The sequence below is a fragment of the Epinephelus lanceolatus genome, chromosome 11 (genome assembly GCF_041903045.1).
Source record: "Epinephelus lanceolatus isolate andai-2023 chromosome 11, ASM4190304v1, whole genome shotgun sequence".
Classification (NCBI taxonomy): Eukaryota; Metazoa; Chordata; class Actinopteri; order Perciformes; family Serranidae; genus Epinephelus; species Epinephelus lanceolatus.
The window spans coordinates 39,642,537-39,786,715 of NC_135744.1; the positions used below are offsets into that span (position 1 = coordinate 39,642,537).

Here is a 144,179-nt window from a genome sequence, read left to right on the forward strand (position 1 = left end):
AAAATTGATGATGTTTACATCCACATCAGAAGAACGGTGTAGAAATGTAGCCCTCTATCATTGATTTTTATACTTCCCATTTTTATGGGACCATAAACTTAAATTAATTTGTCATTTAAAATGGTGAATTTTAGATAGTTTGCACTCTCACAGACAACAACAGACATTTCCTAACTGTTGCTCTGCCAGGTCGATACTGCTGCCATCCTCACTTCCTGTTTGTTTGGGGTGGGGGGGTTGTCTTCAGTCTGGTCGTCAGCCGTGAATGATCAGTTTGATTCGGGTCATGTGACTCATTCAGACAGCCAAGGACATTTCGCGGTTTGGTTCACTGCTTGCCTTGTCTGTGTGTTCAAGATCATTATCCTGCTGCTTTGGACTACGACTGAGGGACTGTATATAAACATGCCCACAAGTCAGACACTGTTAATCCAATATGGATGTGAACAACTTCAACTTAAAGGCAGCACTTTCACCCTGTAGCCATTGTATAATTTTATCCCCAACTTGCTGCAATACGGAGATAAAACAATAAAAAATCTATCACAGTCCTAAAACTTCACTGACTTCACTGTGCTGTAGCTTCCCTAAAGCCTCCTTAAATCTTGGAACAACCGTGTAAATGCAAACAACGGTTTGTATATGTGATGCCAACACACAGTAAACTTGTTTTCAGTGTGTGATTGAGCACTGGCTTTTTAACTGACTTGCCATGACCTACGTATAACAGAATGTTATTGCCATGCAGCTCGTATGGAGCCCATGCTGGATGTTGGCAAGTCCTAAAGTAATGCTCTGCAGCCTGGATGGCCCCTGACAGCCTCTCTTAGACTAATTTATGTAAATAACTAGAGTTAAAATCCTCTATTTGAATATTGGCTTGAATAGTAACTTGCAGTCATTACAGTAATGTCATCCAGTATCTTCCAGTCTTATTTCACAGGAGCACATCCCACCTGTCTGTGAAAAGATGGAGGGAGAAGCTGGACAATAAATATTTCATGAGTTTCATTACTGCATATTTATAGTGTGTCTGCCACTCAGTAAATCTGTCTGAGTCTGTGCCGTGAAACAATCTTTAACCCAACAGCCACAAAGTCGAGCCGTGCAGCGCAGGCGAGGCCAAGTCATCTAATTTAACTGTCCTGCCAAGTGAAGCCAGCAGAGCCGTTACCGCCGGCAAAATGACAACAAGGGCAGAATCTTGTTAGCTGATCTACTGCAGTGTGAAGTTTGTCTTTGAAAGCATCAGGACACAATATGGCCAACAACAACAAAAAAGAAAATGAGGGGAATGAACTTGTAAACTCTGATGAGTTGTGTTTTTATCCATATTGCTGCTTTATGTGTGTAACTGCTCAGCGGGAGGGCGAGAAATGATACGGAAATCTAACAGTGTTGATTCAATATTTGTGGAAAATGCTTTTGTGAGCCCTGACTGGCTGTGCAAATCTGTTTTTTGGAAGGAAAAAATGAAAACCTCCTCTACACTACACAAAAAAAATGAATCATCACAAAAGTTGTGTGAGCCAAAGCAATTATTCTATATGAGAAGACATTCAAGACAAGAACTAGATACTAAAAACATTAGTTGAATTGATATGCAGTGATGGAGCAGATATAAATGAAAGTCAAAATGTCCAATGAAGGTGATTTCACAACCAAGCAATACAGAAAACATTTCATTTGACTGTTAGTTGGGGACTTGTTCACAGTTTTCCGACAAGCAAACCCTTGTGTTTGTGCAAATTATGACTGCTGTCTCTAAATAAAACCTCCTACCCTGACGATTTACTAGTTCTATATAAATGTAGACGGGGTTGTTCCAGAAACAATATCCTGATAACTGTATCCGCACATCTAATTCTGTTAAATCTTTACTGGAACCGTTATCTACCAAAGAAATAGCCTCAACATTGACTTCAAACTTCATATGCCTGGGATTTCATTCTGGTTTTGTCTTTTTGTTAGTTCCAAAATAAACATAAAACACAGGGATGGAAAGCCGACTGAGACTGCTGAAGCCCAATGACAATAAAATCTGAATAATTTAAACAAAAGAACCACTTATGATGTGAGGAGGTTGGAGGTGAGCAGGCTACAAAGCCTGTACATTTTTAAAATGTAAAAAGAAGCAGTGACCTCTTGATAACCAGAGCCGTTGAATATAAAAAAAGGTACACACTTAAAGTTGTTGGGTGGATGAATAACATATGAGAAAATAGCCACATGCCGTGTCCTGTGACTCAGTTGGAACATTTTAAATTGCTAGGCTGGAGCCGAGGCCAGACATCACAGAAATCATTATGATTGCCTTTGTTGGGCCTTAATTTAGGACACTTAATCATGGTTCTAGTCACTCAAATAATGGACCTGGACTCCAGTGTGCTGGCAATTTCCTTCTCCAGTTTTGCTAGTTCATACACTTTCTGAAGTTAAAGAAAAGTAGTGTTCTGATCGCAACACCTTCAGGTGTGCTCAGGAAATGAAGCTATCGCTGTCTGTGGAGAAGGAATTGAACAGGTTCAAAATGTACTTTTTGATCCCTGGTGTTTCAAATTGACCTGAAAGTTTCCTTAACAAAAGTCATGAAAAACACCTGAGAATCTGCTTAGAAAAACAGCGCCATCCCTCATGATAATGCCTCCACATTAGATCCACATTGTGAATGTCCCCAACCAACCTCTTCAGCATGCAATGAAGAGGGCTCATTAGTTTTGTTTTTTCTTAATATTTAAAACACTTAATTAAGATTTTTTTTTTCTCAGGGTAAAAAAAAGAAGGAGAAAAGTCTTATTATACCATATGCAGAATCACTCTAATCACTTTGAGGGACTCTGGTGCTTGATCAGTAGCTCATTTGTATTTTCTCTTCACTTTGTATCACATGAAGCATATTCTTAACTCTGTTTACTACAAACTGTGAAGATTCAGTTTTCACATGGGAACATAAAAACCTCTTGCTCTTTTTTACAAAAAAAAAGTTTGTTATTTTAGTTGGAAAACAGGAAAAATCTGCTTGCTGAATTTTATCATTATGCAGTTGATGCAAGAGTGATGTTTGTGGTTGATATTATTAAAAATGTATTTGCCTCTCTGAATCAGTCAACTCACTGTTATGATATATCATCAAGGTTATTCCCAGCACTGGTAAAGAATTTCCCACTGTATGTTTGTGACTTTACTTTCACTTTATTTTATAGGTCTATAATCTACCAGTCATTTCCAAGACTTTGTAATTCCGTAATCAAATGTTCTTAATTGAGACGCTGTATTTCCAATACATGCAATGCTGGCAGTGTGTGGGAAATAAGCACTTTCTTTTGCATGACTTAATTTTTCTATGAGCCACCAGATGTGCATTGGACAGCACTTTGTACCAATGATAGAGAAAATAGAGATTGGTCAATTGATACACTTCCAATTCATTAAGTCCAATTAACTGCCAGTATAATTACTTTCAAGTCTTTTTACAGTCGGCTGTACTTATAATATGCAAAATTTGTCAAAAGCACTATCCCACAATTCAGAAATACTGGATGGATAACTATTTGGGATTTACATGAAGCTTTAATAATAATAACTAGTCCATACCCATTGAGTGCACAGTTGCCCACGTACAGTTTCACATGGTGTGTGTTTGGGATACAGGTCATAGGAAACTGCAGATTAAATAGTCAACTGAACCCATTAAGAAGAGCAATGTATTCAGACAGAGTTTTTGTCAATATGATAGTATGATTGCTTTATTGAAAGTACAGTAGTAGCATCGCCAATAGTGGGATAGTTAGTGGGCTGAAACTGTACATTAGTAGTTGAGGTAGCACGTTGAAAGGCAGATAGTTAAAGTGTTTATATGTTGTATTGACTTAAAAGTGGGGCGCACTGGTAGCTCACACGGGAAAGGTGCGGCTAGCCCTTGTTGCAGCAGTGGGGGTTGGAATCCGGCCTTCATTCTTTGCTGCATGTTTTCCTTGCTCTCTCTCTCCCATCCTTCCTGTCATGCTTCAGTGTCCTATTAAATATAGGCAAAAAAAGAGGCGTCCTGTTCTACATATCTACCAAGTTCAGTAAAAATCCATATGGCGGTTAGGTCTAGATAAGAAATGAGCTCTCTAGCGCCCCCATTTTGTTTGATGGGGTCAATAATGGAGGGGTCCCCTCAGATTATGTGTGGTCATATGCCTACAAAGTTGCGTGGTGATGGGTGAAACCCTTGAGATGTTATACACCTTTATGTGATGAGCCACGCCCTCCGCAATATTCATTGCCTTATAGAAGCTCAGTTTTAGTAAGTTTTCCAACTTTTGCCAAGAGGGAACTTTAGATATTGGTCCCTAGATTATGTTCACCCAGTTTCATGCAGATCGCTCAAACTTCCTAGGAAGAGATCAATTTGAAGTGTTTTTCAAAAAATTCAAAATGGCAGAAAATCTATATAAGCAGAAGTTATTTGTTCCTCATGAGGAGAGGCATCTCAATTTCAATCGGTTGCTATAGCGCCCCCCTTTGGCCAATTGATGTAATATTGCTTCATTCACATCCTCCCATGACCCTCTACCACTGTGCCAAATTTCACATGGATTGACCAAGTCAGTGAGGTGAAAAACGTGGAAAAGACCCCCCCCCCCCCCCACCCCCCCCCACACACACACACACAGAGAGTTTTCGTCTTTACTGAACACAACTATTCGGAAATTACAGTCCCATAAAATAAAGCTTTACCAAATTATCCTTCACATCTGTCCTTGACCCCATGAACCTGTGATGATTTACATTAAGAAAGGAAAAATAACTGCCCAGACCTTCCCAGAAGCTTTCAATATGTCCAAAGATGATGATGTTTCCCAGTAAAACAATCTCATAGTACCGTGGTCCAAAGCTCCCCAGGAGACTAACCTACAACTTCTTTCGACGCCTCACATAATCAACCCTTCTGACTTCCTAGAAGTCGCAGCCTTCCATACGACCTCATCTGGCCGACGTCATTGCTCGCCACCTTCCCTCCAGATGTTTTCTCTCTGTGCAGTATGTAGCTATCTGTGTGACAATGCAAGGTGCTGTCGGAAGATGTGACCCCAATACCTTCACCCCGGTCCCCAGCGAGCCCAGCCTGCCGCTGTGATGCTGCTGCAGCCATTATTTCCCATTAGTGTTTGACAGCAGGCGGTTTGTAGCAGCGAGACCCTGCAGAGAATCAGGTCAGCCACAGTTCCCCCCGTCCCTTTGTTGGCACGTGTTATGTTCGACCTCGCATGGACCGTTCACAGGTGCAGATCTTTGTTGGAGGTTATCTGAAAATAAGGACAAACAAGCTAGAAACCTACATTTGCTGCAAAGAGGTTGCTTTGACTGAATGCAAAGTACAGAGTGCAGTTGATGCTATAGTAAAACCAAACAAAAGTAAATGTGTAAGCTTTAACACTGTTTTTCATCGGGGATAAAGAAGAGAGCGAGAGAAGACAAAAGAGATGAACAATAAATAACAAGACTAAACACACTAGCTGCTCTGTGAGGCTGCACTTATTCCCTCAGTGACAATGCTATGATGCTGATGTGTAGGAGGTATAATGTTTGGCATTGTAGCCATCATAGTTAAGTGCGTCTATCGAATGTGTGCTAATTACCACCAAACCCAAAAGCTTTGTTTCCACCAAGCAGCAGTTCAGTTCGATACACACTAGAAAGGTGATTTTTGTGTTTCCATCATCAGAAGTTTTGATTGATACCAATGCAACTGTTACATTCTGCCCCGTTTTTTTTTGGCCACTCATCTTTTGAGCTACAAACACTGCAGTCAAGGAACAATCGACAGTCTTGCTCTTCAAGGACTCAGCGCACAAACCATATATATAACCATAAATATCCCATTGATCAAGACAGAGACTGTAAACACTCAAGCCTCTTCTTTTTTGTTCTGAAAATGTCAGCATACAACGCTGTTCTGTAGACAATCAGTCGGGCACAGATGTACCGCCGCATTACCAAGAGGATATAAAGCAAGTGATGGACAAAGCAGTGATGCAGCTAACAACACTGTCTACATTTAAGAGTACGGTCTGCAGTGGAAAAGCTAAACATCTAGGGTTTAGGTACATGTCCATACCACTTACATACTGATTCTGAGGATACTATACAGAAAGTGTTTGGTTGAAAGTACCAATGAGTCTCAAGGCAATGTCATTATTCTCACATGTATTTGGTGATAAGTATTGGACAAATTCAAAGTTAACCTGATGATGGCACTGGATGGAAGATCAGGGGGTCACCAAAGTCGCTAGGATTCATCGTCTAGATATTATGAATGTCTCTACCAAATTTGGTGCCAATCCATAGTGCTACAGCATATAATAATATTTTCAACATGTTCTCATCCTAAGTCGTCACACCGCTGCTTTGTCGGTGGCCTTTCACATCTACATATTACACACTAGGTATCCTCATGGGTCTGCTGTTGATATTCCAGGGCACCGCAATCAATGCCAAGACGTCAACAAAAGCACTAGGGCTGTACCCAAATATTCGGATATTCGAATATTCATTTCTATGGGTAGGTATTCGTTATGAAAATTTGGTATTCGATATTTGTTTTTTTAATTACTTTTTTATTATTATTATTATTATTATTATTATTATTATTACATTTTTTTTGGTGCTAAATGTAGTCTTTTTGTTGTTGGTAAATGTAGGTTATCAATAAAAATCAAACTTTTAAATTGCATTGTTAAAAATGTGAAAATATAGTATTGCCTACCAACGGAGCTTGTGCGCACGGCACACTTGAGCGCATCCGTCTGAGGCTGTGGATCAATGCCAAGTTTTACCACTTTATCACTATTCCCTCTCACTTGTAGCTGTTTTTTCGTTTTCTTTTGAATTTAATATGAATTACGGAACCGTTTTTGTCAACGTTTGTTTCCCCCCGTTTTGTACAATAAATTATTGTTTAAAGTTTCAACAAGTTTCTTTTACAGTGCGTGACACAAGTGTGTTTTGAAAACGACCGCAGACTGTCACCTGCTCAACGCATCAGTACCTTCGGATGCCATGACAGTAATAGATTATAGATTAATAGATTATAATAATAATGTCAAAATATCATTTACAGACCGTTTTAACAGACGATTACTGCTGCCCGACCCGCAGGTCCATTTGCGGGCCCCACAGGTTACGGGTCGACCCACACATCACTACTCAGCTCAGTCTATAAGGCTGTACACAACAGTTGACATTATATTCTGTTCAGGCCAACAGAACCAGCAGCACATCGGCTCTACAGTGCACGGCACTGCTGATTAAGCATTTTATTGCAGCACAGAGTGTCTGCCAGCAACCAGTTACTTGCAGAGGCTTCCTACAACTTGTTTCAACAGTTCCGATTTAATCACAAGACAAATTAAACAGAATGACTAGCCAATGTGAAAATCAAAAGAAATCATAGAATAATGTACTGAAGGAGACTGTTGTGCCATCACATTTTTTTGTTGTTTGAGAGTAAAGATCCGGTCGCTGCTGTGCAAAACTCCGCAATACAATTAGGTCCGAAAACCCCCAGAGGAGTGCTTCGCAAGGAGTCTTTGAAAGGAGCCAAGCATGGTAACAGTCCGAGGTTTGTGGACCCATCAACCACCTCTCCCACCCACCCTGTAGAGACCTCCCACCTGCTTATATTATGTCGTTACTGGCAGCATTTCAACATGACGCCATCTGATGGTGTATCATACCACCGCAACTGCTGACCTCCAATAGACGCTGCCCATCCGCATATCATACTGCCACAACAGGTGCCGTCTGGCTGACCGGTGGCGTATCATAACTTCGTGAAAGGCTACGTGTGGTTGCATTACAACCGCCCAGCAGTATATGATACCTCTGTGAAACGTGGCTTTTGGCGCCAGGTGTCTGACTCAGAAATCACTGAAAAAGTGGTGGTCTCGTGGAAATAGAACATTTGCAGTTGGCATAAAACGAAAGAAATTCATATACATTTTTTAAGCACTTGGAGATCCAGTCATTACTAAAGCATCTGTCATGGTCAGGTGTGCTGATTAATTCAAGACTTCAACTCATGCATTGAGTAACATGCAAGAAAACGTTTTACCTTAAAAGTTAAAGTTAATGTAGCCTTTGAAAGGTTCAGTGAATTAAGTTTTTTTCTTATGGCTGCTATCTGCAAACAAGTAAAGACGAAAAGGCAGCAAAACATCCATTCATTATATGGTTATAGCTGACTAATGTATGTAAACTTGCCACCGTAGGAACACTCATTACAGTCCGCTGTAGTCTGAGCAAGTGTTTCTAGCTCCACCTTTTAGTTTGGGATCATCATGCTAGGAACCTCAACAGGGGAGTGATGAAAAAATGGTGTGGAATGAAACCAAAAGAAAGACCAAAGAAACAAACAAAAAAAAGTGTAGTTCTTGTGTGTAACAAACTGAATGGCCTACAACTGAATGGGCCTGCATGATGGAAATGACACTCCTCTAACTTTGTGTCAGCAGTCTGTGTTTGGTCCCTTCCTGTTTTATCATGTCAATGCCCCCATGCTCTGCTCAATACAAACTCCAAAAAGAGAAGGTTTTACCATTTTGGTGTGGAAAAACTTGACAGGACTGCACAGAGCTCTGACCTCAACCCCATCAAACACCTTTGGGATGAACTGGAACACTGACAACCAGCCGTGTACTCTGCAGGTGTCCACACACTTTAGGCCATGTAGTGTATCTGGCTGTGAGGTTAGTGTGAAGTTCTACTTTTGCCCAGGTGGTAAGAGTAATATTTGGAAGGACAAACCCTCTCCACTGTGCTGTAATTAACATAAAGCAATTCATCTGTTGTCTTTACAGAGGGAAAAAGGAGTGTTTGTTTGTCCTTCAGTGTACAAGACAATTGAGCTTAAAGCTAAGAGGACAACACTGTGTTTGGGCTCATGCCAATGAATCACGAAAGTAAACACACACACTCACACAGCCGGAACAGCAGAGCTAATCATGGTTGTTGCATCTGCACTGAGCCGTCTCATCTAATGAACAGATATGACGAGCACTTCTCTCATCTAATTCATCATCCACTGTCCTTGGCTTTTTTCCTTTCTTGTTGCTTCAGGCTGATTAGAAATAAAATGCAATTAGCAACAATTTTCTCTGACCCGATTTTATGAGCAATTTAAATTCAAGAGGCACACATTTACTGCACGCACAGGCTTCATTCATTTATGTAAGTGTGTATAATCACACACGCACGTACACACACGCCAGCATCTGAGAGGCTCTGTCTTACATGTAAACACGATCCGAAAATAAATCTCCCACATTCTTACATATATTTTTCCTCACACACACACACACACACACACACACACACTCCCCACATGGGGACCCACATGGCCTGACAGGGCACCACTTTACAACTTAAACCCAAACTTGGGTGTCAGCCAACTTGTCATTACAAAGAAAGACAGCACAAAATCAACAGTGAACGACCCAGTAATCTCTCATGTGGGGATCAAGGTGTGTAAAGAAAAGTTAAAGTAAAAGTGAGTTTATAAAAAAAAAACAATATACAGTAAGCAGTGTTAAGTGGGATTCATACTCATGCGGCAGACCCTACACCGTAGTCTATGCACGTCACCTACGCCGTTGTGAGCATTTATACTTGTGCGGTGGTGTGTCTGTGACACTCTGCAGTTACACCTCCAAAACACTGGTTAGCCTGCTGTAAAGTTTAGTTGATTCAAAACACACATTAAACACACATTAACCAAGGCTTGATAGTGAACATTTCAAACACAAGTTCACAAATTGGCTTCACGATAACTCGCCGCATTCACAGACAAACACTTGTCTTTATCTGGACACATTTTCCCCACAAGTACAACATGCGAATGTTATTAGCACAAGTCTATGGCATTTTACATTGTATAAAGTAGCCTAGCAACTGGCAATCTTCTCCTCTTCTCATATAAAACCAGGGACAACAGCAACATTTAACAAAGGTAATGGTACACAGTTTTGCTCCATTACAATTCACAAGGTTCACTGACAAAACAATTGTCTTATACTTACGTTTTCCAAACAAATACAACATGCTAATGTTATTAGCACAAGCCTATGGCATTTTACATTGTATAAAATAGCCTAGAGCGGAGATTTCCTCTGCTCATATGAAGCCAGGATAAATCACTGAAGGATAAATCACACACAAGAGTTAAAATACTATTATTGTGGAGGCTTTATTGTCTTCACAATTTATTGTTTCTTAGCCTCAAAAATAAACGCTTTGTTTCCACTGAGGGAAATCGTCTCAGCTTACAAAAACAGACAGTTTTTCAGCTTCTGTGTGAGTGTATGGGTACAACGGTGTGTTTAATATTAAATTCATGGGTGAAAATGTATAGATGTGTATGTGTGTGTGTGTGTGTCTAGGTGTGGATGGATCTGTGACAGAACAAAGCTCAGCTCGGGTGTCCAACAGGTCATGTTGAGGTAGTACTAACAGGCTGTTGAAAATCACTGTGTCAGTTATCTATATTGCCACAAACATACAGTTTGAGTTGAGTGAGGGGCACATGTGGGACCAAACACTGACACTGTCCAATCCCAAGACTGGATCAAGCCCTCATTACAGTCACACCCCCCCCCCCCCCCCAGCTGACCTGTCCTCAAGATGCGAACAGCCCCAAGTGACCTTATTCATTGTACACAGAGTTGGTCCTTGTGACAAAATTTAAAGAAAATTCTTAGAATTATGTTATGTTAACAATTTTCCCATTTTCCCTCACAGTTAAGACTTTATCTTCTGGTGAATGTAAAAGTCATTCATAGCTAGCCCCTAAGGTGAAAAACTGTGCAGAAGCTTAATTGTCTTTCAAGGAGAAAATGGTGAAAAGACAAGAGGAGAAATATTCTCCAAACACTCAATGGCAGTGAGTTCATGACTGGAAAAACTGTGCAGCAGTAATGACTTGGGCCTGTCGCAACCTTTTATCAACAGAGGTCACACAAACAATTACACATTCTCATATTGTGAGGCAGTTCTTTTTTTTCCCCTCGCCTTGCCGGCTCAACCGATCACACCTTTTAAAAGAACGCATCATGCCCCTTACTTGCTCAAAATTGCTCTGAGAATTTTCCTGAATCACTCCTCAGCTAGGACTCCTCTAGTATTCTCAGAATGTTAGTGAATATGGCCCCAGGGCTGCTGCTCTGTAGCTGACCCTGACCTTTGACCTTATTGGAGAATAGAGAAGAGAATTTCCATACGTGAAAGCTTAACATTTTGGCATTTCCTATCATGATGATTTGAAAACAGTTGTCAGATTCTGGACCTTAAACTATGAGAACTGTGAACTGTTTGTCTGTAAAAGTGGTCAAAATGGTCCAGCATCAAGAAAGAGAAACAAGAAGACAAAATGTAGAAGAATAACAGATACAAACATGTCAGTGCCATGTCGTCAATAACTCAGAGGTCAAATACTAGTTTTACTGATACACACTGTAATTAGCTCCTTAAGAGGAAGGACTGAATTGGACATATTTTCTACATGAATACAGTCTTGGGTACAATACACTGACACAGGTGACTCTTCAAAGCTGGAAGTTCTTTGTGCAAAGATGAGCTGAACTTTGACTTTGGTGTGGCTCTTCGAATATCCTGAGTTTTGTGGCTCTTGGCTGAGGCTAAAAGATTATAACAGCGTCATAAATGTTTTTCTCTCCCCATTGTTCATGACACTAATGACTTCACCCTTCCTGCCTTTTGTCACTGTTACTATCAGGTTGAACTGCACCTATTTACTGCCACTTACTGAAGGAGGAGAGCTGATAAAGGGTGCAACACATTAACTCACAAAAAATGTAATTTTTTTCCATTTGCACACTTTAGTAAAAGAGAGGGCAACAAGTGACTTCAATTTTTTAATGGGGAAAAACTGCTTTTATTTAAGTTACAGTTGCCACTACTGCCATGTCAGTTTTTCCTTTTCACACGGCGTTTCTGCAGTTTGTAATAACAGTGACACATCTACTACTCCAAATTCATGGTGATTTTTGAAACAATGGGATCTTGATATCAGAGGTAGACAAAAGCAGGCTTCTCTTTTCTAACTATCGATTTTGTCGGCTGAACTAACAACTGCAGCTAACTAGCTAGTCCAGCTAACTCCATGAGCTGGTTGAAAACTCTGTATTCTGCTGACTAACTTACATACTTGGATAAGTGAGACAAAAGGCCCTGTCTTACACCTGGTGCAAAGCAGCACACAGCACAGTGCTTATGTCATAGTTTCAGACCAACGCAGTTATTTTCTAGTACCCATGTTTTGTAAGTAGCAAATGTACTTACATCCATCTGTGTGTACAGGTCTTAAAATGAGGTGTGGTCCAGGGTATTGTTGGCCTATTGATATTTTGAGGCAGCAGAAAGAGATTGCACCATTGACTAAACAAAAGTCTGGTCTAAAGTCAGAATGGTGGAGTATTTTTCTGCTAATGAAAGGGCACATTATTCAGATATATTATTGTGAAATGATTTATATGTATGAAATAAACATGATTTACAATACATTTTGATCTACTTTCATTTTCAAAAAGGCAGAAATGCTGCTTAAGAACTGGTAAGCTTTCTGTGTTTATCATAAATTCATTGTCTGAACCATAACACGTTAACTCTGCAGCCCTTTTAAATCAAAACTAAATATGAATTATGGTTTTGAAACAAGCACTTTGAATAGCATTAAGAAAAGTCTTTGCAACTCTGAAAAAAAAACAGCTACTCATTATGACTGCTGTGAAATTAATGAATATATATAACCTTCTGTCAACTCCGTCAGATCGTACCTCTGACATCCGTTATGTATGCTATGAAGAAAACAAAACAAGGTTGAAAAGTGACTTTGATTTTGTAAAATATATTTTCCCAGCCTAATTGAAGAGTAAAAATCAAAGCCCCAAACAAGAAGGTTCCATCTCAATTCTCTAGATAAAAAATGAACTACAGTTTTCAGTTTTGCTGCTTAAATGTCCCACAATATTTGCTGCAGCTACATTACTGCTCTTACTGCATTACTCTCAGCAGACAACCGCTCACGTCTCAAATTTGCTGAATCCACCAAGTAAATAGCAGTGCCAGCTTTTAGCATTCATCATCATTAACATTTACAGCACTTACATTTTATTAAGGCTTAAAGTTAAGCATATTTAAAGGCAGGACATTTGAGTGACAGGTCACCCTTTGCTCATCCACAGCTCCATCCTCCTGTCGAAATATGATTATTTATGGCTCTATTTATGGGGACGACCGAAATGCCGAACTTGAGGCTTCAAAACGGCGATCCACAAACTAATGGGTGACATCACAATAGCTACATCCATTATTTTATACAGTCTGTGGTCTTAATCAGTGACTCTTTTCAAATTTTATTTATATGCTGATTCTGTTGTGTACATATGCATTTAATTTCTATGGAAGGAAATTGAAAGCCTCTACAGATTTATTGTTGTTGTTACTGTTGTTTTTACTTGTTGTTTTGCAGCTGATGCATTTTATTTATCTACTTATAGTCCATAAATTATTTAAATACTGTAGAACTTTACTCAAATCAGCTTTTGTTTCTCAGCTTGTCTAAACATCTTACAGCTTCAGAGAACATTGACAACCTTCCTTTGTCTTTTGTGTTTTTGTAAGCACATTATCTCTTTAAGATATTAAGATTCAGTGTGTTTTTGTTTGTGTGACGTCTTAAAATGTTTCTATACAACAACCTCATCTACATTACAATTACAAAGATTCCTGGCACTTAGGACAGGTAGAATGAAGAATATACTACTGTTTTCCCCTACTCATTCAGAAGTCATGACACAGATATGTAATTATATTTTAAGTATTTATTGACTAACTAATTGTTTGATTAAATTTTGCTGAATTGGATCAAATAGGATTAGATTAAGTGTCAATTTAGAGTCTCCAATTAACCTGCATGTTTTTGGACTGTGGGAGGAAACCGGAGAACCCGGAGAAAACCCACGCTGACACGGGGGAGAGCATGCAAACTCCGCACAGAGAGGAACAGATGTTAGGCGCTCTCTGTGAGGCCACAGTGCTAACCACTAAGCCACCGTGCCGCCCTCTACAACTATGAAGGTTTTTTTTATGGCACAACTCATGACAGCTGACATTGATTTCCCACAGGTGTGTCAATACAGGGTACCATATCACATGCATACTCTGTACATTTCCTGTGAGAAATCCAGCCAGCAAGGTGTTGTGCTAGAAAACAACCTTCATAGTGTAACTCAGTCATCCTCGTTGGTGGAGATGCAGCAGCAGAAAGTCCTCTTGGTCCAGGCTAGGAACCGCTTGAAGCAGTTCCTCTTCCTCTTCTCCTTCTTCTTCTTGGGCACTGTGTGGTCTGAAAATCAAAAGGACATTAAATGCCTTGGATGTCCTCAGTACAACCAACAACAATTTCAAAGACCTTAACCATGCAAACTCAAGTGGAGGTGAGCATTTCCTACCAGATGCCGTGGCAGAGAGTTCCTGTTCCACATCTTCAGTTGAAAGGGGAGTCGGCTCCACTGGTGGATTTTCCGACACATTCTCCAGGAAATCCAACGGGCTAAACACATACAAACACAGTTAATATCTGCTCTAATGATGTCCTAACTTCTCCATTCTCTCCTCTATCTGATGACTGACATGTTGAGAAGAAATCATCTCACCAAGATTCACTCTGCCCGCTGCCCTCGATCTCCCACAAGCGGCATTCAGGTGGTGCAGGCATCACCATTATAACACCTGGGGGTTCATCTTCCCTTGAAAGGGGAGTCGGCTCCACTGGTGGATTTTCCGAGACATTCTCCAGGCAATCCGACGGGCTAAACACATACAAACACAGTTAATATATTATTCCCTAATCTGCTCTAATGATGTCCAAACTTCTCCATTCTCTATCTGATGATTGACATGTTGAGAGGAAATCATCTCACCAAGATTCACTCTGCCCGCTGCCCTCAATCCCCCACAGGCGGCATTCAGGTGGTGCAGGCTCCACCATTATAACACCTGGGGGTAATGTCTCTGAAGTAAATGCATGAAATCCATCAGTGGCACTCGATCTGTGGAATAAATACACATGCAGTTAAACACACAGCTGACTAGGAACTCATCCACTATTTATCATTTAAAAAACAGACATGGCTGACGTGAGGAATAGTCTTCATTCACCATCATAATTAGTTTAAAAAGCTACAATGAGGAAATTTTCTTACGAAGTTTTGGGCTCCAATTCCTCTTCCCCTTCCAATGTCAGGATACATGTTCTTGATGTAGGCCGGACATGTATAACACCCTGTGTTTCTGAAGATGTTTCAGGTCTTTCACTTGTACTGTTAAATGGAGACAGGTGCAGTTATTAAGACACAATAAATCTACACTAGTTATTATATTCTTAATGTCACACATATCGTCACCGCATTTTATCGTTCTTCAGATAGCCTTCATTCAGATCTCATTCATCAGGAGTCAGAACAGAAATTGAAAATTAATCTTATTAAATTTAGACTGGTCAAAATTCAAATTTAACCATTTGGAAACATAGCTCAGCAACTGTGACTTCAGAGGATGACTCAATTTTGTGCACCCTTCCAAAATGACAACATAAAAAAAGTGTAAGGAGGGATTTAACACCTGTACCTGTAAAATTAGCATGCCTAGCTAACTAGCTTACTACCTACAGTGGTGACAATGCTAGTTTTACTTGCAGAGTGAAAGAGAAGCATACCATTAGCTGATGAAATGATTTTGCAGAGTTTCAGATTGGAAAAAGTTCCATTCAGGACTGATACATGCACTTTGTTTGAGCCAGTCCAGGACGCTTCTATATGCGTGTTTATAAATCTACACTGATGCTCTACATTAAAATGGGAGAGCAGTTGTTTAGAGAAATAAAACGGTCTATTTCTGTATGAATTAACGAGCAATGAAGTTAAATTACTGTCACTAAACTTCGAGTACACTTCTCTGAGAGTGTGGTGCTCTGAATAACTGAATGGTACAGTGCTCTCAAAACAGATTGCACTTAGGTTACTGTAGATAGTCAGCTAGTTAGCCGGGCATGGAAACCTCACTGGGTTGTATTACAGCAGATGAACTCTGTTTAAACTATTCTTAAAACTTTCACTTTTTTGTTTTTGAAAGGCAAAAAATACATTTAAAATACTACTATACTGCACTAAAAAACGTCTTGTTTGTATGCTGAATATTGTTCTTACTCTGACCCTTTGTGGTGCTTTTTGTGCTATCTACAAACTGAAATCTGCCTACTTAAAAAGTTTTCTTTGAGGATATAGCTTATTTGTAACTAGATATCTTAACAGAAGTCATATGCATTTCTTATAACCCCGGTTTCAGATATCCAAAAGTGATAATAACATATACATAAATATATTAAATATCCCAAAATATAACATCTTAAAATTTTAAGTGCAGTTCCAACAAAACAGAACCACACTGCAGATATCTTGAATATGAGTTTGGGCTTGTCATAATTTAATTGGAGATATCTGTTTAAGGTATCTTTATATAAATTCTCCATGCTACTTAATAGTTCATTTGTACCAGTCAGAATTTAATTAGAGAATTCTTAAAGTTGAACTAAAACGTAGCTACACATATTTCAAAATAATACTATGACTATGCATAAATGAACTGCAGATAATGTGAACCCTGTTAATGTGCTGATAAATCAGCTTGTCCCTATACAGTCTGATATGTGTATATAAAGCCGTAAAGTAAATTCTCCCATTTCAGTCCGCTTGCAAACGCGGACACTTACTCAAAGTTTTTGTGGAGGGTGCCCCTTGTGATAAAGGGGTGGGTGAGGACCTCAGTGGGGGTAATCCTCTCATTGGGGTCGATCTGTAGCATGGCCTTCAGCAGGTCAATGCACTCCCTCTTCTCATCAGCTCCCACTGTGTTCAGGTTATCCTGGGGCAACTAATGTAGGAAAAAAAACACAGCAAATCCAAAGTAAAGTTTCTGATTCACAAAGAAAGAATTGGTTAAAGTCCATCTTTAGCAGCCACAGCACAATCTACATAAACACCTACCTCCTCCAAAATGTCCAGGCTGCTGAAATACAAGGGCTGGTATCTGCTGGGAACTGTGGTACTTTGCCAATACTCCTCAGGTGTCTGAAAAAAGGTTAAGTGTAATCACGATAACTGATTAAATTGTGAAACATGTTATAAAGTATAATCTTAACCAGGGAAGAGAATGTTCTGGATGAGATTACTCTTGGTTTGTCGTACCTTAAGTCTCCAGTGGCCGGAGGCGTCTGTTATGAAGTAATGCTGTGACTTGGTCGCAGCATTCAGTAGATGGTCTGGAGGTTCACCCAGCAATGCCACTATCCATCGCATCTGGAGACAAAACACAGCGTCACAGATATGTTACAGTGTGGTACTTATCTCTTTATGAGAGGAAGCTTTTCTGTAGTCAAAATAATATTTATTATAAACTCTGTACATTGCATAGCATCTTAAAAGTAGAAACTACATCTGACAGTAATGCTGCTACAACAGCAAGCCAAATGTTGCCCCACGCAATATAGTATTACGTAAAAGTTTAGGATTGGTTAGATCTTATGTCCACACCTACTAGGTGATGGACTGTTTTCCAGAGGTAGTGGAATACTTAAGTTAAAAAACTGTCAAGCACTAAAAACTTTTAATAAAAAGTGTGAAAAGTTAGTTTCCAGTAGGGTTTAGCAAACATCATTGTGGCACCTTATCTGATGTAGTGTATCTACACTAGTATAACAGGTTCAGTGTGAAGGATTTATAGGCATGTTACGGTAAGGATGGCAGAACTAAAACTTTTCCAGTGTGCCAAGTGTGTAGGAAAACTACGGTGGCCGACATGGAAACGTGAAAACACAAAAGAGCCAGTGTTTGATTTGTTCGTTCTGGTCTACTGCAGAAACAACATGACTGACTCTGTGGAAAAGGGACCTGCTCCATTTGTAGATATATTCTAAGCTCACGAAAACACAATTTTTTGAGATAAGTGACGCATTCCTGCTGATGGCATCGTGTTATTTCATTTATCTACAGTTGGTGGCGGCAGTGAGCCCAGAAAGGTCGCACATACCCAGCAAAAGACAGGGAGGATGACTGCTTGCTAACAAACATGGATATAAACAATACAGGATTCTAAACATTAAAAAATAAGCTTGAGAAAGTTTTTCTAAAGCAGTAAATAAATTCAACATGTTGGTTTAGCTTCAGCACACTGTCACACGTGTAACTGTATTTGGCTGTAAGAAAACTCCACAGGGTACTTTTGAAGATCTAGAGCCAATTATTTTTTAGATAACAAAGTGAAGAGCACGCCAATACAGCAGCATTAGATCTTTTAGGAAGAGAGATAAAAGGAAGCAGTCGGTGACTTACTACATCATAATCATCAATTCCACTGAAGAGCACATCAGCAAGCATCATGATTGACATCACAACACCTGCAGACCACATGTCTATCGCCTCTGAAAACGGAAGTCCGAGAAATATTTCCGGAGCTCTGCATATGAAACAAAGACAGACACAGAATGAGGAACATTTTCATATTTGAGCACAAATCTCCTACAAACAAGTAGAATCATGATTCATCTCTCACCTGAAGTGCTTTGTTTGAAGAGGTGCCCACTGCTCTGGGTCCTGCTCAGCCCACTCGGTTGGCAAACCCAGTCCGAAGTCAATGAGCTTTACCCTGAGGGGCTGCTCTTCCCGATCCACCAGCATTATGTTGTCTATTTTTATATCTGTGTGGATCAGTCCAATGGTCTTCAGGGTGTTTAATGCGATGGCCAGCTGCAAGAACAAAGATCAGTGAGGGCAGTTAGAGAACAGTGCAACACTGACAGCTTTTTGACTTGAGTGTTGTGTCTGATGCTAATGTATACACACCTGCTGGACTACACTCCTGATATCACATAACTCCATAGGAGTGAAGTTTCTGTGGTCAGCAATGTAGTCCTTTAGAGTCATATCCAGCATCTCAAAAGCCAGAGCAACTCCGTTGTTCATCAGTCTGAATGAGTCGATGAACTTGACAATGTTGAACTCCTCCAGTTTCATCTCCTTGAAGACGTTCAGTATCATCATCTGGACATAACAAAATGCATGCGTTTGATGCGTAGTTGTTGACACACAGCTGACACGTTAACAAGCGATAAAGGCAGGGAGGCCATTTTTGAAATTTAAACAAAAGCAAAATAAATGCTAATGAATTAAGGGACCTACTTCACTGTGGTAGTCGCAGCCGTATTTCATTATCTTTACTGCAACGGTCTCATTGGTGTCTTTTTTGAAACACTGCACCACCTGGCCAAAGCCTCCCTCTCCCAGACTTTGCAGCAGTTCATAGTTGCTGGGGAACAGGTTGGGGTCGAGGGTGAAATCAGATGGACTGGATATTGCACCCACAGGCCGTTCCATAATGAACTGGTATTCCTAAAGAGAGAGAAGGACAGGTCATCATCTCATGTTAAACAGCTCAGTGTTGAGGCTACAAATGGCAGAACTGAAAGAATCGGTACTACAGTTAAAACAGAATTGTCTTTCCACAATGTATTTATGGCCTCACAGACCAAGTCTGTCTACAATGATGCCTCTGTTAAAAGGTACATTACACAACTACGAAAATGAGTTGTGTTTACATTTTCAGAATCGATATGTATCAATGAATCGATATCTTTAACACACTAGTTTGGATTTCATGTAACATCTGGCAAAGTGAAATCCCAGCTGGCCACCAACATTGTTTGACACTGATATTTGGTTAAATTTGTGTTATGACTTTGGGTGAACAAAATTTAATGTCAGCCAACATCAGTTTGACATAGATTACTGACATGATGATGACATTGATATTGTCTTTATTTTTTAGGTTGTGTTGTTAAGTAACCAAAATCAAATGTCTTCATAGCATCTCATGCCAACACCATTTTGACATAGAATAACAACATTTAGTTGTAAAATATGGAGAACAAACCCAAAACATCTGCAAAATGTCATCATGTCCACACAGTGTGAAAATCTAATATCATTAGACATTAAAAATATTGTTAACCAGATTTTCATCCCAACCAAAATGTAATCTGTGTCCACCATAAGAGTTAAGTGTCTTTACATGAGGGAGAAACAAACAGTGACTTACCTGTATCGCCAAAGATTTTCTGAGTCAGTTGAATTTGTTGAGTCAGTCGATGACTTGCTATCTCCAGAAGTTGATCTGAGTCTGACTCAACACTCCTGATCTGGTAGAAAGACCGTGTACTTACTAACTTTCCCGTTAGTTCTGAGTTCCATGCTGAGTTCCGTGTTCTAGAATTCCTTTGTGTAAAATTCTGGTGTTCCATCATGGTTCCAAATATGCAAATGAGTTACTCTGAACCAAAATAACTCAAACCTTGTGAAAAAAGTCATAGTATGAGTGTATATAGTATGTATATGTTTATTTTCTTGATTATTTGTTGAATTAATGATGTTAAATTGTTGTACAGAGTCTTTGACCCCTTTCTTCTGTCATCAGAAGGTCATGCTGATCATGTGACCACCTACAGCTGACTCTGATTACCTATTTAACAATGAACTGAGCTGACTGACAAACATTTTGCCCTTGCCCTGACGAAGGCCTTTTTGGCTGAAACGCGTTGGCATGTTTTTATTAGATTAGCCATGTATTAATAAAGGCTTTTTAATCATCACCCTCCTGAGTGCCTCAGATCTCTTCGTATAAATGCAAATGAGTTACTCTGAACCAAAATAACTCAAACCTTATAAAAAACGTTTTATTCTCTTATTCAGTATACTCAAATACATATTGTTTGTCAAAACAGACTTGGTTTAGAGCCATCACAAATCATTTCTGCTTTGTCTCAGTGATTGCACAATGCACAAATCATAAACACTGGCGTGAGAGCGAGAACAAATCACGTCCTCCCCAAACAACCCCTTAAAATTATAACTTATAAAGACAATAATTCTGTTTCTGGGAAACATTATTTTTACATGATTTATATATATGAAATAAATATGATTTATAAAATATTTTCTTTCATATTCTTTCATATGTATACTCTGTGTGTGTGTGTGTGTGTGTGTGTGTGTGGTGGGTTTTTTTTTCTTTTCTGAAAGTGTTGGCCCTTTAATGATGTGTCCCAGATTTTTGCCAACTCAGTTTCTAGAAAAATATCATTTAATTGGGCATAAAAGGACTTTGCTAACTAGTTAGCTATCCTAAGGATTCCTGTCTCACTTCCTGGTTTTTAAAAAGGCAGGTATGCTGCCCCAGTACTGGTAAGCTTTCTATTTTTTCTATTTTTAAAAATTCATTACATAATATTCCTATCGGGTGTGTCTCAACCATAACAGGTCATCTCAGTAGCCCTCTTAAATCAAAAAAAAAAAGAAAAAAAAGATGGATTAAAAGGAGTATTTTGATTAGCATTCAGAGAACTCTGAGCAGCTTCAAAAAATAAAATGGCTACTCACTACAACTGCTGTGAACTTGATGTATATATAACTTTTTGTTAACTCCGTAAGATGTCTACTCTGTCAGATCTTACCTCTGACCTTCATTATGTATGCTATTAAGAAAAAAATGAAATCACTGGGAGGTTGGACCATTACAAGGTTTAAAGTCGCCCCTCCATTGTATTTTGGCATTGTCATGATATTTTATATTTTTCTGAGTCATGTCCTGACAAAGTTGTTTGGCCACACTGTTCGCAAAATATTTTCTGACAACTTCATTTTGTGCATTTTTTTTTTAAAGTTTAAAAAAAGAAGGTTGTTGCTGAAATTGGAAAATGACATGTGACCATGGTATACTCTGCAAGTCAGCCTCTAAGATAGCACAGGTGCACTGTTACAAACATCATAATCATCATTGTAAGCTAGCCATTCAACTTTTCTTGTATTTTACCATAGTTGTAGCATGATAGCCTTAATTAAACCTCTTTGTGTAATTGTGTCATCCATCTTAGCTTAGTGTGTTGTTTATTTTTATAATGGCATTTGTAGCCTGTGTGCAGTGAACGGCTGCAATCAGCACAGTAATTTACACAAAATTCCACCAGCAGAAATAACACAACACACTGATAGTCTCTCCCATTTGCTCTTTTCTTTACTGTCTCCCACAGGGCACTGCAGGAAGAACAGACATGTTATCGAGGTCCACCACCAGAAATGTAGTTTGCAGGACATGTTGGAAGTTTGCACCATCCACCAGCATCTGCCTCTTACAGGTCCGCATATTGGGAAGTGCACAACTCTTGGTCTGTTACAAAAACAAAAAAATAGAAAGAATCACAGTGCTGCCCAGTGCAGAGTCGCTGCAGCAAGCTGAGGTGAGAGTGGCCGATGCTGGTGGATGGTGAACCTTCAAAACGTCGCTGTCAGACTTATTGTTGTCTCATTTGTGCTCTGACGAACAGTAAATTTTTAAAATGAGTTTTCAAAACTACTGTAGCCAACAAATTGTGGTATATTTTGCACATTGTAATTTTTCTATTCAATTTTTATGTTACTGACTTATTGTATGTTTGTTGTGTGCTCCAAACACCAACGCAAATTCCTTGAGTGAAAACCTACTTGGTAATAAACTGCTACAACCATAAGGCAAGTAACTAGCACTTCCTGCATTAGCTCAATGCTAATGCATAATGGGAATTACTATTAAGGCGCTAACAGAAATTTGCATCGTAATTGTGTTAGTATAATCTTAACAAACATCCATTTTACTTGACATGCTTAACATAAAACAATATGTGTGCTCATACTTATAGGCGTATGTTTCCTATGCTCTGTGAAAATGAGCTAAACGCTGCTGACTTCACAATGCTAACTCAATATTAGTACTGTAATTATTCTTGTCCCACCTGTTCCCATTGACTTTTTTCCCTGTCCCGTCCCAGTAATGTGATGAATGGTAAAATTGACTCCATCTCGTGGGAATCTCTCTTAAATCCTGTGACCCACAGGAACCCCCAAAAAATGTCAGCCTCTACTTCCAACCTGGCACCCATCTCTTTTAGAAGTGATTCCTTTAATTCCTCATGGAGATATTACAAAAGTTCTTCCACTTCTCAATCACTTAACATCACCATGGATCACTCAACATTACCACAGATTTGCCTTCAAGCAGGTACCAGGTGAGAAAACACCCTTTACTCTGAGCTATAATTACTCCACCATTTCAATTTAAATACCTCTTCCTCTCAAATGGTCCCTTTCAATTAAAACTCCTGCTCCTCCAAGCACTGATTCTCTCATGAATTAGTCAAAATTGTATTACTGCGTGTGCTCATGTCAAAGCAGAGTTGAACATGGTTATTAGTTCCCAGTATAAAAAAAAAGATTTTTGATATTCAGAGGTATCACTATAATTTTGTCCCTGACACAAAGAATCAGGGTGAGCCTGGCAACATATTACACAGCAGAGTTTAAATGGTGACTCACTCAGAAGTCACTGAAATCCAGCGCTCAGGCAGTGACACCAACAAAAAAAGTTGTCCTTTAACGTCAGCATGATACGCGGCTGGTTGCCGTTTAATTTAACGACACACAGTGGTGTCAGGGAGCAATGCGGCAGAACAAGGACGAATGTTTTGGTGGCGAAGGTAGGATTTGAATGGGTGGGAGGGGTGTTGGATGGGTCTAACAAGCACCGACTTCCACCCAAGAGAGCGGTGGTCGCATTCTGTAAGATTTTAACCCCCCGATTGTAACCCCCTGACCCCCTAACCCCTAACCCTAGCACTTGCCTTCACCTAACCATGTGTTCTTGTTGCCTTCACGTAACCATGTGCTTTTGTTGCCTTCACCTAACCACATGCTTTTGTTGCCTTTACCAAACCATGTGCTTTTGTTGCCTTGACCTAAACATGTGCTTTTGTTGCCTTAAACTAACTACATGCCTTTGATGCCTGAACCTAACTACGTACTTTTGTTGCCTTAACCTAACTATGTGTTTTTGTTGCCTAAACCTAAACATGTGCTTTTGTTGCCTTAACCTAACTATGTGTTTTTGTTGCCTAAACCTAAACATGTGCTTTTGTTGCCTTAACCTAACCACATGCTTTTGTTGCCTTAACCTAACTACGTGCTTTTGTTGCCTAAACCTAAACACATGCTTTTGTTGCCGTAACCTAATCATGTATATTTGTTGCCTTAAAGGGATAGTTTGGGTTTTTGGACATGAAGTCGTGTGAAATGCTGACCATCTGTAGCTCTGATGTGACGGTGTCACTACTGTCAACGAGCCTCCTGCTCTGAGAAATGGCCCGTAGCTTACTGGAGAAAAAGTAGTTCTGAAGATGTATGAGGGACACGTAACCAAAAGGTTTTAAGCAACAAAAAGGTATGCATGTGTTTTGTTAGACTATTTCAATAATTTTAAAACATCCCCGCATTACGTCAGACCTTGCTATCAATTGGGACTATTTTCTGGCCAGTATCACTCCGCCGTGCAGGCCCGCAAGACGGCACGCCAACAGAAATCATCAGACAGTTCATCACCACGCCATGCAGGTGTGCAGGATAGCAATGGCTAACGAAAACTTCATTGGCTGTTTCCAACAGAGAACCAGTAGGCTATTATTAGTGAGGAAAAAGATGTACTAGCCCTATATATACACAGTCAGGTCCATAATTATTTGGACAATGATACAGTTGTCGTCATTTTGGCTCTGTACACCACCACAATGGGTTTTAAATGAAACAATGAATACCTGCTTAAAGTGCAGACTCTCAGCTTTCATTTAAGGCTTTTTTCAAAAATGTAGTATGAACCATGTAGGAATGACAACCATTTCTTCACACAGTCCCTCAACTTTAAGGGCTCATAAGTATTTGGACAAACTAACATAATCATCAATTAAATAGTCAGTTTTAATACTTGGTTGCAAATCCTTTACAGTCAATGACTGCCTGAAGTGTTGGACACATAGGCATCATCAGATGCTGGGTTTCTTCCCTGGTGAAGCTCTACCAGCCCTTTACTGCAGCCGTCTGCACTTCCTGCTTGTGTTTTGGGTGTTTTGCCCTCAGTTTTGGCTTCAGCAAGAGAAACGCATGCTCAATTGGATTCAGGTCAGATGATATGACTTGGCCATTGCAGAACATTCCACTTCTTTGCCTTAAAAATGTCTTTGGTTGCTTTTGCAGTATGCTTCAGGTCAATGTCCAACTGCACTGTGAAGCATCGTCCAATGAGTTTTGAAGCATTTGGTTGAATCTGAGCAGATAATGTAGCCCCAAACACTTCAGCTTTCATCCTGCTGAGAGTCTGCACTTTAAGCAGGTATTCATTGTTTCATTTAAAACCCATTGTGGTGGTGTACAGAGTCAAAATGACGACAACTGTATCATTGTCCAAATAATTATGGACCTGACTGTACCTACTACTACAGCACAAACACCGGCTCAGGCTCACGACACACCCTCGTCAGCTGCTGTAGGTAAACAGAGGAATACCAAAATGGTGCTAACTTGTGATTTCCCCAGCTGTGGGAATAAAAACATCGCTGGCTCCCAATTCCATCGGTTTCCTGTTACAGATGCAACCCGTAGGCAACTTTGGCTAACCCACCACCAGAACAAAGCAGAGACTGGTCGTAATCACATATGAATTCACATTTCTATGTGATTGATTACTCATGTCATGGATTTAGCAGTTCGCCTAATATAATAAACTAAATGCTGACGGTAAAACGAGGCGGTGTATAATGTTCTCTCCACAACACAACAGGCTATTAGTTCAATCAAACATTTTGTTTTACAGACAATCAGCAGCAGACATCGTTATATAGACTGGTGTTAGGTAATATATATCTCTTTGGGCACAGCAGTGCGGAAATTGCGTTTTCCTCTGTCCGTCAGGATCTGTGGGCAGCTGAAGTGAGTTGACATACGCGCAGCTGCTTCACCCTCGCTGGGTTGGTAGTGAGGAAACCGAAGGAATTGGGAGCCGCCGATGTTTTTATTCCCACAGCTGGGGAAATCACAAGTTCGCACCATTTTGGTATTCCTCTGTTTACCTACAGCAGCTGACGAGGGTGTGTCGTGAGCCTGAGCCGGTGTTCGCGCTGTAGTAGTAGGTATATATAGGGCTAGTACATCTTCTTCCTCACTAATAATAGCCTACTGGTTCTCTGTTGGAAATAGCCAATGAAGTTTTCGTTAGCCATTGCTATCCTGCACACCTGCATGGCGTGGTGATGACCTGTCTGATTGATTTCTGTTGGCGTGCTGTCTTGCGGGCCTGCACGGCGGAGTGATACTGGCCAGAAAATAGTCCCAATTGATAGCAAGGTCTGACATTATGCGGGGATGTTTTAAAATTATTGAAATAGTCTAACAAAACACATGCATACTTTTTTGTTGCTTAAAACCTTTTGGTTACGTGTCCCCCATATATCTTCAGAACTACTTTTTCTCCGGTAAGCTACGGGCCATTTCTCAGAGCAGGAGGCTCGTTGACAGTAGTGACACCGTCACATCAGAGCTACAGATGGTCAGCATTTCACACAACTTCATGTCCAAAAACCCAAACTATCCCTTTAACCCAACCATGTTGTTGAAGGAAAAAAAAGTCAATTTGCGGTCTTGTACCAACGTAGTGCGTTTATTTTGAAAGAGGCTGTATATAACATTACATTTCCTGTGAAAACAGAAGTGTATCTTGTAAGTAGAGAACTCAACACGGTGTTGCAGAACGTCAACAACCAAGGCACCCAGGGTACCTTGCACGTCGTATGTGGAAAGTTGCATGACCAAACGTTAATATGTGACGAAGTTGGAGTGAGAATGTGTTGCACAGGGACAAGTTTTTTTATGAGTTGTGACTCTTTTCATCCAGGTATCACCAGGCTGGCTTGAGTCTAGCCAACACCCATCCCCTCCCCTCTGGCATTCCCACTGGCACTCACACACACACACACACACACACACACACACACCGTGTCCGTCCTTTTTAGCCTGATCAATTTGTTTAGTTTACCTCGATGACACACAGGGCCTGCTAGAAATATCCTATCCTTAAAAATCGTCCTCCCCCCCTCTCCTTAAACGTCTGCTTTGGCTCGGCATGATGAATGATCGCTCGGACCAATCAATTCTATTTAGATAAGCTTGCCTCCAGAGAGGACAGGAAAGGAAAGAAGGATAGATTTTTTGAGTTATTCAACACAGAAGCCCAAGGTTATTGTTATTTGGGCTGCTCTCCAACCTGATATTTCTCAGGTAGGTCAGACTATAGCACCTTGGAAAATGTATTCCAGGAAATTAACCTCTGGGAAAGTAATGTAAGTATCCAGCAGCAGTGTACAGGATGAGCTTATCGTCAGTGCATCATTTACTCACAAATGTGAAAAATGCAACAACGTTTTTAGTGACTTTTAGTGTGTGAACTAGATAGTTGGTTGTTTTGACGTTAAAATGTATGTAAAGGACTCTGGTAGTGTACATGAATAAAGCTAACTCCACGTGACTCTGGAATAGAAGTGGGTTCTTAGTATCAGAATAAATGTTTCTGGTTGAGAAGAAAAATAAGATACGTTTTAAAAAGGATGCGATTTAAATGCAATGCTTTAACACGTCTCAGTTTTGTTGACATTGCAGACTTATTCTGGGTGGACAACCACTGTTCAAACCCACAAAACGTTATAGAGTGCTGCAGGAAAGAGTCCTGAAACCCCAAAATTTGTTAGCATTTTTGCACTCCGGGTTCCCTCGTCTCAAAGTCAACGTATTTTTGAAATTACGTAAATTTGTTAACTCAGGGCAACGCCTCTGATTACCTGCCAAGCCCACTTATACCTGGTCAACCCATCCTGCTCTGTTTGTCTCAGATTTCTCGACCCACCCTCCCTTCATCCATCATCCTCCCTACCTCATCCCTGCCAACATTCCTTCATCCTCTCTTCCCTTCTCCTCTCATCTCTTCTTATTCAGTCTGGTACATACCTCTCCCATGTCTCATTCTAGGTACCATCTGGGGGCCTGTAATCAGGGGGGTGTGCGAACCCCCATACTGAGTCTCCCTCTGCCCGATCTCCAGTACATCCTCCCCGACTAACCTAACAGAAGAAATCCCTCTGCCACCAGTCACCAGTCCTCAACAACTGTCACCTCCAGAATTAAAATTAAACATTTAAATGACATATTGTTGCATCGTCCTTGCTAGTGAATGAGTTTTTTGTTAGGTGCCTGAAATAAGGTCTAACGTTAACACAAGAAATTGTCACGTTTTGTTCTACGACAAAACACATGCCAGTAAATACCTCAGTCGTGAATTTTAAAGCTTGTACATTATGTGTGTTAAAGAAGCTGGTTGCTAACAAGTGGCTAAATAAGACGACAGAAAGTCATGTACTGCACTGTGGTGCAGTTATTTATAGCCCAACATTAGCTTTTTACTTCTGGCGATTGCATTTACACTTCAGAAATCATTAAAGTGGTGTGTATTTGTGAAGTGTATTTTGCTCAACAAAATCTGATGGGAAAATCCCAGTGGATTTTGTCAAGGGAACCAGGCTGATGTTAACTTAATAAATGTCAATCCTGCAGCAGTCTATTGTAAATGTTGAGAAATGTCCCAAAGTTTCTATGTATATCTTAAATATATCAAGTTGAGCAAAACACAATAGCATAAATTAAGTGGAAAGAATATATATTTATATGGGAGAAAGCTCAGCATGGATGATTTTGCTTTTTCATTCTGTAATTTTTTTTAAACTTGTCATTTCCTTTTCAGTTTTATTTTCATGCTTTTTGTTTCTTTATCTCTGAACTGAGTAATGGATTTTGGATAACTGTGTTGTGTTAAAAAACATATTTAAATTATGTTGAGTTATCCAGTGACAGAAATCTTACTGTATTACACTGTATTTTCTAGCTGCACCAGATGTTCATCGAAGGTTACTGGAAAAAAAGCACACATTAAACGAGTACAACTGCAGATTTTCAGACTTGATTCAGAACTTCAGCAAAGAAAGACACTGATATCTGGGACTAAAAGCGACACTTCAGCTCTCACCTGTCTCTTTAACAATGATATCAAGTGTTCATCCACAGTAGTAACTGCGCAAAATGACCCTCCAGGAGTGTTTTAAGTGGTGAATGCACAAATGCAATGGCTGAGATAAAGAAGTGATGTTTTACCCAACAGCTCCACCAAGTGGCTCACTTGCAGTGTTACCTGGAGGGGAAGAAGTAGCCACCAGACAAATATCTGCATGTTTTTCATTGTATTTATTCAATTATTGTCAATTACAGGATGTAAACTTTTGCTATTGGTCCCTGAGAATGACCTTTTCAGTATCACTTTTGAATATCTAAACACCTTTGAATATGACACCATTATCACAGAGTGATGAAACAGAACGATACACCAAAGTACAAACAGTAGTTACTCAAAAACGTTTTGTTCAAGCATAGTTGTCACAGCTGATTCATAGTTTACACACCGTACACATGACACATTTTCTTATATATCCCTCTGAGACACAGTAAAGAAGTTTTTTTTCTAAAAACTCCTGTAACAACAGATACAAATTGTCATATGATTTTGAGAATGACTGGTTTGTCCTTTACTTGAAGAGCTTTACAAACATCTTTATATTTCATTTCATTTTAATATTTTAATGGAATAAGCTTAACTAATTTAACTTTTTATGCTGCGGCATCTCATATGGAGAAACTGCTGCACCTTACCCAGTATGGACATTCTGTGTGTTTATGTAAATCTATACACAAAACAATAAATTACAAACTTCAAATGAGCCGCTATTTACGTTCCGATTCACAAATGCCGCAGTAAATACAGAGAGAAAATGCTGCATCACCTTCATCATAAAAAATGATGGTCCCTGACTTTTCCAGGCATGCACACATCAAAATATGATAGATTACACCTGCATATTTATGAGCATAATTTCAGACATTTTCCATCACAGCAGACATGTTTTGAAACTCTAATGTAAAAATAATCATGTTTATATTTCAGTGCTGCCTCTGAAAGGTATAAGTAGATGGAAGCTTGGTGTTTACTGTACATTTTTGAAAATTCCCTCAAACATCTTGCTTTTGGGGGGTTTAAAAAATATGTTTACTTCTGTCATTGAAATATTCACTCTGAAGCAAAACCAAACCTGTAATTAAACTGCTCTCCAGACTAACAAAGACCCAAATATAGAGATACGGAGATGGCAATCAAGTCTGTGAAGTGACATGTTTTTGACGCATTTTTTGTTGTTGAATTCTCGCTGTGTGTCAGATGACTGACAGGACGCATTGACATGCAAACAATCGACACAATGAAATTAGGATATTTCATTACATTTTGTTCTGTGCAAGCTGACTGACTGTCAATGCCAATGGCAGCAAAGGGCGTCTTCTGTGGGAGGGAAATGAGCTCTTGTCTACCTGCTGCTACACTAACTGTGTGCAGAGACACCCACAGAATGGGAAGTTAAGGGGATCCCACCACACAAACATGAAAATTAAAGTATATCTAAGACATTTGATGAGATGTATAGTGCTAATTTTACACCTCTCTCAGACACTATAAAATGTGAGCTTGACCGCTGGGCGTCCCTCCCGCTGTCGTAGCTTGGTAGGGTTGCACTCATCAAAATGAATGCCTTACCAAGGCTTTTGTATCCACTCCAAATGGTGCCCATTATTCTTTCAAATAAGATGGTTAAGATCCTTGAAGGTTGGCTGAGTTCATTTATTTGGAATAAAAGAAGGCCCCATTTGAAGTTAGCAAAATTACAGTTACCAAAGGCTGCTGGAGGTTTAGATCTTCCAAATGTAAGGTGGTATCAGGTGGCTGCACACTTAAGGTTCGTGGCCGAATGGCTGAAGGAAGATCAGTCTTCTACATGGCTAGATATAGAAGCTGCCCAATGTAGTTGTCCACTCCAAAATCTGTTATTTCTCATAGATACTGCCTTAGCAAAAAAACTGTGTACAAACCCAATCGTCCTAAACACGCTAAGGGCATGGAAATTTGCAAGATCTATGGAGGGTTGAACCAAGTTAACATCACCCCGCACCTTAAGTCAAGGGAACCCTGATTTCCCCCCAGGTGTTGAGGACCCTGTGTTTAGGCTATGGCGAGATGGTGGCATAACAACATTAGGAGATTTATTTAACGGCTCTGCCTTGATATCTTTCACTCAGTTACAGCAAAAATATGTCTTCACAGGCCTCACTTTCTTTAGTTTTCTGCAGGTGGGACACAATCAATGACTGCATCTTATCTTGAACATAGTCATAACGGGACTGCCTTGCCTGCACATGTAATTGAGGGATACCTAACCAATTAACTTACTAGTTCATTTTATTTACTTATTTATTTCTGTATACTCTCTCTGTCCACCTGTAAAATGTGTATGACGCATAACTTGTCACATGAAACTTTTGTTTCCTAGTATTATGTCCTATTGTGAAATGTCTTAGCTGCCCTGTTCATGTTTTTGTTTGTTCGTTTGTTGTAATATGTAAAAAACAAATAAAAATATATTTAAAAAAAAAGTATATCTAAGAGAAGAGAAAATAGATCTCTGAGCTTTGTGTTGTATTTTTGCAATTTTATAATCATTGAGGATTTGTTGCCAAATGGCTTTTTGATTCCTGAGAGCACATCCTTCAACATCACCAGTTAAGCACACGTCGGCGCATGTGTATAGTGTTTATAATGTGGCAAATGGGAGCAATAGCTTAAAAGTGAGGGTACTGTAAATTTGATGAAAGTCTAGTAAAATGTAATCACTGCATGGAGATACAATCATGCCAGAAGGAGAAAGAACATGACTCAGCAGATCCAGTATTTTGATTGCCACAGATGTAGTCATAGGGCCCTATTCAAACACATGGTCTAAAGTGCATGGCACAAGTGCCTTTAGGTTGTATTCAGCTACACTTCACCAGTTAAACAACACATAATCTGGGTGCAAAGTAAGACGCAAGGGGCAAAACGGCTGTATTTAGTCCTTTAATTAATCTTAGGTTCTTCGTAATCTTAGTTTGGGGTATAAAGTGAATATAACCAGAGTGTCATCTGCCTTTCTCTTAAAAACACAGGTGCACCTTTTTACATGGCGGTTTCGGCAAATTAGAGAAGCAAGCAGTTTTCTGTTGACAGTTATGCAGTAAGAGCAGTAATGTCACTACAGCAAATACCGAGGGACATTTAAGCCGCAAAACTAAAAACTATAGTTATAAACTTGAAATATAAAACAGTGCTAAACTTTTAGCTGAATAATCAATAAGGTTCTGCAGCTCCTCATGCATACATTTGCACAGCCACTCTCTTTAATGAGGAGTCTTGTGCAGAACAGCAGCTCTGCGGCTCTGCTCTGGTCTCTGCTTTGTTCAAATTTTGGAAAATGTTACAAATATTTTCCTCATTAATGATGCTGGTATTAATGATGCAACCCTTCCATGCGACCCTGTGTGTCTAACAAGCAGAGTGTACCTTTGTAGGTGTATCCTACTATCTGAATAATTCACCTTTAAAATTGCAGCAAAATACTCAGCCTAATCTGACTTTAGAGCAGGTTTCTGTTGGTCAGTGGCATCATCGCTTTCTACTGCTTCAAAATAGCAATGCATTAACAACCTACTCACCTGTGGGCACACAGATGCACAAGTACATTCACCACTTGTGGGCGCTGGCCTTGAAAATGACAACTGCATCAGTCTAAAACTAGCAATGGCTGTTGCGCTGCATTGTGCAACGCTTTACACCAGGTGTAAGATAGGGCCCAAAATGTCCAAGATCATCTGAAACTAGGATGAACATCTCAAGGAAAAACAGTTGGAAAACAGCCAGAATCCAATTTGTACTCAAAGATTTGGACCCAGGATTTGATAAGAATAAGAATCAATAGGCAGAAACACAATGGCTACAATCTGAATGATAACCAACCCCACAATTTTTTTATGTTTTTTAATCTCTTTGAAGCACTTGCAATTAGACGCCTCACACTTCAGACGATGTGCTTCTTCTGCTGGGTGTCAGACTGAGACTACACATTGCTCTCATAGGACACACTTGTCCGTGAGCCCGGCACATTGAGGCACATCTCAGCCTCTGTATCCTCACTATCCACCTTCTCAGAAACTGTATGGACTGAAACTTTGACATCAGCACCGCCTCCATCGTTCCTACCACTTGACAGCAGAGCCTGACGCACCTCCTCCCCCTCCTCCTTCTCTCCACTTTTGTCAGCGGAGGGAGGGCCTATGGCTGGTCTGTTCAGAGACACTGATGTCCCAGCCTGCTCTGCAGCGTGAGACCTCGGCTTCCCTGTCTCCACGACCTCCTCAACGAATGTGCGGCAGTTTAAAATGAGCGGTGGCAGGGGGACGCTCCGAGCCAGATCCTCCATGTGACGAGCAAACTCCATGGTCTTGTACTGCGTGACCTTGGCGAGCTCCACCGTCTTGGCCGACGTGACGATTGGAATGCGCTTGGCGACCTCAAACGCCTTCTGCAGCTTCTCTGCGCCCTCGGTGCGGAAGAACTCATTGATGGCTCTCTCGGTCTTCTTGAGGTGGCTGCTGACCATGCAAAGCCGCGCCACGTTGAGGATCATGGTGATGGTGAAGGCCACCAAGCAGACGATGACGTAGTAAAGGCCCAAGCCACTGTCGGTGTGGGCTACACGAAGAGTGACGGTGTAGTTTTTGTTCCCACCGCTGCCACCGGAGGCGACGCAGGTGTAGCTGCCACGGTCCTCGAAGGAGACCATAGTGATGTTCAGGGTGCCCTCCTCCTGAATCTGCCACTTCTCACCTGAAGTTTAAACACAGAAGACAACAAAAGAAGACAGTTTGAGTTTTACCAAAAAACAGAGGTATGAGTTGAGAACTGGGAAAACATTAGGAACAAACTGTAATATTGTAATCACTGATTCTAACAAGCACTTTGTAATGCAGCATCAGAAACACAGACACTGGCTCTCATGTAATTTAATTTTAACGTAATGTCATTTGGGTCAAATTAGCGCCCCAAACACTTCCTGATAAGATAAAATCGGTTTATGTATCAGATTCAACAAACAACAACATTATTATGTTATTGTTTTAGCATTGACTCACAAACTGCTTCTGCACTGTGGTGTCAGGGTTTATTGACAGCCTTCAACTGATAATGGTGAATGACACTGATATCAACAAGAGGTGTTATGATGATAATGGGCTCAAGACTGTATAGGAACTGATGAATTATGTGTAAATAATTGAGGGATAGCAATGCCAGACTTGATAACTGAACAATGGACAAAATGCCTGATTGTGTACAATATACTATTCGAACTGTATTAAATAACCTCTCATGAATGAAATAGCATTTTGGTATTAGTATGGTATGGATAACTTTTTGACTATTGTTACATTTGATGACAAACCTTAGTTAACTTTTTGGTCTGTAGATCTTGTTTTCTCTACAGACACTTGTCTTGTGTTGTATTGTTTTGCACTGCACTTTACTGATTATGTACTGTTTTGTTCTAAATGGTTTCTTTTCTTCTGTACGATCGATTGGTCTGTGTAGTTATTTACAAGCCTAATTTCACTGTACAATCCTCAGTTTGCAGTTTTGGTTTACTTATTTGGTTTTATTTGACATTATATGAATGCCTATATTAAATCATAAACATCTACAAATCAAGAATTTGTTTTTCTTCCCCCAAGGCCATCAGCACACTAAATAAAACATAAAAATCAAATAATGTTTACTACTGTCATTCTGCCATCCACTAAGCACTTTGCTGCACTTTAAATACTTTTATATTCATTTATTTATTGCATTTTTATCACTCACTAAATGTCCTCTGTCTTGTGTTTTTATGTTCTGTGTTGCAATACGTCACTGGAGTGTCACAACCAATTGCAATGACATTAAAGGCTTTCTAGACTTTTTCTAGAATGACACAATTAGGTCCAACTCATTGCAATTGTGGTCGTCAATGCAAAGAGATCTATGTCTAGGTGATGGCGAAAAGACATACACATCAACGTTAAAACTGCACTTCATTCCATATGACCTTTGCTATAGTAGAATTTATATTACTGGATTTTTCTGGACGTACTTCACATGAAAATATAGTCATTTAAATGCTTTTGAAATCACATGTATAAGTAACCTAGATGTGTTAAAATCTGTCTCTTTCAACCAAATTTAGAAATGTTTTAACCCAGACAGATGTATTTTTACAGATGTAAATTCACTACATTGATGCCTGCTGATTGTTTAGACGTGTGTATTTGACAAACTAGGGTTTTTGACTGTGTCCATGTTTCAATACACCTGTTTAAGAAAAATACATCTTCAGGGAAGGTATAGCGTCTTGATACTCACACTACAGTGAAGGCACTCTGATTAAATGCGACCTTGATAATAACATCGAGTTGGAGTATTACTTTTTTAAATATAAAACAACTATGTAGCACAAAAGGAACTCAAAGTTGTTCACAAACTTCCTCTCAGCACCCCATTTCCTCCTCCCACTTGTTTCCTTACCCAGCAGAGGTCCCTTAGAGTTGTACCACTTAATGTCATCGTGGCTTCCGGTCACATTACACTCAATCAGTGTGCTGGATCCTTCCTTCGCCACAATGTTTCTGCTCGAGGGGATGCTGGCAAGCCGCACGGAGGACATGGTCTCTGTCTCTGTCCCATTCTGAGCCCCGTCTGCTGTCCAGCCACCGAGCAGCAGGACAGTGAGGAGCAGGAGTGACAGGTGGTGTCTCTGAGATGATAACATGTCAGAAGGAGTTACAGCTTCAGCTCACATTTAGACGGGACAAACCTGCAAAACAGGAAGAGTCAACAGTGATGGCTCAGGCAGCAACACAGGATTGCAGACACTTTTTTAGTGTCTTCACATAGTCCTGTCCTTATTTAAAAAATCTTCAGTATTTTAACATAAACTCGTTAACCCTCAAGACATAACACTGTCATGGATTCATTTTTAACTAAATATAGAAACTGAAATTTAAACCCCACTCTCAATTCGGATGCTCAAGGCCAACACTTTACTTGATATATTAGAACAGTGCTTTGTCTTCTATGTTTTTCTTATCACTATATTGATTGTTTTGCTTTCCCCAGTCATATATTCTTAATTACTGTAATATACCTTATTAGTTACATGGGCTTTAATGCATGCAATTTCATTAGCTTAATTTGTTTCTAATGTGATAAGGTTAATTTGATTGGTTCTACTGTCTTTTCACTGCCTCATAAATCACTGGTCAATATTGTTATCCTTTTAAAATAAACCAAAACGAAGAAGAAGAAATTAAGATAATGAAGATAATAGAGTCAGACATGATCTCCAGGGAGCACATGGAGATGCTAATGAAACTGCATTAAACAGTACATTGATTTGGTCTTTTAATTAGGCTAATTTACAGACTGTGAGTGTCTTTGGTTATATTTGGCGACATAGTGATACTACAGGAGATTTAAATTAAAAATATTGGTGTATCAAGAAACATTTTACCAGAGGGAGCATACACATATCACGCCAAATTCATCCAAACACACAGCCCAGAAGAGATGCCCACCTGCTGCTCGGACAGCGACCAAAACAACAAATCCTCGACCGACATGAACGTCCAACAGTTTTGTTCCTGATGTATGTTCGAAGATATTCCTTTTAGTCCTGTTTTAATCTGTTAAAAGGCCTTGATGCACAAGTGTTCAAGCACAACAGGTGCTATCTGACCGTTCCGTGCACTTCCTGGTTCAGGTGTGAGTGAGTGGGCGTGGCTTGTTTTCAATTCTCCAGTGCAGGGAGGTGATGATGGGAAAGATTTGACATGCTGGGTAAATAATGCTGAATTAAACATAGCTTTTGCTATAATGGTAATAATAATAATAATAATAATAATAATAATAATAATAATAATAATAATAATATATTTTAATCTAATATTGTCAACCAGTATTCCTTTTTTTTAATTTACACCCAGGTAAACATATTTAGTATATTGCATGATATAAAACATTTTTCAGCCATTTGTGTCTTTATTTCATTGGTGACACGGAAAACATGTTGGACTGATTTTTTACATTTGACATTTTATGAAGCACATAGATTACACAAACAGTAGCTACAAATAAAAGACTTCTCTTCAAATTTGAAATAGAAATTTAGTTTTGCAGGCTACATATTGATATAAATAAGATTCACAAGACAAAATGCACTGACTCCATGTATAACATTGGACATAGTTTTTCTTAGCACTGGTCGCTGAATAACAGATATGTTAAAATAGAAAAGCTGTGAAGATGCATTGTATGTTATTGTTAAATAGTATGTGTTCATTTAACAATGCTCATTTTATTTTAACTCGTTAATTGTGTTTATAAGGAAAGTAATTGATAAAAAAAATTTTTTCGAACAAACAACAAATAAATATTAATGTGTTTTGTTTTTGAGAACCAAAGCTAGTTTTTGAAAGCAATATTTCTTTAGCGGAAGTTTACATCATTTTATTTTGACCGTTCCGGAAGTATTGTTTAGATTTTCAAGCGTCAAGTTCCCTCGCGAGAGAAAGAGAGACCAGTAGTACAGCATCTTATCCTTCAAAATAAAATCGTAACTGTTGTCACCGCTGAAACAAGTCAAATAATATCGATCTACAATCTACACCAAACTTTTAGGAAGTCTCTAATTACATAACAAACAATTTATTCCACTTAAACGCATTCTTTGTTTTACAGTATTTTTTTTAAACCTTAATGTTCTAAATGGTACTTTTATTTTGAAGTTACGTACCGGAACCTTTGTTCCTCAGTGTGGCTAACTGTTGGACCTGCTAAGTGAAAACAATATGTGACGTGGCTAACCCTGTGGACAAAAAGAACAAGTAAACCTAAAGCATTAAATTGTTTACTGGAAAACTAAAAGGAGCTTAACACTTAGGAAAACACGGGCAGTCCGAAATAAAGAAGACAAACCTTTCGTGTTGGTGAGTTTGGCGAGGAAACTGTTAGCAGGCTAGGGTAACGTTAACTGCTAGCATCAAGACTTTGACAGGAGAAAGGTGAGTATGTTGCAGAAGTATAACGGTGTATGTTGTTTTTTTGGCTTATTAATACGTTGGTAACTATATAAACAGCTTGCATCGATAAACAAAAATAAAAAAGCTGACGCAACTTCAGTCATAGTAGCGTTAAGGCAGGAATAGCAATTCAACTAATAATGCTAACGTCATGGTAATTTCGCTTTAAATATATGACTAACAGATGTGAGTGCAATGTTAATGTAATGTTTATCATAAGCCAGTACCTGTTCCTGATATGTATGTTAGCTGTTGGCTTCAAGAATTTGTGCTTCCATGCGCAAATATAGTTTATGTATTTGGATGTATAGTCCACGCAGTATAGCAGACTGGACTTTAGACTAGCACTGCCTCCAGCTGCACAGATAACCAACAGCTGATGAGTTAGCTGCTGTTCCCTGGGTGTTACTGAGATGCATTCTGGGAAATGCATGACACCACTGGTTGGATGAAACATTTTACTACAAAGTAACTCCTGGAATAAGTGCATTTAATATCACAGTGTTTGGGTCTAACAGCGAGGAATGACTGGTTTTTTCCTTACTGGACACTTCAGCTGTCTCTGTGTTTATTAAGTCATGTGTTACAAAACCCTTGTTACATCAATACCAAACTGATCCAGTGCTCTCGATTTCACTTTGAAGGCATGAACTAAGACATCAAGATGTCAGACAGCGAAGCTACAGCAGCAGAGGGTCCAGAGGTGGAACCAGAGTTTCAGGATGCCTGTCCTGCAGAAACACCCGACAGCTCCTCAGCGAGCACACCTGACAATTCGACTGACGTGGCTCCCACAAGGAAAGCCAGGAGGAGACCAGACGTCAAACTTGCAGATGAAGTTGAGGAGGCGCCGAAAGTAGAGGAGCAGCCAGCAAAGTCACCAGTAAGATCATTATTGTTTGTACTAGACAATAAAAAGGGAACATTACTTCAGCAGGAATGCCCTTCTGATTGTTTGAGAGCATATGGCTGTAAAGAGACAAACACTGGACAACATTTTCACAGCCTGGCTGTAATTTTTCTTGTGGTGTTCATCGTAATACACTTTTGGTAACAGTAATATAAAGCTATCATTGAAAGTATTCTCACTTTATTAAGGAAAGTCTGGCATGGCAGATTAGGGAATTCAACACCCCAAATACTACTGTAGTTAAAAAAAAAGATCTGTCTGGTCATCTAATGACCTCCTGGCCTTACACTTAATAGTACCCTGTGTTGTGTAAATATTCAGGTGTTCAAGCAGCTGTATTTTTGCAAGTGTTTTGCACTAGTGATAACCCACATCTTGTGTGAGTTGAATTCTCCATTAACTCCAAGGTCACACTGACTTTTTGTGCACAGAAGAAACTGTTTTTTTTCTTTCTATTTCTGCAACTCATTCGCTCTGTTTCTTGCTTTCTCTCTGTCTTTTCCCTCCTTCCTCTTCCATCCTTATCCTCTATCTCCTCATGTCCTCTATCTCCTCATGTCCTCTCTCTCAGGCACCGAGTGAGTCCACCGTGTCTCAGGGTGGTTGGGGATACTGGGGCAGCTGGGGCAAATCCATCTTATCCACAGCAACAGCTACTGTGGCCACTGTGGGTGAGTATAGACCGCTGAAATCACCCAAGCTTTTTGTATGACTATGGCAGTCTTTTTTAAGTCAACCACTTGGGGAACTTTCCTAAAAAGCTTTGTCTCGTCTTGGTTCGATCTCCTCATTTGAAGACCTGAAACACATTTCTAAGATATTTAAATTTTATCATTTTCGAGGTAAATGTAGTTGTGTGTATGCAGGCGTGTGTATAGGTTTATGTTGTTAATTGTATTTGAACTAAAGTGATCATGGAATAGTCCAGGAAATCGAAAGACAAAAACGTATCACACATTTTCTATCATTGTGTATTAATTGTTGTAATACACTGTTTCACATCACTGTTATTTAAAACATCCTCTGTACTATACATGCTGTTTATCTCTTCTGTCTGTCCAGGCCAAGGGCTCACTCAGGTGATAGAGAAGGCAGAGACGTCACTAGGAATCCCCAGTCCAACCGAACTCTCTGCGCAAGTTGAGGAAGAGCAGAAGGAGCGAAGTAAGGCTTTACTGTATGTTGCGTCTTGTGTGACAAAGGCACAACACTGGATAAGCTAGTCCAATTCTCATGGATCTACCTCTCTTATACACAGAGATGTATAAATATGAGTCAAATTATCACACATCACATATTTACTTCATATCCTGTTAGCCCTTTTGTCACAGTATGTATTGTGTTTGTTTTGTCTCCTGTAGGTGAATCCATCAGTGAGTCAGACAAAGCGGCCAGAGATGGATCAGCAGCGGCGGTGGGAAGTGCAATGGGAATGCTGACATCGCTCACGAGTGTCGTCCAGAGCACAGTAAGCAGAAACATACTCTGTGTTTTGTTTGTGTTTCTTTAGCCAATTCACTTTTTATTCATCTTTTAAAAATGTTCCAAGACATTAAATGTGAGCATGCCTCTGTGCTATCAGTGGAAAACTGCATAAATCCAGTTTTTGTCATTTCTGTGTTTTAGAAATAAACAAAGGATTACATTTTCCTGAGCTGTTTGGTCTGTAAAACCTTTTCCAAACCTTTCAGACAACTCATATGTCCTTGTCATCACAGGGGAAAACGGTGATTACGGGCGGCCTAGATGCTCTGGAGTTCATTGGGAAGAAGACGATGGATGTGATAGCAGAAGGCGATCCAGGCTTTAAGAAGACCAAAGGACTGATGATCAGGAACTCCACTTTGTCTCAGGTTGGCAGGCCAGGGCCAAATATGTAAATGAGGAGCTCATTTTCAAAGTGTCCAATATTAATTTTTATGATGGACTGGAATATTTAAAGCCTAAATTTGACCTTCAGCAACTCTAAAAAATGAGAGATGAGACTTCATACTGTTTCAACTTTTTCTATGTGTTAGCTGGCTCACACTAGTTTTACTCCTGATTGTCTGACAGGCGACTGATGTTTAGTCCCCTTTCTTTCAAACTGTCATCTCTCTCTGTCTCGCAGGTGTTGAGGGAGGCGAAGGAGCGAGAGGAGCTGCAAACGGCAGAAACAGAGTCTTCAGACTCCGAGAAGAAGGTGGTGGCTCACTACGGGATGCTGTTTGATGAATTTCAGGGTCTGTCGCACCTCGAGGCGCTGGAGATTCTGTCTCGAGAGAGTGAGTCTAAGGTACGGTGAGACTTTTATTCCAAAATATTTCACCTACTGCAGCCAAATAGGCATGCTGAGACATTGTTTTTAGCTCTCATGATTTAATGGGATCTGGTAAAAGCCTCAAATATAACTGTTTGTGTTTTCTTTTCTTCCTTTTTTCCTTTTCTCATGCGTGTGTGCTGAAGGTGAAGTCAGTGCTGACCACTCTATCAGGAGACGAGCTGGTTCAGCTCAGACAGGAGTTGGATCTCATTAAGGACGCTTTCTCTCTTGTGGAGTTTGATGATGAGGAAGTTGATGAGAAGAAAGGTAACATCACTGTTAAAGGTTTATTAAAAATAGCAGCAGTGCAAGAGGAAAGCAGCAACATATACACCTGACTTGATGTTACACATGAAATGACTGATTGTACATTTCTATTTCCAGATGAAGACGGCTCAGAGTTTGAGAAGGAGTTAACGGAGGCTCTGGAGGGGCTCAGTGTCAGCGCCACAGCTGACAAACTCAGCAAGGTACCAGCTTGGATCAGATTCCTCTTCAGTTTTTGTTTAATTAATTTGTTCGGCTGTAATTTGTAGTGTTTTATTACAAATTGCTACAAATAGTGAATAAAAAAGTTTAATTAAAATCTCATTGATACAATCTAGTTGAAAAATATACAGCATATATTCAAGCACCGGAGGTAGTATAAATTACACTGACATTGTTTGGTACAGTTCCTGATTTTACTGAGGTCAGCTGGTGGTTTACAAACCTGAGCAGTCTCATGTGAACAGAGCTGTGATTATATTAATACCATGGTCTCTCTACCCTCCAACAGGCCTGTAAGAACACCTGCAGCCAGATCACTGACATGTCCAAACCAGAGCAGGAAGAGGAAGAGAGTGAGGACGCTGTAAAGAAAACAGTCTCTGTAGAGGTATGCTGATGTCATCAATATTTAATATTACAAAGAAGGACATAATTTGAGGTTTCTATCAGACCCATAGGCTAAGCTAATAGCTTTATGACAAGGCTTGGGAGTGTGCTGATTCTAGCCAGTCCAAAGTTACTTTTAAATTGTTGAGAGATTATAAAACTGTAAATGAAACTAGATCTGCAATGATAAGTCACCTAATGGATTATTCAATTGAAAGAAAATAAATGTCAGCTATTTTGGTTATTAATCCTTTAAGTCATTTTTAAGTCAAAACTGTTAAAAAAAATTACATTTTCAGGTTCTCAAATGTGATGAGTTGCTGCTTTCATTGGTCTTACATTATAGTACATTTATATTTTGTTGGTTTGGAAATGTTGGTGTGACAAAACAAGACATTCAATGAATTCACTTTAGGCTCCAGGGTATTGAGACAGGCTTTTCTCACTGGTTTCTAATGTTTTGTTGACCAAACAATTAATCTATTAATTGAGTAAAAAATCTACAGATTAATTGATAGCCAACATAATCAATAGTTGCAGTCCTAGAAGCTACACTCACTGTTATGGTTGCAGTCCTGTTTAGGCAAAAGTGTAGTCATTATTTTTTTAGTTAATTGTTAATCTGTATCAAGAAATTGTGAAAATTAAACAATTCCCCAGAGCCCAAAGTGATATCCTCAAATTGCTTATTTTGTCTGACCAACTGTCCCAAACCCAAAATATTAAGTTTGCAATTATGTAAAACAGAGAAAAGCAACAAATCCCCAGGAAGGAGAAAATGTTTGTCATTTTTATTTGATAAATGAGGTAAAAAATGAATTGGTTAATTAATTTGTTATCAGAAAGGTTGACTAATCGAAATACCTCTTAGATTTCAGTGGGTCTCACAGTAAAGGTGGGATGTTCTTTTGTCTGAGCATCCTGGTGTATTTGGAACAAGTTAAACTGACTCAAATGACTAAATTGATTAAAATTCAATATTTCTTTGAGAAAGAGAAATATTTCAATGTACTGCTGGATGTTTTGTAGTATGTATCATTTTCAGTCCTCACAGTTTCCTCTGTATGTGGTTTATGGGCCATTCAGCAGTGTGTGTGTGTGTGTGTGTGTGTGTGTGTGTGTGTGTGTGTTAAATTATTTCAGGATGTTCATGCTGCAGCCATCAGGAGTCTGGCAGAGCTGACGGCACGATCCATTGAGCTTTTCCACAAACTGGCTGAGATGATCCTGTTCTCCAACGGCAGCACAGAGGCCAGCGCCCTGTCACAGTAAGATGACATGGACTCTCTGTTTGGAGACTCTGCAGGAGCTCAGCTGTAGATCTAGTATCTGTACTTTAATTGAGCATTTTTGTCTGTCCTCAGGTTAACGGTTGTCCTGTGTAAGGAAATCTCACTGCTTTCCAAGAAGTTCACCTCCTGCTTAACAACAGCAGGGGTAAGTGTGACGATTCTAGCTTAAACTAACTCTCTGTGTATCAAAGAGTTTGGGATCATTGAGGATTTTCATCATCATTATCATGTAATTTTGAACCATTGAAGTAATTAATGTTATTTTTGTTTGTATGGTTAGTTTGGAGGTGCATTATGGGAAGTGTAGGAACTAGTGTTTTTGGAGTTTGACCCATACTAGGGACTAAAGTCAGCCACTCGGCCTCTGCTGCTTCATTTTTTAAAATTCCATTTTTTCTTTTTTCTTTCTTTATACAGTGCAGTTTTTACTGTTTTTCAGCCTGGTGTTGCATTTTCTCAGAATAAACATCCTGTTTTAATACTCAGTCGTGGTGATGTCTGCAATTAAGACAGCAAGAGTGAGGCAATATGACATTTATCAAGTTACAGCCGTTTACATCATCTGAATTAGTTTGATTTAGCGTTCAAAGAGACGCCTTTTATCGTCTTTAACTCGCGTCATCCCTCTGTTTCTTTCCACCCACGTTTTTCTGATCTGCTGAAAATGTCAAACTCCAAACTGTCAGAACTCTAATTTGTGCTGCTCTTTGTACCTTCAGCGTTTTCATTTTCCACTCTACTTCTCTCAGCTTTGACACATAATCACTACTGCGGCGGCTTCATCTGAGAGCTGATTGTAGTTTGATCTAAACGTTGTGTTTTACAGTCAAACGAGAAGGGGGATGTCCTCAACCCGCTGATAACAGGAGTCTTTTTAGAGGTTTGTGTCACTGCACTACAGCTCTCATCACACACAGTGTCATTAAGTCACACTAATGCAGTTTTATCTTTATCCATATCATTGCCTGCATAGTGGGTCAGTTTTACTTTACAATGCAAACACAGTATCACAGCATTTGCTTTATTATACGTGTAGTCGTCTTTTTGGTCATGTGAGGATGTTCCACAGTTGCACATGTTAGTGATTTCACCTCTATTTGATTTGACATGTTTTACCGAGGGTCAACTCTTGGACCTTAAATCTTTATACACATCTGTGTTGCTCTGTAATCAGCAGACAACATTACTTATTTTAGCTCCGTAGGCTACACATAACTCTATATTTTATTGTCACTGTCTCCTGATTACATGAGATGAATGTCATAAAACTCCCAATTCTATGGATATTTAGATTCCAGAAATAAAAACCTATTGGCGTCCTTGTTGATGCTGCGTCAGATAATTATGAAACCTCAATTTATATAGTCATTTATAGTTAGTTAGGCAATAATTGAATCATAAAATCTTATTTTAAGTTATAAACAACAACAAAAGGACTGAGATTATCCCACCTGTTTCCAATACAAATGAACAGATTGAAAGAATATCGTATAATTAAGTTTCACTTTCTTTATACAAATGCAGCGATCTGTGTGCTGCTGTCTTGTAAAAGATACCAACAAATTTCTTTCTATAAAAGTCATTTAATATTTAGAGCTAACTGTGCTGGGAACAAATCAGGGCTGGGCGATATGGACAAAAATTCGAACTCGGTAGTTACAGGCTGACTTGCAATACATGATATATATCTTGGTATTTTCTATGAAACGACAAAACATTTGTCTTTTGCAGGACACATTTTCCAAACAAATACAACATGCTAACGTCTTAGCACAAGTCTATGGCATTTTACATTGTATAAATTAGCCTAGCAGCTAGTGTACTTTTCCTCTACTCATATGAAGCCAGGGACAACAGCAACATTTAACAAAGTAACGTTACAAAATCTGGCTCCATTACAACTCACAAGGTTCACTGACCAAGCAACTATCTTTTACTAAACACGTTTTCCAAACAAATACAACTTGCTAACGTTATTAGCACAAGTCTATGGCATTTTATATTGTATAGATTAGCCAAGTGGATAGCAAAGATTTCCTCTGCTCATATGAAGCCAGGATAAATCACACACAAGATTTAAAATGCTATTTTGTGTGGAGGCTGTATTGTCTGCACTATTTATTGTTTCTTACTTGTGAAATTAAAGTAAATAAAAGCCTACAAAAACAGACGGGAGGTCTGTGTCGCTGCAACATGTAGTTACATTTCTGGGGAGGTGCATGTCAGGCTACGCGTCTAAAAGGTGTTGCTGTCGTCTAAATTTATATCTTGCTTCAAAAAGTCGTTATATCGCCCAGCACTAGAACAAACAGAATTATTCCACGTCATTGGTAGGAATGATTCTCCTTAAAGAAAAAAGAGTCTTAATAATATGATATTTTGCAGTTGGATTGTCTGTATTTGTGTCATGGGGCTTTACAGGCACGTTTCAGAGTGATATTAAAACACTGTGTGTCTCATGTTATGGATTCTCTCTCCTTGTAGGCGTCCAACAGTGCATCTTACATCCAAGATGCTTTCCAGCTGCTGATGCCCATACTGGAGATCTCCCACATTCAGAGGAAAGCTGAATCCACAGAGCAGTGACCAACTGACGTCAGCTCTGTTCTCCATCGCTGCCATGACGCTGGGACTGTGTCACAGCAGAGAACTGACACATCTATAGAACTTGTTTGTTGAAAAATCATCTACGTCAGCTCTTACTACGTCTGTTTACAGCTCAGGACAAAAATCAGTTTCAAGTGTGTTTTTGTCAAACAGTGTTAACCTTTTTTTTTTTTTTGATTAGCTGGTTTAATTGTAAAGCACAGTAGATGGACTCATTGCAGTGTGGAGGAGGTCTGGATCTACCAGCTGAGGGAAACAAATGCTTTTCTGTTAAACGGAGCAACTTATTGTTCTTCCTTGTACACTGACATGTACACTATTTCTTTCTGACAGCACTATATTAAAAGATATAAATTACACCTCAGAGAACACTTAAATAAAGACATAGGATGGGAACTCCAGTGGTAGTTTGTTAAAAAGAAAGGTGTGTCTCATAATAAATAGTAAGATATATAGATAATGTATTTTTCTCATTACTGCACAGAGAATAGTTTGGACTTTATTTTCTATGCATATCTCTCTAAAGCTCTGGTTCCTGGAACAGTCGGAGCCGAGTTTTTTTGTGACCAACTGCTATAATTAGTTTACAGTATTGTAGCTCTAATGATGCCTGTTTGTTTAATAACATGCTTGCAATTTGACTCTGTAGCTTTATTGTATACAACAATATCAGCTTTAATTCAGTATTTTCTGTCACTTGCAAAATACAAGGCATCCTTATATGTTTCAGTAGCTGCCATGGATGTGTAAAGAGGCTGATGGCTCCACATACTCAACTCCCTGGTTGGCTTTATTTTGCTCTTCAGCCATCCCCACAATTGAGGACTTAAGATTTTAGTTGGATTTGAGTCAAACAACTAATTACTGTTTCACTGCTGAGACTCAAGTGTCAGGTTTTGACCTGGTGGAATTGTAGAAGGAAAATAAATTAATGAGACTGTAACAGGCAGGATTTGTTTGGCCACACAGCATCTATTTTTTATAATTAGGCCTAAATGACTTGCAGCAGTCTCACAGTCCCTGATGTGTCTCTCTGTTTTCTCTCTGTTGACCACTCTTGGAAATAATCACACGTGCTGTAAGAGAAATATGCATCAACACTATTACAAGATTCCTCTTTATTGTCATCAAAGTCATTATTCATGGAACTTCAACGTAACTTCAGGTGTTTATGCATCAACAGAGGAGCTTCTATCTGCCATGACAGTTGTGATTGTCTTTGAGCCAATGGCCTTCAGTTTTATGATGCTGAAGCGCTGACAGCTGTGTGTTGTGGGCATGTGAAGTGATATATTTTCGAGCAATATACTGTACTCTATCAGATGTTTGAGGTGGTTTTCAAATAAAGACGCTTTCATACAGGCGCAATCTGGGATTTGTGTATGTGAGTGAAAGTTACAGATTTAGACGACTAGTTTTAGTGTGTATTAAAGGACGTGTGTTTTGATCCATGGAGGTTGTGGGGACAGATACCTTGTGTACTTTTGGTCTGTGTGTGGTTTCCTGGTTTGGTCCCATTATATTTACACTATATTTTAGTGTGTGCTTTTAACTTTGTGAGAACAGTTTGGGAAAGGCTCTGTCCTGTTTTAACATGACAACAGACTCCCCAGTCTCCATCCAACAGCAACTGTAAGCCAGGTCTTAACATCCAACATCAGTGCTGGACCAAAATCTGGTCGTGGAGGTTGTTTTAGCAGCAGATTAATACCCGTGGTTTTTTAATGACACATCCAACATGACATTCAGGTGCAACGTTCATATGTCAACATACTGTTTGGGTATATTATACTAATATTGAGGTTCCTCTCTGGTTGTTTCTCAACCCACAGACTTTATTGTTGACAGTTTGCATCAGAGGAAATAGTTAAAGTGGCAATATAAAAGGGGTGCATAAAAAACTTAATTTTATTTGCAAATTTAACTTGTAACAAATTTAAGTACTAAATAGGATTAAAATGAACCTTGAGAGGATTATACCATTCTATTATTGGACTTATACTACTGATACATTAATACACAAATGGCATTTTACTGTTGTCAGTCAAAGTGGAGCCAATTTTATACACTTTAATGTTAAATCTGTAACAGTGTATGACGTTTTGTTCTCATGATATAGTTTTGAATATAAAATCTTGTGTAAATACTATATTTCTTAAATGTAGTGAAATTAAAAAGAAAAGTATTTTTTGAATTGTACTTTGAGTAGAAGCATAAAGTAGTATGAAATTGGCATGCTAAAGTGAAGTAAAAGCACATCATGCACAGCACTTTTGCATCCCATCACTAGACTATTCAGGGTAAATGTTTATTTTATTTTTTATGTATTGAAACAATGCAGTTGAGTTTCATGCCATTTCCACGTGTTGAGCAGTTTTTTTATTCCACGTCGTTACATTTCCAACACTGTAGGTGGCGGTGTGACCATTTCGCGTCTAAGTGCCATCCGCCATTACACACAAAGAAGGAGAAGTAAGAGGAAGAGAAAGCGAAGAAGAACAACAGAGGCGCTAACAGCTAGCTTGTCAGGTTACGTCGATGAAATTCTGAGGTAAACCTATTTTTTATACATTTTATACTTTCTACAGTAACACTCTGACATGTTTACAGTGCGTGTAGCTGCTCTGACGTGTAGAGAAGCGAAAAAGCAGAGTCGTTTCATTTATTGTTTCCCCCGGTGTTGTTAGCTTTCTCGATAACGCGAGGATTAGCTTGTAAACGTTAGCCGCTCATGCTAAGCACTCAGCTCGTCCCCTCGTTGCAACGCCGTTACTTAGTATATCAGTATTATTTCACACTGTGCAGTTACTAAAGCCTTCAGAGATATTAAACACCATTCTGCCTTTCCTAAGAGTTTTAGTGAAAATGAATGTCTGCCAGTTTTGGTGTTGTTTCGGTAGATATCTGTTAGCTTAGTTAGCTTAATAATATAAACAACACAACTAACGTTAGCTAACTTAAGGTTAATTTAACTTTGTGTCATGGCAACACAAAGGCAGTTCATTTATTCCCAAGAATGTATATTCCCAAGAAATTTTACTAATATTATCTTGTCTTTGCAGTCATGAAAGGAAAATATCATTAAAATAAAATAACGTTAGTGCTTAAATATTAAAGCCACTCTTATTAAAACTCGACACAATTTTATAGTCGCGCAAACTCAAGTCTCCACAATGACTATAAAGTTGAATCAAGTCCTCAACAGTACATTAAAAAAGCAAACAAACAAACTAAAAAAAAACATAACAATACAGCGTTTATCATGGTAGGTCTTATTGGAGGGCTGCTGTATCAGACTGCATTAGTTTTACCCTACGTGTACCTAAACTGGCAGCAAAGTTTAGTACACCATTAAAGATGCAGTCGTGCAACTGGCGATTCATTTAGCTCACAAAACCCATCAAAATAAATAACATTTAGCATTTTGTGTAGCACAGCTTTAATTCTACAGTTTTAAACAAAAGTTTAAAGGTCCCATATTTTGCGAATTTTCTTGTATTTGGGGTATCTACTTGAACATGTTTACATGCTTTAGTTTTCAGGAAACACATTATTTATCTCATACGGCCTGCCTGAATATACCTGTATTCTCCCACTGCCTGAAACAGTGTTTTAGCTCATTTCCGAAAGAGCCCAGTTGGCTTCAATTGATCAGCATTTCTGGGTCTTCCACATCTGCATCATCTGCATCTTTGCACCATTATTGCAACTGTGGAATGACTGCAACGCCGTTTTCTATCTTCATGTAGTACAGTTGTGACATCACAACTTCACGAAAGTCCTAACAGCCTGTTAAAAGGCACCCTTTCTGCATAAGGCTTGTGTGCATTTCTCTGTGGACTGAGCGGTGTGATACTTTAACAGTATTCAGCTCCTATACCTGCTGTGAATATATAAAACAACAACAACATAGAAGTCAGATTTTTGACTATATGGAAGATTTAATAAGTCCTTAAACATCTAATATTCATTTAAAAGATGTAAGCAGTGCAACTTTGCATCTTTACTCTTAAAAAAACTTGAATGACATCACATGGAGATGCACAAGGTTGTAATGGACATTGGTTGTAATATTTTACACTGTTGATTTATGAGTAATTGATTAACTAATATACGTTCAACTTTCATGTGTCAATTTGTGTGCATCACTCTCAATTATAATAGCATTAGTGGTACTAACAATAATCTTTGTCCTTGTTTATCTGATGTTATTCTAACAGCAGTGTTGCAGTGCGATTGAAGTGTATTCACCAACTCCTTCTTTTCATTCTCTTCTAGAGTTGTTTCTTCATCACACTGCCTCCCCTTTACCCCTTCACAAGCGCTGCAGGATTGTTGGGTTTCGGCTCTCTTCCTCACCTGCCAACATGCCAGCCGCACTTACAGATTCCAGTCAGATAATCTGTGAAGTCTGGGCGAGCAATGTCGAGGAAGAAATGAGGAAGATACGGCAGATTATTCAAAGCTACAATTACATTGCCATGGTAAGAGACGTGCAGTTTTTAGAGGAGTTGCTTTCTTATCTTTTTGAGTCATGTTGTGTAGAGGAAGAAAGTGAGAAAGAAAGAAAGAAGTGAAGACTTTATGGCTCAAAGACATGCAATGAGAAATCTTCAGGCTTTTGTTGTTTTTAATGTGCAGCATTGTATTTGTAGATGTAGTTATATGTTGTTTTCTAAAGCCTTTTGCATTAGTGATGCATGACTGAGTGGGGATTAACCCTAACACTTTTGAACATTACTCTTAGAAACCTATCCTGTTGGTAGATTTCATTCATTAATTAATTTATTTTTTTAACAAGAAAATGTTCAGTCTTTATTTTGAATAGTAAACAAGTAAAAGCCTAAATTCAATTTTTAAATACATTTTGAAGCAGAAAGACTTACATTTGAGGGACTCTGCTTCTTAATCAGCAGCTTGTATGCCTCGTGTTGCATTTTTTTTGTAAAACCTCAGGGTATTTCTCATCCGTACAAACTTACATAACTCTACGACATCGGTCAGACAGGTTAAGGCAAAGTAGGAACAAAAAAAAGTTGCATAACATAACTGCAGTTCACTCCAGAGTAGCGACAATCACATACTGAGAAATAACAGTGAAGGGTGGTCTTTTAATGTATTTATTTATTTTTCATCAGGACACAGAATTCCCCGGAGTGGTCGTCCGGCCAATTGGGGAGTTTCGAAGCACAGTAGACTACCAGTACCAGCTGCTGAGGTGTAACGTGGACCTCCTGAAAATCATCCAGCTCGGCCTCACATTCATGAACGAGGATGGAGACTATCCTCCTGGCACGACAACGTGGCAGTTCAACTTCAAATTCAACCTCACGTAAGTGGGCCGTCTTATTGCACTTTGTAATCTAGTCTGTCATTAACAAAAGATTCATCAGCTGATGACTGAGTTTGATGATAACACTTACTGAATGTCTTTTTCTGTGGCTCCTCACAGAGAAGACATGTACTCACAGGACTCCATAGACCTGCTCCAGAACTCCGGCCTTCAGTTTAAAAAACACGAAGAAGAGGGAATCGACACACTCTACTTCGCTGAGCTCCTCATGACGTCTGGTCTGGTGTTGTGTGAAAACGTCAAATGGCTGTCCTTCCACAGGTCAGTTGTATATTCTGATTTGAGCTTTTGCATTTTGGTCCCAGTTCAGAGGACTGTGAATCCTGCAGTTACTTTAACAATGACTTCAACTGTGAGCCATGTTGACTGCTTATTAGTTTTAACCCAGTAACATCAGTGTGATCCAGTCCGTCCTGATCCAAGTCCCCCTGCTCTGTATTTCTCAGCGGGTACGACTTTGGCTACCTAGTGAAGCTCCTGACAGACGCACGGCTCCCTGAGGAGGAACACGACTTCTTTCAGATCCTCAACCTCTTCTTCCCAGCAATCTACGATGTCAAGTACTTGATGAAGAGCTGCAAGAACCTAAAGGTATTATAGACTGGATACACATATACAGGGGGTAGACAGAGATGAGATTGTTGTTCTACACTTGTACATGGACACTAAGTCTGTCAAATCTTGTCAGTCTTGACTTATGTCTTATGTGTGTTTGTGCAGGGAGGGCTACAGGAAGTAGCAGACCAGCTGGAGCTCAAGAGGATCGGGCGGCAGCATCAGGCTGGATCAGACTCGCTTCTCACGGGCATGGCTTTCTTCAGGATGAAAGAGGTACAGTCACACAAATATCCAGAGGTTTAGATATATTTGATCTGCAGGATGAGCAGCTTCTGTGCATTTTCAGGCAATGTTTCTTCCAACTTTGATTACCAGAAAATTTTTAACCGCAGATGACTATCAGACGACTTTGTTTACTGTTAACTGTGCTGAAAGATGCCCTCTGGAAGGATTTATTTACAGTGACTATATTTACATATATCAGGCGGGATCACATTTTTTTCTCCTGCTTCTTACAGATCACAGTTTATTCATTCTATTTTTGCCCTGCGCATTACCAGGCTATCCTGTCATACTCCTCACTATACTGCTTCTCATAGAAAACTGATGGGAACAAGCTGCTCATAACTCAGTTCACACTTTGAGGGTGTGTTTCAGCAGCTGGTTTCATCTTATTGAAATCTGTTTTGTTTTCTTCAGCTTTTCTTCGAAGACAACATTGACGACGCAAAGTATTGTGGGAGATTGTATGGCCTGGGCTCGGGCTCCACCCAACCTCAGAACGGCATCTCCAGCTCGGGCCAGGAGGAGACGAACAACAAGCACTGACTGAGCGCTCAGAACCTTCAAGTGGAACACGCACTTGTTTTAAAACCCGACCAGCAGATTTCACCTCTGATCTCCCTCAACACATGATCCCTGAACGAGACTTAACTCAGTGTTTCTTTAAATTTTTCCTCCCGAGTGACTGTAAAACGGACTCACAGTGACATTGGATCCTTCACTGGCTCAGTTGTTTCTTTTTAGTCGCTTTTACTGAGTATATGGCCATATATTCAAAACACTTTTTTAAAAATCTGTTTTTGTTTTACAGCATTATAGTGACACCCTTCTTTAACAGCATGGGACCAGCTCCTGTATCATACCATGACTTCAGACCAAACTTTGCCAAAAACAGTCAGATTCCTTAGTTCAGACTCTCCTCATCAGCCGGACTCATCTCTTGTTGCAGGGATTTCATTTTTTAAGTTAATGTTGGAAGGGCCTGTAAATTAAAATGTATAATTTTGATGAAAATAAAAATGTTTTAGCTCTTTTCCACTTTCAAACTTTTAACAGTGGGCGTCAAAGTGTATAACTGTGCTTGGTTATGCATGTGTTTCAATGGGCAAACTACTGTCGTTCTGTACATTCAGCCACCAAACCAAACTGTCCACCGTCAGGTTTACAGATGTTGTGGTCACTGTTGTTTTTACATTCTACATTGTTTTAAACAGTTGTATATTAAATTGTTTTGTATTTTCAATGTAAATGTTAAGTATTTGATCTTTTTCTTTTTTTACCAGCCACACACTGACACACAAACATTTGTTCAAAAGGGTTCATTTCAGGTCATTGGAATTTGCAATTTCTCATGTTAAAAAATTCTGAAACAATTACAGTAATCAATTAGGCTGCTGATAAAAAAAATAACCTTTTTTTGGTTATTAACAAATTATCAAGCAAAAATGCCAAATATTCTGTTTACAGCTTCGCAAATGTGAGGATTTTTTTTTAATTGAATATGTTTTGAAAAGCTGGTCAAAAACACTCCCAAATTTTCCAGAGTCCAAGGCCAAAATTTTAAAAACTAATATTTCAAAACCCCAAAATATCCAAATTAAAATGACTTAAGATGTCAGCAAAAAGCAGCAACTCTTCACGAGAGGCTGGAAGAAGAATATTTGGCATTTTTATCTTGATAAATGATAAACAGTTTAAATAGTTTGAACAGTTAGAGTATGTCCTTTTAAATAATGCAAACTGTGTTAAACGGCCCAAAACTGTCAAATTACAAACTTCCTCCAGCTCCAGGACGCACAGCTCTCACTTTGTGTGTCCTCCAGGCTGCAGACTCAAACAGAATCATGATGTCTAAACATCACTTTGTAATTAAAGGTTTTTTTATTCAACAAGTAGCTGTACAGTGGAAGTGCTTCGTTCAGTCAACTAATGAAAAACTCAGGTGAGGAATCGCTGAGAGGCTTTGAGGACAGAGGGCGTCGTTCCATATTTGCGGAGCAGATCTTTGGCCTTTTGTTGGAGGGACTCGGAGACGGACTGTGAGGACTTGCTGAGGTGCAGCAGAACCAGGCAGCATTCAACAACGTCTGGGTGAGGATACATCTGAGAGGGAACACAGACAAGAATGGCATTTTAAACCAGCAGAGATGAGCTGGTGAAATCTGGATGTGGACAGCTAAATGTGATTTCCAGACATGAATGCAGCCTCAGATGTTGAATACATGTGAAGTCGCTCCCTCCCCTCTAACCTCACACTGTACAGTAGGTGTTGTGTGGAGAGTTGTACCTTGATTGTGTCGGGCAGGTCAGCCAGCTTTTTCTGGTGTTCTGACATCTTGGCAGACAAAGACAGCAGAGTCTCCTGGTCCTCAGGTCTGAGGGAGAGAAAACACAGAGGCTTAAATGGACAATCATCAAACTGTTCAGTATAAGACAACTACAAGAAACTATGATAATGAATAAATCATCAATCGAGCAGCTAAAACACCTGAAATCTTATAAGTTTGCCATTACTGAGCACCACTAAAGGTGATATAAAAGTATTGTAGTATACAATGTCATAAAAAATATAAAGAAGTAACAGTATATTGTGTCATAAAAATGTAATAAAATCATGCAAAAGTCATAGTATAGTATGCAAAAAAAAGTATGTCATAAATTATTTTAAATCATATTACAGTAACAAAAAACAAAAAAACAACAATGGCAGAGTAGTATGCCATAAAAAGTCACAAAAATGTTAAGAAAAAAGTAATAGTTTAGTAGTCAAACTAAACTTACGTTAGTCATAATAATATCATAAAAAAAGTATATAAAAATTTAATGATTTAGTATGGGATAAAAATGTAATTAAAAAAAGCCATAGTATAGTAGGACACAAATATGTCACACAGTGTTAAAAAAAGATGTATCTGAAAGAAAAAAAAATGTAATATTGTATATAGTATGGCAAGAAATGGCATAAAAAAGTCATAGTATAGTTAAAAAAATAAAAAAATAAAAAAAATCACATTATGTTGTGCCATAAAAATAATGTCACAGAAAATGTTAAAAAAAAAGTCTAAGTATAGTATTCCATAAAATGTGATGCAAATATTGTAGTATACATTGTCATAAAAATATATAGTTATAGTATGTTACAAAATGTAATTAAATCATGAAAAGTCATGGTTTAGTATGCCCCTAAAAAACATGTTATGTCATAAAAAAATGTAAAAACAAACAAAAAAAATCCATAGTACAGTATGTCATAAAATAATAATATGACAGTAACAAAAAATGTCACAGTAAAGTAGTATGCCATAAAAATGTAGTGAAAAATGCTACAGTAAGTTATGTCATAAAATAAAATATATCCATTGTAGTATAGTATGGCATAAAAATGTCATTAAACAAGTCATATATAGTATGACATAAATTAACACAAAAAAGTAGTAGTAAGTACTAGTAGTAGCAATAGTGTGGCATTAAAAAAAATATATATAGTATGTCATTGAAAATGTGAAAAAACCTCATAGTATAGTACACCATCAGAATGTTGAACACCTGATTGTATAGTATGCAAACAAAAATTATAGTAAGTCCTAAGAAATCATATGAAGTGTCCCAAAAATGTGACAAAAAAGGCATCAGAAATTGAAGAACAACAACAAGTCAGTCAATCATCAATAACCAATAACAAAGCCCTCACCGCTGGCCAGCATCAGCAGACCCCTGGCTGTCTGATGACTCTCTGGTGGTGGAGGTCTGCGTGGGCCCGTCTGCCTCTTTGTCCCCAGAGTCCAGCTGCCCTCCCTGGTTTCTGCTGTGCTTCAGCACCATGGCTGCCAGCCGCTCCTGGATCTCCCTTATTGACCTCTGAGTGGCCTGACAGGCAGCGTGATGCTCAGACAGAAGCAGAGACACGTCAAAGTCCAGTTTATCACACCTCCTGGTCTCTTCTGACTCTGATACAGTTCCATTCACGACTGTATCTTTCACCTCGTCTCCAGGACTGGAGTCAGCCGCTGTGAGGGAACATCTGCTCTGCATCTGGATGGAGTTGCTCCACCAGTGTTGGTACAGATGGTAGTAAAGGACGAAAGCCTGTAGACTGGTGGTGGCAGCTTTGGGTTCTTCTTCTGTAGGGTGAAGTGTTTTGGGGTGTTTCCTGGAGCAAACACTGACGTCACCTGATGACAGAGAAAGAGAAAATATAGATGGTGGTGAGACAGCTCAGAAAATCAAATGAATACATTATGGCTGAACTTATAATGATTTCCATTAATGTAAATATTAATCTAATCAATTAATCTAGCACTCAGTTTATACTGTAGTTGTGTGCTACTTACAGTGCATTTGTGGAGACAAATTTAATTCTGGGATCTAAATGACGTTATGACCAGTCACCACAGGGTGTCACCAAATCACCCAAAACAGACGCTTGAGACTTGATGGCTTAAATACACTGTATAATTTGCACTCCAACATCTTACACCTAAATGACATGCCGCCATGTTACACCAAATTCTGTTTCTCATTAATGCCAAAAAGCTTATTTAAGAATTAAATGACGGAACATCCATGCTTCCCCAAGCTCATAAATGACTGACTGACAGACGTACCGTCAGGGAACAGCAGCCTGCAGAGCTCTGCAGAGACACAGAAGTGTCCGGCATCTCTGAGCCAGGCCACCGCCTGCCACAACTCCTTTATCAGCTGTCCATCATCGTCCAATAACCAGCTTAACAGAGCGCGGGTCAGATGGAGGGATGAGTACAGCTGAACCTGAGGACGAATGACAAAGACATGGCTTACTTCCTCTCTGCTCGTGTATAAGACTTCTTGTAAATATTGATACAGGTTTTATTTGCTCTTTTTAACCAGCGTACATCTAAAAAAAGTCAAAAGCAGTGTGAGGACTCTTCACCTGTCTGAGAGGAATGTTGGTGGAGGGCGTCGGACTCTCCACAGTCTTCAGCTCCTGCAGCAGAGCTCTGACGCTGCGGTGTCCTTCTGACTTTTGTGAAACACCAAACTGCTCCTCCCACACGTCTCTCACTTTGTCCTGGAGGCAGACGCGACGCTCACCTGTCGACGCCCAGGGGTGAGTGGAGACGCAGGGCTGGGTTACATCTTCAGAGTCTGCCAGCAACACAGCCAGCAGCTCAGCGACACAGAGGTGCAGCCTGTGGGCCTGCAGAGGGTCCAAACAATTCTTTATGTCGATGATGATTTCACATAGCAAAGATCTTTTTCATGCCTTCAATCAAAAAAGGTCATATTTGCCCATTTTGCTCACTTTTTGCTTTTACTGAAATTAACTGTTGTCTTCACAATTTGGGAAGAAAACAGGTTTTGTGCATGATTTTATGAAGCCAAGGACAATTTTTAAGGCATCACAAAGGGCTTTCCAACCTTTTTAGCTTGTCTGAGGTTGTATCAAAGCACCACAGAGTGATGTTCCTTTCTCAAATTCACCAAGTAAAGTTAAAAATCAACATTATTTGTTCTGCAGAAATGTTTTTCACCAGGTTTGTGTCACTGACCAGCAGACTCTCCTGTGAGCTCAGGACCTCCTGGGCTCCGACCCAGTCCTGAGCAGCAGCCAGGTCTTTAGCGCACCGCAGTGCCAGCGACTGAGCCAGAGCGACCTCTCCTGAGATTCTCGCGAGAGTGGCCGCCGTTCTCAGTGAAGGGACGTCGCTCTTTCTGGCGATGACTTTAGCAGCGTCGAAACTGGCACCTGCAGCCAGGTAACTAAGAGATGAGGTAAAACAAATAGTTTAAATATTGTTTTTGTAACAGAGATTTAAACTCATAAAAACCAGTTTAACCACAAGAGCAGGACAAAAAGAGGAGATAATTCTCACCATTTAGCGGCTGCAGAGAAATGTCCATCCTTCTCCAGCACAGCGCCCCAGCTGGTGTACAGCTCCTTCAGGATGGGATCGTCTGCTGGCAGCCTTGCTTTGACCAGAGCTATGGCCTCCCTGACACAAAACACACACAGATATCTTCTGTCAGTATATGAACAAAACTTTACTCGGAGAAACTGAATTTAATAAGGAAACAATAATTGTTCATTGGAAACTAAATGATTAAAAAGTGAACCTGTAAAGCTTGTGAGCGCGGAGCAGGTCGACGGCCTCGTACAGCTTGTTGACTGACAGCAGGTGGGACGCTGCCTTCAGGTACTGCTCCTGCAGACACAGCTGCTTGACGAAGGCCTCCACTGTCCGGCTCCACACCTCGTACCCGGCTGGAGGAGGACACACACATGTAGTATTGTAATAACATCTGGAAGTCTAATATTGTATCTCAGGTAAGTCAGGTTACCTTATGATGTAACTTACATTCCAACCTTTCATGCTTTTGCCTAGTAGGGATGGTCATACTGCTTGTTCACTAAAGTTTATCTTAGTGGCTCTGATGTGTTACATGTTACTAGTTACATAGTTATTTAAGAAAACTGTGAACAGTAGTGAGAAATCTGCATATCAGAGGATCAGAATGTCAGCTAAATGTCAATATTAAAAGGGGTGTATTATGCTTTTCGTTATTTCATGTCATCAGTGTTTCCACTAGGTTTTTCCAGCAGCGGTGATGAAGTGCCTGAATGCTATTTTGTACCGCTCTTAGATATTCTGGGCATCCACTGACACCAGATGGCTTTGACAGATATTTGCACACAGTTGTAGATGTCAAATTACTTTTGATAAAATGCTTCCCATACCCCATATGCTGTTATGATTTCTCCTGCACGTAGGGACAGATGTAATATGTGACGTACATTTCAATCAATATTGTGACTCTAACATTGCTTGTAACAATCCATGAGCGTTAACAAGTAAAATGGACACTACGTAAAAACCAAATAGTTCAAGAGATTTTTGAGCAATAACATCAAAACAAAAAATATTGCAATTGCCCCTGGTCTCCCCTAATTAACCCTGCATTTTAAGAAACTTAAATCATAGGGAAACAGATGAGATGAGATGAGAGAGAGCTGGTATACATAAAGGCGCCATGTTGTTTATATGCGCACAATACAGGATGAAACAAAGCTAAAAGTACACACTGTCAGAAAACAAGGGAGTGTATCGCAGCCTCTACAGAAGCGGTGTGTGTGTGTGTGTCGGACTAGGAAAGAGAGACAGTGTGAGCTGGGCGTCAGGTTTGCAGTAAACCATGAATGTTCAATGTGTGCTACAGCTTGAACCTCCAGACCAACAAAGTTTTTTAGCAGCACATACACAAACTGTATTGTGTGTTTTGTGTCATCTGATCAGCTCGTCTATTCGTCCTCCAAACTTTTTAGTTAAGCGCTAAAACGCAGCTTTCAGACAGACAGTAACAGGAAAATCAAGTGTATTTTTTAACAGTAAAGCATGTAAACATGTTCCAGCAGAAACCCAAAATACAAGTATGAAGTCTTACCCATGGGAGCGACGGAGAGCAGGTGGTCATTCAGCTCTCCTTTCTCTGTGGCGAGCTGCAGCGCCCCCTCCAGGTCTCCGCTCCACAGCCGCAGGTACACTATGGAGTCGTAGTGACCCGCCTCCACGTGACCCTCCTCTGAGGAACAAGACACAGCACAACTACTGACTTCACTGGCACAACATCGGAGATCTTCACTCCATTTAAAGCTTATTCCAAGAGCTGAAACCAGCTGGATATTCCAACCCTTGAAGTGAACACTGATTTATATCAGGAGCACACAGTGTTTAGATTTAGCAGTGACTCTGTTCATCATAAGCATTTTCAGAGTATCCAAAGGTGTCAGGTGTAAGCCTGAGCTCACTTTGTCCTGTGTTAGTCGCAGAGTGGACATACAACACATGCTGAGAAAAACAACATACCCTCTGCCTCAAACATGCAGTACAGAGCCTGTCTGTCAGAGAACAGGCCCAGATGGATGTGCTCTCCCTGGCCGGGGACACAGCCTGCAGGGGGAGCTGGAAACCACACAAAGTTTAGTAAATCGCTGTCCTGAACGGTCTTTCTCAGACTCTGCAAACCAATAAACTGAGCCACTATTCTCCACAGCAGACTCAGTCTCACCATTGCTGTGTTTGACAGAGGCCAGAGTGATGCAGTCCTGCAGCAGGTCCTCTTTGGGCCGATGGTCCATGGAGGTGCTGATGGGCAGCATGGAGCGAGCCTTCTTCTTCTTCAGCAAGTTAAAGTCTGTAGACAAACACACCCAAAAAAATGACACAAATCCAAGTATACAGCCAATTTCAATTAAATTCAGCTGAGGTTGTTTGTAGAATTAAAGAACGCACCTGGTTTGTCTTTGCTTTTTGTGGCAGTCGAGGATTTTCTTTGCACCTCAAAAGTGGCTGAAACAAAATTTCAGAATTAGGTTGGTTATACATTCAAATGGCCCCAACAATCTCACTGCTTTTCAAATCTGTAACAACTACTCTTACATGATGGAGGTACAGGACTGTTTGTTGAGCTGACGTCATCTTCTTCATCTTCACCAGACAGCTCCTGTCCCTTCGCTGCATTCTCTCCTCCTGTAACTGGCCCTCCGTTCATCTCCAGCAGTGCAGCTCCTCCGGCTCCAGACGCTGTCTTGTTCTTCTTCTTCTGCTTAGGATTGGCTTTCTTCTTCTCCCTCAGGTCGACCATCTTTTTCCCTGAACAGATAAGTGTGTGAATGTTACAGTCTGCCATCAAAAGACAGGAAGAGAACGTTTCTTTAACCGACTGCTGATCGTTCTGGGTGTTTCGAGACAGATGTTTACCTTTAGGTGGCTTTGTGAACTCTTGTTTGGAGACTCTCCACTCCTGCAGGGTGAAGTCCTTCCCTCCGGTCCAGATCACATCTGGATCGACAGGCGACCAGTCCACGCACAGCAGATAACCAACGTGACCCCTGTAATTAGACAGGGCCTCCTCCTGCAGTACGTCCCACACCTGAGCAGAGTGAAAACAGAAAACAAAGATCCACTTATTAAATCCAAACCCCTTAAAAAGGAGCATGTGGTGTACAGATTCAAGATGTTCTACAATTTTGAGCCAGACCGTAACTCATCTGGCAGGAATATTATGGTTGTATACACATGAAGCTGGCCTGGTACTGACCTGGGCTGTGCCGTCATATGAGACGGTGACCAGCCGAGCTTCGTGGTGTGGACTCCAGGCCATGCCGGTGATTTTATTAGTGTGACCACCCAGCCTGCGGTACGGCTCCGTCAACACCACAGGGCTTTCTGGAGGATTCTCTGCGCAAAAAGGAAAACACCAAACTCTTAAAATATTACAAGATGAGATGTTAGTTGAAACTGTGCTTTAGAGAACAGTGTAAGCTCTCACGAATAATTCAAGGCGGACTTATAATAATACAATGTGTCTGAGGTCCCCACCCACCTAAGATGGAGCGGAGATCGTGCACAAAGACCATGGCATTGCTGGAGCCCGATGCCAGGAGGCAGTGCAGCTCTGGCGGGGAGCTGTGGTCGTGATGCCACCGTAACGTGTTGATGATCTTGTGGTGCTGCTGGATGCTGCACAGCAGCTTCAGACTGGGAGCTTCATACACATCGATACACCTGCAGCAGAGAGACCAGAATTACAAGTGACTGCATTTCTAAGACAACATACTACGACAATTTGAAGCAGCTGACGCCTGTTAATGAAGGACAGCAGCATAAACACATTTGAGCACAGGCAAAAAAACAGCTTGATGAACTCAGAGTGTGACCTACTTATGTGACTACAACAGTCCACAGAAACAAATCCATTATTCTGTAGCCCAAAGACTACACACTGTAAGCAGACAGTTGGGCCCTCACAGGACCCCACAGGCTGATGGTGTATGATAGGACGTGTCAGGCCCCGGCCGTTCACTCACCCGTCCTCGTTGCCGATGGCAACCACTTTCCCATCTGGCTTCCAGCTGAGGTCGGTGTGCGGAGACAGCTTGTGCTGTTGGGAAACAGAGCGCACCTTCATAACCTATTCAAATCACCTCCATTTACATTCAGTGGAAAACATGAAACAAAGTGTCGCAGCCAGGAGCGCAGGCCACGATATCTGCTGGATTAAAGCTCTGACACAGAACCTGAGTTTATTATGTGTGTCTGTCTGGTTTTACTGTGGCTGACAGGTGCTCCTGGTTCACTACAGGGTCTCTTAAGTCTGTGCATTGACGTAAAAGGACACAGAGGAGTGAAAGGTGCTCAGATAAAGGAAAGTAAAAATACTGACACAAATTAACTTCTCTTGATATATAATGATCGTTTGACTGCTCACTGCAGTGTCAGCATGCATAACAAGAGCTCAGCGGTGAATTTCTGAGAAGGCAGCAGCTCCCTGTTTATTAAGAACGTAACCTCCACAGGGTTTTGAACAAACCTGGAGTGTGTGTTCAAAACTTTACTTCTTTACTTATGTGGTACAACATTATCAGATGAGCACATCTAATAACATGCTGTGTGATTTGGCACAAACCCACATTGAAAAAGCATGTACTTAAACATGTCAACAGATTGCAGGTTAAATTTGCCCAGACAATTATGTCACCATCACATCAACATCCCTCCCACCTTGATGTTGTTGGTGTCTCTGATCAGCTTGTCGATGTCTGACGCCTCTCCACTCAGCTTAGAGGGATCATGCTGCAGGATGATGCCTTCGCCGGCACAGCTGTACAGACTGTAGGACGGTTTTCCTCCTGCTGCACCTGAACACCACACACAAAAGCAGACACAGATTTCAGGTTGACTGTCTGCTATCGACAAACAGTGAGTTCTAAAAACCTTTTGGTTCAGCAGCTGATACGAGTTTAGTATGTTGGTGATGAAATTAATTAAACGGTGTGTAGATAAAACTGTTTTTAAGAGCTGGATTTCATTACACTGCATTTCAGTGATGAGTTTTGGTGTTCCACTGTGGCCTGGATGTCAAATGAGTTTTTAAAAAGCATGTGTAGTTCATTCGAAACATTACATACACACAAAAAATGATGACACAAACCGGAATTATTCATTTCGCTGCAGAACTTTGTCTCGGTACAGCTGTGTGTGTGCAGTTTTTCGTTATAGTGGTTGACTACAGTAGGTGTTGTTTTTTTTTAATAGTTTCTTCTAAATTCATGTCGTTCAGTGTGTTTCAGCCTGGTTCGTGTACAATTTGAAGATATACTCTAGGAACCCTGCATGTTACAAGAAGCACTTACTGTTTAAATATAAAGAACAAAAACAAGTGCGACAGACAACAGTCTTGACATATCCCGAGATGGAGGAAGCAGCTGGATCTAGCGTCTTCTGTACACCTATTGAAAGTCAACCTGACAATCTGAACCAATGAGATGACAGAACTCCAGCACAAACATTAAGCGAGCTGAGACGGTGTCAAGGCTGCAGCAAAACAAAAGAATTGCCTCTTTTTGTTCGTTTAGGAGCCATCAGCGGTTTGTTGGCACAGCTACAATCATGTTTATGGCTTTGAAGGCGAGCGACTGATACGCTAATCAAAATGTCATCTGCCGACAGCTGGTAAAATTGACTTCCTACGTCTTGATTTCCCAAGGAGCGGCTGAAGAGGGGGGAGGTGAGCAGTCAGTGTTTTCTCAGCTCATTCAATTACAGAGTCAATTACAAAAGGGTGTGCAGAGATGTTTGGGCTTTTTCGCTGACTCGCTGGTTTTTTGGCGTCCCACCGCCTGTGTTTTTTGCTGGGTCAGAGCGTTCAGAGGAAACAGCAGCAGTTGCTAAGAGTTCATTAGTAACTTACCAAATGACACTGGGGGGACTTGGGGTCCCCAGGCCAGTGTGTACACTGTTTTTCGGTGATAGGAGCTCGATATCTGTGGAGGCCTGGGAAGAGATGAAGCAGAACAAATGCCCAGTCAGGAATACATGACATAGATAGTTGCAGGAAAATGGGACTCACGGGCCTCGAGAGATTATGAGATGAATCCATAAGGCCCCCTTCTTTTTTTGGCAGGGATCCCTGTGTGGTTTAACTTCATGACTTTCAGAAAACTCTCCACATCACAACACTCATTCCTTTTTGCAGTTAAAAGTCATGCCAAAGTCTTAAAGGTGTCCTGTGGAGTTGTATTGTAGACAAAAGTAAGGTTTATTCTGCACTGTGTATATGCTTGATTCCTTCTTCATAAAACATTTGCACAGCAATTTTATTTGAAGAGCTGAAACAGTGCATTGTTTAAAACCATGTTTACGTGCTAGAGGTCTTCCTATCTGCTTGTGTTGGCACATTGCTACACTGACGCCAACTGTCAATCAGTGGAATAGTATGAAAGTGATGACGAGTGTGAACCATGCAAAAACGTATTGGGTACAGATATTTTTTTGCTTAGACACATAATTTGCAGAGCAGCTCTGAACACTGTAGCAGGAACAAAACTAAAAAGCTATTTCATTTCAGTTGGACATTAAAGGAACTTCACCCCCTATATGAACATTTGTACATCAGTTACTCACTCTGTGTTGAGTTTAATTCCTGACGAAAACTTTATTTTTCTCACATACCTTCACGGTGAACGAAGAATCCAAAAATAGAGAAAGCTCTTGATAAACTAAAGTCATAGGGGTCTGTGTTTAACAACAGCTAAACTATATCAAAACATCCGTTTGCAAAGTCTCACAAAACTCATGCAGTATAATCCACGTCTCATTTATCCAGACATGTGCTCAGTAATTCCAAAACAGGCAGGAATTTAACAGAAAGTCAAAACTTATCTTTGCTCTCTTCAAAGCCAGACTCCATTCACAAAAACAGTAATTTTATCTCACTGAATACAGGAGCTGCTGATCTACCACTGCCTGGATCTGTAGTGTGTTTGCATAATTGTTTGACTTTGGTGAATCCGAAATAACCCTTTAAAACACCAAAGTTACACAATAACGCAAACAAACTAACCGATCGAAGCAGCGATAGACCAGCAGCTCCTGTGTTCAGTGACGTTAAATTAGTGTTTTTGTCAATGGAGTCTGGCATTACAGAGAGCATAGATAAGTCTCCCTTTCCTTTAGTTCTCTGCCAGAAAGAGACGTCTCTTTAGGAAGTCCTGAGCACATGACTGGATAAATGAGACTTGGATTATACTGCACATGTTTAAACATGACTTTTTGGATTCTTTATTCACCAGAGGCATGTGAGAAAAACAAATCTTAGGTATGAAACTTAAGTAGAGGTGTGTGTGTAGACTGGTGTGACAAAGTGTTGGAAATGTACGTAACTTGGGAGACTACAACCACTAAAAAAAATCAAAATAATGATCTCACCTGTTTGAGAAGACATCATAGATACCAACTTTACCATCGTCAGTTCCAAAAGACAAGGCTCCTTCTTTTTGTGGGTGCCACGCCAGCTGCAGGAATAAAAAAGTTTCTTAACACACTTAATCTTATCTTTGAGTCAGACATTCTGAAATGAGTAACGGCTGTCGATAATGGAAGACACTTGATGCAAAACAAACCACTGAAGTCTAACTTAATCATATTAATCCTCTCCACGAAACAGGTGTGTCGGGTTGATATTAGCTCTTCATTAGATGCCTGATATCATTCAGCTTTGTCATCAACCTCAGACATGATGAGAGTTTGAAGATCCCAGTGAAAAATTAAAGGATGTTTAAAACTGATAAATTAAAGTCTGAATCACAGCAAGTTTACAAATGTCCCTTTTGAATTCTACGCCTGCGAGCGGCTGATAGGAGTGTGTCTGCTCTTATCAGCAGCCCAGTGGAGCATTTTTTTCATAAGTAGATATTTAGATAGTAGAAAAAATGTCACTGTTTTATTTCTTTTTGTCACTGCTCTTACAGCAATATATAACAGAAGATTCCAGACCCTAACGTACAGATTATGTGACATACAGCTACTAATTCTGCATTGTACAGGCAGCTAATATTCTCAGTATCTTCTCTGTATCTTCTGTTTTATCAACTACAAATAAAACTATTAAACCAAAATAATTAGACTAAATGTGTGGTTACATCCTGTTCAACAACACTGGTAAAAAAATAAATAAAACATGGGTGGGGCTTTAAACTAAAACTTTAACCAAACATCTTACCGCTGTGACCTTGGACTTGATTCCCTGCCAGAAGGACCTGGTGTCGTATTGGTTCTGGGTGGTGAGTGTGTTCCACACTCGGATCATGTTGTCACCGACGCCCAGAGCCAAACACCCCACACCCACAGGGGAGAAGGTCAGGGCGTAGACGAAACCGCCAAGAGTGGGCAGAGTCCAGCAGCAGTCCATAGAGGCCAGGTCCCAGCATTTAATCTGGAAAATAAAAAGGCTAGTCAGGGCTCTTCACAAATACAGCACTCCTCCAATAAGTCAGCTAGCAGAAAGTCCTCCCTGCAACAAGATGAACCTGCTTTCAATCAAAGGCCATTTTGGAAACAATACTCATGTGATAAACAGACCTTCTGTCCTGACAAAAAAATTAAAAACCTTGCATGTTCTGAATGTCAAGCGAGGCCTGACTTCTGATTTGGTATCCGAGTCCCAAAAATCTCTGAACACAAGGTAACCGAAACTCCAATAAACTAGTTACATAAAGCAAAAGGAAACTTTGTCACATGCAGGACCAAAGAAGGCGACCCACCTCTCTGTCCATGGAGGTGCTGATGAGCAGCTCTCTGTCGTCCTGCAGGTGGACTGAACTTGTGTTGAAGATGATCCTGTTGTGGTTCTGACCCTCTGACGATGTCCCAAACAGAGTCCACCTCTGCTTTCCTGACCTGGTCAAGTCCCACATCACCAGCTCACCACTGGGGATGCACACACACACACACACACACAGAAGTATGTCAAGCATGCTTATACTAATTGAAGCATTTGAGGAAAAATAGTGTCTCTGTACAGTATGGATGTTTTTGTTTATCGCATGGTCCTTTTTACTGCACTATGAGTGAGTTTGTTGTCCCTAGATTAGTAGGCAATGATACATATTATTTTCTGTACACAGCAAATGAAGAGATCCCAGTTTTAAAGTCTCTGCAATGTGATTACTGAAAATAACTAAAACCAGAAGCTGCTGTCAAGGCAGGAAAGTCATTAATTACAGGTGTCATAAGACTCGTGTGCACCTGAAGCAGCTGGACACAAGTTGTGTCGGCCGTCCCTTCGGCCAGTGGACGTGGAGCCACAGTCTCTCTTTGACCCCGGGGTCGACTGCAGAGCCTCTTTTCTTCAGATACGGCAGCTTCAGGGTCATCACACCTGCAGGGGGCCGGAGATGAGAGGATAACACAAGTTCATCGAGTTCTATCTCTCTTCAAGGACATCAGCAGTGTGAGTTCTCTACTCTTTTTAATTTGTATGATTCTATTTTATTAAGATCTTTTAAGCCCTTTTCATCTCCAGTTTTACCAGTGGTCTTATTATGAATTATTTTGAAATTTGAATTAAATAGAAATTTGAGCCTAAAACACATTCAGAAGCCAGAATTCTTTTTCCTTTACACTGACAGGATGAAAAATCAATGTAGTTTTTCTTTTCTTTTTTATCATAAATGAATAATTCGATACACTTCCAATATGTTACGGAGCCTCTTTACGCACTACAGATACCATACAATGGCTTTTTCACTGTGGCACATAGAGCAATCAGGAAGAAATAATGAACAAGCACAAAACTCTGGCTATTTCCAGCTTCAAACCAAACATCTATCTTAAAACAATGATGCTGGTCGAACCTCAGCTGAAGCTTTTACCTTTTCCTCTCGCTGAGCTCCAGATCCTTATCGTCTGGTCTTTGCTTCCAGATGCCAGATAGCCTCCCTTCTCATCTCCTGCAGACACTCCACTGATTGCTATACCATGGAAAAAATAATACACGTGCACTTTTTACATCACAAGCCACTACAACATTTTTTCCTGTCAAATATGTGGTTCTTTGTACAGGATTTCCAAACACAGCAGATATTGCAGTGAAAAATGTTGCTTGCACAAAACCAAGGTATGTTTTTTTTTTAATGACTGCAAACTGCTACCTTCACTGTCCTCAGGTCTGCTGTAGAGGGCATCCTCGCTGGCCAGCGGCGACCACGCCAGTGAGTGGATCTCATCGTCATGCCCGCGGAGACGATGCATCACCTCACCTTTCTTACTCACATCAATTAGCACAATCATCCCATCTTTGTACCTAAGACAGAATAATCACAGCACTGTCACACCTACTGAGATTTACATTTAATCTGGCTAAACTTTAGAAAATACTTTCTACTTTCACCATATATGTTTTATGGATTCTAGAATTTTCTTCTTTTTTTGCAATTTAGGGCTTCAGAGTTTGGACTCTTCTTACCCCACAGCCACAGAGCTCCAGTTGTGAGGAGAGCAGGTGAGGCAGAAGATGGTCCTGGGCTCCGGGAAGAAGCTGGTGGTGTCTCCTGTGTTGAACCAGTGACAGACCACAATGCCCTTCTCATCCCCCGACACCACCAGGTTTTTATCCACTGGAGACCAGTGCACCGCTGCGACGGGGCTCTGTGTGTGGGAAAAATAACTGTAGTGACATCCTGTTTATGCTGTGTGCCAAATTGATTTTACCCGTCAGGCTCCAATGGAAAGTTTTAGTTTCTTATGAGAGTCAAACTGCTTTTTCCAGGGCTTTTATACCTTCACAGGGAATCAAATGGAAGCAAACATTTTTAGCATGGAAATTTTAACATCTACAAACACCCTAATAATGTCCACCTAATGTTCGTAACATAGTCTGAAAACATTGTTGTACTGGCTGAACATTAACTGAAAGAGGACATGATTAATTATCGAGACAAAAAAAAAAAGAGCTGAAAGTACTCTTTTGCCTCACTGAATTGATTTGCAGTATATCTGGTTGTTTTAGGCTTCATTCAGGTTACACCAACTATCTGCTTAGACAGAAATTCAGACCTATCAGGGGCCTTAATCTGTTCTCAAAGAGTGTAGCCTAACCATCCTGTCAGTGTGTGGCTTTTATTCTTCAGATCAAACCTTCCTAACCTTGACAGCTGTTATAAAAATGCCCTCAAGAGAGCCATTGAATCATTTTAGAGGAGAGGCTTGGGAGCCAACTGTAGAAATCATCGCTGTTCTTCCCCCTGCACAGTAAAAACTGTCCTCCACATTCTGTTCAGCTTTCTCTCTCCAGACTGGGTCAGGATCCCACTCTCGCCATGACAGAATATAAATGTGAAACCAAAATGTGTGACAGTGTAGCTGACAGGATTATCTATCTGCTTCATCAGTTCTAAAAAAAATCTGTGGAGGAAGACTGCTTCAGCCTCAGAACTGAGAATGCTGCCTTCTGCTGCTGGTGCAGGGCTGACTGCAGCCTGCAGGGAGCGCCAGAGCATCAGGAAAATGTGCTGTTTCAGGTGCAATGACTCAACACAACAGGAAAGTTGACTCTCACCTGGTGAGCTGCATGCTCCCTTACAAGAACCTTATTGTCTGAATCCCAGAAGCGAACACTCCCATCAGTGGAGGAGCTGACACAGACGTGACTCTGCCCTGCATGCTGGCAGAAGGAAAAGCCTGACACCAAGTCTCTGTGGCCGACAAGCTCACCTGCAAAACACAGAGAGTGTTGGGTATGAGAGTCTTATCATGAAGAAAAGATAGAAAAGGCCACAAAATACCAAAACTGAGAAACAAGACTGTGATGCCTCTGCTTGGGTAAATAGCAAGAAGAAATTTGGGAAGATGGTTTGAGATCTGAATTACACAGCCAAACTAGATAGATAGATAGATAGATAGATAGAAACAAATAATTGAGAAAATAACGGCAGTCCTAGCTGCACCTAATGAGTACTTCCATTATCGATCCAAAGTCTGACAAAATAACCCTGATGATGTCATTGCCATGTCATCGGGGTTAGTTAGGTTTGAGATTTTGACTTCAAATTTATAACAGAAAGCCTGCCAAAAGATGCTATGGAGCTGCATTATGGGAGTTGTAGGATTCAGTGTTTTTGGAGGGGCATTCATAAAAGCCAAGATGAACTTGACTTGAACTTCAACTCTGCTTTGATTTGAGCACTGTTTTAAAATCTGTCTGTCGCAGATCCCCACACTTAATGAAAGTACAATACTAAATCACTGGTATATGTGTTTTATTGATTAATTAATTCCTCTAAAAATAGGGAGAAAAGCCTGTCAATATTTCCCAGTGTCCAAGATGATGTCTTTAAATTCCCCGTTTTGTCTGACCAACAGCCTAAAATCTCAAGCTATCCTGTCTTTTGTGAAGCTGAGACAAGCAAATATTTTTGGATGATAAATTACTTGAATAATTAATCAATTACCAAACTTGTAATATCAATTAATCTGCTGATCACTATATGAAGTGCTCAATAAATCAGTTCAGTAAAGGGTGTTACTTTAACTTGTGTAGATCCACGTCAGTTATACTTGTTTGGCTTTTCTGTGATTAACTAACTGCTTAATCAACTAATAATGTCAGCACTAGACTGCTCATGTTACCAGTCCAGCTAGATTATCAGATATCTGTTTCTCTTTCAGTGCACAACTCCAGGAGCTGCAATCATCACACCTGAGGTGATATGATCACCTTCATATAGACTAAAACATGCGTGTGACATACGTTGTAGTCTTCCAGAGGGTGAAGGATAAGCATCAGAGTGACCCCTGTGTGTATGTGATGACAGCGGACTCACCTACGACCCTGCAGGAGGATGCAGACACATCAATCAAATAGATGGTGTTTTTGGCTCCGACGCCCAGCAAACCGCTGCTGTTGACGTCACTGCAGCGGGAGCAGTACCAGTTGGGAGAGGCGGGGAGCGACCGCTCGTGCATGGCGCCTCGGGCTGTTTAAAGTTTACAAATTATCTAATAAAGTCTGATAAAGCACAAACAAACTTCTCACATGTTATCTGCACTGTCGTAGCGACTACACTACCGGCCGTACGGCTAGCGTGGTGTCGTAAATCCTGCCGGTACCGAGTACGGAATCGTAAATGGGTCAAACTATGTCGAGTTTGCTTTCTCAAAATGCAATTGCGCTTTTTTACCATTAATTTTATTTTTTACACAACTGCTAAGCCGACTTAAAATAGTAATGGTTTGCTAAAAAAGGTCGTATAAGCAGTCAAGACAACAAATGTCGCTGTTAACACTGTAAACATTACTACCGGAAAGCGAACACGGCAGCGTCGTAAAAAAGCAACATGGCGGCTGCAATGACAGGACGTGGTGAGAGATTCGCAGCCTAATTCTCCACAAATTACCCATGTTACTACATTTATTGTGTCTGCTGACGATATTTTAACCTTGTCGTATTTGTTTTCAGGTATGGCTTTTATTAGGAATATTTCCGGAGGGTTACACTCAAGGTACGTACCTAGACATTAGTGTAGCATCGTGGCTAACGTTACCTAGCTATCACAGTCTCTGCAGAAGGACAAATGTCTGTGGACTGCTTTAACGGGCTAATCAATCACATCACCGTGAAAACCACCTAGCGTTAATTGAAATTCAAAGTAAATAATTTTGGCAAGTGACGCTATGAAATACAGAACCTCGGTGTGACTTTGCTGTAAATGTCAGTTTCTGACTGTTTTTGTCTGTGACATGTCACCCAGGCAGAATAATGTATGTCTATGTAACTAGTGACTATTTTTTACCCATGTATTGCTAACTTTCTTTATCCTGCTGACTGTAACGTCAAAACATGCATTTATTAATCATTATAGAGGATTCAACTTCAATATCAGAAAGGTTGCTGTGGCCATTCTCTCTAAAAACATTTTAACCTACCTTAATGACCACAGTCACTGTTTTTTGTTCCCTTTCTTTTCTTTTCTTATAACATGCTGACAACTCTCAGTTCACAGTGTCAGCAGCATTACGCATAGACATACAGTACAGGCCAAAAGTTTGGACACACCTTCTCATTCAATGCGTTTTCTTTATTTTCATGACTATTTACATTGTAGATTCTCACTGAAGGCATCAAAACTATGAATGAACACATGTGGAGTTATGTACTTAACAAAAAAAGGTGAAATAACGGAAAACATGTTTTATATTCTAGTTTCTTCAAAATAGCCACCCTTTGCTCTGATTACTGCTTTGCACACTCTTGGCATTCTCTTCATGAGCTTCAAGAGGTAGTCACCTGAAATGGTTTCCACTTCACAGGTGTGCCTTATCAGGGTTAATTAGTGGAATTTCTTGCTTTATCAATGGGGTTGGGACCATCAGTTGTGTTGTGCAGAAGTCAGGTTAATACACAGCCGACAGCCCTATTGGACAACTGTTAAAATTCATATTATGGCAAGAACCAATCAGCTAACTAAAGAAAAACGAGTGGCCATCATTACTTTAAGAAATGAAGGTCAGTCAGTCCGGAAAATTGCAAAAACTTTAAATGTGTCCCCAAGTGGAGTCGCAAAAACCATCAAGCGCTACAACGAAACTGGCACACATGAGGACCGACCCAGGAAAGGAAGACCAAGAGTCACCTCTGCTTCTGAGGATAAGTTCATCCGAGTCACCAGCCTCAGAAATCGCAAGTTAACAGCAGCTCAGATCAGAGACCAGATGAATGCCACACAGAGTTCTAGCAGCAGACCCATCTCTAGAACAACTGTTAAGAGGAGACTGCGCCAATCAGGCCTTCATGGTCAAATAGCTGCTAGGAAACCACTGCTAAGGAGAGGCAACAAGCAGAAGAGATTTGTTTGGGCCAAGAAACACAAGGAATGGACATTAGACCAGTGGAAATCTGTGCTTTGGTCTGATGAGTCCAAATTTGAGATCTTTGGTTCCAACCGCCGTGTCTTTGTGAGACGCAGAAACGGTGAACGGATGGATTCCACATGCCTGGTTCCCACTGTGAAGCATGGAGGAGGAGGTGTGATGGTGTGGGGGTGTTTTGCTGGTGACACTGTTGGGGATTTATTCAAAATTGAAGGCACACTGAACCAGCATGGCTACCACAGCATCCTGCAGCGACATGCCATCCCACCCGGTTTGCATTTAGTTGGACGATCATTTATTTTTCAACAGGACAATGACCCCAAACACACCTCCAGGCTGTGTAAGGGCTATTTGACCAAGAAGGAGAGTGATGGAGTGCTGCGGCAGATGACCTGGCCTCCACAGTCACCGGACCTGAACCCAATCGAGATGGTTTGGGGTGAGCTGGACCGCAGAGTGAAGGCAAAGGGGCCAACAAGTGCTAAACACCTCTGGGAACTCCTTCAAGACTGTTGGAAAACCATTTCAGGTGACTACCTCTTGAAGCTCATGGAGAGAATGCCAAGAGTGTGCAAAGCAGTAATCAGAGCAAAGGGTGGCTATTTTGAAGAAACTAGAATGTTTTCAGTTATTTCACCTTTTTTTGTTAAGTACATAACTCCACATTTGTTCATTCATAGTTTTGATGCCTTCAGTGAGAATCTACAATGTAAATAGTCATGAAAATAAAGAAAACGCATTGAATGAGAAGGTGTGTCCAAACTTTTGGCCTGTACTGTATGTCAGTGTAACCTGCCACATTACAAACAAACTTTACTGTATTACAAGATAGGTTCATAACCAAAGTAAGCCCCACTGATGCCAGTCTTTTTTATGGTTCAGATTTGAATTTCTGGAATTAAAGAAAACCATTTTATAAGCTGTGATCCAACATAGTGAACTGTGCTCTCCTGTAGTGTTCATACCCCCACAGTCACAGAGCTCCAGGTGTGAGGAGTTGAGAAAAAAAGCTGAATGTTCAGTGCATGTTGCATTAGTACAAGGGGTTGGGGAAAAATCGATACAGCACAGAATAGCAATGTTGTATCAATATAAGGATGCCAATTATAGTTTTTTTAATGCTTCTTTAGTCCACTAGATACAGTTTGCTGGAATAAAAATGACTTATGTAAGGTGAGCAGACTGAAAACTTTATCAGTTAAAACAGATTTTGACAAAGTTTACCTTAGGGTGCATAATTTGCAGCAAAAAAAGGTATTATCTCGCAACATATTTTGCTATGTTATCGCAATACCCAACATAACGCCAAACCTTTAAATTCACAAAAATGTCTTATGACTAATTTGGATGATCTGATGAAAGTGTGCCACAGTTTTTGTGTGTTTGGTGTCTGCGTTGGTACGACACACATGTAATTAAATGTCCTTTTCCCCTTTCTGAAATGTCTCCCCAGGTTACAGGTTCTGGGTGTCGGTCCTCAGCAGCTCTCATGTCTCCACACCAGCTCCTCACTGGAAGCAAAGAACTGGGAGAGAAAGAACAAGAAGATGTATCCACCTCAGCTACCAGATGAACCTCGCAGACCAGCAGTAAGTCTTTCTGTCTATGAAGTGCAGAGTGAAAGGATGGCGTGGTCTGGTGTCACTTGAAGGAAATAGGTGGATAAAAGGACATAACAATTTCAGAGTGTAGAACTTAGGCATTACTTTGGATTGCTATCCACAAAGTCATGCACCTATGCATGTGTATATGTATCAGTAAGCTGAGCACTAAGTTCCATATCCCTTAAAGGGTGCAGAAGTTGTCTGTTGTCTAAAACCTTTGTGTTTTTCTTCCTCTTCAGGAGATCCACCACAGCAGAAGGCAAATTAAATACAGTAAAGACAAGATGTGGTACCTGGCCAAAATGGTGAGACCCACAGCAGGAAATTTCTTTATCAATATCATATCTTCAAGCAAAGTCAAGTAATCATATCTGTGCACTTTAGAAAGTCAATTTGTAACAACCAGTTGTTTCAAACAGGCGTTGACAGAGATGTCTATTGATGACTGTCAGCTAAGAGAATATTTAGAGAGTTGTGGTACTTAGCAGGGTGATGAATCGACTCTGGTCAGTTAGCAGACTATTTCATTCTGTGTTCAGGGTTGACTTAAGCATGGAGCTGCAGTGAAAAGAAAGTAACACCTTTCTATCCTGTGTGGAAACAGTTATTTTGTTCTTTCATCTCACCGTTTGTTCTTCTCACAGATCCGAGGGATGAGCATTGATCAGGCCATTGCACAGCTGGAGTTCAACGACAAGAAAGGGGCAAAGATAATGAAAGAGGTTCGAAGCTGCATGTTCAGTCTTCCTTATGTTGGCCTGTGTGTGTGTGTGTGTGTGTGTGTGTGTGTGTGTGTGTGTGTGTGTGTTTGATAAAATTAGACACAGCAGTCACAAATAAATGTTAATCAAATTCCTTCATGACTTAAATGCTTTCATCTCTGGCGTTGTTGTTGAGTTGTGTATTCATGCATTATTTTGACACCACACCTATGCAATAGATGTGTATTAATAAAAGTCACATTTTTGTTTACGCAGGTTCTTGAGGAAGCTCAGGAGATGGCGGTCAGAAATTACAATGTAGAGTACAAATCCAACTTGTATGTAGGTAAGTGTCTGCATCACTGGTGGGTTTTACTGCATATACAGCTGCATGTTATTAACACAACAAAACTCAGCTGGATGGCTAACACTTGGGATATCTGCCTGCGTGTGCAGAGCGTGTGCGTCACAGAACCTCTTGCTATTCATTTTGGAGCCCATGTTAGCAGCACAGATACAGCCGTAGCGTCAGACCTGTTAAAACGTAAGTGAACGGGCAACCTTCAAGTGCAAAGTTAGTCCACTAAACAAGCTTTTTTTCCACAAAGACCGCCTCATATCGTTAGGATAAATGTCAGAGAACATATAGAAAACGACATGTAAACATATTGTCTTACCTTACCGGTGTGCTGCCATGTTTGTTTACCATATAGCTCTGCTTTCCAAAGCGCGGCTGAAATATATCTCGCCAGCTCTAGATAAAGCCCAGCTGGATACTACTCCAGATGGAGGTGTCTCGTCCTCGGTCACATCCAGACCTTGAAAATAAGGCTGCAACCGGTCCCATTCCTTGCAACAGAGGCATTCCTCTTCTGTGGGCACTGGGGCACAGCATTCACAGGTACACAGCCATTCCTCCTCTCTCATCCTCTAACATTCAGGCTACTGTCCGGTTCTGCCTTCCAGCTGTTGCTGCTTGTTCAGGCACGGTATGAGATCGCTGCTTGTTCTCGCGATATTTCGGCCGCGCTTTGGAAAGCAGAGCTAAATGGTAAACAAACATGGCAGCACACCGGTAAGGTAAGACAACACATTTACATGTCGTTTTCTATATGTTCTCTGACATTTATCCTAACAATATGAGGCGGTCTTTGTGGAAAAAAAGTTTGTTTAGTGACTAACTTTGCACTTGAAGTTTGCCCGTTCACTTACGTTTTAACAGGTCTGACGCTACTATGTGCCCCGGCTGTATCTAGGCTAACGGCTAGCATGCTAACTATTATTTCCATGTCACTAGTCACTTGAAACGAATTTAGGACGATAGGAGACGGGTTGAAATAAACCGAAATTTCCCTTTAATTTGTTACCACAAGGCTTTTATTGGAAATATTGATGGCTTTATTAAAGGCAAACTTAATGTAGATAGATAGATAGATAGATAGGGCTAGGCGTAAGCAACGCTGTCTGTGTGAACACCACACGAGGTGGTAAGGTAGCCGTCACACACAGGTAGAGGTAGACAGTGTGGCCCGAGCTTAAGTATTAAAAACAAGCAGTGTCTGTTGTTTAAATTTTGGTTTTATGGTTTTAATTAACATGGTCAGTGATAAAATTATAGTTCAATAAGACATTTGGACTGAAAAGCAACATCATATTATCCCATTTAGTGACATCTGGGATAACATCTCAGCGTTATTTGTTTTTTTATTGAGAAGCCTATGTGACATCCTCACAAGAAACACAGACATCAGGACAAGACTGAGCACATACTATTGTCAGTGGAGGTAATAACAATTTGACATTTTAAATAATCAGTGTGTTTTGGCATAAAGTTACATATTTGAGGATACAGTACTTATTAAAATACTTAACCTTGCAAATGAAAACCTTTTGCGTCCCAAAACTTCTCACAAATCTTATTAGTCATCTCATGCTGTCAGCCATTGCGCCAAGAGCAATTTTCAGAAAAAAAAATCTGGATGGGGAAAATGACCTTCAGTAGGGGGGAGAAGGTGTTGAATCCTTTTTTTTAAAAAAGGCAGTATGTTTCTTTTGAGTTCAGATGGTGCGCACAGTGAGTAATTTATGTGGAGTTGCAGACGTTATTACAGATAAGCCTGAACTCAGGACAATTGTTGTTATTTTGACCTGTTTTCATTCAAAGGCACCTCTACAAATTAAATGAGTTATTCTGTACCTTATCTCTTTCTCTCTCTCCCTCTCTCTCTCACTCTTTATCTCATCCCCCCTTTCATCACACACACCATCCCCTGCTGCTCCTCTCCTGCAGCTGAGTCCTACTCAGGCAAAGGGAGGTACTTGAAGCGGATCCGTTACCATGGCCGCGGGATGTTTGGCATCATGGACAAAGTTTTCTGTCACTATTTTGTCAAGCTGGTGGAGGGCCCGCCGCCCAAAACGGAGGAGAAGACGAGCTTTGATCAGGCCAAAGAGTATGTTGAGGGCCTCAAGAACCGAACCATCATCCACAGTCTGTAGACAACCCGATAGGACAGTATTTCACATGTACCTTTCACTGTATGTCTGCGTGTGTGTGTGTGTGTGTGTGTGTGAGAGTGAATGTGTCATTTGACATTTGTAAATAAACAAACAATAAATTGCTTATGAGATCTTAAAGTGTTGCTCATTTTTGGTGTTGTCATTGTCTCATTTTATCTTGAAATAATACAGACTGGGGCCAGTGATGTCATACATAGATATTACACCGAGTAAATTCACCTCTGTTGGTTTTTAATCTATGCCTCACATACAGTCACACAGTTGGCATTAGCCTCATGTCCTTAATGTCCTCAGCACAGTCTCTGGAAGATTGTAGAATTCAGTAAAATACCTGCAGGTACACAGCTCCAGCTCTTGAGTTGATAAGCCCTGGGATGCATTGAACAGAATCCTGTCCAATCAGGCAAATAGATTCTTCCTGCTTTGGTCAGCATTCGCATGGTTAGTCTGTCTGTGCTGGTTCCCAGAAGTTGCATGGGTATTGAAATGAAGTATTTAAATATTAAAGAATGCAGAGGGAAAATAACCTGAAGGCTACAATTGTAATTTTATCCAAACACGGGTTTTATTTATCTTTGGTCAACTAAGATCAGATAAAAGTTTATTTAACCTGAGGGAAGTTCCTGTGCAGCACTCGCAATACAAAGTGGGAAGAGAACAAATATAAAACCTAACAGTGAGGTGCAAAATATACAACACATAGAACAGTATTGATGTGAAGCGTAATGAAGATCTGAAGGGACTGCATATAGATACGTATAAACAGTGTCAGGTCTGAGGTGTAAGTGTATATGATCAGCACAGAAACTATGTGACGGGTGTAACAGCATTTATTACTGGTGTTACAGAATATTAGCTTTTATCTTTTATCATTTTGTCTTTTTACTTGGCTGTAAAGTTAGTGTCCCTTGTTATGTTAGGGCACCTATTACAAAAAAGGGGACATTTTATGTCTACAAATAAAATGGGGAGGTCTGTAACTACACGCCTTCGCCAGTTAAACAAAATGGGTCCAAAATGTGCTGTTGATCTGCCCATCAAACTTGTAAGAATTACACTTAAGAATGTCCCAAAGAGCCAAGTTATGAGTGAAAAAGTTCTTCACGGAGAGTTAGTAACAAGACACATTATCAAGTGATTTACACAGCACAGCATGATTTATTAAATTTGTGCTAAAATCAGCAATAGCCAGTTAGAAATAAGAATTCACCTTACATCTGCTGCATTGTTCATTCCTCAATTTAATTTAATTTAATTTAATTTAATTTAATTTAATTTAATCTTATTTTATTTTATTTTATTTATTTATTTATTGAGTAATAATTGTTAACATCTCTGGTGGAATTCAACAAATGGAATTAATTTTAGTATTTGTGTAATTCAAATATTTAAAGATAGGGAGGAAAGGATTGTAAAACTGGCTGAAACTAAAAGAAAACCATGCGAGCTGGAGCAGGGAGGACAGTCTGCTGCTGGTAGATAGGTAGCCTAGAGTACATCACAGAAAAAAGGATAATAAGGGGAATTTAATACCACATCAACAGGTGCAGACAATCAATGCAGCTTTATTCTTTTTGTTTGCACCGCTGCCAATGTGCAGACGGAGATAACAGTTTTTCAAGAAAGCAGCCGCTGCAAATGTTAAGCTAAACACACCCCAATTCTGAATTGGCTGTATTGACAAATGTTGAATTGTGCAGTCATTCCTAAATATGTCTCAGACAGTGTGTGCTCACCTCTGCCTCTATGTACATGGCACAATTCCATAAACAGCTGTTAAATGTTTGTGAGTAGGTGTAAGTGAGGTTTTTTACTCTTTCAGTTAATTGTTAGATTTCACTTTTTCACTTCTTCTTCTGAGACACCAAGCAGGCACAGGCGAGGAAAAGATCCCGCTGCACCTCGGGAAAATATTAGTGTTTTTATGCCACATGGCCACACAAAAATACAGCCTTCTGTGTGTGTGTGTGTGTGTGTGTGTGTGTGTCACAGCTCCACTGTGATGGGTCTGGTAGTTGTAGTTAGGGTGACAGCAGTCATCACAACTCATCCCAGGAGTACAAACCTGTCAGCTTCACTGTTCTTCATCCCTTCACTTGGACCGCTGCTCTGTGAGGAACTGGCCTGCAGACATCTTCAGAGCTGCCTCAGTGCTTTTATGAAACACAGGAAACAAAAAGCTGGAAGTGACTGGCTTCACTAGGTCTGATGAAAGAGGGACAACTTTATGTTTTTAAAATGAAATTTCATTGTTGACAGCAGGCTGCTTTAAAAACACATTTTTTTTGTGAATGTAAAATAAGAAGCAACTGTTCAGCTTCACATCACGTAACCTTTTAATGTTTGTCTTTATCAGAGGACAGACATGTACATTTCTGATTTATTAAGTTTGTTGCTTTTGCAGTGTGCCTTTTTGTTGTCCTTGCTTTTTTCTCCAAAATTCCTGCAGGATGTAATTATGTTCGCTAAACGTGGTGTCTTTCATGTCCTCGTCTATTTATATGCATTCTCTTTCAAATTTCTCATTATTGTCTGCTATTCTGCTAATAAATTAAATTTAGAGGCAGAGGAGATATGAAAAAATACTCTTTGGAAATTTGTATTTTCTAAAGGTCACAGTGTCTCAGTGCTGCCGAGGCCCAGAGCTTTGCTTTCTGCTGTTCCTAATTGGCCTTTAGTTTCCTGTTCCTGATGTGAGTGATCCAGCTCGTGTATCTGCCTGTCACCACGTCCCTCCAAAGCCCTTGTCAGCTCTGAGAAGCTTTGAGTGTATTTCCAAATAAAATGCCATCTGCTGGCCCCAATTTCAGCAGACAAGTGCCCTCAATCTCAGGTTGGAGGCCGGCTGGGTCCCAAAAGCACAAAGCAGCAGCGACTTCTGATAAGAGCAAAAGGCTTCATCTTCTTCCTCTCCACCAGACTTTCACTAACGGACTGCCTCTCCTTTACTCCTAATATCTCTCCACCTCTCTGAACACAAATACAAACATTGAGGAATATTAATTATTAAAGATTTATTAAAACATTCACAGAGTTGTTGCCCTCCACTGGAGCCTGACTGATATTGAATTTTTGAGGCTAATACCATAGTGGATAACTTAGGGGTTAAAAAAATGAATAAATGATAATAATAATAATAATAATAATAATGATAATAATAATAATTTTTAACAATGTTTGGAAACAACCCTTCGAAAACTTAAAAAAAAAGTGTCCACAATTTTAAAAAAAAACAAAAAACAACTGTTAGTTCTTTCTGGTGCATAACAATTAATTATCGACAGCAAATCTTTGCATCTCTGTACGGAAATTACTTATTTATCAATTGAAATATATATCCATACTAATACCTCTGTGATAAGCTAATATTCACTTATTCAGTAATATTCACTTTATATTAATATTCAGCTAATATTGGGACGACATGCTATACTATGACTTTTTTTTCATGATTTTGGACGACATGCTATACTATGACTTTTTTTCATGATTTGGGACGACATACTATACAATGACTTTTTTTCATGATTTGGGACGACATGCTATACTATGACTTTTTTTCATGATTTGGGACGACATACTATGACTTTTTTTTCGTGATTTTGGACGACATACTATACAATGACTTTTTTCATGATTTGGGACGACATGCTATACTATGACTTTTTTTTCATGATTTGGGACGACATACTATGACTTTTTTTTCATAATTTGGGACGACATACTATGACTTTTTTTTCGTGATTTTGGACGACATACTATACAATGACTTTTTTCATGATTTGAGACAACATAATAAATGATGACTTTTTTCATGATTTGGGACGACATGCTATACTATGACTTTTTTTCATGATTTGGGACGACATGCTATGACTTTTTTTTCATAATTTGGGACAACATACTATGACTTTTTTTTCGTGATTTTGGACGACATACTATACAATGACTTTTTTCATGATTTGGGACGACATGCTATACTATGACTTTTTTTTCATGATTTGGGACGACATACTATGACTTTTTTTTCATAATTTGGGACGACATACTATGACTTTTTTTTCGTGATTTTGGACGACATACTATACAATGACTTTTTTCATGATTTGGGACGACATGCTATACTATGACTTTTTTTCATGATTTGGGACGACATGCTATACGATGACTTTTTTCATGATTTGGGACGACATAATATACAATTTTTTTTCATGATTTGGGACGACATACTATACTATGACTTTTTTTCATGATTTGGGACGACATGCTATACTATGACTTTTTTTCATGATTTGGGACAACATGCTATATTATGACATTTTTTCATGATTTGGGACGACATGCTATATTATGACATTTTTTCATGATTTGGGACGACATGCTATACGATGACTTTTTTTCATGATTTGGGACGACATGCTATACGATGACTTTTTTTCATGATTTGGGACGACATGCTATACGATGACTTTTTTTCATGATTTTGGACGACATACTATACTATGACTTTTTTCATGATTTGGGACGACATAATATACGATGACTTTTTTTCATGATTTGGAAACGACATAATATACTATGACTTTTTTTCATGATTTGGAAACGACATGCTATACTATGACTTTTTTTCATGATTTGGGACGATATAATATACGATGATTCTTTTTCATGGTTTTGGACGACATGCTATACTATGACTTTTTTTCATGGTTTTGGACAACATACTATATTATGACATTTTTTCATGATTTGGGACGACATGCTATGCTAAATGTATATAGCTGTTGCTGAGGTGGAGGAACAACCTTTCCCAAAAATCTATGGATGATTGGTTAGTGTCGTTTTAAATACACTGAGACTAATTGGATAATTGAAGTCAGTTAACTGAGCAATGATGCATTCAAGAGCATTGAGAAAAGTGCTCTTACTTCAGAAAACAACCACTCTGACTTTTCTTTTCCAGAAACCTTTATTTGCTCCAATTGTAATCATGTAAAGACAGACAGACAGACACACACACACACACACACACACACTGATTCAACTTGTGTAATGTCTATACCAATTAGTCGGCACTGTACAGATGACTGCCTCCGCCCGGCGGCTATGGATGCACAGATACACAGTGAGATTGAAGTGAAAAATGTTTGGCAAAGCTTCGGCCAATAAACCTGAGAGGCTCGTGGTCCATCTGGGCTTTCTGTCAGACAAGAGTATGTTTCTGTGAATCGTGCTGGTGAAGCAGCAATACTGCTGATTAATGGATGTGGAGATATTGTGTGGTGTGTATGTGTGTGTGTTTGTGTGCATAAGAGAGGGTGAAGAACACCTTGAGAGAACGTGTAGTTTATCCTTGGCCTATACTTCATTGGTGACTTTTCACCAAACCACCTTAGTGGGTTGCACAGCTCAAGCAAGTGTCAGGTCTACTTATAGATTTCCATACTAGACAGAAAGTAATAGAGGACAATGGTTGCCTAGAGTGGTAAGGAAAACACATCCAAAAACCCAAACTGTAGAGAATGCATTTGCAAATGGGCAGCACAAATGTAAAGTATATCATTTGCGGTCAAGGAGTGAAAACTTGCAATAACACTGGTAAAAAGGTATGGGCCGATTATCACAGCCAGAACGCAGAGTTAAAAGGGCAATATTTAACAAAGATAGTTGATTGTGAGCCTCAGCACAGACAGACCATACTAAGTTAATTACTGTACAAATGGACAATAATGTTTCTGTATATAGGGTGGAACGGGGCAACAATTGTTCTAAATCATTTGAAGAACCTCGAAGTTTGAGGTTTTTACAGTTTGATCCTCTCTGGGGGTTTTTTGGACAAAAATACCTGATGCCTCAAATGCGGCATTTGCACCATCTTGGATTTTTAAAGCCAGAAGTGACCATATTTGGACGAGAGGGTGAGCTGTGGGCGAATGTGACTCGTAGAATGTGGTGACAACACACTCAAAGTGACCACGCCTTTAAGTATGCATAGCTTTAAGTCTTAAAATAAAACTGGTGAATTATATAAAAATTCACCCGCCACACAGTTGACATGACTGCAACACTCTCTCATACCTTAACAACTCAAAAACGACTTACATAACTGGCCCCAAAACTATATTTTACCCTTCTAACCATCAGTTTTAAACATGTTCTGAACATCATGAAACGGCTGCAGTTCCGCTCCAAAACCGCATGGTTAGGTTTAAGCAACAAGAGTACATGGTTAGTTTTGGGAAAAACATCACAGGGTGTCAGTTGCTAAATAGCAGCAACATCCTTGGTTCAATTCTGCATGAGAACCTATGTTACCCATGTGTCCTGCCTGTCTCTCCACACCATCAGCTCTCCAATAAATACTAAAATGACAAAAAGGTGGTAATTAAAAAAGAAAAACGACTACTTACATAACCACCACACACAAAGCCTACATACAAGTAAGTACAAGTGCAAACACATGCAGAACTAACAGTCTGTTTCCTGAATCCAAATGTCTTTTGTCAGGAGTCACCTGTGTGGTAAAACATTTATTTTCCTTATTGTGGATTTCATGAGAAGTCACGTAAATAATTGATCAAAAATGAGAAACTAAGCCTCGATCCTCTCTGCTGCCCCCCACCGCCCCTCCACAGGGAAGCCATGGTGGAGTTCAGTGGTTACATGAAGTGAATTATGTATCATCTCATTCCAAGCATGAGCTCATCAAGCAGCAAGACATGAAAACGTGCTAGCAGCACTGGGAATTAACTGGAGGAAAGATTCAAATAGTCTGGACTTTATTATTCATGACGGGTGAAATTGTGCATTGAAAACAATCTGTACACATGCGTATGCGCCACACAGCCTGGGCCGCCACACACACACACACACTCACACACACACACACACACCTGGATGAAAAGAATGGGATGTCATGATGCTCCCTTTAATTTGTTTTTAATGTCGGTTGTCGGTCAACGTGCTGGGGCGGCCCAGCAGAGGCTCAGATTGAGAAACAAATAGAAATCAGAAGCCAGTTGTGTGGGGAGCGCCTCGGGGTGTTATTCATTTCCTTTTAACTTTCCCATTTTTTTCCTCTCACTCTCCCTGTCTCTCTGGGGTGGTGTGTTGAGAACGACAGCCACAAAATGGTGTTAGCTCCCAAATGAAATCTTCGGCACAAACACCACAGAGCAGGCTGCCTGCTGGCCGCCGTGGATGCTTTGCCCTTGAGAAACAAATCCAGACACAAAACACTTTGTTAGCTCTCTGGACAGCCTCCAATGAAGCCACATTCACCTCTTTTTCCCCTGAAAAAACCTCACAGTCTTTATCTCTCTGACAGGGGCGCATCTGTTCTTAAAAGAAAGGAAGAAAGTAGCAGAAACAAAAGTACTTAACCGCTTGTCTGTTCTTGTTGCAGTTCAATATTTCGGTTGTTTGTTTTTGGAAATAACAGCTGTGAGGCTTTTTTGATCCTCAAATGCCTCATCAAACGTAACAACACTCACTCCACCTAAACTTTTTTAATCTTTTAATGGACTGATTATGTGACAATAGGCCCCTGGGCACAGACATGCAAAAGGCCCCACCAACCTCCCACACATAGCAGCAGGACACACAAGCCCTTTTTAAACAGGAATTTTGCAAATTTGCAGGAAAGCCCAATCAGTCTTTGCCTACTTTTGTTCATACAGAATGTGCCTTTTTTGGGGCAATGGGGGGCGTGAGCAAGTAACAAAACGTGTAGCTCAGCGTGTGACGTAAACAGTGACGTGGGAGGGAAGCCGCGGCTGGTCAGTCCTTCGGCAATTCTCTCGTAAGTCTGGCCGTTCTTCACCGTCCCCGTCATCTGACGGTTAATGGCCTCTTCGTTTGCGAGGACAAGGAGGGCGCGCAATTCCTTGTCGCCCCAGTTGCTCATCTTTACAGTGTCTGTCAGGTTTGTGTTTCCCTCTTGCTACTAGCTGCTCGCTAATTCCTGCTATCAGCTGTTTCCTGTTTATCCACCGCCAGTGGGTCGCACGTGCGGCATCATCAACAGCTCCTCCCACAAGTCATCAACAGCCCCTCCCGTTGTGGAAGGCCACCTCGGTCTGTTTAAACTAAAAGGGTTCCACCAATATGTCTACCCTACGAGGCATCAACTCGGATCAACTCGCCAATCCGGCTCTGTGTGTCTAAACGCTCGCAGCTTGCCGGCAAAACGGCCCAACATTCGCTGAAAATCTGGCAGTGTAAAAGGAGCTATAGACTTTGTGCTGGCTTTGCCTCTTTTTGTTGTTGTTTTCTGTCTCTTTGTAGTTGTTAGCATCTTTTTATGACTTTGTATCTCTCTGTGGTCTTTTACTGTGACTTTGTGGCTGTTTTGTGTCTCTTAGGGGTATATTTGTGCCTTTTTTGGTCATTTTGTGTCTCTTTGAAGTCATTTTGTGTCCCTGTGATGTATAGTTGTGTCTTTTTGGTTGTTTTGTGTCTCTTTGTAGTTCATTTGCATGTCTTTGTTGTCATTTTGTGTATTTTCCTGGTTGATATGTGTTAATTTGAGTGACATTTTGCAGGTGAAGGCCAGGGGGCCGTTTACACTATAGGCTCCTGGGCCCATGCCCTGTTGGCTTGTTCAGTAATCCATCCATGCTTTTAAATTTCTGGAGTATCAAAGGCTTGAAAGGTGGCTGTGAAAGGCGTAGACTTCGCCCCATGTTGATAGTGCCTGTGATCAAAGTATTCCAATAGTTTTTTGCAGCAGAAATAAACTTCTTAAACCACCACTGCAGCATAAGCCACTTCTCCATATCCATTTTCTGCCACTTATCTTAGTCGCAGTAGCCAAAAGGTTTCAGTATGCTTCAAACACAAAGTTGTGTTTATATCTGCTCCCAATGAGCACATTTGATGACGGCCTAAAAGCCTGTCATAGAAAGGGGTGAAACATAGCGATAATGGCACACACCTTTGGATGGTCTCTCCTTAAAGGCCTTCATGATGTTGTACACACAAAAATAAATATAAAAATAGCTTGAGAAAGACATTCAAAGTTTGCCCACTTTTTTCTTTTTTTAATCTCAGCAGTCCTGGCCAAACGCTGCATTTCAGATTGCCTGTTTTCTTATAGTTACAAAAAACCTATGAACACAGACCCCCAATTCCAGTGTTGAAAATGGTGTTTCAGCAGGCACTTTCTTTTAAGCATACTGAGGCTTTAAGTAAGACATTTTTCTCCCCGGCCGCATCCTCAAGCTCCTCCTGGGAATAACTCATCTGGGCTTTCTGTCAGATAAAAGACAGAAATGGCCCGGGCGGCAACATTTGGGGACTCCAGTGGCCAAATACAATCTTCTCAGTGGTGTTCCAGGTCTTCCCCCGTGGTCTCCTCCTTGCTGGATTTGTCCAGAATACCCTCTCAGCGTTCTGCTTCTTCTTGCTCCTCACCTGCTCCCTAACGCTGAACTTAGACACCCTGCAAAGGAAACTTATCTGCGGCTGCTTGTGTCTGCAGTCTAATACTTTGGGTGAACCCATGCATTATGGGCAGCAACAGTGATTGCTTCATCAGAATATCGCAGCTTGACAGTGCATGCTGCGTTCTGTAATTTTGAGTCACTCTCTCCCAGTCTAACCTGCTCACTTTTTTCACACTCCATGTTTCTTCTGCTCTCCAGGCTAGAAACATGTATATTTACCAAAGGAAGATGACACTGAAATGCTTTTTCCTTGTCACCAGAGCTGGAGAGGCCTTTTGGGTCTAGCAGAGCAGCAGGCCTGCTCCAAAGCATGGGTGCAGCTCCAATGGGTGCTGCTGAGTAGCACTAACTGACTACACTAATGGACTTCCCTGCAGAGAGGAAGCAAAAGAAAAATATGGCATTATAGGTGCACAAACTCAAATGAAGCTTAGAGAGGAGACATTACTGAGAGCATGAGAATTACAATGATGAAGCTTTATTGATTACTGCTGGCAAATGAATCCAGCAAGTAAAAGGATTGAGGTGTTGCAGCCAGATGTTAAGTGTCATTTCGGGTAAAAATTTTGCTTATGGGGGAGACTGAGGTGATAAAAATGCAATCCACCAGCCCTTCTGGCCCCACACACTCAAGATTCATACATAATAAAAGATAACACATGATATTCAGATTGGAAAACATTCATTTTACCGATGAGTGATTATTTTCATATTGTGAGTAATTTCCATGAATTCACCATGGTTTTCATGACCCACCACAGATTAAATGCATGGTGATATGAGTATCCCTGCATTTAAGCTGCACTGGGTGTCACTGTTGCATCACATCTGAATCCTCCCGCTCCACAGCCTCAACAGCAGCAGCAGCAGCAGCTTAAACCCCGAGCATCACGTTTCACAGGACACACAGGACGGTTTCCCTTAACATGCCTGCAGACTCCTCCAACGGATCACATCCCACGTGAAACCAGAGACACAGAAACCAATCTGGCACAATCCTGCTGGGTATGTGCACCGCATGTCTTTCGATTCATCAAGATGAATTTCAATATTTCAATCTGTCACGCATGCTGCAGCGCTCCGCTCACAGCCGTGCAGTGCGGGGACGATGTGCAGCAGGCTGAGGAAAAAAAAAAAGAAAAAGTACTATTAAAGACTGTTACAGCAAAATTGACTTTCTGTAACTCTGATACTGTGCGTGTGCATTCCAATATTTCATTACAGCTGTACAATAGTTAATCAAATGTCCAGGCACACAGCCCTGAATGACAAGCACCACTGCATTTGCATTGACGCCAAACCCCCACACAGACTCCTCTCCACACAAATCCATCTGAAGCTGAATCAAAGTGCATTTTGCAGAGTGGCTCAAAAATAAGACAAACAAACAAGTCTGAAGTAGTTGTCCCACTTCACCTCCACCAAATTCCTTCTGTTAGGGAGCAGCAAAGTGGAATTTTCATCAACACACAACAAAATACACTATGTTGTATAATGTCAGTTAATCCTTAGCAACAGTAAGTTGAAAGACAGAAGCTGTGTCCCTCATTCACTATTTACTACTCACTACACAGTGTGGCAGATGGCAAAATACTCGCACACCGCTTATCTTTTTATTGACCTGTTTTCTTCTGCCTGTGCATGCATGATGGTAGTTGGCTCGTGTTTAGTGACCATTAGTTGTACTCATTGTACTTTTTACATTACAGTTCAGGATCATTTGAGACAACTTTCACCCTTCTTCCTCTGGCAAGGCTGCTGTCATCTCTCATCTCATGAACATAAAGCTAAAGTGTTATTTTACACCCAACCACTTGTTCTGCTGCTGGGCAAACATTCACACCTCAGCATCATCCACAATCAGCTTCAGGGGGACAGTTGAAGGTGCATCTACTGAACAAACAGTATTCTTGTCTTCAGTTGAGAGTGGGTTGCAGACAACATGTCAGAAAGAGAGAAAAGGATGGCAAAAAAACAAGGTGTCAAACCAGGGATGATAAATCTTGGGGGCTGGAAAATGAAGCCAATGTTGAAATGCCAGAAACTGTAGTTCCTTGAATGGCCACCTGAGGCTGGCTCCAAAAGTGAGTCAATACAAACAGACATAGATGTTAAAATGTCAACTTTACAGCAGAAATGTTGCAGAAACATGCTTAGCCTACTGACATCTGACACCAAAAGCCACTTTTCACAGCAGTATGATACACGGCCGGGTGGCGTCAGTATGTGAAGTGGCCAGACCTAACCTTTCGCAGTGTTATGATGTGCCACCAGTCAGCTAGATGGCACCTGTCGCAGCTGTATGATACGCCACTGGGCAGCATCAGGTTGAAACACTGCCGTTAATGTAAGGAGTTGGAAAGTCCCTATAGGAAGGGTGGTGTATGTGTCCACATGGGACTTTCACCCAGAAGCCTGGTGTTTGCTTCCTGTATGACTGTAGAGCCAAACCATGATGGGTTTTTTGTTTTTGTTTTTTTGTTTTTTACCTAAACCTAACTATGTGCTTTTGTTGACATCCTGGCATTGGTAGCGGGGTCCTTGCTACATCAACAGCAGGTGCAGAAGGATACCTAGCGCGTAATATGTAGACGTGAAAGGCCACTGAGAAAACAGCAATATGTAACAACTTCACATGAGATGTGTTGAGCCTACAACCTGGTACAGAAACAGTTTTGATATCTATAGCTAATTTCAACATTATGGAGGTGAGATTTTATAACTCACCTGTTTAAATTTTCATCAAGGTTTAAGTCTACACATATTAAAGGGTGGGGCCAGTGACAGGCTGCCTTTGAGGGATCAACACAGTCTGTGAGTCAGATCCATCCCTCGCTCCAAATATGTTCACTTCTGGCTCCATAAATCCAAGATGGGAATCCAAAATGCCTTGAGGCTTCAGAACTGGAGTTCACAAACCAATGAGTGACATCACAGTGGCTACGTCCATTATTGTTGCAGTCTATGATCAATAGGTCTCCAGGGCGGATAGGTCTCAACCCACTGGCCAGAATGAATGTTGGTAACATTTGTACATTATTATGTAGTGCATATGTTGAAACTTTACAGTTCTACAATGCTGTGGTTACGGGGTGGTTATGTTTAGGAATATGTGTTTTGGCTTAATGTATTTGGTTTTGGTGGCATAATCCTGTCTGGGAATGCCTCCGGTGTCTCACTGAAAAACACCTGCTTTCTTTGGCAAATTTGGCAATTGAAGTAGCGTCAGTGTGTCACTAAAAAACAATCCCCTCTGTTGGTTGTTGGTCTCGAACAGAGGTCTGCAGGTTGGCAGCTGTCTTGCCTAGGTGTCACACCATCTACCAACCCCTCATCCTCCACATGACAAAGTCAGCTCAAAGACATGTAATCAGAACTACATCATTCTAGATCTTCAGGATAAAGTGTTTAGGAAATTATGCTGATAAATAAAACTTTATTTGAGAAATACATGTGTGATGATTTATTTACTTTTATGCCAACCATACCTTACCTAAGAAAGTATGACCATGGCAACAAGCAATCCTTTGACACAGCCATTACAAACATTACAATTCCACGTTATTCTCAGTCCCACTTTTCTCTGAAGTCAGCAGCTAAATGTTAAGCATAAAGGGGCAGAGCATAAAACTCTCACTGAAATCCACTTTAATGGGATAATTTGAGTGACAGCGAGTATTTAAAGGCACCTGCTGTGATCAAAATGTAATAAAAGACCAGGTCAAATCAGACAGAACAAATAGGTTCAGAGAGTTTAGCTGAAACAAGTAACCTTTTAGCTGTAATATAAAATTTGAAGGGTGATAAGGCTGTCACAGCTGTGTGGTTATGTTAAAACTATGCAGCCCCTCCAGCCAGCCAGTCAGAAATGAATATTCTTAGTGGTCATAAATCGTGGTCATGAATCGGTCCACCAGAATTCAGATCAGCTCTTTAAACGTGATCTATACAGTCTGTGTGTGAGCTAATTCTGTCCTGAAATTCACTTGGTATTTACAGCGCTGTTATGGCAGCTGCACTCTCTCTGTCACTTGAATTAGGGCCAAAGTCAGAGGAGCTCACGTTTGTTTCTCGCTGTTGCCGCGGGGAAAGTCACCTGATGGCCGACGACGCTGGAGATCAGAGGCTCTCTGGTCATAAAACAGCCCATAAACACAGAAACAATCAAGAGAGGACCAAGCGTGTGTGTGTGTGTGTGCTGTGTGCAGAGAACATACTGAATGTTAGGATGGCTTTGTGTGTGAGTGTGAAGGCCAGGTGGAACATAATTGCCCACCTCCCTGCCTGAAACTCACGAAAGCTAAACGTTAACTCTGAGCCAAACCTTCTTTATTAACAAGGAACATTGCACCTCTATCCAGTTAATGAAATATTGATTTGGAAATTGTATTGTAAGACGACGGAAGGCTTTTAAAGCGCTTAGTGCCTTTGCTCAGAGCCAACTTCATCAATTATTATTTTTTAATGGTATTATTTGAAAACGCTCCTAAAGCAGAGAGCAGTTTTCCCCGCGCTTGCCGTGCACTGTGTCCGTGATTAGCATCATATTTCTGTACCGAGGGAACTCGGGTCCCCGAATGGCTGCATGTTTTTTTAATGAAAGATGTTGGCATCAAACTGAGTTTCATAATGGCGATGACAGTGGGACGTTGCTGATTTAATGATGTGTTTGTTCCTATTCCAGTCGAGCTGTTGAAAGAGAAATGAAAAAAGAAGGGAATTAGTCATCACATTTCCAAATGTAGTTCACAATCAGCAACTCAGTATAATGGGATTGTGTGTCTCTGGTGTCCGAGCTGGGCCAATTTCGAGGACCTCATGAATCAAAAATGACAAAAATTTGAATGTGTCTGCACTGTATCCATCTGTACAGTACAGATAAGAAACTAATCCAAACCAAATGGAAGCCACTTGGTGGCTGAATTTGGTTATTTTGGTATCAGTGTTGAACAGCAGACTTTGGTGGACCTCATGACTCAAACTGTGAGATAAACCTAACCAACACTGCAGCAGATAAAAAGCCAAAAACCTTTTCTGCAAAAATAAACACATTTTGGTTCAGGACTGCACTAAAAACACCAATTCTATTCACCTCTATGGTGCTGGGGCTCGTCACATACAAACTATAGTAGGTCATTTAAACTGAACAGAAACATTTTTGCTTATATTAAATCCAACAGCAATATTTTACTATAAAAACTCGCCATGTAGACCTTTAAGCATCTGATTTATCACACGCAAACACCACAGAAATGGCACTGAACAAATACCCACCTTGATGGGCACCTGCAAGCATGGATTAAGTATTTATGTTCTAATCCACTAAGATATTTGCTGGATTAAATCAGCCTTGTGGCCTGTGTTGATGAGAGATCTGAGGATGAACCCTCTCCTTCGCCGCCCTGATGTGCTGCTGTGATGATGCCTGCCTCTTGCAGCTACTCTGGGTGATCAAACAAGGCTTTACTGAAAGTGTGAAAACATTCAATTTGTGCCCTATAAAATAAAACTTAATGTCCACTGTGGTGGAGACTTGTTTTTGACTACCCTGCAATATAGAACATTGCAACATTAAGACATGAAATGTTGCAGACATCATTTCAAACAGTAACTAACATGAAGACAAGAATTAAATTCAGTGTTTACACAACAACAAAATATTACTTAGATGTGAACTACAGCATCTAATCTAGAAATATATCTGAAGTAGCAGTAATAATATCAGTAATAATAAATATGGGTAAAAGATAGCACTACAGCAGTAGTTCGATGTGTTTGAACTCAGCAACAGAATTACCCCAGTGCCTACACTCACATTTCTTCCTTATTGTGTTGTCATTTCTTGGACTATTGTCAACTGCTTCATAATCTTTACAATCTGAGCTAAAAGGTTATGTAAGTCAATAAACTAAAATGACTGAATAAAGTGTTGAAGTTGCTCATATGCTCATTGTTAAGACATTTTGAGATTCATCGTTCATTCCTCTACATAACATGACATGACATGACATGACATGACATGACATGACATCATCAGCGTGACAATGAGATGACACGGAAGACAGGAGCCTAAAGTGCAGGTCAGACCAAAGATTCTCGACGAGATGAGTTGAAACAGGCAACTACTTGCAATGTGGCATTCTGCAATGTTCTAAAAACCTGTCAGCTCACACCAATGCAACTACATGAGACGGCGTATCATCCCTATGCAACACTCTGTGCTTCCGTTCTGATTTCCAGCTTTTCAGGTTTATTTTTTGGCTAAAAATAATTTGTATCCTCCTAAAATATGAATGAGGATAGGCTAGTGATTGGCTGTTGAGACAGGTGACATGCTTTATGTTCTCCAAACCAGCCACCGGTGATTTGACCAGCAGAGTTACAGGTGACAACATCAGCTGGTTTGAGTTGAGCTCAGATCAGCCACTTCACACCACTGCAACTTTTCTCCGCAGTGCTCTAAAATGATTACGTCTTATTGCGAATCATTGGTTTGAACTGGGCTTTAGGTTTTTGCTGCAAACAGACTAAATGTTCTAATACCGGCACCACCATATGTCGTCACCATGTTTGCATCACATGTTAAAGTAATGACGTGATGACAGGAAAAACAGAGGCCTTAGCATTCTGCTGCAAAAACAATAAATGCTCTAAAGGCTAAAGTATACTTGCTGCACGAAACGCGTGCAGTTTTCGTGCACATTTGGCTGCCACTCGTATTTTGCGGCCGTTTGGCGTGTAGACCGCACACTTTGCTGCGAGGTAGCGTGACGCATGCGCGAGATGCAATATTAACATGAACACTAGAGGCGCTCGTGCAAAGTATACCTAGAGACTGTGAATGTGAGGTCGGAGGTGGACTGGTGAAAAGGATATAATGGAATGAAAGATGTAGGAGCAAGGTAGACCCGGAAGATGGCGGTAATGCAATGTAACGGATGCCAACCGCCGTAAAACTCCAAAGAAGAAGAATTCCCTGTGCTTTTCCTCATTGATTGCTCGCATGGGTAAAACAAGGGAAACAAACTCCCCATGTGATTGGTTAAGGGGCCGCACATACCATCTCCGATGGTGGCGGAGACGACGCCTTTTCCTCTGCCAAGATCTTAACAGCAATAAAATTATGATCTCCTCTTCATTGAGAGTGTACATGTTTGTGTTTATCCAGAAATACACTGTCACCGCCTTCTTCGCTTTTCGCAACCTCTGAGTGCTGCGGTCTGCCCCTAGTATCACCACCAGTATCAGGCGTTTTGGCTGCATCGACGAACGTCCGTGCTGCAGCAAGTATACACACAGGTGCAGCACACCGTGTACGTGTACATTTGGCCACGCAGCCAGTATACTTCTCGCTAAACTATTGTGGTTTTTATTTTAGACTGACTTATACAGGATCATGAAAACAACAATCTTCCACGGCATTCTGGGGGGCAAATTTGCATTTTGTAGGATAGTGAAGGAATGACCCACTTTACACTGCCTCTAATTGGCTAACTCTGACATTCTCACCCTAACCCTAACCTATCTCATTCCTCTTGCCTAAACCTAACCAATCCAACCAACAAAGGCACAGAGATCTGGAGGACGTCCATTTAAAACACAGTGGGCCTTATGAAGTTGTTCAGGTGTTAACAAACCATTGCTTACTACACATGTACGTTGGATAACCATTAGCTTGTGTTTGTAGTCATGTTTCTGGCAACCTGACAAATCTAGGTCCACTATTTCTAATCAGCTCCTGAGGGAAATATCTGACTCTTTAGCAGCTAAACTCTTCAATATGTTTACCGGCTGACTTTTATGTCAGCCAAAAATCAAGATTTTGGAATAGATGTAGGAAACTCCCTAAAAGCAATTTCTCCCATGCAGAGACAAATTAGTTATGGAGAAACAGGCCCAATCTCACCAAGTGGCGTTTATTTTTAATTTCTCTTGGTATTTAAGGTGGCAATGGCCTAATCTTTGAGTCACCAGTATTTTTCTAAATTATGGCTAAATTATGCAGTTTGACCAAAACATGCACAGAGTGTCTACTGGGCGGCTTTCCATTCATTGGCTGCGCTTTAGCAACTCTGGGCCGCAGTGTGTGGATTAGCAGGAGGTCATCATGGTTTATTACACACAGTCTATCAGAGCCGTTTCCATCCGGCCGACCTGTAACACACGTCCAGACTAATCAGCACCGTGGACAGCGCCCCTCGCACTTCACTCAGCTCGACCACGGCTTCACTCGATTGAAATGCACAACGTTATTCACGCTCCAGTGCACTTGGTCAGGCCTTTGTTTTCGCTTCATGCCCCAGCAGCCCTCCACCATTTATTTACCATCGCAATACAAGCTTTAACCTAATTTCATCCACACAAAGCAGGTCTTGTCTTTGCTATGACACTCAACATCCTAAAGACAGGATCAAAAACAGCAGCCAGCAAACACTGTGACACTGAAGACAGTGCTGATGTTAGTCTGCACCAACGCTGGAAACCTTTTTTCAACACAGCATCAAAGGAAGTCATGACACGTTTTGTGGCCAACACATTTTCTTTGTAAAATCTGGACCTAAATGTCTTTCTGGCATCAGTTCAGAACATTGCAAGCTGTTTTGGTGAACATTTTTCATATGTACTTATCTTGGTACATGTTGAACTTTCCACATGATGTATGATCCCTCAGGTGACATTTAAGGCACCTCAGGTTTCACTATGTTGCACTGGCTCTCAGTGGTCAGGGGTGTTTTCTCATAGGTTTCATTCATCAGTCTTCCTGAAAAGCGGAAATGTGTTCCTGGAATTGTATATCCACTATTTAATAAAGTATCTGTAACTTTACTGGAGATTACCGTTTGACAAACACTCTTCATGGAACAAGAAGAAGGATTGTTTTGTTAGCATTCAAAAAACAGCTAGCATGGCTAAGACACATTGTGTTGTACTAATGGCTAGCTTATATAGCTTTCACTGTGTACCAGTGTCTGTGAACATAATTTGATTAGCCTTATGGGGGGAGCTATAATTACAATCTCTCTCTTTCTTTTTTCCACATAATGTTTCTGAGACCAGCGTCTAGCCATGCAATCATAAATCATATATTTTTTATTTGATTTTCCTCCTTTTCTTCCTTGTTTGGTACAAAAATAAACTTGCAGAGACTTCAAACTGACTTGAAAGGTATAATCTATCACATCAAGTTACAGGCTTCTATAGCGCAGTTGGAACTGTGACTGAGAAAGAATCTGGGTACTTTTTCCACTTTGCTGCCGTTGTGGGTGGCGAGGGAATTAGTGAGACAGCTGCAAAATTCCCTCTAATCCCAACAACCTTCTCCAACTCTGCAGGCTACTTGTGTGCTCACCTACAGGACCACCACCGATGTACCGGATGTACACAAGGGCCCGATGCAGGACCAGATGTTGTTGTTGTGTTGCTGCTGCAGAGTCACTCACATTTCCATTAATCATTATCCCAACACCTCTCCTCCACTCCTCTTAAACAATCCAACATATGGGCTGCCTTGTCTGCCACTGTGCCCACAACAAATGCAGCGCCTGGCCCACGGTTCATCAAGGTCCCACATGATGAAACAGCCCGAGCTGCTGATCTCCCTCTAATTTAATGATAACTATCACCTGTTCTCCGAGCGCGGCGCCGCACTCTAGATGGCGTGTGAGTAATTGGCCTGTGCCTTTTGCTTGATTAATTTGATTGCTACATTTTTCACTGTCCCCTCTCTGGTGATTGCTCTGGCACTACAGGTGCTGGGTTTCATTAATTACGTCCTTAATTGGTTTGGAAATGTTGCAGGCAAGTTTGTTTTGGGGGAAGGTTGTGGTTTGTTGCGAACGGCAAAACATCTCAGCGTGTTTCTCCCACTTAAAAAGATAAATGAACCTCATCTTTTTTAGCAGATTGTGGCGAAGATTCCGGGAGGCATCCAAACTCAAGGACAACAAGCTGCTGTTGAATGTAAGATGGAGAAGTCTGGGAACTAATTTGCATTCTGTCCATGCTTCTCCTCCATGATGTGTTTGATGTATCATCTAAAAACTAAACTATGACTCCGCAATAACAGAAAGTTGGCACATTAAGACCACAGGAGTTTACCTGCCCACTGAGGATGCTTTCAGTGGTGTTCAGCTGTTGCTGATTGAAACTTCAGCATGTTTTCCATAAGTCACAGAGATAAAATACACAGCTGTGTGTTCAGGTTGATCATGTGACATTAACTACAAATAACTTTTGTATAAATGGCTCTTTTTTGAGATGTTGTTTTCGGTCTAACATAACTTTTGTTCTTGACAAGGACACAAGTTTTGACTATTTGATCATCACATTAAGACACAAATAGTTAACACAAATTAAAGTTTAGAGCCCTTCATTCGCTCGTATGTCCCTGCTCATCTCTCAGCTAAAATTTGTCATATAATGCATCATCTGGCAGATTTTTGGTTGCTCTAAGACTGTTGCTCAAACCACAGATTGTACTAATGCATTTCATATGCTTGCCACCACAGACACAGAAGCCCACCAAATACTTTCAGTATGGTACCTTTTGAACCAAAAGTAACCCTTCAGACATGGCACCTAGAGCGGGGGTTGTTGTCACTCATTACTCTGTCCAGCACTCACTGTATCTCCTCATTACCGGTGACACAGATGGAAGTCTGCCCCTTGTATTGCCCACAGAACTGGATTAGACGACATATTCAGAACAAAATAGAACAGGCTACAGTGAGAGTCTCTTTCCATGGGATATTTAGAAATAGCTGGTTTGTGCATTTAGTCCTTCTCAGGAAAGCTCGGGGTTTAGTGTTGTTATGAAACATTTGCTATCAAACGTTATCAAAAACGTTGTTTTGATGCCAAGAAGCGACCCAGAATATATATATAGCCTATATATTCACCGAGAATCAACTTATTCAAAGTATTACACAAACACAAAAACGTTTGCTTGAATAGTAAGCCATCTAACCTACCAGTTAAAAGAGAAGTTTCTCTGGCTTTGAACTAACGTCAGTTAGCTAATTTGCTATTATAGGTTAACATAGTTGGAACGAAATATCAACAATAATTAGGGACTTTCCTAATTTGAGGAAACTTTTCAAAATCTCTATGACACCAAACGTTACATTACCAAGACATGCAAACATACCTTCATCTTCTTGTTTTTCTCCTCTTCCTCTTTCTTTCTTTTTCTTTTTTCTGCCACTGAAGGGTATGTCCTTTGTTGCGACATTATTAGCCACCTGCTCCTAGCTCCGTGGATGCGCAGTGTGCACTGCACGGCTGGATGCACACCTTACTAGCAGAGCTCTGACATTTAGTCTAGAGCAGAGAGGCAGTAGGAAACTACACTCTGTTAACATAATATTGTCTTTTTGTACAAGAACGTACAGTTGATAATACATGAATCATCATCACTCACACATGGAAAAAATAATAAATTATTATTATTTTTTTAATTTAATCGCTCTTGGGGCCCCCTTAGTGGTCACGGGGCCATAAGCAGGCGCTTACGCCTTGGTCCGGCTCTGAGTTACAGTTTACTAATGTATGCATAACTTGCCACGGTATTAACAGTGGTTACATAAGCTTCAAAACCAGCTACATCTCAGCCCTGACCAAGAATGACTGTCCACTATTGACCAATCAATGGACTGTAGCGCTCACAGCTCCACCTTTCAGTACCAGATCTGTGTGCTAGGGGGGGGAGCATAAATGGGGACCGTAAGGAACAGTTCCATCCACAACTTTTCACAGTGGAAACGTAAAAAAAAAAGCGCACCGAACTGAACTGTACCGTACTGTACTGCTTGGTGGAAAAGGGGCTTCAGAGTGGATCAAGAGAGAGAGCTGCCTCTTTCTCTCAAACTCAGACTGTAAAACGAGGCTAATCAAATATAAACCAAGTTGCTGTTACTGTGTTGCCTGTTTCTCACCTAAAATGTCTTCAAAAATATTTTTGTGCACTGTTTGGCTGTAACATGAGAATAGAAAAATCAAAGATGAAACCAAGATTTTGTTCCCACGTTGCCGTTTTCTCACCTCAAATGTTTTCCAAAACATATTTAAGATCACTGTTTAACTGCCATATTGTTTCCTCTATCAAAACAGAAAGAAAATTTATTGTTATTATTATTATTGTTCCAGTGCGGTGCATCCTATTAGTTGTATGTTTTCTAAATCTTGAGCAAAAGCAAATGCGACAGCCCTTTTTCTGTTTTCTCTGGTCATGTGGCACCATGTCAAACGTATTTGTGTCTTTCTACTGCACAGACAGACTAGTTTTAGTCTTTCCAGCTGTGAAATATGTCTTTGGATTTTTAAATGCAATAAATGTCCTAACAAGAGGTGTGACAAGACGGGCACTGTGGAGGAAAAAGAAAGCCCTCAAGGAGCCATTCCCCTGCCTCACAATTATTACTTCAAAGAGTCTGGAGTCAGTGATGGTAAAATGATCAACAGCTGTCTCTATCCATGATGGGATATTCATTCTGCATTAATTTACTGCCAGTGGAGGCTTCTTTGTTTTCATTTGTTTGTGGTGAAGCAGTGGTGAAACAAAAGTGTGTCACATTCACTTCCCAGTTTCGAACAGGTAGCCAGCTGGACAAATGCCTGCAGCGGATGCTGTCATGCTGAAGCCACACAGTGATGTTTGGATTTTGTTCCTTGATGTCGTTATGGTTGAATGGTAGCTCAGTGGGCAATAGTTCCCAACCTGAGCGTTGGGTCCAGACCCTTGCAGTTGATTGTAAAATGCATCAATAAGGACGGGTGACTGTAGGAGGCTCAGCTTGAGATTGATTTTTCTGACAATCTGATGGTGATCAACATGTGAGACATACAGCACCAGAGGGCTCATAAACACAGAGCTTTGGTTATATTGGTTATACGGGGGAATGTTTACTCTGAGGTGCTTTTAATGCCAAAGCTTGAGAGTGATAAAGGTTTATATGTGATTTGATTGCCAGGCAATATTTTTCTCTGTCATTATTGGTGCGGGCATGTGGAGCATGTCAACAAGGGTGTTTTGCTCAACTAAATCTCTTTAAAGGTATCTGCCTCTGAGACACCACCTCAGCCTGCCCTTGTGACTGTGTCCCCTCTCTAAGGTTTCCCTGAATATCTTCTTCGTTCAGTCTCCATCTTTCCATCCATCTCTGGAATTGTCTCTCATTTACTAAAGTGTGATCATTGGGCCTCATGCAAGAAGTGACATGAACAAATTTTCTCTTATTTTTATTTGTATCCACGCTTTGTTTTTATGTTGTTAATATCCATTGATTTCTGGAATTCATCGCTGTTTTCTTATTTTTGTTCTTCTCTGAGGTAACACAAAATCTTATGAGTGGTCCAGAACACTCTTACCATGATGATGATTTTTTTTAATGATTTTTTCTTATCTTTGTTTTCATAATTTCACTAATTGTTTCCCAACATGAGGAAACATGAGTTTTAAATTTGAGGAACATTTAAAAAGTGCATGAACTTCATATAATCTATCTTAGATTATGTTTTAAAGTATATAAAGATAAAAACAATGGCTGGCCAGCTCCCTCAGTTTAAAAGTCCATAGTACAGGCAGGCAGACCAAAAATGCATCCGAGGCACCTCATCAGACTCTCTAGTCTGAGAGTCCAGAGAGTCTGAGAGTCTTGACATCCTGATTAAGACTCTAGTCGAAACACGTTGGTTTATCCATGTATTAATATCGAATTTTTAGGTAACACTTTACTTGAAGGTATCTACATAAGAGTGGCATGACACTGTCATAAACATTATGTACATGTCATGAACGTTTATGACTGCTGTCATTAAGTGTCATTTGGTTTTTGTAATGAGAAGTTGACATTGTTTGGGTTGTCTTGATTATGACAACTTGACATTAATCAAAGTGACATTACCAGAAGTTGTCTTTGTCATGACAAGTTGACATTAAATTTGTTTGGGATGTCTTTATAATGACAATTTGACATTAACCAGGATGACATTACCAGAAGTTGTCTTTGTCATAACAACTTGACATTAAATTTGTTTGGAATGTCCTTATAATAACAATTTGACATTAACCAGGATGACATTACCAGAAGATGTCTTTGTCATGACAAGTTGACATTGTTTGGGTTGTCTTGATTATGACAACTTGACATTAATCAAAGTGACATTACCAGAAGTTGTCTTTGTCATGACAAGTTGACATTAAATTTGTTTGGAATGTCCTTATTATGACAACTTGACATTAACCAGGATGACATTACCAGAAGCTGTCTTTGTCATGACAAGTTGACATTAAATTTGTTTGGGATGTCCTTATAATGACAAGTTGACATAAACATAAAGACATCTTCTGGTAATGTCACTTTGATTAATGTCAAGTTGTCATTATAAGGACATCCCAAACAAATTTAATGTCAACTTGTCATGACAAAGACAACTTCTGGTAATGTCCCTTTGATTAATGCCAAGTTGTCATAATCAAGACAACCCCAACAATGTCAACTTGTCATTACAAAAACCGAATGACACTTAATGACAGTAGTCATAAACATTTATGACATGTACATAATGTTTATGACAAGTTCATGACAGTGTCATGTCATAGTTATGACAGTGTCATGTCACCCTCATGTAGATACCTTCAAGTAAAGTGTTACCAATTTTTAACAACAGTCAGAGTGCCTCGGATGCATTTTTGGACTGCCTGCCTGCACTATGGACTTTCACACTGAGTGAGCTGGCCAGTCATTGTTTTTATCTTTATGTGACATTTTGCCCCATTCTTGAAGAGCACCTGTGTTTTTTACAACCACACAGAGCCTTAACCCACTGGAGCACTCCCTTTTTTTCCCGCATCATGTTATAGAGTAAATATAATGATTGGATTATCAAATCCAAATTATTGTAATTTCAGTTACTGTGTGACCCTCTGCTGACCAGTAGTGGACTGTCACTAAGTGCATTTACTCATTACTCTGTCCTCTGTACGTACTGTACTAAAGTAAAAATTTTAGTTACTTTGCAAATTTAGATTTTTGTACACAACCGTATAAAAAATATACAAGTGCAGCTCAAACACTTCGTCTATTGATTAAAAAAATCAACTGGCAACTATTTTGTTACTTGTTTCAGTCATTTTTCATGCAAATCAAATAATTAATTGTTCCAGCTTTTCAAAATTAGCTTATTTCAAAAATGTTTATTTAATAAAGTCATTTAAACTTTCCTTCATTTTACTTTTAATACATAAATACAGTTTCCTGATTGTACTTACATACATTTACTAAAGTAACATTTTTGATGCAGTGCTTTTACTATTAAGAGAGTATATTTACAGTGTTGTATTTGTCTCATCAGAAATAAATCTGCTTCTTATTTTAAGATTACTAAATACTGACACGACATGTTCCAGAGTCTTTGCAACAGCTGCCCTTATATAGTGTCTGGGGGGTGTTACCTATGCTAATATGTGACCTCTAATGACACAGGATTCATCATTCAGAACACCTGGGTGAACGTAGATTTGGATGGTAAAAACGTTTGGTGCATCTGGAGTTGACATTTAGGAGACTGTTGCTGCATGAGGCCCATTGTGCATTAATTTCACATCATTTGAATATGTACCCAGTCTGCAGAGATACATATTGCCTCCAATAAAGCAAGCCCTACACTGCATGACAGCAACCCTGAAAAGTGTGCAGCAAGGCCTATGGATCAACCACGGATGACATTTTCGGTTTGCCAAGAGGCACTTTTTGGTGTTGTATGTAACACAAATGCAAAAGTACTGACATTCAATCAGATGGGAACTGTGATGGTAGCAGAAATCCCAGTGGTGGACGTGTTTAGAACAGCATCAACTATCTATCTGTGCAGCTAAATAGGATGAAATTGCTGGTGCTAGACTGTCTACTTCACACCAGACCACGCGTTCCTGTACTAGACAGTTAAAGTGCATTGAGATTGAATCTGAAGAAAATGTTCTCCTCATTTCATTGGGATGAATTTGACAGGTGTAGGTGCACTCGGTTTTTTCACCACAAACACTAATACACCCGCTGTACAGATGTTGCTGGCTAGCAAATGTTTGTGTGCAGTGTGTTTGTGTGTGTGTGTGAGAGGGAGAAAGCTCCGACTCTCAACTCACAAGAAACTCCAACCTCTGTTATTTCCCTCCAGTTTATCTCCTTTTCCCGTTGCCACTGTGCATTCATTCACTATTATCATACAGCACTGGGGAAGTGTGTATTTTTCACTGAACTTGAAAGATTAAATTACAGCTGCACGGATGCATCTTTGCATCAATCTGCGCCTTGAGCAAATCTGTATCTCTTTGTGTCTTTTTGAGTCTTTCCATTGATTTAGAAGATCAATCAACCTCTAGAATTCCCTTTGCATTTAGTCTGAACACAGAGGATATGATGCTGCACAGTTACATTCTTCCTGGGAGAGACATTTCTGAGATAAACCAAAATTACTGCACTCATCAGGCGGTGAAAACAATGAGGAGGAAGCAGAATAGTGTGTGTTACAAAATGTAAAATATGCTGCAGGGGCCATTGCAGTGCTAGTGCAGGGAGTGGTGTTCTTCTGCGGGGGTGGGGGATACCACCACGTGTGGAAAACCCCAAGCCTGGATCAATGCACCCTTTCCCCACAGTCTAAATTGGATGGCCATGGATTGATTCATCTGGGAGCTCAACGAAGAGCTCTGTGCTGCTGAAGAAACCTGCACTCCTCATCAGCACCACAAAATCACACACACACACACACACACACACACACACACACAGGAATGCACTTACACATTCAACCTGTGTGGCATCTTAACTCCCCTTAATCATGTAATGTGCTCTGTGTCTAGACACCTGGATCCTCTACAGGCTGATCTGGATAATGGATCTGTGGCTCTCTAACACTTGACCCTGGGTGTAAGTCAGCGTGTATGTCCAAATGGTCATTTGTCTGGCCTGGCCTGCACTGTCACCTTGCATATTCTCAGGAGGGGGGAGCATAAGCATCCTGCTTTCTCAATATGCAGATGCAGCCATTGTTACAGTCCTGCATTTAACAGATTTAACTGCGCTTAACTGAATTAGGCCTTTTTCTTAATTTAGCATTTTCCAATTAAGACATGCGGGATATGCCGGTATTATTCAGGTTTAAATAGCATTCTTTGGACATGTATACAACACATTCAGAATATACACACAGCCTCTTGCCTGTTACGGTCATTTCAGTTTGTTGTCAAGGATGTGTCCTACAAACCACTTAGCCAGCAGTTTTCAAGGCTGTGGTACAGATGCATGCCAAAAGAAAACCCACATTTCTGGTCAGAAGGAGAGACACCTAGGTTTACAAAAGACCTGGATATCAACAGGTTTGTGGATAGGCCTGTAAGCCGATACCACAGCGACAGCTTTTTCAAGAGGGTGGTTAAAGAAATAAACAAGGGAGGCTGTGTTCACATGGTCAAACAAGTCTGCCACTAGTGGACAACTTTAAAATAATCCTGTTTTGATGCATTACATGTAAAATGGCACAAGTTGCACCAGCTGCTCCATGTTTCCGTATTTTGACATGATAAATGACACATTAAGGCATGTTAATTCAGGTATGCATGGCTGCATGAAAATAGCAATATTAGCAGAATATTCATGTTGCTAGTCCATACCCATTGGTAGCTTTGTCACCTTCTACCTATTCCAGTCCTCAATGCCTATGTGCAGTTTCACATAGATTGACCACGTCAGTGAGTAGAAAAACGTGGGACAGACTGAATGACTGACTGACAGAATGACACACTGACAGTTTCCGTGATTATGTACAGCATACCATACCATGACTTAGTCATACCAAAAAAAAACCCCAAACAGTGGTCCACAGGGGGAGCCACAGCGATTGGTCACATTTTAGACATTTTTAAGCATTTTTCTGTTGTTATAGCGACACCCAGTTACCAATTAGAGCTAAATTTCTCCAGTCACCTTGAGGCGTCGTGTTCTACATATCTACCAAGTTTAGTAAAAATCCATATGGCGGTTAGGCCTAGATAAGAAATGAGCTCTCTAGCGCCCCCATTTTGTTTGATGGGGTCAATAATGGAGGAGTCCCCTCAGATTATGTGTGGTCATATGCCTACAAAGTTGCGTGGTGATGGGTGAAACCCTTGAGATGTTATACACCTTTATGTGATGAGCCACGCCCTCCGCAATATTCATTGCCTTATAGAAGCTCAGTTTTAGTAAGTTTTCCAACTTTTGCCAAGAGGGAACTTTAGATATTGGTCCCTAGATTATGTTCACCCAGTTTCATGCAGATCGCTCAAACTTCCTATAGCGCCCCCCTTTGGCCAATTGATGTAATATTGCTTCATTTGCATCCTCCCATGACCCTCTACCACTGTGCCAAATTTCACATGGATTGACCAAGTCAGTGAGGAGAAAAACGTGGAACAGACACACACACAGAGTTTTCGTCATTATATAGTAAGACGTGTAAACAGCTTGGTAGGAATCAGTGGTGGATGAAGTACACAACTCTATGACTTGAGTCAAAGTATAGACAATCCTGGTCAAATATTACTCCAGTGAAATTTGCTGAGTCAGATTATTTCTTGAGTTAAAGTACTGGGGTGCTTGTTTTTAAAAATGACTAACAACCCACTGATTGCACTGACTTGTTTGTGGAACCTATAGAGTGAAAAGCTTGTTCAATACGCTGCAAATCCTGTAGAAAAGCCCAAAGAAACAAAGAAGGACCATCACCATTTAACATCTCCATCTGCTGTTGTAGCCATAGTAACACCGCATGACCAATACAACTGCCTGCTGATGACCTCTACTCCAATCTGAGTGGCATATGCGCGAGGTATAGGTACGGGAACCCCACTTCGACAGACCACACGCAGAACTGCACAATAAAGTTTATGGACATTTACATTTTGGAAAAGGAAAAAAAAAAAATCATTCATTGAAGACAAAGCAAATGTAACGAGTAATGAGAGCCTTCATAAAACTGTAGTCAGAAGTTCAGTATTTGTCTTTCAAATGAAATTAAAGTAATAAGTTTCCAAAATAAACCTCAAGTAAAGTACAGATACTCAAAAACTGTAGTTCTAAATCTACTTCATTGCTGTCCACCACTGGTAGGAATATTGGGCCTCATTCACAAACAGTGCGTACGCACAAATCTGTGCTTAAACTGTGCGTACGATCGTTTGACGCACAAATCCGGGATTCATCAATATTTTCTTACCCGAATTTGTTCTTACTCTGTGAACAAATTTAGAACTGCCTCAGACCATGCCTACGCACAAATGAGGAAGGCCGAACTGACTTAGAAAATGCAAACATACCTTTTAAGTACATGCAGAGTCTATAAAACCACATTCATGAAAAAGAGATTTAATTAACATTTTTTAAAATAATTAATTTACTAATATATTGGCCAAATGGATTAAATTACCATGAAATTGACACACGTTCACCCTCATCATTGTGACAATTAAAATATTAACAATAACATGAACAGAAAAACTATCACTCCATCAGCGTGCAGATGATCTGTAATGCCGACTGTCATATCCTTAAGGCTGTGGCCCGCTGGCCAGGAGGCACCCATGACTCATTTATTTTGCAAAACAGTCCAGTGGGAATGCGTTTGGAGGCAGGGGCTGTGAGAAGTGGATGGCTTGTTGGTGAGCATCTTTTGTTCTAGTCTTTTATTTCAATTGTTTTAAGTTAGTATTTTCAGTAAGTCTCTATTCCGTTAATGTTAAAATGTTATATTGTTTGGGTGACCAGGCATATGGCCTTAAAACATGGCTGATGACACCATACGCAAACCCTGAAACCCCTCAAGAGGTGCGCTATAATAACATACATGCCCACACACGCGCCGTAGAGCGCACTTTTGGCGTGCTTAAGGGCCGTTGGATGTGTTTGGATCAGATACGGCCGGTGGCAAACTACTTTATACCCCTGAGAAGGTGTGCAAGATCATCCTGGCATGCTGTGTCCTCCACAATCTTACAATGACCCATGGCATTCCTGTAAGACCCGGCGCCATCGCTTCTAACAAACTGTGAAATTTACTTCTTCCCTCCTCGCGTAACTGCTTCCTTCATTCATGAATCAACTCTAGGCAAGCGGCTTCCTTATATGGAGAAATGGGGGCGTGGTAGTATGCTGATTGCAGATCGCGGACACGCGCCTGTCAATTTAGAATGGTTCTGATTTACTAACATACGCACGGTGATGAGAACAAAATTGGCCGGTACGCACGTGTCATGAATCCGACGGTGATTTTGCGCAAGTACTTATTTTTTGCGGAGAGTAAGAACATTTCTGCGCAGATATTAGTGAATGAGGCCCATTGTCCTTTTTTGGAATAAAAGTAAAAACCATCATATTTCGTGCATATCAACACAGTCACTGCTTCACCACATCAAGTTAGTTTCCTCCTTAGCCTCAGATTCAAAACAGAGAGGTCACAAGTTACCTAAACATATTTCACTGTACTGCAGCTGTTGTCATAGGTGTCATTTATCTTCAACAACATTAATGACAAACACTTTCTGTCTGCACACAGAGGTGCACTCAATTGTGACACTGTGTTCGGGAACGATAGTTACGTAATGTAACTCCAGATTCTATGAGTATAGGCGCAGCCCTCTAAGGCTATCGCTTTTATCTGCGGGACGTTTCCCGTTTTTCTATGACTCACTCTGTTCTGAGTATTCTGTCAGAGTGATGAATATTGGGAGGATTTGGCTGCGCGCTTCTCTCCTGCTCATTGGCGCATGGAGAGTTATTTCCCTATTCTGCGCCTCACTGGATTGTTACAATGCGTAACCTTGATCTTCGCTTCTTCACAGCAATAGGGTTATTCTCTGCCCTCATTCCTCCATGATATGCATATTCTGTTCATCGCTGGACAGTTACAGTACGTAACCTTCGTCTCAGCTTCGCACAGCAATAAGCATATTGTCCTGCCTTCATTCTGAGCCTACTCTGCCCCTCACTGGGCTGTTACAGTGCGTAATCTCCGTCTCAGCTCCTAGTAGTAGGTTTATTTATTTTAAGCTGTCATTGTCCCCAAACTGTACCTTTTTGGGCATTCTGGCTATGCAATGTGTTTTTACGCATGACGCAATGGCGGGGCAGTGTTTTTGCTTGTTTCCTTGAAGTAGGTGTATGTCTGTGCTTGTGGTACCAGACGGACCCAGTGTGGCATGGACTATATCCTGCTTCGCCCTTAACCCACTAGCGATAGCCTTAGAGGGCGAAGCCTATACGAAATAGAACATTAGTGTATGTTTGCAGGGAAGGCTGTGACACTGTGTTCGGGAGCATTAGTGTATGTTTGCAGGGAAGGCTGTGACAGGGTTAATTGATTCATACAGTATGGCCTCTGTAATATACGTTTTAGAGTAAGCACTCTACAGTACTCGGACAAGAAATGTTAACAAATTCTGTCTCAGTGTAACCTATGGGGATAACACCTTTCTGCGTTATATGTTACTTAATTATGGACTGTGGGTGCTTAAAAGACTGTCATTTTGCAATTTACGTCTGCAAAATTAATGTTACAATCATGAGTACTCCCAGTGGCTCAGAGCATAATAATGATTTTAACAGAGGGAAAAACATATGACCAGGCTCCATTTATCTTCTGCAGTGCAAAGTATTTTGCTTTCTTTGATGTGGCTAAAAAAGGTAAAATGCTGTGTGCTTTCTCTTGAATATCAATAGGAGCAATTAGTGTACTTGGAGCTAAAAGTACAGAAAAAAATGTCAGAATGTAAAGCCCTAGTAATCTCTTATTGTTAACAGCTCTAAATAATGTTTTCCCCCTGAGTCTGTGACCACTTTGCCTTTGGATATCATAGCAGCCATCACTTTGTTTTCAGCTCAGAAGGACTTTGGGTTGTACCGAGCAAAGTCATTATGTTCACCCCTCTTTCTGTGTTTACTGTTGCATGTAGCCGTTAAGGCAGCAGTTTGTGGGTCTGCCATTCAACAAGGCAGATAGTCCTCTCAGGTTGAAAAGGACGTTCTGGGGAGCTGGTTTGTATTTATACCTGCTTCTCTCTCTCTCAAACCCACCAGCTAACAATAATCAGATCAGCTTTCAGACTGCAGCTAACCAGCACGCATCACAACAGCAGCAACCAAGCAGAACTGCGATGCTGCTGCCACTGCCTCGCATCCATTGATTTCTGTGGGTTTTGTCCGTCCTTCTGTAAAACTGCTCCTGTCACACACAGTCTAAGCAGCGATGGCACCTCCAGTCTCTGCCTCGCTGCAGCGGGAGCCTCTGTGGAGCCCGCCGGACTCCTGCCTGTCACAAGCTGTTTAGGAGGTGGCGGACGGCGCCAGCCTTTAATCAGCTTCAGGGTCTCCATCGCACAGCTCTCGGCCGCCGACACGCTGATACAGACAATCCAATCACCCACAATGCCCGTCAAAAGACGAGGATCTGGTGCCGCTGCTGACTTTTCTGGTTGTCCTCTTTTCTCAGATGCCCCAGGGAATAGAGCCATGAAGTCGATCACAGAGTCAGTGGAAATTAAAAGTAAAGGAAACTGATATGTTCTTACTGAGGGGGTGAGGGGAAACTAAATATCCTATATGAACTCCTCCTTCCTTATACTACTACTACTACTAATATTATGTTAAAAGAAATGACCTTTTTTAAGTTTTTTTTTTTTTTTAAAGATATTTTTTGGGCCGTTTCGTCTTTAATGGACAGGACAGGTAAGCGTGAAGGGGGGAGAGAGAGAGGGGATGACATGCAGCAAAGGGCCACAGGCCGGACCCGAGCCCGGGCCGCCGTGGCAACAGCTCTGCACACGGGGCGCCTGCTCCACCACCGAGCCACCGACGCCCCCCTTTTTTAAGTTTTAAATGTATTAAGACTAACATCATGGACTTTTTTGTACAAAGCAGTAACACTCTGGTTTAAATGAGCTCAGTAAAGTATGGGTAGAGCAAAACTGGTGGTTTCCTTCTAAACATATTATACATGTTAGAAAACACTTAAAAACTTGAAGACTTTCGCTCACTGAATGTCAGCAGCAAGTTCGTCATGTCCCACAAATTCCCTTAACTCTTTCAGTGTAATAAATACATGAATAAACATCTCTGTTAAAAGCCAAAATCATATAAACACAAGCAAAAAAAAACACCATAAATGTACCTTTCAGTCTTTTTGGCCAAATCAGCTTCCCAGACTGCAAGCAGTTACTCATTGCTGTGGACGTGTGCTTTGTGCTAACGTTACTAGCTTGGCTGCAGACGAGAGTCTTTCGCTGCACGTTCTTACTCTGAAGTCGTTGAAATCTGGTGCTTGGGCAGTGACTTGTGGCTTCAGAAACCAATGAAAAAAGGCGTCTTTAATGCCGGCATGATACGCAGCAGGACGAAAGTTAAGGCGGTAAAAGTCTGAGTGGGGCAGGTGGGAGGGGTGATGGATGGTTCCAACAAACACTGACTTTCACCCAAGAGAACTGTGTTCGTGTCCTCTGAGATTTTAAAGCCAAACCTTATTTTAAACCTAACCACGTGCTTTTGTTGTTGAAGGAAAAAAAATGTTGTACTGACGTAGTGCATTTATTTTGAAAGAGACTGCATGTAAACGTTACAAATCCTGTAAAAAAAAGAAGTGTACCTTGAAGGAGGAGAACTTGACATGGTGTCTCAGAACGTCAACAACCAATGCACCCAGGGTACCTTGCATGTCGTATATATGGACATGGAAAGTCCATGACCAAAACGTCAATGTGTGACAAGGTGACAATTAAAGATCTGTAGGATTCAGTGGCATCTAGTGGTGAGGTTGCATATTGCAACAAACTGAAACTTCTCCTGTGTGCTGTGCCAGGCGTGGAGGAGAACTATAGTGGTCAACACGAAAATGCGAAATCCAGAGTACATCAGCACCTGAAACGACACCAGTGGAGCCTCGAGCATTCTTTCACCACAGGGCTGTCTTCTGTCGGAATGGCAATGGCCTGGTAATACAAGTAACTCAAGGGTCCAACTGAGGAGCATTAGGTCTTGATGCCTTTGTTGCCTGTCTTATCACCTGCGGTTTCCAGATTTCCTGTGTGTCTCTTCATTCAACTCCTGATTAAAGGCAAAAATGCCTTAAAAATAAAAGAAGAAGAAGCCTTTAAGAATTGGTCACATATTCTTTTAAGTAGTTTCTAAACATCAGGGCTGCACAAAGTTTCAGGAAATTGGATTTCTTTGCACCTGCATCTCATAATAATTAACACCTGCTGCTTTCACAACCACCTACCTGTACCCCCAAAAAACAGAACATTTTTTAAGTGGCTATTGCGGCGATGGTCCAGGCCTGCGATGGCAAGAAGAATGCATTAAAGAATTCTTCGTATTTTGACAATTTACCAGTCATCGTCTGAAGTTTGAATGAAATGAAACTTACTCCAGGTGTAGTTTTTCTTCTGGTAGTCCTTACAAGTTGCTAGCACCAAATCTGGGTATTCAGACACGAATATTATCAGCTTCCACATCTTGTCATCTTTCTGCTTCTACAAAGCCCAACCCCTCCCATTGGATTGGCCAAAGCCAGGCAGCTATTGCAAGACATTCAACATGGTGAATTCTGTACTGCAGAGCAAAATCTGTGCACATCTATGTGGGTGGTAACTGCTTCATACCCCCTGTAATCAAAGTGCTTTCCCTCTGTTGCCCTCCCCTCATTGAAATGACTGGAGTGAGCGAGTTACAGCGCAGTGGTATGAAAGCCCCTTAAGAAAAGTTAAATACAGTTGTACTTGAGAGTCCACCGATAGACTGAGGAGACACGGCTGACCAAGACTCATGTTATTTATTGATTTTTATTGTTATTCTACATTGCGACATTATGCATGCTGTATACTGATGTGATAATCAAGTGTAAGAATCTAAAATGTGATGTCCCAAAGCTTAGAAACCACAAATACAAAAAGCACTGTGCTTAAAAATAAAATGTCATTACTGACAGTATGATAATATTTTGATTCAAAAGTGATTTTACCATTAACATTTAATTTTGGAATGCCGCAGAGATAGTTAGTCAGCACCTCTTGGTCTCAAGGTTATGGCGGCGTTGAGGCCTGTTGTTTCATAAATCTGGGGATAATGTAATTGGCTGAAATCGAGTCAGAGAGGCAATTAATTCTCCCCACTTCTCCAGCAGCACTTACAGTGGCATTAATAACACTCCAAATGTATTATTTCAATCAGATGACTCTCTCTTGCTGGATGAAATAACGGAGGAATGTGAGAGAGAGCTACTTGTGTCTTCCTCCTCCTCCTCCTCCTCCTCCACCTCCTACTCTTCTTTCTTCATTATCTCTCTCTCTAGTTTCTTCTCGATCTCCAATGAAACTTTCTCTTTCCTTACGTTTGCTCTTTCCTTCGGTTTCACTCAGTCTTATCTATTTTTTTTATCTCCTTATCTCTCACGCACTCAGCAACTGGTTAAACTGCCTCTCTGTGCTATAACGTACTCCATTTTAATGCCTGATTATACACTATGGTACATGTATGGATACGAGAATTGAGCCAGTTTCCCCTCCAGCATGGCTCATTGGAAAGTAAGTCTGTGCAGTAAAAGGCTTTTTTCCCCACACATGCTTGAGACGTTTTGGGATAATATCTGTAATCCAGGATGAACTAATTCATCATTTCAGTTTCTTTCACTGCAGCTCATGCCTCATATAAGATGTAGCCTCAAGACTTTTCTTCTTTGGACATGTGCACACTTGGGTTTGATTAGAAAGGATTTTCTGCACTCACGGCCTTTGTACCCACGACATCGGTGTGTTCGAGGAAGTAAAATGTGTGTTCAGACCAAACTGCAAGCGTGTTTTTGAGGCAGCATTGTTGCACACAAAGTCAATGAAAGGATGCAATTTACAGTGAACAAACACAAATGCGGGTGGCGTGGTGGTGCAGTGGTTAGTATTGTCGCCTCACAGCAAGAGGGTTCCTGGTTTAAACCCAGGGAGGGGGACTCAAACCCTGGGGTGGGGGGGGCTCTCTGTGCGAAGCCTGCATGTCTCCCTGTGTCAGCGTGGGTTTCCTCCAGGTGCTCCAGCTTCCTCCCACAGTCCAAAGACATGCAGGTTAATTGGTGACTCTAAATTGGTTGTAGATGTCAATGTAAGCATGAATGGTTGTCTGTCTCTATGTGTCAGCCTTGTGATAGTCTGGCAACCTGTCCAGGGTGAACCCTGCTTACATCCTAAAACCAATCTGCGTAGCAACCCATTCTCAGAACCCATCGACTGTATTCGGCATCTGACTTCCAGCAGACGGCGATACAGCCTCTGGGGGCAGACCCTCGATTTTTTGGCATTACGGTTTGATTTGGGCGGAGGAGGCAAATTTTCCGACTTCCGTTTATATATAAGTAAATATGCTGAACCATTGCGATGGATTCAGAGTTTGCAGTGACGCCAATTATGTTCCGCCTCGTTAGTTCATTGCACGGAGTGTTTAACCTGGCAACAACTGCAGCTGGCTCAAACGTGATTGATCAATATCACACGGACTACAAACAGCCTACAACCGGAAACCAGGGCTCTTCGGCTCTTCTTCCAGAGGCAAGATCTCCCGGGTTTGCCTACAGACTCTACATTCACTGAATGTAGAGTCTGTATATAGAGACTAAACCTAACCTAAGTAACTTCACTTCCTAACCCTAACCTACGTAACTAACCTGGATGTAAGCAATGTAAGCTGAGATAGGCTCCAGCCCCCCTGCAGTCCTAAACAGAATAAGCAGCTATGGAGAATGAATGAATATAACACAAATGTGTTCAGGGTGGTACAAACTGAAATGTATTCAAACAAGTTGCAGGATCATACATTTTCAGTGTTAGTACAGCTGATCATACAGTACAGCTGCCGTCATTAACCTGAGCTCGTCTGCAGCTGCATGGCAGCAGCTTGAGAATAGCTGCTGGTTAACATGTAGTATTTATGAGCCCGGATTGAATCACTATTTCATACTTGTTTTGTTTTCTGACAACAGAAATGGAAAAAAAATTATGTAAATAAGAACAACTAAATCATGCATCCAGATGTATTAAAAAACAGGACAGGTGATCACAGAGAGCAGGAGGGGACCGAACAGATGTTTAACGGGCTCACACACAGCAGAGTAACCAGTCTGGGTCTGTCCCACTCCTTACCAGATGTTGGCTGTGATGCACAGTTTTGTTGTTTGCCAACTACTAAAAAGAGGATGGAGAGAAAGAGATTAGGCATTTATATTCAGGTGTTTCAATGTAGACTGCAATTTTTCCAAAAGCCTAGAAATGTTAGTGGACATAGTCGCATGAATATAGATAGCTGTGTGTAGGCTCAAAGATGCAGCACAGACACATGAGTATGTTGCTACAGGTTATAGGGTAACAACTGTGTATTTTCTAATTTTGGGTACTAAATACTCCACAAACTGTACAGTAGTTAAATCTGTGTGAATGAGGCAATATGAAAATTTGATTATTTTTGGTAGCACTTGAGTCACTCTGATTTATCAGGTATATTCCCCAGCACATTAGCTCATAATAAAATCAACATAATATCCAGATTTAATTAATTGCACAGCCTGATGTAAACATAGTTAGAGGTGGTTAGGATAAAATAAATAAAATCCTCACAATCTCTCTCCACTCCCTCTCTCTTTCCTTCTTTCTGTTATTTGCTCTCTCTCTTTTCTCTCTGCAAATTGTGGTTCCCCATGGCTCTCTGTTTGAATTAAGCAATTCAACTGATTGCAATTACACACTGTCAAGGGCTCTTATATCACTTTGATTGAATAACAATTTTAATTCAATACCACCCCTTAACAAATTTCCTGCCATTTTATACAATATGGTGAGAGTCAGTTGCAATTTTCCTTACCCAACTGTCATGTTAGTTATTTTTCCTCATTTAAACCAAGCGTTTTTTTTTTCTTCCTCCTGAAGCATATCGAGTCCACAGGAGAAGCGCTTCCTCTCAGTTTAGCCACGGATGATCATAATAAAGCTTACCCTGATCCATCATGAAAGGCCAGTGTTCCCCTGCGGGATCCACTATTATCTGAGTGACATTTGTGCCCTCATGCTCCCAGTTTGCTTCCAGTTTCCAGCTCTCACTCACAATTATCTTTATGGGCATCTATTTAGAGAAATCTCCAGGGAAAGGAAATTAAATTTAGCTCCCCACTGTGTGCTTTCTGCTGCTTACAGTGGGAACCAATGCATCTTGACAGTCAAAAGCCCCTCTCAGACATTTCATTACAATAAATGTGACTGCAATTTTATATGTCGGTCTCGTGTTCGAATAAGTAAGGGAGACGTTTTTCCATTAAAAGTCACAAAGGCAATAATATATAGTAACTCCTGGTAAATTACTTTGAAATGTGAACTGAATATCTGACTGTTAACTCGCCTTTGTAGCCATGAAAGATTAGGATAATTACAGCCATGGTAACTTTCCAGAGATGTAAAATCGTGTTCCAGGATATTATAACCCTTTATATAACCTCTATAGTGTGTATGGCTTTAAACTCATGGCTCTTTTACTCAGTCAAGCCTTCCTGTATCCTGATTCATTTGTTAAGGGTGCCTGAAGCAACTTACCCTCACCAATGCGACCCTTGCAGATTTTTCCCTGTGTGCAGGATGAGGGAGAAGCAGAGTCTGGGTGGGGCTACCGAGCTAGAAGCACAAACTCTTCCCTCCTCTGTCACTGACAAAAGGTCTAAGAGCAAAATGCGTCCAGTGCAGGTTTGATGACACTGACCTTTTCTCTGGCCATCCCCAGAACTCAAACCTGAATTTCAGATGAGCTCATATATATTCAGCTGAGTCTCATCACCCTCCTGATGCTCTGGAGACCATTGACTCATCCAGAGCAGCGCCCCTTCCTACTCCCCGTCAGCGCCAGACTGACCACTGAAATAACAAGACTGAAAGTCTAATCCCTGCTGGGGGGCCCTGACAGACTGCAGTGTTATTTAGACCACACAGTAACAGTGTTGGATGGACTGAACAGCGTAGAATTTTGCTGTTTTTAGCAGTGTTTGGGGTTATTAAAAGGTTTATATCTGCTGTTGAGCTTGAACATGTTCGGCAAATTTAATAGCAAATTGCCTTTCTGAATCCTAAATTGACATGTTGGTCTCACAATGGTGCTAGAGGAAATGAAGAGGGTTCATCCTCTGGGGAATATGCACCAGTAAATTTCATGACTTTGTACCAGTTAGATTTGGATGAAGCTTGTGATTAACTTGAAGTTGTAGCCTGATGGTTGTGCTAGCAGAAAGATCAGGAGGGTCACCAGATATATTTGGATTCATCATCTGAGGATCATTCAGGCCTACAACCTACAGCCTTTGCAATACACTGGGCAGTTGCCTGATTTGCCTGGATGATAAAATAGCCTTGTAAGGGGTTCATCAAAATCATTAGAATTCATCCTTTCGGCACCACTAATGTCTGTTAATAATCTCATAGTGATTTGGCCAGTAGGTGGGGACAGACAGAGCAGACAGACAGAAAAACCTCATCATCATTAAACCCTGCTGCTTGTCGTCCAAAAAAGTTAACTTTCTCTTCCTTGCCACTTTGAGCAAACCCACTCTGGAGGTTTATCTGCATGGGTCAGGATGCATTAATTATGTTTGTGGTGACATGTTATTGATACACCAGCTTGGAGATGATACTTACATACCTACACATACTGTACCCTTTCTCTTTCAACATATCTTTGTTTATGTGGCTCCCTCTATAAAGGGGAGGACTGGGAATCCTCAAATGGTATCCTCAAGGTTCGTCTTATCATATGAAAATCAATTACCCGTTCCTTTAAAGATGAGATGAGACGTCATGATCTCAATGGATGCTGTCAGCAAGAGGCACTGTGACCTTTGGGCCTCTGAGAGTCCGCACTCTTCATTAACAGTCGGGTAAATATGTTATTATGGCCCAAGGCAGCTGCTCACTTCCACCTGAGCAAGGAGCCTGGGTTGCCTGGGGCAACAATGAGCCCAGCATGTGAAATGGGTTTCAGTCCATGAAAATATTGTCTTTGTAGTATTTTGTGTTTGCTTTTTTCAGTTTGCAGTCATGAAAATGTTGATTGTCTCTCTATTCCAAAGTTTTGTCCCCTCAGTGTTCCCTTACTCTGTCTAACTTTTTCTCCTTCACTCTTTGTGTCTGTTGCCCTCTCTCTCTGCCTCCCCTCTGCCCTCTGCATCTCTTGCTCAGACTGTCTTTCGCTCTTTCAATCTCCTTGTTTTGGTTTTCATTTATGGCCTTGCTCGGTCCACAAGGATTGGGCTATTGTTATGGAAAACCTTGGCTGTGAAAGTGAAATGGGACCACATTTACAGTCTTATAGAGAATGAACCGAATAACTTTCTCTATACGAAACAATGAGGGTATATTAATTAGTAATGCCATATTACCTTGAACACAGGACAACAGCTTAGTTTCTCTCACATACTTCCACGGAAAACAGCGAACATAGTGATGTACTAATTGATTGGGGACCAAGTTTAAAAGCAGCAAAATGATTTCAATCAGGAGAGACTCATTTTTATGGTAAGAGAATATTTATTAACATGTGAACATATGAGTAAGAATGTGGAAAGTCTTTGTAGAGATGGTTTGATTCGAGGAGGGTTGTGAATCCATAGTCAAATAGTGTGATTGGATGACTAGAGGAGTGAACACCCATAATCAGCTGATTAGAAAATGTGAAAGGATGAGCACAGAGAAGGTCTTCCTGATTGAACTTACACTGAGATTCATGACATAGCATCCATTTGCAAACTCTCACACAGCTCATGTCATATAATAGTGTCATTTATCTAGTCGTATGCCCAGTACTTGACAAACACATGCATTGTTGCAAAACTATTAGTATTTATAAGTGAACTGAGAATGAAACGTATGCTTTCCTTAAAGCCAGACTCCAATTCTGAGGTTTTAGCCAAAATGGATGTGTTTCTGAAATACTGAGGTAACACGGCAAGACAAGTGATAATTTTTCAATGGTGTTCGTTATGTCTTTAGTTTCTGATAATGACTTTAGTTGTTCTTTAGGATGTTACATACCTTGACATGTTTCGGCGGAAACTTCCACCTTCCTCAGAAGTGTCACTTGGTGGTGGTTGTGACGCGTCTTTATCAGCTGATCTGTCAATCAGCTGATATTAGCGAGGCGGCGGACAGGACGGTCATGCCTTCCTAATATCAGCTGATTGACAGATCAGCTGATGTCGGTGAAGTATTCTTTTAAGTAGAAAGCAGTAGTAGCACAAATAAAATATAACAAAGTATTTGAAGGAACAGCCTTTTAGATGTAATTTTCATTTCATCTGTGACATTAATCAGGAGCTTTCAAGAGGCTAATGTGTGCTTACCTTTTTTCTCCGATAACTTAATTTCCAGACATTAAGGATATTTTTTGCAGGAGCCCAATAATCCGTAGAGGTCTTTTCCTCTCCAAAAAAAAAATAGGAACCTGTGATTTAAACAGGTAAAAACACTGAATAAAGCAGTTTCAGGTTACAAACCAGATGGCCTTCTAACTATGGTGACCAATGCTCAGTGGAGCCAGTGTTTGGTTTGTCCGTTCTGGGCTACTGTAAAAACATGGCAGTGCAATATGACGATCTCTATAAAACAAGGACCCAGTCCCTAGTCCCCAGTTCCATTTCTGCCAGTACAACCCCCTTAACCTCTTGAAGTATGTTTCTCTGACTTAACAATGCATATCAAATATGTATAAAAGCAATACAGTATAGTTAAATTAACTAGGTCTGTAAAATGTAAGGGAAAATTGTGCAGTCAGTATACCTCGCCAAAATCTGGCACATTTGTCAAAACAATCTCATTTTGACTGTTTTGAAATGCACCGACTCTTTCTGACGTGGTATTTTTGCACGGATCTTAGGACTAGAGAGATTCAGGTCAGGCCTGGTCTAGAACCAGCTGGGTTTTGGGGGGTACCATGGTGGCTGACTTTTCCTATCTCCACCCGAACTTCACCTGGGTCCCTGTGTAATCTGATAAACTGGATTGCAGCAAGCTTCAAAAAGCACCTTGAGAAAGCTATGAGTGACCTCACAGGTTTTATGTCCATTGTTTTCCAACAGTTTGAGAGCAAGACAAAAGGGCACAAAATTTAATTCCAGTAATTTTTTGTGGATTTTTTTTGTCAATTAAATTTAGAAGAATAAGAAGCAGTCAGTCGATTGTGCCCTTTTTCTAAACAAGCAGACAACTTTGTTGGTAACAATCCCACAGCACACAGACTTTCAGGCAAACTAAAAGTTTGTTTTCTCATCCACATAAGTTTGGCTAACCTGGGGAATTGTTTACAACCTGTCTGATCATATTTGTTGCCCTGTTGGACCCAGTTTTATTGATGCTGTAGAGATCTCAGCAGTGACTTTGGTAAGTGCCGTGTTATTATAACTGATAGAGCTCATGGTCAGAGATGCAAAAATACAACTGAAGTTGCAACAAACCATAGTAATGCTTTGTTTGGAAACAGAGAGACTTTTGATATGTTAATATGACAGATGAACACGAATCAGTAAAAGATTATTTATGGAAAACTGGACAGACCAATGAATATCAAAGACACTGAAGATACTCAGAATGCAGGCATTAAAAATATCCCCCAGTGCACAGCCTGGTGAATGTGCTCCTCGGATGTCTTCGACCTCACATAATTGGCTCGCCCTTCCTGACTGTCACACGACCATCAATGACCTTAATGCTGCTTGATGACACACTAATCCGGATGACAGCGCTAAGCTGCTATATAGGCATCATCTGCTCGCCGTGAAGCCACCGGACATTTTCCATTTTCCAGCAAGAAGGCAAAGTCGTGAATTTGATTCAGTGCCGAGTTCTGACCTCTGCTCTCCTGCCTGCGAGTCACACACACAAGGAGAGATTGAGGGGAAGACAGAGGAGGGAGAGGATTGTGCAGTATCTGCTGTACTAATGCTACTGTGTGTATGTGTGTGTGTGTGTGTGTGTGTGTGTGTTATCTATTGTGAATGTGGTTCTGGGGCTTAATAGTGAACTGTCTGAGTGGCTGCTGAATCTAAAATTTACTGAGATGACTAGTGAGCAGTGTTGAGCTTGTTACTCAAAAACTAATGTATTACTCATTATGCGTTATTCTTTTTAAAAGTAATATTATTACTTTACTGATTACTCCCTGCCAACAGTAATTTGTAATGCTACTCATTATATTTCTTTTCTGTAACACGCCAAAAAAATGTATAATTACATCCTTTCTCCTCAAAATTCAGACTTCACATGTGCACATGTAATGTTCCATTAAGCACAGCTAAGGTTAGATAGCTTGCAAATTATTTTTTACCTGGGGGTCTTCTGTTGCTTGTGACCAGTATTTTCCAAAGGATCTGTATTTAAGATGGAGTCAGTTGTGGAGATAGGCAACGTTTAATCCACCACATATCCAGCCACACGCTTCATTAGTTCATTTGTCGCTTGTAACCTGCAGCTGTCCACAATTAAAATCCAGTTTTGGTTGTTTAGCCATTGTAGGGCTGCAGCCATCCTCTGTGGTCGCAGAGGGCTCATCTTTAGTGGGGTGTATCTCCTGGAACCTCATGTTATTGTGCTGTCAGCCATAACAGGTGTTCAGGAGGTTTAAGGTTGTGCTGTTTGCAGTGGAAAGAGTCTTAGTACTGCTACCTGGAACAAAAATGTTGCTGTTGTCTTTCCTCCCAAAAAAATCAAATTATAAGAATACATCCAGCTGCTGAACGTAAGTGCTTCCAAGCTAGCTTGCTCGTTTGTGACGTGCAGGAACAGACAAACGATTAACAAAATGAATGCAGGATGTTATTGTCATGTCATATCAGTTGGGGAGTGACAACAAAAGTAACTTAATGAGTTAATTGTATTAGTAATTTTTTACACTACTCTGGAAACTACTCTGGTTCTTGAAAAAGTAATACTATTACTGCAACATGCTATGAGCAGAGTTGGGTATAATGCGTTACTTTGAGTACTTTTTGCAGTAACGAGTAACCTAACGCGTTAGTTTGCTGTTTGAGTAATCAAATACTTAAGTACATTTACAAACAAGACACCAGTTACTTCTGTTACTTTTAGAACGCTGGTCCTTCAGCTCCGAAACAGCAACGGCTGTCGTTTGGTTCTAATAATGGAGATAACGTTAAACCTATCAGTCTGAAAGAAGCCACGGAGCTTGTGGCTCGCTACGTGGTTGGAGAAATGCTGCCGTTGTCTACGGTGGAGTCTAAACAGGTGGAGCAGGACTCGCTGACAGACATATTTCAGACTCAGGACTTGCATTATGCCTGGTACACGCTACACGCTGGTACTCACCAATTATCCCCGGTCGTCTTTCACGGCGTGTGTGATGTCATCGGGTTATTCTTGTCCTATTTTTATCACTTTCACTATTATTTGAGTCACTGTGTGTCTGTTCATGTGCCAGCCGACATGTTATTGTAGTCACCTAAAAGCGTCAGCAGATGGCAGGAGCTACATTTGAAGTGCCACATGTAAACTGTCAAGCTACTGTACTGTACCCGCCGCTATTTGTTAATGTTATTACTTTATGTCCGACCGTGAGGATGTACCATTGTTTGCTAGCTTGATGCTAATGACAGTAACGTTAACTCAGCGGGTTGACAAAGTGCCTCTGCTGTTTCACACCATCATTTCCCCCTTTTACTCTGTGTGGTAACATCCCTAGAGGATATATTAAAAATGCTGGGGTGTTGTTGTCATAGCTACAGTTGTCTACGGCAGCAGATCGTTCTGTATTTCTACTGGTCAAAGTGACGGCTGTGATGGGAGAACTGGATCTCAGTGAAGGGCAAGTGGTCCATAACTTTAATTTTGGAGACAAAAAAATGTAGGCTTAGCGCCCTGTGGTCCATTGCCCAATAGGAAATGTAGAATACTCAAAAGTACTTTAAAAGTGCTTGAGTTACTTTTCTCAGGGAGTAACATTGGAAGTACTTTTAAAGTAACTGAATTACTTTACTCAGGGAGTAACGCTGTAAAGTAACTGGTTACTTTTTTAGAAAGTAATGCAGTAACGTACTTTGATTACTTTTAAAGTAACCCTTACGCAACACTGGCTACGAGAAACTTGTTACTGGCCAACGCTGCTAGTGCAACATTTTTTTTGTGCTTTTTGTACATTGATGTGTTGGCAAATGTGAAGTGTAAAATGTAGTGTTTGTTGGTGCACAGTGGACCAAGTATAGAGATGCAAGCATTCAACCTAACCCTTTCAAATGATTTTACAAAAATATCCTGCACATCTCTAATAAATTACATCACCCATGACCTCTTATTTATTGTTATGAAAGAGTCTGGTTGAGGTGGACGCATATTTCTCTGAGGCTGACCAAAGATCAGCTGCCATTAACTGGTCTGAGTCAGGTCACTGAACTTTTATTTTTGTGTGTGTGTTTGTGTGTGTGCTTCACTACCTGCCAGGGTCTAGTATATCTGAGCAAGTGTGTGTGCGTGTGTGTGTGTGTGGTGTTCAGCTGTACTGGCTGAAAGCAGGTGCTCGGGTGTCCTTGGTTTGAACTTGACACTAGCCTCATGAATCAATCTCAACTCCAGGGTTATCTGGCAGTAGTGTAGGCAACTGTGTGTGTATGTGTGTGTGTGTGTGTGTGTGTGTAAGAGGCAGGTTAAGACTGGCCAGGAAGGTATTAACTTCTGATTGATTCATTTGGCTCTAATCCACCTCTCAGTGAAAGGTGCAGCTCGCCTACCTCCTTTTTGAAACATTATTTACCCGATATGCTCACACACCTCAGTACTGGACACAAACGTGCTCACAAATTCAACTGCAGTTTTAGTTCCTCTTGACTTTATTTATTTTCCAGCATGAGTCCTACATGACAATACCTTTAGCCCCTGGATCCACCGTCCCTGCAACCTTCTATTGCAAAAGTCAAACGTACCACTGGAGATGAAACATTTTATTTTTTTATTTTCTTTTTTTTTAAAGAACAACTCAGTGTAAATCTACAAAGTCTGTTAGGGAGGCAAAGATCAGCTTTAGAGGCATTCAGGTAAACAATATCACCATAGTCTTTTACTGGTAGTGCAAGTTGGGAAGCAAGTTTCTTCTTACATTAAGTGTAAAACAGTGTCTGGAGCAATACACACACCAAGACCAAAATTTGCTTTTTTTTATTGTATGATCAATATGTGGTTCAAAGGTAAGTTTGAAGTTGATCCAAACCTCAATATATTCAATTTGTTTTACTTTCTAACCATCACTGCAAGTTAAAACCAAAGAATTTTAACTCATATCCAGAAGTATTGAGTAGGTATTTGTTTTATTGAAGAGTAGTTTGTTGGATATTTAAATCAGATTGTAGGAACTCTTTAATTTGTGATACAGAAGGCTTTGATGTACATATAATGGTATCATCTGCATATAAAGTGACCGGTCCGTAATGAAAATAGATAAAAATAAGTGGTTCTAAAATAGAGCCTGGGGGTACACCTCTCTGCTGGGTAAGCAAATTTGATTTTCACCCTTTTAAAACAACACATTGCTTTCTGTCATGAAGATATGGAATAAACCACAGCACTGCATATTGCAAAAGACCAATAGCATGAAGTTTCTCCAAAAGATGATAGTTATCAACTCAATCAAAAGCTTTGGCTGTAAAGAATTCAATGAATAGTTGCCCCCATTAGTTATTGGCTATGATGTTTTTGAAAATAATTCATAGTCTCAGATGACCCTTGCTCCCGATAAAGTCATAAAGGTTAGTGACATGGCTGGATTTGAGTCAAACCTGAGTTGAAGTTACTTTGCATATTTCTTAGTTGTTTCACCAAAACCCTTACAGATGTTAGCTGCGTTACTGCTCTGTAATGTAATATTTGGCAGTTTCAGAATGTGGTTCAAAATGCATGTTGTAACAAATTTTAATAAATCTTTAATGCAGCTATTCCTATCAAACAGATCTTTCTTTCCCCCCACAAATTTCCTCTCTGCAGATTTCCATAGTGAGAACTGGTGCAGCAAAACAGAGTCTGACGTACTGTGTGGAGCTAAACTGACGAAGTGGAAAATGCAGGTTGTATTTTTCTCATCTTGACTTGCTCTCACTGAGAGCAATTAATACAAGACATGGAGCGAAAAACAGGATGACAATTATGATTAATTAAACGGAGTTTGTGTCAGAGATCCATTAGATTTAATTTGTGGTGCAGCCTTCACCAGACGTCTTTTGCCATGTGTGATGTGTTGACATGTACAGCCTTACAAGTTTTAACTCCCACATTGAAAAAGAGGTCCATGCTTTCACTTTCTTTCTGTTAGATTAAAAAAAAAAGTCAATCAGTATTGCATAAAATGCTTCATCAAACGGACATGACAAGAGGGCATCTTTTTTTTCCAAGGTGACATCTTCAAATTGTTTGTTTTGTCCAAACAGCAGTCCAAAGCCCAAAGATATTTGATTTACTCTGTGAAAAAAGATATTAATTCTCACATTTTGGCATTTTCAAAATGTTCCTTTGCTTAACAAGTTTGGCACTGTCACATTAAAAGATTATATAAATATAAGACATCCATTTTCTTTTATTTTATCCATCCGGAATTATCTATACCCCTCCTTTTTTGACTAATATCCAACCTCCTCTCTTTGTGCAATCTCCCTCAAGTTAATGTACAATAGGATCTGAGAAACACAGGGTAACAGTTATTTCATAGTAGTCACTTTCAGTCTTACTACCACACATTTCATATAAAACTAATCTCTTAACATGGATCAACCACAGCTTTTGCATCATCCATGACAATGAGATCAGGTTTGGAGGCATTCATACATATGCTTCTATCATCCTTTGCATAAATGAGACAATCAGAAACACTAATACCTAAATTTGTTGATTTTGAACTGCTGCATGAAGTGAGGAAATAGCATCAGGATCAAAATCCAGTGTCTAAAGCAATATTTCCATTTAGATTTTAATGATAAATCTAACCTTATCATTACCATTTAATAGTGTACTGATTATAACTCACTACTACTGAGAGTTCCAATGTGCATAAATCTAAATATCCTGACTGCTGTTTGGTTAATTGAGAGCAAATGTGGTGGTTTCCATCTACAGATTATTATTCCTTTTGCTGACATAATACTTGATAACCAGGCATCCTGCTTAGAAATAGGAAACATATGCAAGGATTCATCATCGATTTAATTGCTGTTGATCATTTTTGTGATGAACAACTAATCAGTTTGGTCACGGCAGTGTAGTTAAGCTTATCAAGTCTCTCCAAACTGCAACCAGCTGTTTCACAGAGTTCAGGACTGCACCAGTGGGCTTGTGGTGTCAACTGAAAGTGTGTAGACAGGTGATTATAACTAAATGACCTTTGAATGTGCAGCTTAGGTAAGCAGGAGAAAAACTGATGAAGAGGATGAGGCTGGGTGGTGGGCAGAAGTTGGAGAAGAGGGGGAAGTGAAGTTTCCCACTGACGACTTCATTAGTGATACTAATGAACAGAGTGAGCAAGAGTCTGAAAGAGAGCATGATATGATTCATTTGACTGACAGGTGTGGACTGGGGTTGTGCATATAGTGTGTGTGTGTGTGTGTGTGTGTGTGTGTGTGTGTGTGTGTGTGGTCCAGAGGAAGGCTGTGACACTAACACCTTTTGAGAATACTGATAGAAAGCCACAACAGACAGGGTGAAGAAAAAGTGAAAAGGAGACAGAGCAGAACATAACCCCAAAAGGACCTTAGCAGTGATGGACCTGTTCATACAGCAAAGACCCTTCCAAGCTGATTTGGGAGTGAGCTGCTAAGTGAATAAAATATACACTTAATATGCAAACAGCTGAGGCAGATTTCTTTCTCGGGGTGTTTGGTGTCACTCTGAGATGGGCGCTGAGCTGGGAAAGAAACTACAGATGTTCATGTTGAAAGCAGCCAGTTAATGATGTTAAGTTCCTGTGGCCATATTATTGGAATGTCCAACTCAGAGCAGACTGTGGCACCTGGACGATGTATATCCCGTGTCTGGAGCTGGAGCTGTGGGACGCTGCTGTGGTAAAGTGCATCTGGTAAATTCTGACTTTGCTGCAACTGTGACCAAGACATGGACAGGTGGTGCACATAAAAAGTGCACTTAAAAAAGGCCTGTAGTGTATTGTTGGGTTGTTGGTGCATCACTTTGGTCCAGAGTGAAATATCTCAACAACTACTGGCTGATGAAACAACCACATGAAATGATGAAACCCTGAGTAGAATGTAATGACACCACCGAGCGTCAAACTATAGCATCGCATCGTATAGCATCGGAGCTCTCCGTCCACACTGTATCCCTTAAATATGCATTTCTTTTAAATCAAATCAACAAACCTGTAGCTTTCAGCTGTCCCCTCGAGATCAGATTACAAACGTAACCACTTAAAAGTAAATAAGTAGCCTAGTTGCTATCTTCCTACATTTGTAACATTACTTTTTTAACAGAAAAAAAACGCACGTACCCTAGCTTGTTATTAGTGATAGTCATTTAGCTTACCAGAAACTTTCAGATCCCTGGCAATCCTCCTCTGGCAGCTACCCTTATTTTGATTTTTGCTGCGCTTGTGTAGATAGTTCCCTATTTTAACTTCATGAAGATCTTCATAGGTTGGTCCTAGCTTCATAGCTTGTGGTAGGACACCTCTTTCGTCAGCTTAAAGGGAAATTTCAGTTTATTTCAACCTGTCTCCTATCGTCCTAAATTTGTTTCAAGTGACTAGTGACATAAAAATAATAGTTAGCATGTTAGCTGTTAGCCTAGATACAGCCAGGGCGCATAGTAGCATCAGACCTGTTAAAATGTAAGTGAACGGGCAAACTTCAAGTGCAAAGTTAGTCCACTAAACAAGCTTTTTTTCCACAAAGACCGCCTCATATCATTAGGATAAATGTCAGAGAACATATAGAAAACGACATGTAAACGTGTTGTCTTACCTTACCGGTGTGCTGCCATGTTTGTTTACCATTTAGCTCTGCTTTCCAAAGCGCAGCCGAAATATCGCGAGAACAAGCAGCGATCTCATAGCGTGCCTGAAATCTCGCGAGAACAAGCAGCAACAGCTGGAAGGCAGAACCGGACAGTAGCCTGAAAAGTTCATTCATTTATTTTATGAAAGATTTATAGAATAATGGCTGACTTTTTGCCAGACTTTGACTTTGTGGAGGAGGAATTTGATTTTGCAGAGTTTGATGGCCGCCCTTATTTATTTATTTATTTTTATTTATTTTTTTTTTATTTTATTGTGCAATATAACATTACAGTGACATTACAGGACAGACAAACCAGGTGTGAACAACAAACAACAACAACAACATTTGTGGTTTTGTGTGTGTGTGTGTGTGTGATTTGAGAGTAAGAAAAACGGTATTATATATATATAATATATATAATAATATTAATAATAATAATAATAAATATTATAATTGTCAGACAGGCAAACGGAATAATAATAATAATAGAAATGAGTAAACAGAAGGGAGCAAAGAAACAAACAAAAAAATATAAATAAATAAAAAATAAATAAATAAATAAGAAAATGAAAAGAAAGTAGAAGCAAAAAAGCAAAAGAGAAATACCACAATGCAAACTTATAATTTTTGCAATAATAATAGTAAGAATAATATCAATAATAATAATATTCAATATTAATAAAGATGATGAGTAACAATAATAATAATATGGAGGGAGGGTGGAGAAGGAGGGGAGGTCTTTAAATTTATGGGGTGCCTCAGATCCCTGCCCACCCGCACGGGACAAGCCTGCAGCCCCCAACACCCCCAGACCCCCCTCTCCACTCCTGCGTGCCCTGGACTGTATGTGGCACAACACCTTACCCTATGTCTAGATGTATATATAGTCTTTATTATTATTTTATTTTATTTATTTATTTATTTTATTATTTTTTGTTTTATTAATTAATTAATTAATTAATTTATTTATTTTTTTACATATGAGATAGTATTTTAAGAAGTGTGTGTGCTTTCTAATGTGGTGCATTAAAAATGAGGAGAGGGGTTGTCATGAACTGTAATCTGATTTGATTGTGTCCCCTTTCCTCTTCCTAAACTAGTGTGATGTGCATTAAAAAAAAAAAAAAAAAAAAAGGTGATGTGCCACCTGAAAACAGTCCAGGGCGGAGAACTGGGGGAGGGGGAAGGCCGGGAGGGGCAAGGAGATCACAGGCCATGGCCCAACAAGCGTGTCTCAGCAGGGACCCGAGTATATAAAAAAAATAAAGTATAAATAATAATAGAACATGACAACAACAATAATGTTAATCATAATAGTTATAGTAGTAATGATGGTTGTATCAATTACGCCCCCAATAAAAAAAAATAAAAATAAAATAACAATAATAATAATAACAGTCGTAAATAATATTAATATCATCTTAAAACAGAATAATATATGTTGATAATAGAAGTAAACATTTTGCAGTGTCAAAGAGAGTACCATGAGAAAAAAAAAAGCCAGAATACACTGACGAAGAGCTTCGTGAAATTGAAGAATGGAGGAGGAGAGAGAGAGAGGCGCAACATGTAGAGGACGAGAGAGGAGGAATGGCTGCTACAAGGCTGCGTAGCTCTGGAGATTGGTGGTGTACCTGTGAATGCTGTGCCCCAGTGCCCACAGAAGAGGAATGCCTCTGTTGCAAGGAATGGGAGCGGTTGCAGCCTTATTTTCAAGGTCTGGATGTGACCGAGGACGAGACACCTCCACCTGGAGTAGTATCCAGCTGGGCTTTATCTAGAGCTCGCGAGATATATTTCGGCTGCGCTTTGGAAAGCAGAGCTAAATGGTAAACAAACATGGCAGCACACCGGTAAGGTAAGACAACACGTTTACATGTCGTTTTCTATATGTTCTCTGACATTTATCCTAACGATATGAGGCGGTCTTTGTGGAAAAAAAGCTTGTTTAGTGGACTAACTTTGCACTTGAAGGTTGCCCGTTCACTTAGGTTTTAACAGGTCTGATGCTACTAAGCGTCTAGGCTAACGGCTAACATGCTAACTATTATTTTTATGTCACTAGTCACTTGAAACAAATTTAGGACGATAGGAGACAGGTTGAAATAAACCGAAATTTCCCTTTAAAATCCAAAATGTTGTCAAATTGGCAGAGTTTTAGTTTTTTGAGAGATTAATGCTGGCATTTCTCATCTGGTCAAAAAACACAACAACTTTCTAGCAAACAAACACAATGGGCAATGCTCCTCCCCCCTCCCACCTCCACAGAAGTTTTAGCTCCTTCATGTTGCTGTGCTCACTCAGCAGTAAATTGCACTTGGCCCGTCAAACATCATATTATGTTAATCACACTTTAATATTGTTTATTACTTTTGCAATACAAGTTAAATTTCACCCTGTGACACTGTCAGCACAGGTTGCTGATACAGGCTCTGTTTTAATTTGCCGAAAGTGTCATAATAACAAATGTTCCCCAAAGGATGAATCATAACTACTTTGCTGATCCCCTGACTCTGTTCAGTTCCACCAGCAGGTCCAAATTTTTATTTATACCATGAAATATCTCTACTAGGTGGACCGACACCAAAATGTGTTTCTGGTATTTATGGTTCGCAGGCAGTTCAACTGACTTAGGTCATCTGCTGAATTTTCCTCTGCTGTCACCAGCAGGTTAGTGTTTCAGTTTGAGTATTTTGGTTTCACATGACCACATGTGTGACATTCAACCCCAACCGTATTTTGTTTTATTGTTTTATGTTCATGGGTTTGTGCAAATTTGTCGTTATCATGCTTACATACGTAACTAACATAACACCTGCTTAACATCAGTATGGTAGCATTGTCACCGGGAGCATTTAAGTGTGCTGACAGCATTTACCTCAAAGCAGTTCTGGCACTTTGATTTTACTGTATTTTTTCACGTGAGGCCCAGCAGATTTGAAAATAAATAGATACACAAACATAGACTGTATAAAATATTGGACGTGGCTACAGTGGCATCACCCAGTGGTTTTTGGACTGCCATTTTGAAGCCTCAACTTTGGCATTTCAGCAGTTGCCATCTTGGTTTTTTGGAGCCAGAAGTGACTATGTTTGGGCAAGAGGCTGGAGCTATGGAGAAGCAAGGGATGGTGGTCACTCAAAGCAGCCCCGCTATTAATTATGTGTAACTTTAAAAGTTATTGAAATTTAAAAAGGTGTGTATATAAAAATTCACCTCCTGTTTTTCGTACCAGGATGCAAACATGTTTATTTCTGCTGTAAAGGGTGGTCAATGGGGACTGACTGGCTTTTGGAGCCAGCCTCAAGTGGCCATTGGAGGAACTGCAGTTTCTGGCACTTCCACGTTCATTTTTCAGCCCTAGAGGTTGTCACATGGTATTACATTTGAGGGCCACTGGTTCAGGTGGAGCCATTGATCATTGACCACTGACCATTTTGAAGCCTCAAATTCGGCATTGCAGCCATTGCTATCTTGGTTTTTTGGAGCCAGAAGTTGCCATGTTTGGACGAGAGGCTGGAGCTGTGGAGGAGCTGTGGTGAGGGGTGGATCTGACTCACAGAGTGCAACAATACCTCATATACAGCCGGTCACCCAAAACAGCCAACTTTTAAATATGCATAATTTTGGGCCTTAATAAAATGTAAACAAGCGAGTTATAAAACATTTCACCCCCCATACAGCTGCCATGATTGTTCACATTAGCTGTGGAAACCAAAACTGTTTTTTTGTACTGGGCTGTAAACATGTTTATTTGGGCATGTTAATGGGGGTTTTGGGGGATTTACTCTGTTTTGGAGCCAGCCTCAAGTGGCCATTCGATGGCACTTGTGCACTGGCTTCATTTTTCAGCCTTAGTTTTCTGCCAAAATTACTGTTTTTTCTTTACCTTCACTAGACTAATATTGGGCTTTGTTTTGAATTGCACACCCCTTCATAAAGAAGAGAACACCAATAATGTGTTTTAAAAGTTAGAGTGATACTCAAATATTCAATCTCAACCTTCAGTACATAAACAGCAAAGCACTAAAGCAGTTGTATAGTAATATTATGTGACTATGTATATCTGTTATATGGTCAATGACAAATAGCATTAGCACTCATAGGCCAATTAAATAATTTACATATACTGACTGCTATTGATTGATATTCAAATTATTACAATACTTTTGCATAACCTACATGCAAATCAGCTTTCATCCCTGTTTTCTGATGTATGTATTTAGGCCCTTTTTAACCATACTGATTCTTTTTAATCAAAACAATGTGCAACAAAGATATACAGGAAATTTGTCATCAGTTAAATGAAGGAGGATCACTCTGAAATGCTGCAATCCATACGCCAAAATGGATTTCCTTTACATTCATAAATTGCTGGTTTGCCAGAGGAATGTGCTTCCATTTGCATTTACCATATATCTGCTCACTTAATGTTCATCCCATTAATTTTCTCCTGATTACCCATAATTTGAATGAAATGGGATCTTTTCTCTTTTTTTTTTCCAGACGAAAGTTAGTAATTATTCATTAACTTCCTGATAAGTGTTCCTGAAAGCACATCATTACCATTCTCCCAGTTATTTTCCAGCAGCTTGACTGGCAGTATTACATAAAACATACCCCACTTGCTGCTCTCCAGGATGCAAGGCAATTAAAGAACAGTATTTCTCCCTCTCATGAAGTAGGTCGCGGCTAATTGCATTTGACGATGAAGAGCGGGAACATACTGCGGCGGAAATTACATGCAAGGCTTGTCACAACAGCTGTATTAATAAACATGAGGACAAAATGCCTATGGAGTTTGTCTTTGGATGTCTTTTGACAGCACAGGCTACACATTTATTTGGCTCTTAACAAATTAAAAATGCAGATAAAGCTTTCCTAAATGTACAACTTTGTGTAAAAAAAAAAAAACTGCAGTAAAGCTGATTTATTTAGGGACCAGGTTAATATTTCCCCTTACTGGATTAACAGCAACAAGGCCCAGTTGCTGTCATTTTAATTTCCTGTTTAACAAAGCTTGTTGTAATAAGCAGTGATTAAAAAAAAGTTAATAATGTGCAGTGTGGTAACTCTTTAATTGAGCAATGAAAAAACAAGATATCTTCTTTCATGAATGTCCTCAGCTTGCTGCGCTCAGATTACGGTTTCTTTTTTTTCCCACTGTTAATGGACTCTTGTTGCAAACAGCGTTTTAGCTCACAGGCAATAAAAATGTTGATAGGAATGTTAGTCTGGTCAAATTTATTAAACAATGTAATTAGGTTATAAAAATTAGTTTTGTCTGAAGCAAAAGAGATGTTAGAGTGTCTTTGTTTATAATTAATCACCTGATAAGACTGGTATTGACTCTCACCTACAGTTACCACTGGCTTTGCTTCTCATGGATCTCTTCTCTCTTCTTTTAATTTCCCATTATTTAAACCAGGCAAAGCTTTCACTGTGATTAAATCTCTTATATAACAGAGATATCCGGCAAAGAAGGCAACAAAAAGTCATTGTTAAAATAACAATTCAATACAAACAACATAAACAGACAAAGAAAAATGTAACCTGCTGCGGAGTACCTCAAACAACAGCATCTTAATTATCCTCATGAAGTAAATGCAATCAGTTCTGAGTATCAAGCGTTGACCTAGACTGCTCTTTTCCAGATTCTTTAAAACTAACTTGAATTCATCAAAAGTTATAACAACTTCTGACAATTTCAAGTCTTCCTGTAAATTGCTAAGTGTTAACCCTAAGCCTATTTTATAGGCCTCTGCTTGAAAATTGCATATCCATAATGAAGTGAATATCTCTCTGCAACCACAAGGTCTATTTGAATACTTTTGATGTCATTATAAAGGGAACACTTGTGAGATTTGTTAAGATGTGTAAATATCAGTATATGTGTTATATGTGAAGAGTAAATGAAGATGGCACACAGCACAAATGAAATATTTTGAGGTTTGCCTAAAAAAAAAAGCATTTTTAGGATGAGTATCCCTTTGGAATGATGCAGCTGCAGCTCCAAACCTCTATCACATCATAGTACAATATGTGAACATTAACTCTGCAAAGGTTGATTCTGATAAAGTGAAGCAGAACAATATAAGAGAGGTTTTAGTACAGAAAATTCAGGCGAGCTCTCCAAAATTGCTCCATGTTTGCATGTGATTTTTGTCATATACAATCCTATATCTTTCATTTTTTGTTTCTGTAAATCTCTACTGATGTTTAGGGTATACACATACAACTGTCTGTTTTGTGTTTTTTACTATTTCCCACTCCAAACTGACCAATATGCACCTACTACATTTGAACCTGAGCTTCTATTCTGAGCTTTGGAGGCCCGGCTGGCCGATTTGAGTGAGTGACACATCGTTTGATTCGTTAGAGCCAATAGAATGACACTACACCCAAAACGAGATTGACAGCACTGTAAGCTAATCAGAGTCAGCAGAACGCGTTGTGGGGAGATGTCGGCTGCTGTGAGTGGTCATTGTTTTTGTTCCCCCGGAACCTTTTTTTCCGCCCGGATTCATTTGAATGACGGACAACTTCCGGTAGTACGCGAATGGAGTGTGAAACAACAGCAGAATGCGCATTTTACTGCGAAATTAATAAGGTAAGAGCCATATTACAAATATATTTTGGCAAAGAGATTTCTGTTGTTGTTGTTCTTTGGGCTGTAGCTCTGTGATGGTTAAAGGGAGAGTGATTTGGAGTATACACGTGGAAAGAGTGGAGTCTCAGCTTTCATTTGAGATGAATGGTGTGTGTTCTGAATAACATGTGGTTGAGTTAGAGTCCGAAATATACCAAGTGGGTCGGGATATCGGTGCTGTTTGGAGTTGTTGGAGTTAGTTGGTGTTGTTGTTGTTGTTGTTTATTTAGTTGATGTTAAAACTGAGTTTGGGGCATGTAAAAAGTTTTTTACAGCCTTGTAGCTGAGGTTCTGCTGTTAAATTTGATGGGCAACATCACTATATTCTTCTGATCAGTGTATTGATACACACCAGGCCTTTATTAGCAGCTCTAGAGGGGGACTTTAGGGCTCAACAGGAATCAACATCTGTAGAAACCATAAGCTTGTAGTCCAGTCAATCTGTGGTTTGACCCAGGGAAAATTGCAATAGTAATCATTCAAGTTTTTTTGTGATCTCTTGGGACATCCAAAAAACATAATAAAAGTATACCATTATGTACTTCAGGGGTACTCAAAGGTCCACGAAGACATTTTTTAAGGAGTCAAAGGTCCGGGCGGGGGCGCATGGTGATGCAAAGTGGTCGTGCACATGCACGCAACATTTTTCAATGAGTCAAAGGTCCATTTATTATAGTTGGTCAAGCCACAAGCCATAATACTGTCATATTCAAAACAAAATGATCTTTTTATTCAAAACAACAAAAATTGAATTTTGCTATTTGCTGGGGCATATTTTGAAAATTAAATCTCAAATGACTTTTTCATTTTAATTAAATAAAAGAATGAGCAGTCTTGAAGAAGAAAATTAAAATGCAAATAGGATGATTGATGATTAATTTTATTTATGAGTCAAATAACGCAGCCACATTCTTAAAATGAAAAAGCATTTCTGCAAATACATTTTAATTTAAATATTAGTCACAATTCGCTTCCATACACGTGTTCAGCTCGCGAGCCGCCTATTTGAGGGCCACTGATATACTTAATGGATCAAGGTAAATTCAAGGCTCAAAATTTGGGGCCATTATGTCACAGCATCACACAAAGTGCTGCTCTGCTTCTGAACATGATATTTTCATATGATTTATAGCTAGAAAATTAGGTTTTTAGGATGTTTTTTCACATACAACTGTCACATATGACATGTCCTGAGTGTATATGTGCAAATAGGGGGTACACCTACCTGTACCCGAAAATGACATTTTTTTTAAATCCCAACAAAGTCAGTAAAATTAGGTATTACAACATATTATCATCCACGAAAACCATGATGCGTATCAGCACTCACCTTTAATGAGACCAAACATGAAACGTGCCTTGGCTTTTTCATTCTTTGGTTTCACTGTTAGTGCCATTGAAGTTTTATCTCTAAGCTGCCACCTGGGTTTGTTGAAATATCATCCAGAGATATAGTTTTTCATTATACCAAACTAGAATTTGCCACCTTGGGTGGTACCAACAAGTGAAAATTCTGTCCTGGGCCCATGATCACCACCAATTTCCCATAATGTTTTCAACCGTAACAATTGCCCAATATGTATCCCATCCCATCTAAGATGTACAGGATGTCTTTTTTTGGTACATCGCCATGAGGCATTGCATTTCATATTGCAATTTATTTAAATTGAAATAAATTGTTTTAAGTAAATAAAAAAATAAGATGTATGATAAGAGTAAAGATGCTGATCAAACAGATGATGATGCTGATAACATCATGGTTTGGCTCACCATTCACACAGTAAGTGAACAGCGGGCTCCTGGGTAAAAGTAAGGAGTTTGTTGGACCCATCCACCGCCCCACCCATCTGGCCTACAGGGAGTTTCCACCTCTTTGTACAAAGTTGTTACCAGGAGGGTCTCAAACCGTGGGTGCCTGGTTGCTGCAATACCACTGCCAAAGATGTGACAAATATGGTCACTTCTGGCTACAATAAACCAAGATGGATGGATTAGCATCCGTTAACACGTGAGAATTTGCCAGGTTTCTCTTTATTTGCATCACTGCAAATTGAAAATCTTTAAGCTTTGAACTGTTGACAAAAGATGTCTCCTTTATTAGACCATATTTTGAGTCATTTGAAAAATAATCACATAACATATTAATCAAGGAAAATAGTCTAATCATTAATGTACTTTTATCTGTTTTGTTGTTCTGTGTCTTTTCAACCTATTTACGGATGTTTTTAAGGTTAATGGCTCTTGCGTCACTCTGGTGTCTGTCCTTTGACTACCCTACATTTATTGTCCAACATAAGTGATGGCCATGGCGGGAAAGTGATAGCAAACCCCAGGTGGCTACATGGCTCCATTATTTGGTCTTTGACCTGAAGAAGGAAAAACAGTGTAAACACAACTGGTTTCCAGGAAACGTTTCCACAGCTGTTGTGGCGCAGGTTTCTCAAAAAGGCAGTGAAAGTCATAAAGGACAGGCTGTAGAAAAATGAATTGTCAAGGTCCACTTTGATGTGGTTGCTTACCTCTGATGACTCATGACTCATTGCTCAGCTGGGCTCAAGCCGGGAGAGCACACAAACATCCACAGTAGCACAGCCAGGCTTCATGGTCACTGTTCAATCGATCTAAAACATCAACAGTAAGCTTTGGGTTTTGGTGCCATTCCCTTGGAACTGAAGGGCAGCAGAGAGGGCGTCTTTTTCTGGAACGGTCATTTCAAACACACAACACATGGAAAAATTCATAGTGTAAAAGGACAAAGAGACTGAGGCATGACCACACTGGCAGAAAATGACTAGAATGCAATCCAGCTATAAGAAGGACTTCTTCTGTTTACTGCTGAACACAACCTGTCTTAAAGACTAATCCATATATCTACAAAACTTGTCTCTTTCAAGACTTAATTAAACATCAAAATGAAACAAGACAGACTGATAAGAGCAGTCCTGAGATAGCATGTCTTTAATTAGCTTAAACACAAGATACAGACTGCTGTTTAAATTGTATTCTTTGATGTTCATGTTCATATCAAAATGCACCACACTGATTATTTTACAGTTGAAATATACTTAAAATCTTCTATTTGTTTACCTTAGAGATGATATTCTGCACAATATAAACCACCCACAATGTGAAAAGTGTAGTGATTGAACTATAATCTACACTGCACTATAATCTTGCTTCTTATTTTTTAGTGTGACGACTCTGTAAAGTACTTTTTTCTCTTTCGTGTAGATTTCTGCCAACCTGCAAAAATGCATTCCAGAGTGCAGCTGAAGCAAGGACAATGAACAATTACATCCCATTGAAATGAAAATCTCTTTTAAATAGAGACCTGGCCAAGGCAACATATAATGCAAAAATCCACAATGAAACAACAACTATTCAAACAAAGTGGCCTCTCAAGAGAAACAAGCCCTTAAATTCATCAATGGATGAATGGATTGTTTCTAATTTCAGATCATTTTGAAGATTGTTCAGTGCCCATGGTGCAGAGTCAGCAATTCAGGCGATCTTCGTTTATTCCTCTCCTGACAGCAGGTGGAAAAAAACAATCCTCCACCATACACAACCACACAAACTCCAGCCCCTACACAAATTAAGCGACACAAGATTATGTTAGCATAAAATGAACTTATAAACATCTCAACAGTACGGTGGCCAAGGGAGGTCACAACACACGCAAATCCACACAACACACGCGGATTAAGAAAACACCCCCAAATTCAGAAAACACATTTCATCAATTTCGCAACACATACGCTGCAAATCCTCACAACACAAGCAAGAAGCGACAACACACGTCAATATGAAGACGACAATGGAAATGTTTCCAGGGGGACCGTAATCATTCACGGACCTGCTTTTGGCCACCAAAAACAACTTAGGTGCTCGGACCCGAATCGACGACAATTTATTAATGCTAACATTGTAGAGGATCAAGTTATTTGCACTTGCTTGTCTTCCACCTAAAACAAATGTCAAACTTCCAACCAGCATCTTGAGGAAAGTCTGGAAATGTCAACAACCAGTAACGCCGGATTTCCACTGGATGTGTGTCTGTGCTCCAGTGTCCGGCAAAAATAGAAGTCCTTCGTATCTTTTGCGGAGGGCTCCGGAGTGCCGCAGCCGGAACGCAGCACAGCCGCAGCCGGTGGAAACACACACAATGACTAGAATTGAATCCTATCGGCTCCGCTGGCGTGCCGGAGCGCAGATGCAACCAACACGCATCTGGTGGAAATAGGCCGTAAGTTGGTCACTAACATGGAAACATTTCTGTTGTCGTCTTCATTTTGGTGCTTGTTTTCGCTTTTGCGGAGCGTTCAGCTTCTTGCCTGTGTTGTGAGCATTTTCATTGCATATCCTTATTTGTTTGTGTTGTGAGGATTTGCAGCGTATGTGTTGCGAAATCGATGAATGTGTTTTCTGAATTTGAGGGTGTTTTCTTAATGTGTGTGCGTTGTGGAGTTTGCGCGTGTTGTGACCTCCCTTGGCCACCGTGCAACAGTGCTAAAACACGGAAATTACCATAAGAGCAATGTCACTTACCTCTCATTCTCGGAACCCATCGGCTGTATTCGGCATCTGACTTCCGGCAGACGGCGATACAGCCTCTGGGGGCAGACCCCCAATTTTTTGGCATTCCGGTTTGATTTGGGCGGAGGAGGCGAATTTCCATTTCCAACTTCCATTTATATATAAGTAAATATGCTGAACCATTGCGATGGATTCAGAGTTTGCAGTGACGCCAATTATGTTCCACCTCATTAGTTCACCGCACGGACCGTTTAATCTGGCAACAACTGCAGCCGGCTCAAACGTGATTGGTCAATATCACGCGGACTACAAACAGCCTACAACCAGAAACCAGGGCTCTTTCGCTCTTCTTCCGGAGGCAAGATCTCTGGGGTTTGCCTACAGACTCTACATTCACTGAATGTAGAGTCTGTATATAGAGACTACTTATCTCTCCCACAGATCACAACAGCAAAAGGCGAGAGGCAAGGCGGGAGACATCCCTTTATAGATGGAGTACCCCCAGAGGTGAACATAGGGGGACAAAAACATTCCACATATTGCGTATGGAGGCCTAAGCATGTCAGGTAATAACAACTGAACAAAATTTTGTGGAATTTGGGGCGTCGGTGGCTTAGTGGTAGAGCAGGCGCCCCATGTACAAGGCTGTTTCCGCAGCGGCCCGGGTTCGACTCCAGCCTGTGGCCCTTTGCTGCATGTCATTCCCTCTCTCTCTCCCCCTTTTCACACTTGTCTGTCCTATCAAATAAAGGCTAAAAATGCCCCAAAAAAAATCTTAAAAAAAAAAAAAATTTTGTGGAATTATAATAATCAACTTTACAAATGTACATTTGACTTACACTTGACACATATGACTGCTGTATAATTGACCCTGTTACATGATAAATTTCAACAAACACAACAAACTGCTGTAAACAGCGAACAAATCTTTCCCTCTTTTCAGCCACAATGGCTCACAAGACTTGAGACTTTAAAGGACGACATTGGCATATTGATAGCTAGCCCATTTTTTTTACGAACTTGCAAATTGTTTCACAGCATTGCATCATGATGCCCCTTATCACTGACATTTACTAATTTGATTTTCCCTCTGTATGTTCTTGCAATATAATACCAATTTAAGCATGATTAAACGTAGTTATGACTATGTTTAGGGGTTCAGCACTTGGTTAAGAATTCAGAAAGCTGGTGGCCTTGGTTTATGATTGACACAATCAACAGTGACTTAAAGCATGAAACAGGTTGTTTGCTTTATTAACATTTAACTAAAACCATGATGTTTTCCTTACCTTAAAGTGCTGTTGTTGTTTAAACGTAAGGACACAAAGCCGCTGTGAACAAACTAGGCAGCGACTAAATTTCCCTTTAAAAAATTGACAAAAGAAATTAGTTTTTGTAAACAGAATTTCTAGACAAGGTGAAGATAAGGAGTCTATTTCTTCCTATACCAGAACGTCTCGGAGTGTAATATCATGCTTATGCTATGGCTGCTTACCACAGGAAAACAAGGTAAGCTGTGTTCAAATCCACTTTGATCCAGACTGAAATATCTCAGCAGTGATTACATGGATTGGCACGAAATAAATGTTCCCCGGAGCATGACTCTTATTGACTTTGCATATCCCCTGACATTTCTTCTAGCCCATTTGTAGTTTTGAGTGAAATTACTCAATAAGAATAGATTGCCATAAAAAGTCTGCGCCCTCCTCAGTATAATCACTTGTAATCAGTATTGTTGCTATGGTTACCTGCAGTTTAATCCTTGCACTCTGGTTTTGCACAGGGTTTAAATTGTTGACCTGATCTTTGGTGCACTGTTGTATGATATGAATAGACAGTTACAAGAAGTTCAAAAACAAATATTTATCAGAGGCCATAAACACACAGGCTTCTGTCAGCTGGTCACTGGGTTCTTCATTTCCTGCTCGATGTGCACCCAAAGCTACTCTGAGCTATGGAGGTTTTTAAAGATTTCCATACTTCACGCTGAATGTCATGGGCACACACTCTTCTGTGCATTGAAAGAATTGAGTGTCCTTTGGACTTATGAAACCTCTTCAAAGCTCATAAGATTTGAAGAAGAAGAAAAAAACAACAAAAGAGAGAAAATGAAAAAAATAAATAAAAAAATGTCATCCACCTTGGCTGAGCTCTGAGTGGTTTGCTGTGATGTTCAGGGAGGCTAAAGTGCTGTGGTTTGGTGTGAATGTTAAGAGTTGGACTGGGTAGTTCTCGTTCTCCTTTGCTGCTGCAATCTCTTTTGTCAGTGTGTTTGGATTATTGTCTCTCAGGAATCACCTTCATTACATGCAGAGCTACTTTGCAGGTTGTTATTGTGCAATCCAGCACCCCTACATTCAAGTTTGAGGCCACAATTTAGGACTGATTTATTCAACACTGATGTATTATCTGTCAGTGGTTTTTAGTTGGTTATTTCTGCAACATTCATGTGTGACAAAGTATCAACAGAGTAAGGATGTGGTGTCAGCGCTGATGAGATAGAACAAGACCCCAGTCTTGTTTCACCACAATTCCCTCCTGTCTCTTTTGCCTTTTCAGTCTCTTTGTTCTCCATCGATCCACATCGGACCGCTCATCCACTTCAAGTACATCTTCATTTCAAACCCACCTGTTAATCAGACAGACCTGAAGAGGCCTGGAGCTCCTGGCTGCTCTCACCAGAAAAAAAAACTCACAATATTTCATGTTCTCGAGATAACTTGAGTATTTACAATGTAGAGCAAGCAATGGAATAACAAATGCAATCTGTAATGCAATTTAAAACTGAGCAGATGAGATTAACATGGCAGCCAACAGAGAGAAAGAAGCTGTGCCTCAATTCAGGGGCTGCAGCCTTCGAAGGCTGCATTTGAAGACTGATTACGTTACATCGGCGCAACCAAGGCTGTCCCATTTCGAAGGCTCCTTCAAATACGGCTGAGAAATGTAGCCTTCTTTGCCAGAGTTTGGAGGATGCAACGGATGAATCCTTCATGGCCCAGCCTATCCCATGATGCATTCCACACCTGTGACGATTATATTATATTTAGTTAAAGGCGCTGTATGTAAGAATGTGGCCAAAACGGCGTTACCGCCAAAAGTGGCTTTTTTCAGTAATGAGTAGTGTAAGGCACTACTGTCCCTAAATGCAGTAATCACATTACAGTTACTAATCAAACACTTAAGTCGTTACTTGCATTACATAAATTCATCATTAGATCTTCCCCTTACTTAATAGTTAGTGATGACGGGCTTCAGGCTGTTGCCAACGGGTCGTCCTCCATGTCCAGCTGGTCAGCGGCAAACACCGATGCGGGGACGAGCCAGAGGATGGGAGATTTTCTGTCACAAACAAGCACCGAGACCTGGGGAGACATGGGAGCAGCTTCATGTGTTAACAGCAGATAGCAGGAGCGAGGACAGACATCTCACTCCGCTACTCTGTGCTGCAACACACTCTGTTGTCCTACTAAGCATTGATAACACGCTTAGTATTTTACAAATTCGAGGTTTTTTTATTTGATGAACGTGGCGCTGATATGCAAAAATGAACTAAACGACTGTGGGGCAGTGGGCAAGTGATATAATCATAACACCTTTACACACGGTAACCACCCCCCGCCTGGCATAACAGCTTCTCTGGCGGAAACCCTGCAAATACTTAAGGAGAAAGGGGGAAGTCTGCTTAGGGGCCTACCTTGTGAACCAGCTGTGTACCTCATGCAACAGCTTAATAGCATAATGGATTTCAGTCATCGCTACAATTACATTGATGGGAGAAAATATATGCTTTTACACAAGTGGGGAGGCACAGTGAATGAAGTGGGGGGGGCACTGCTTCCTGGTGCCCCCTCGTGAAGCCAACTCTGGGTATATCCATCTAGTTAGTATCCCTGCCTCAGGATTGTTACACATATGTAAGGCTTAATGCTAAATCGTCAACTGGCAAATTATGTGACAGAGTAACTGGTAATGTAACGAGTATTGTAACTGATTACTTTCTCCAGAGAGTAATCAAGTAAGGTAAGGGACTTTTTTCCTAAGTAATGTGTAATGTGTAACACATTACTTTTTTGAGTAACATCCTCCAACACTGGTGAGAAGTCATATTGGTAAGGCATTGGTACAATTTAAGGATTTGGGATATTGTCATCAGCTTTGATACAACAATATCAATAGTGGCATGCTGGATTACAAATAAAGCTATATTAGGGAAAGCAACATTTTAAACTGTGACTACAGCAATGAATAATGTTCTGTTTACAATCACAGCTGGCTCGATCTGCTCTGCACCCATGTAGTAGTGAGTGTGCCGACTAATTACCCATGAAACGCATCAATATGCTGCATTATTAATTGGAAGCAAACTGTGAGGCATTTAGCAGAGTTCAGTATTTGGATGTCGGGTGTGTGTGCCAATCTGCATATTTGATCAGTGTGTTTTAATAAAGAGCAGGTCGAGCAGCTTCGACTTTTAGGATGAATAATCAATCTGATTTCTGTGAAGTAATGGAGGTCTCCATCAGGAAATTGTTCTGGATCTTTAGTTACGCCTGTTGAGGTTCCACTCAACCAATGACAGTATTTGTTTGTCTTCAGCAGCTGTCAGATGAGTATATATTTGAAGCCAGCTTGTGTGTATGTGTGGTTACGTTCATCATAGTAGGCTTCACCTTGTCCATGTGCCAGAATCTCAGATTGCAGGACTCAAAGCTTCTCAGTGTGTTGCTCTGACAGCCCCCCTGCTGCTCTGCGGCGCTCTCAACTGACCCTGACCACAGAACTCATCATCGCCTGCAACAGCCTAAACAGCGGCTCCTTCGACACTCAGGCCTTCAGACATGATGAATTATAGGTACGCAGACTGGGTGGTGAATGGATAGAGCAGTTGAATAAAAGTTCAAAAGAATTTTGAACCTGAAGAAATACCCTTAATTGAGATATTGCATTCATTAGAATGAGATGGATGCAAGGTCACAGCGACCTTGACCTTTGACCACCAAAATCAAATAGCTCATTGTTAAGTCTAAATGAACGGTTGTGCCAAATTTGGAGAAATTCCCTCAATGTGGTGTTCAGGTATCACGTTCACAAGAATGAGACATATGCAAGGCCACAGTGACCTTGACCTTTGACCACCAGAATCGAATCTGTTCATCAATGAGTCCAAGTGAACATTTGTGCCAAATATGAAAAAAAAATGAATAAATAAAAAAAGAAATCTCTCAAGACATCCTTGAGATATCGCATTCATAAGAATGGGTTGGACAGGCAACCCAAAAACATAATGCCTCCGGCCATTACCACCACTGGTGTGGAGGCACAATATAAGATGAGCAAAGTCCAAATGTGCAAGCAAGCAGCAGCAGAAGGCCACTCCTTTACTGTACATGTCCCTGTAGAATAAGAGACACAATACAAAAAAATTAATTCTGACACCCTGCAGCCACAGTAACAGTAACACATCACGCTTTAATTAGTTCTTTCCTCCTCCCGCCTCACACTCGCAGCTCCTGTTTCCAGTGTGCCTTGCTCCTCTCTTGGATGCTGTCTGAAGTGCAGAGCAGATGAAGGTGGATCAGGGCAGCAGAGAGCAGAGCAGAGGCCAACACAGGGGATTCTCACTGACAGATC

The 144,179-nt window shown here is 40.4% G+C and overlaps 5 protein-coding genes across 10 annotated transcripts; 3 read left to right on the forward strand and 2 right to left on the reverse strand.

The window, feature by feature from the left end:
- Positions 1-29,290: 29,290 nt before the first annotated feature.
- On the reverse strand, positions 29,291-38,513 carry LOC117267694 (microfibrillar-associated protein 3-like). 4 transcript variants are annotated; one of them, XM_078172630.1, is made up of 3 exons: positions 38,372-38,513; positions 35,593-35,881; positions 29,291-33,864 (listed from the first exon to the last, which is right to left on the reverse strand). In XM_078172630.1, exons 2-3 carry the CDS (start codon positions 35,834-35,836, stop codon positions 33,095-33,097), a joined length of 1,014 nt encoding a protein of 337 aa, XP_078028756.1. In that variant the 5' UTR covers positions 35,837-35,881; positions 38,372-38,513; the 3' UTR covers positions 29,291-33,094. The 4 variants fall into 4 exon arrangements, with proteins under 4 accessions (XP_078028756.1, XP_078028757.1, XP_033499581.2 ...); XM_078172631.1 differs by having other exon boundaries at positions 35,593-35,821; positions 38,372-38,496; XM_033643690.2 differs by lacking the exon at positions 38,372-38,513 and adding an exon at positions 36,642-36,841 and having other exon boundaries at positions 35,593-35,821.
- Positions 37,887-47,499, forward strand: fam114a2 (family with sequence similarity 114 member A2). 2 transcript variants are annotated; one of them, XM_033643688.2, is made up of 14 exons: positions 37,887-38,126; positions 38,789-39,027; positions 39,626-39,725; positions 40,117-40,218; positions 40,416-40,522; positions 40,773-40,907; positions 41,165-41,329; positions 41,500-41,623; positions 41,741-41,826; positions 42,135-42,233; positions 43,376-43,500; positions 43,597-43,669; positions 44,351-44,404; positions 46,009-47,499. In XM_033643688.2, exons 2-14 carry the CDS (start codon positions 38,809-38,811, stop codon positions 46,108-46,110), a joined length of 1,491 nt encoding a protein of 496 aa, XP_033499579.1. In that variant the 5' UTR covers positions 37,887-38,126; positions 38,789-38,808; the 3' UTR covers positions 46,111-47,499. The 2 variants fall into 2 exon arrangements, with proteins under 2 accessions (XP_033499579.1, XP_033499580.1); XM_033643689.2 differs by having other exon boundaries at positions 37,887-38,051.
- A 1,064-nt stretch (positions 47,500-48,563) lies between these two features.
- cnot8 (CCR4-NOT transcription complex, subunit 8) lies at positions 48,564-53,573 on the forward strand. Its single transcript, XM_033644953.2, has 7 exons — positions 48,564-48,682; positions 50,410-50,615; positions 51,270-51,463; positions 51,584-51,745; positions 51,931-52,075; positions 52,205-52,315; positions 52,742-53,573. The coding sequence occupies exons 2-7, from the start codon at positions 50,499-50,501 to the stop codon at positions 52,868-52,870; spliced, it is 858 nt and encodes a 285-aa protein (XP_033500844.1). The 5' UTR covers positions 48,564-48,682; positions 50,410-50,498; the 3' UTR covers positions 52,871-53,573.
- On the reverse strand, positions 52,849-71,248 carry gemin5 (gem (nuclear organelle) associated protein 5). 2 transcript variants are annotated; one of them, XM_033644939.2, is made up of 28 exons: positions 70,962-71,248; positions 69,698-69,852; positions 68,606-68,787; positions 68,292-68,443; positions 68,013-68,111; positions 67,387-67,519; positions 66,903-67,068; positions 66,362-66,574; positions 65,569-65,654; positions 64,052-64,134; positions 62,863-62,999; positions 62,169-62,242; positions 61,685-61,866; positions 61,400-61,539; positions 61,060-61,231; positions 60,739-60,951; positions 60,592-60,648; positions 60,368-60,493; positions 60,166-60,261; positions 59,744-59,881; positions 58,418-58,565; positions 58,177-58,296; positions 57,853-58,063; positions 57,234-57,500; positions 56,929-57,091; positions 56,016-56,496; positions 54,612-54,699; positions 52,849-54,427 (listed from the first exon to the last, which is right to left on the reverse strand). In XM_033644939.2, exons 1-28 carry the CDS (start codon positions 71,101-71,103, stop codon positions 54,263-54,265), a joined length of 4,389 nt encoding a protein of 1,462 aa, XP_033500830.2. In that variant the 5' UTR covers positions 71,104-71,248; the 3' UTR covers positions 52,849-54,262. The 2 variants fall into 2 exon arrangements, with proteins under 2 accessions (XP_033500830.2, XP_033500821.2); XM_033644930.2 differs by having other exon boundaries at positions 68,289-68,443.
- Positions 71,249-71,391: 143 nt separating this feature from the next.
- mrpl22 (mitochondrial ribosomal protein L22) lies at positions 71,392-77,947 on the forward strand. Its single transcript, XM_033644966.2, has 7 exons — positions 71,392-71,499; positions 71,597-71,639; positions 74,462-74,597; positions 74,852-74,917; positions 75,257-75,334; positions 75,590-75,659; positions 77,604-77,947. The coding sequence occupies exons 1-7, from the start codon at positions 71,475-71,477 to the stop codon at positions 77,810-77,812; spliced, it is 627 nt and encodes a 208-aa protein (XP_033500857.1). The 5' UTR covers positions 71,392-71,474; the 3' UTR covers positions 77,813-77,947.
- The last annotated feature ends 66,232 nt before the right edge of the window (positions 77,948-144,179 follow it).

Bases quoted from the DNA above. Each gene is read 5' to 3' on its own strand.
- LOC117267694 (XM_033643690.2), bottom strand. From the start codon at position 36,686: ATGTCGGTCGAGGATTTGTTGTTTTGGTCGCTGTCCGAGCAGCAG. The intron at 35,822-36,641 runs GTGGGCATCTCT...TTATCATCTCAG, and splicing joins GGTCGCTGTCCGAGCAGCAG to AGACACCACCTGTCACTCCT. The intron at 33,865-35,592 runs GTAAGGAAACAA...TTTAAACTTCAG, and splicing joins CTCTAAGGGACCTCTGCTGG to GTGAGAAGTGGCAGATTCAG.
- fam114a2 (XM_033643688.2), top strand. From the start codon at position 38,809: ATGTCAGACAGCGAAGCTACAGCAGCAGAGGGTCCAGAGGTGGAACCA. The intron at 43,670-44,350 runs GTAAGTGTGACG...TGTGTTTTACAG, and splicing joins CCTGCTTAACAACAGCAGGG to TCAAACGAGAAGGGGGATGT. The intron at 44,405-46,008 runs GTTTGTGTCACT...CTCTCCTTGTAG, and splicing joins TAACAGGAGTCTTTTTAGAG to GCGTCCAACAGTGCATCTTA.
- cnot8 (XM_033644953.2), top strand. From the start codon at position 50,499: ATGCCAGCCGCACTTACAGATTCCAGTCAGATAATCTGTGAAGTCTGG. The intron at 51,464-51,583 runs GTAAGTGGGCCG...GGCTCCTCACAG, and splicing joins AACTTCAAATTCAACCTCAC to AGAAGACATGTACTCACAGG. The intron at 52,316-52,741 runs GTACAGTCACAC...TGTTTTCTTCAG, and splicing joins CTTTCTTCAGGATGAAAGAG to CTTTTCTTCGAAGACAACAT.
- gemin5 (XM_033644930.2), bottom strand. From the start codon at position 71,103: ATGCACGAGCGGTCGCTCCCCGCCTCTCCCAACTGGTACTGCTCCCGC. The intron at 60,262-60,367 runs GTGAGACTGAGT...TGTGGTTTCCAG, and splicing joins CTCTGTCAAACACAGCAATG to CTCCCCCTGCAGGCTGTGTC. The intron at 57,501-57,852 runs GTCAGTGACACA...GACCCTCTGCAG, and splicing joins GCTCACAGGAGAGTCTGCTG to GCCCACAGGCTGCACCTCTG.
- mrpl22 (XM_033644966.2), top strand. From the start codon at position 71,475: ATGGCGGCTGCAATGACAGGACGTG. The intron at 71,500-71,596 runs GTGAGAGATTCG...ATTTGTTTTCAG, and splicing joins GGCTGCAATGACAGGACGTG to GTATGGCTTTTATTAGGAAT. The intron at 75,335-75,589 runs GTTCGAAGCTGC...TTGTTTACGCAG, and splicing joins GGGCAAAGATAATGAAAGAG to GTTCTTGAGGAAGCTCAGGA.